Source organism: Budorcas taxicolor, chromosome 4 (assembly GCF_023091745.1).
Source record: "Budorcas taxicolor isolate Tak-1 chromosome 4, Takin1.1, whole genome shotgun sequence".
In the NCBI taxonomy this organism is placed as follows: domain Eukaryota; kingdom Metazoa; phylum Chordata; class Mammalia; order Artiodactyla; family Bovidae; genus Budorcas; species Budorcas taxicolor.
Genome location: NC_068913.1, coordinates 26,138,266 through 26,282,444, shown reverse-complemented (window position 1 = coordinate 26,282,444; position 144,179 = coordinate 26,138,266).

Genomic DNA, 144,179 nt, shown 5'->3' with positions numbered 1-144,179 from the left:
AAAAAGCAGGTCCAAAGACTAAAGACAACACTTTTTATTAGATAATTCCTCATCTTTTAGAATATTTTATACCGTCCAATGATTTCACTGATCATGCCTCCGTCTGCCCTAGCAGCACCAACTCTGCTTTTCTTGGCATCCTTTACAAACTAGTATAATCTCAGCACAAGTTTCCTAGTGGAATCCTGTCTAGCACCCAGTTACACTGAGCGAGCCAAAGTTTTCAATTCCTCAGTGACTTACAGCACCAGGGGCTCCTTTGACTGGCACACGTGTTTTTCCCACCAGAGCCATGACTCTTTGCAGATTTGTGCTGATTCTACACACACTTCTGGTTGCAAGTTCATATGCTAATCCAAGAAATGAGATCTATTCAGACTCCAGGGCCCATTAAACTTCATCATCTTGAAGTTCACTGGCATTGTGATTATTTTCAAGAACACATAAAGTATGAAGCACACATTCCACATTTGCTCAGTATAACCTTCATCACCAAGAGAATTTCCATATTCAAAATATGAGCTTAGATTTGATCTATGCTTTATGAAAGAAATCCTTCTAAAGAAAGCCTCCATTTCAATTGAATAAAAAATCTTTAATTTGTATTTTCTCCAAAGACTAACCATAAAGGAGAAACATAAAAATGTGAAATTGGAAGATTCATTTATAGAGGTAACTTTAAAAATAAACACTATCTTGTGTTATCCTGGCCTTTTATTGATTTTTAACTGAAGTTCTGTAGAAAAGTGAAGCCACTCTGAAAATGCTTTTTGTAAAGGCTGTTAGGTTGGTTTGTTTTTCTTTTTAACGTATAAAGAGGAATCAAGTGAATAAATGCAACTAGCAATGTTTATACTTGAGGCATTACTTCCTTGGGGATTTGTGAATCTTCAAACTACAATATTGTTTTTATTACAGATATGAACCTTGTTTTACACCATCAAAGTTCACAGATTAACCCAAAGAAAAAGTAGTTCCTGACCTTGCGCCAAATGGGCAGAGGGCTAAGCCAACACTGACAGGTCCTTGTGGCCTTTCTCGTGACATCATGGTGGTGTACTGGCAACAGGCTGGACTCAGCTACATCTTATACTCCTAGATCTGTGCTAAAGCAGACAGAGATGCACTGAAGACTGGATTCAAAGCAAACGCGAGAAGACTTCTGCCAGCAACATTAAAAAAAAGTCAAAAAGGAGTCATCTATGCTCACTACAGTTTGAAATGCTGCAGGTTCAAGGTGAAGATGGGTTAGCACATGTTATGGCAGATTGAAAACACTCTCTCTTCATGGAAAATTAAAAAAACAAAAACAAAAAAACTGTCTTGTTCATAGATTGACAATGCCAAGAAATGATAGTTCAAAAATATTTTTATTCATTTTCTATATACAATTCACTAAGAAGTGCTAAAGTGATGGAAACAAGTAGGATGACAAACTGCAAAGGAGTTTCTTAAATATAATTTATTTCCATTTTCATGGGGTTTTTTGTTTGACTGTTAGGCAATCAGTTCAGTTCAGTCACTCAGTTGTGTCCTACTCTTTGTGACCCCATGGACTGCAGAACACCAGGCCTCCCTGTCCATCACCAACTCCCAGAGTTTACTCAAACTCACGTCCACTGAGTTGGCGATGCCATCCAATCATCTCATCCTCTGTTGTCCCCTTCTCATGCCCTCAATCTTTCCCAGCATCAGTGTCTTTTCAAATGAGTCAGCTCTTCTCATCAGGTGGCCAAAGTATTGGAGTTTCAGCTTCAACATCAGTCTTCCAATGAACATTCAGGACTGATTTCCTTTAGGATAGACTGGTTGGGTCTCCTCGTAGTCCAAGGGAGTCTCAAGAGTCTTCTCCAACATCACAGTTCAAAAGCATCAATTCTTTGGCACTCAGCTTTCTTTATAGTCCAACTCTCACATCCATACATGACTACTGGAAAAACCATAGCTTTGACTAGACAGATCTTTGTTGGCAAAGTAACGTCTCTGCTTTTTAATATGCTGTCTAGGTTGGTCATAACTTTTCTTCCAAGGAGTAAGCGTCTTTTAATTTCATGGCTGCAGTCACCATCTGCAGCGATTTTGGAGCCCCCAAAAATAAAGTCTGCCACTGTTTCCACTGTTTCTCCATCTCTTTGCCATTAACTGATTGTTAACTGATTATCATTCATAATCAGTTACTTAATCAATTACATAATCAGTTAATCATAAATGATTAACAATCATTATTAATTGATTGTTAGGCAATCAGTCCCTGACATATTCTCCAGGATCAGACCTACACCTAGAGATCCGAAAAAAGCCACAAAAAGACTCTAAAGGGGAAATGATTGTAATAAACAGCAAAACAGCAGCAGCAACAACAAAATATGGTAGTAAGTAAGAGCCCAAACATGTTTAGGGGAGCTGTGGCAGGCACAAGGTTCTTTGACTGGGTAGGATAAGCAAATGCATAAATGGATACAGAAACGTTTAACACTAAATTACATCAATCTATTTTTAAATTTCTTAGCTACTTTCAATTATTATTAATTTGGGTCTGTTCAAAGTATATAAACAATTGATTAACTCAGTCCAAGCATCCACTGTGACTCTGATGCGCTGATCTATGATACAGCATTCCATGAGAGAGTCTCATTCTCTTCTGTATTCTAGACAGTATTTCCAAAAAATTGTGAATAGAAGCAATAAACACAAGTCATAGCCATTTTATCCTAATCCACAAAGTCAGAGGATTCTGCTAGCTATTCTCCACAGCCCTCCTCCCCCGGAAACCACTAAAGATGACGTCTACACTGGCCTAGTGTCTTTTATTGTCACTCACCATGGACAAGGACCCTGATGTGATGCTGAATTTCTTCAGAGTCTTTTGAACAAATAGTTTCCCAATAGACTCCAGAAGAAAAAACATATCTGGGGCATATGGCTCATTTACGCTAGTTTTGAGAAGTGGGTTTTATAGTAGTACTGAAATCATAAATTACCTATGAAATGCCAGGTGAATGCTAGTTCTGAGTGTCTTAAGGAGCAAAAAAGAGAAAATTTCACTATGCTTGTCTCACCATGTGACAAAAATGTTTCTACACAGGCAAAGATATTTTTATTCTTATTCATTACCAAGCTGTGTAATTTGGTGCCAGAGTAACCAGTGTTTTTTCAATCTGCAAATTCTCAGTAGCAATTCTTATATTTATTTGTAGCTGAAAAATCACTTTCGTAGCTAATACGATTCTGTGCCATCTTGTAATATATTCACATTAAGGAGATATTATGGATCACGTAATGCATGTTATTGTTATACCACCTTTATATGATCTAGTTTGGAGATTCTAATCTAATTATTACAAAATAAATTATAGGGAAGCATATTATAAGAGTTCTAAGAGTCAAGATGTTATATATTAACTTTCTTCAATGTTTTAAGATGTGTTCTCTCATGTTAAACCAATCTGGAACATTTAATATTTTACTCAGAATTGTTAGGATTTTTTTTTTTTTTTACCAAGTAGCAATCTAATTTTAAAAAGGACTTTTTAGGGAATACTAAAATACTTAATAATTATGGCCTCAAACTTAACCATATGAATAATTAGTAAAAAGTCACACACCCAAAACTGTAGCAGAATCTATCCACCAGAGACAATAGAAAGCAGTGAAAACTCTGGTTAAAATCAGTGAAAGAAATAAATGCACATCCTGATTGGTCAATCAGATAAATAGTCCAAAGGGATTCTTTTATCCTTGGTAAAGACAGAGGTTGGCTCTCGGTGGAAACACCTGCATTGTTAAAAGACAATTCTTAGAAACATATGTCAAGGCACTCATTCAATAAAGTGTGGCTGGGGACAAACCATGTTATTAAAACTAGTATGCCAAGGGCTTTTGTGACTTCCAGTTCTTTTATCACTTTGCAGTTTTCCTACTGATCAACTGCCTGTTCAAATGCTCCTTTTTGTTTTTCCCTAGAGAAGGCAATTTCATTTCTCCTGGAAACCTCTGCATTTCCTGTTCTGCGGCTGTGGGCCCTGAAGCCAGGACCCTCTTGTGCTTCTATCAAAATGTGTCGTTTATTCTAGGGCACTTGACAACTACGTTCTTCTTCACAGACACTGCAGAAGTGGAGAGAGATCATGGCCCCACTTCCCAGTTCCTAGAAACAGATTTTTCTATTTCATCTCTGGATGAAAGTTTCTACACAATAAGTATATTATATACCTTTTAAGTTTAGTCCCATGGAGGTGCTGCTGCTGCTGCTAAGTCACTTCAGTCCTGTCCAACTCTGTGCGACCCCATAGATGACAGCCCACCAGGCTCCCCCATCCATGGGATTCTCCAGGCAAGAACACTGGAGTGGGTTGCCATTTCCTTCTCCAATGCATGAAAGTGAAAACTGAAAGTGAAGTCACTCAGTCGTGTCCGACTCTTAGTGACCTCATGGACTGCAGCCTACCAGGCTCCTCCGCCCATGGGATTTTCCAGGCAAGAGTCCTGGAGTTGGGTGCCATTGCCTTCTCCGCTATGGAGGTGAGGCCAACTTTTTCTTTGGAACGGTGGCTTCATCAGAGGCAATGAATATGGGTATCAGAACCAGGCACAGCTGAATCATCTCCCAGCTCTGTCCCAATGAGCTTCATGACTTAGAGAAGGCTTCTTAACTTCTCTCAGCCTTTCTTTGGGATAGCTGGAATAATTAAAACAGATAACATTTTAGATACTTAGCCTAATGAGCAGCATATATTAGGAACTTAATAAACAGTACCAGTTCCCGTCCCTCTTTCTGTTCACATAGTTAAAATGTTCACATTATTACAGTGACTCAGACGGTAAAGAATCTACCTGCCAATGCAGAAGACCTGGGTTCTCTCCTTGGGTAGGAAAGATCCTCTAGAGAAGGAACTTGCTACCCATTCCAGTATTCTTGCCTGGAGAATTCCATGGACAGAGGAGCCTTGTGGGCTACAGTCCATAGGGTCACAGAGTCAGACACAACTGAGTGACTAACACACCTAACACACCAGAAAGGAAATCCTAATTTTGAGGAGACAGTATGTATTAGGGGAATAGAATAGGTTATGGAATCATAAAGATCTGAGCACTCTTACAACTTAGGTGACTTAGGGAAAGTTACTTCTCTGAATCTATTTCTTCATTTGCTAAAGCAAGCAGCATCTACTGAGCCTAGTGAAGCTGCTCAGTCATGTCCGACTCTTTGTGATCCCATGGACTGTAGTCTATCAGGCTTCTCTGTCCGTGGGATTTTCCAGGCAAGAGTACTGGAGTGGGTTGCCATTTCCTTCTCCAGGGGATCTTCCTGACCCAGGGATCGAACCCAGGCCTCCTACATTGCAGGCAGACGCTTTACCCTCTGAGCCACCAGGGAAGAACCTAGTAGTTATTAAATTAAATGCTCTACTCTATAGTTCTGGCTACAGTGCCTGGACAAATGCCAGATAGTATGCATTTAACAAATGGTTGTTTTTCTTCTCGGTCTCACTTTTCTTAAACTACCTATATAGCAGTAAATTGCCAATTAGGGCAGTCATATATTATAAAATATATAATTTGGTATCATGATCAGTTTGCAATAGGTTTTTAACACTCTTCCTTCTTTCTTTTATTTCCTTCTATCCCTTTTACATGCTAGACAGTAGAGCAGAAGCAATGGTGTAAACAGTGGAAGACACATGTGGTATGAAAGTTCAGGGGTTAAAATAATTCCAGAAATTCCTGTGGATGCGATCAGAAAAGCATGAAGTAGGGGATCTCGGCCAAGTGGAAACTAGGAATGGACAGATGGTGATGGAAGGAAAATGAGATGCTGATCAGATCATGATATTCCTTGATATATAAGATTCCAAGGGCTTCTTTACACTGGACATAAAGTCAAACTTTACTTCATGCAAGATCAGGTTCCACCTGCTTCTCTGCTCTCTTTTCATGTTGTTTTCTGCTTCTTCACTAAGCCAGCTGCACCAGCTTTCTTTCCAATCCCGATACCCGCCAAACTCAGTCTCATCTTTGGAATTTTTCACTAGCTGCACTCTAGAAGAGGCATAGGGGGATTTTTTACGGGGATAAAACTATTCTGTATCTTGCTTGGATGGGAAGCTCTATGGCTTCATATGTCTTTATGAAAATTCATTAAACTGCATTTAAAATAAGTGCATCCTATTCCAGGAAAATGTACCTCAACAAAGTTGATTTAAAGAAAACAGAACCTCTAATTCAGTCATGAAAGTCAATAATAAAGTAGAATTGATCTCAAAATATTTGTTTCAAGAGGAATTTTGCAGGCATTTGCCGGTTCTTTAAGGTGAATTGATAATATTCAAATTCTTTAGTGTTTAGAAGCTGATTTTCCCAGACTTACAAAATAAATCAATGGATATGGGTTATAGTCTCAAGGAAGTGGAATTTGGCAAGAAACAGATAGCATGAACTAAAACTGGGTGGTGGACTGAAAATTCAGTAGGGAGATATCACAGACTTCATCTATGATTTCCATTCAGGAACAGATCCAGACAGCTGTAGACTGTGTAGGGGGCCTTTAGAATACAGTTACAAATCCTTTTCTTTAAAACCTGATTTGAACTAAATTTCTTAAGTCAGGTCCCAGTTCATCATAGCAAAACAAAACAAAACAAAAAATCCTTGGCTTCTGCTCTTCTGACTTGGGGAGGTGTACTTGAAACAGTTTCCAAGATAGAACTTAAGTAAACCTCTTACAAGCCACTCTGTATACAAGTGAAAAACATCCTGAAGGAAACAAGCTAAGATGTGACAAGTACATACTACTGAGTAGAAACTGTGAGCTGTAAGATAAATGAAATTTTTAGGATGTGTGTGTGTGTGTTTCTTTTTGCTGTGGCCTTGATGAAAAGGAAAGGAAAGAATTTGTGCAGTTGGTCCACCCCCTCACCCCCCAGGTTTTTAGAATTATGTAAGGGTAATAGTATTTCCCCACCCATCCCCTGAGGAGCTTTTAAGACCAGCATCTGTGAGGTGCATTTCCTAGATAAATGCAAACTGCCCTTTGACTCTCTTCAAGATAAGAAAACATTGACCCTTTCAACCAAGTTATTTATGACATTCACATAATGTGAAACAGCGCTTAGACCTGATGGGAACGCCTAGAAATGCAGATACTAAAGGCAGTTAAGATTCTCCTCTGCTACTATCCAGGAGGGACTGCCACACAAGTTGAACAATGCCCAAGGCTCATTAAGAAGTTTGATGAATTTAATACAATTCAAATTAAAGACGATCTCAGGGGAACACGTTTAGAAAAGGAAACCAGATGGAGCGCCAGTGTAGAACATCCACGGAGCAAGTGTGGGATGCCCCATAATCCTTGAGATTCTGGAAATGTAAGAACATGTGATTTATCTTCTTGGCAAATTAACATGCAAAATGTGTTGGTGGCATAAATATTAAGTTTCAGATTTCATAAAGAGATTTTCCAGATTGTAAAGGAAAAACATAACAAAGCCTCACTGGATACTAGAAGAAGTCATCTCTTCTTCCTGGAAGACTTGCCCGAGTAAAGGAAAGTAAAAGAAAACTGCACACAGTCTATCAACCCACGGTATCAAATTGGAAATGTCAGGATACGTGCCACCAAGAAAATAAATACAGAACTGAATGTCAACTTGCCCAGCACTGTCCTTTCCTTTTCTAAGAATGGAATAATAATGCCAAATCGTGCCCTGGTATGCTGGACTGGCAAGCGGCGGAGCTGAGATCCTTTCAACAAAGGGCATAGGAAAAACAAAACCAAACAAAAAACTCGGTTTTCTAAAAAAAAAAATGTATGTAAATTTAATATATAAAATGCTCTCTCTCTCTCTCTATATATATATATATATACATATATAAAGTTTAAATATCATCCCAGAAATAGTGAATCTGGAGTTGTCAATTTGGTTTTAGTCATGGCGGCATTATCATCTGTGAAATTAACACTAACTGGGCTTAAGCAGGGGGGAGACCCAGTGGCTCTCTCTACTCAGACAAGGACTACTAACTCAGAGGAAATGACACAAGGGTTTTTGGTTTACTGTATTTTGTTTAGCGACATCTCACAAAAACGTTCTTAAAATATGCCGCGGATCATTTGTATTACCAAGAATTACTAATAATTTTATTCTGAAAATGTTAGCAAACCTCAAACAGAGGACAAGAATTCCTAAATAAAGACAGCAAGTATTCGGAATCTGCAAGGGGCTCCCTTCACCAGAAAATATAAAACAGTAAAAATTAAATCAAATTCAACTGAAATTCTATTACCCAAATTGTATCATATAAAAAGAAATCTATCACAAGATCAAATCATATGCCATATCTAATTATGCAATGTGTTTTTCTTTATTATATACTATTCTATAGTTTTTCATGTCAAAATACCAGATTAAACTAATCATTTTTAAATGGCTACTTAGTACATTATATAGATATACCATAACTGAGTAATTAAATATAATATTTTAGTCCACTGCAATTATTTCCAATTTTTTTCTGTGCTTAAAAACACTAACAGGATGAATATATGGAATAAGTAGAAGAACTGGTATGTACCTTAATTAAATTTCTGGGATCACAAAAAATAAAATAATTTAAGACCCAACAGTTTTAATTTCATGGTAAAGGATACATAATGTATCAGAATTCCATTCTGTCCCATATTTCTTTATCCTCATTTATTGGCATACACTGGTAAAGAAAATAAGGAGCATTTAGAGAGGAACTGGAACACAGGAAACCTGGAGTCACCTATGACGATCTTACTGAAAACCTCAGGGAAGATGTGTGTCACATATTTTGAAAAGTAACTCAACCACAGCTCCCGCTAGCAAGCTAGAATGAGAAATGAGGGATGAGCAGAGATTACTGAAGGGAGGGATAAGATCTTCATCTTTAAAGGAAAGCAAGGGATGCATAACGATGGCAAGTTAAAAATCTAAAAACAAAGTTGTACTGAGTAAGTCAAAAGTATGTTTTATATTTAATTGACGGGCTAGATATAAATAAGTCATCAGGGATCCTGGTGAAAGTTCTGGCTAGAATGTGCAAACTGTCATGCTAAACTGACTTGTGGTAGTAAAGACTAATGGTTTCCAGTACATAGTGTTCATTGGGAGGAAACTGGAAGCAAACTTGCGAACCTCAAACTGGTGATTCGTATCCTCATACTTGTCAGGATGGCAGCACCTGGAAAGAATGATAATATCATGGATTCCTAGAAAAACATAACTTTGGGAGAAATATGTAATGTGGCTTCTACAAGGGGAAAATAATGCCTTACTAATGAATTGATGCTTTTGAACTGTGGTGTTGGAGAAGACTCTTGAGAGTCCCTTGGACTGCAAGGAGATCCAACCAGTCCTTCCTAAAGGAAATCAGTCCTGAATATTCATTGAAAGGACTGATGCTGAAGCTGAAACTCCAATACTTTGGCCACCTGATGCGAAGAATTGACTCACTGGAAAAGACCCTGATGCTGGGGACAACAGAGGATGAGATGGTTGGATGGCATCAGCGACTGAATGGACATGAGTTTGAGTAAACTCTGGGAGTTGGTGATGGACAGGGAGCCCCTGGCGTGCTGCAGTCCATGGGCTTGCAAAAAGTCAGACACGACTATGCAAGTGAACTGAACTGAACTGAACTGAATGAACTCGTTATAATTGTATATTTCATTTGATTAAACCTCCAAAACATAGCTTATCTCCTTCTCTCCTCATTGTTGCTGCTCTAACAGCTTAGAGCATCAAACTAAAGTTTTCAAATAATCTGCAAAGAGCCTCACTTTCCAATATACATCTTTTATCCCAGCATTCACAGTACTCTCTAGGATATATCTTATCTGATCTCTTCCTTGCTTGCAAACATTTGACTGTTTAGATTACAGGATAAAACAGGAACTCTCCACCACAGTTCTCATGGAAAATGAGTTCACAGACTCATTAGTAAAGACCCTGATCCTGGGAAAGATTGGAGACAAAAGGAGAAAGGGGTGGCAGAGGATGAGATGGTTGGATAACATCACTGACTCAATGGACATGCATTTGAGTAAGCTCCAAAGGAGCCTGAGGACAGAGGAGCGTGGTGTGCTGCAGTCCATGGGGTCACAGAGTTGAACACAGCTAGTGACTGAACAACCACAGTGCAGAAGGCTTTCTGCAACAGGCCTCTTCTGGTCTTATCTGCTCTAAGGCTTCTCTCCAGAGGAGCTTGACAGACTGCATGCAGATCATCACGCTGGGGGCTGGTGTCTGCCACCATGATTCAACTTGTGCTGTTCCATTTTCTCAGGATGTACCTCCTGATCTTTGACCATGAAGTAAATTGTCTTTGAAGACTTGGCTTAAGTGTCCACCTCAGTTAAACCTTCATGGGCCTCCCTACCAGATAGAATTACTCCTTTGTACTCATACGAAAGCAGGTAGCCAACTGCAAAGGTGAAGCATCTCAAGGGCTAAATGGGATTTCCTTTCATGCATCTCATAGTGCCTGGCACTTAGCAGGTTTTCAATAGAGACATTAAATAGATGGATCTTCCAGATTTCTCAGAGCTGATATTGACAAAAGAGAATTTCTACTTTCAGAAAACTTTGAAAGTGTGTGTATGCTATAGGTGGTCAAACAACAATTTAGGAAAAACACTTGGTTTCCTTGTTATTATGGAAAATGTTTTGTCTTAAGTACGGAAATGGCTTAATGACAGGAAGCAATGTGTAGGAATAAATGATCATTTCTCTACTTAGAAAAGTTAGTGTCAGGGTTCTCTGGGGGCTGAGGCTGGAACACAGTCTCAACCAACATGTTAAATATATTGCTTAAAAAAAAGAGAGAATTCTTTAAGTTTTCTTTTTCCTAATTGCCAAGGTCTTAAGTGTAGGTAAACTACAGTTAAGGTTAGGTTAACAGGCATAACATGCAAGAATATAATGAAAGCAATTAGAATAAAGAATAACACAACTTTGATGTAGGAAAATAAAGGTAATAAAATTAAAGAGAAATCCACTTATCCAATTTATTTTGAGTACCTATTATATACAAACTCCTATTTTAAGAGTTGTAAGAGTTATAAAAGTGAACAAGACTGAATCATTGTACTTACTGTGATACATGAATAAATATTTATCAAAGTGAACTGCACTAAGGTTTAAATTAATAAAGTTACATAAATGTTTAGAAGAGATAACTTTTCATTGGAAGAATTGGGAACTTAAAGAAAAACATTTTATTTGAGCAGCTAAAAATGTCTTAATGTGATTTTTAAAGTTAGGGATTAACAAGGGAGGTATTTTTAAATGAATAACAAATGAAGAAGAGTGATTAAATATGACAAATACAACTGGAGTGACTCAAAAGAGATAATTGACAACAGAAAGATAATTAGAATCTGATTTGAAGGCAGAAAAGGGATGTGATGAGCTAGGTTGAGGGCAAAATGAATTTATAAACTACTACACTGTTAATTATAAATTACGACCTAAGAAAAAGTTCAAAGAGTCTGGAAAACATCTCAGAATGTTGCTGTGATGGCAGGAGCAACAACAAAACCATGTAATTATGCATTCTGAGTTTTATAGGATATAAAGAATTTTATTGGCAATAAAGCACTCTATTAGAAATATTCAGTGGGACTCAACAGCTCTACTAAGCTATGATGTTATTCCATTTGAATAAGTCTTACATTTTAAGCCATTTATAGTTTGTACAGTCTTTCAAGTACATGGCCTCACATAAGATAAAGGAATTAGCGCTGTCATTCTCATTCTAAGGGTCCAAAGGCATAGATCTAAGTATCAGTACCTTAAACGACTGTGTTCAAGCTTGTACAACTAGTGAGACACTAGTGGAGCCGAGATGTTCTTTATGCAAATTCAGTATTTTTCACCTATTTCACTTAAATACTCAAGAAAGATATGAATGCCATGAACTAGAAAGGTCTAAAAGAAATCATTAAATGAATTAAGGGAATACGGAGAATCCTTTAGAAGCAGAAAGTTGAAAACTATGTGCATGAGAAATCTAGTTTGGAAATGGAGGATTTTATTAATAATTTTATAAATGTTACAAATACAAATAAATGAAAATGGCTTTGGTTATGAAATTCAGATAGCTAGAATTGAAAGATACTCTAAACCGGACATTACAAACACAGGGCAAGCTGACCACATCTGTCTTCTCCATATGCTTTGCATGATCTTCACAGTGTATATTAACACATTTTAAGTAGTCGCCACAATTCTGAAATTGGGAGAATTTATAGAAAGATCCATATTTGCCACTTCTTTTGAAAATCAGAATGTCTGGAAAAAAGTGGGCTTTGGCCCAATACAGCACTCAGCCAGACTAAAAAAGGGGCTTCACCCTTTAAAAAGGAAATCTGTTCTCTGCTTCGATACACTCTCCCCTAAAGCACAGCACTAGGGTACACTGCTCTCTAGTGGATCACATCCAGTTGGCTTCACACATTTATATTACTTGGTAAGTGTCTGAGTGTTGGCTACTTCTCCAGAATCTAAGCAGAAATGTTTGAGGTGCCATTTGACATAATGGCAGGCAAGTCAGTCATACCCTCCTTCAAATGAATTCTTTGGTTTGCTAACAGAGAATGAACACAGAATGACATGTTAGAAGACACATTCTATCCATAAAAGTGGACTTCCATGTTAATGGCAGTGCTTCAAAGGGAAAAATCTAAATACTCCTGCTTCTAAAAAGCATGACTGGCTTTTTCTGAAGCCAATTTTTTAAAAAATTCTTTCTCAGATTCCATGAGATTCAGAATCACTTAGTCAATAAATATTTACTGAGTTCTCACTGTATGCCAGGTACCATTTTAGTTGCTAAGGCAAAAGCAATAAATAAAATAATCTACAATTTCTGCTGTGGTGGACCTTATATTTAGTGACAGTAGACATGAAATAAACAATATAAATAAATCCATATATAGTAGGATCCAGAAGGGGCATTGGGGATGAAAAGGGGATTGCAGTTTTATTACGGAAGGTCATGGACAGCATCACTGAGAAAGTAACATTTGAATAACAGCATGAGGAAGAAAAGTAAAAATGAAGTATCTGAGGGAAGAGTATTTCAAGGAAATATATTCCCCACATTATTCCTGTAAGTTGCCCTCTGTGCTTGTTAATTCAAGTTGTTTCCTGCTACTGGCAACTAAGAAACTTCACCATTTTGATCCATGAGTATGATATGTCTGATGATTCTAATGTTATTAATATTTTTAAGGTATATTTTAATGTGCCATGGGCAAGAGCATCATGGAATACTGAGGATTTTAAAAGTTTAGTATCTAAAATTCTTTTAACTGCTTTTGCCAACTGTATAATGAATGCCAAGGTTTATTTTTCTTCTTTCTTTTAAAAAACAGTATCAAAGAACTGTGTACTCAGAAGCACACTATTGCTACCAGAAAAATATAGAATTAATTTGGGCTTTTTTCTTAAAATGAGACAGGGAGAGACATTTTCACATTTATCCCCTGTTTTGGGGATTCTTCCAGGTCTCCTAGATTAATTACTTTTTTTAAAAAAAAGGAAGAAAATAATCTATTATTTATTTTGCATTTAGCATGGGCCAGATATTTTAACATATACTTTGCCTTATTAAAAAAAAATTATTGCACAAATGACTAGATTGAGACTGTAGCTAAATAACTGATGCAAGTTTACACAGTTAAGGGAAAAGCAAGCCAGGATTCCACTTCACCTGACATTAAATTTGGGTTTTTGTATTCAGGAAAAATCAGAAGGTTCTTCTGGCCTTCATGTGGCCATAATCTTCTAACCACAGTGGCACTTACTTAAGGTGGTTCTTTAATAATTTAATACTAAGAAAGAAATTCACACCACATTTTTGGCAGCATTGTGTGAAGTTGATGGAAATATATGAAGGGGAAGAGTCAGAAATAAATTTCTGGTGAAAAGATACCTATTACCGACCTATGTCCTTCTGTATATTATTACTCCTATCTTTCAGGAGGTTTTGGTGGGGGGGGGGGGCGGTTGGAAAAACCTGAAAGAACAGCTCTTATGTGTAGAAAACCAGAATAAAAAAGAAAGCAAGAGAGAGAGAGAGAGAAAAAAAGGCAGTGGCGGGGGCGGGGGGTGGGGGGAGGCGGTGGGCGGCAAGTTCCCAATGGGTTCCATTGTGCTCACAGCAACCAAACACTGCTCTCTGCTTAAAAAAAAAAAAAAAAAAAAAAAAAGTCAGGCCATGAAGCTGGGAAGACCATACAGCGCTCTCACGTAACCGTTCTGATGAGGTGTCACCTATTTCCATCCAAAAGCTGTTGTAATATGATAACACCTTTGGGATAAGCCACTTTTCTGTCTATGAAATTATTGAATGCAGGCCTTATTCACCTTTCCACATTAGACTTGGATGCTCAAAATGTGACTTTACTCCACCCAGAAACGAGAGGAGGCATCCAGTATACAAAAGTTGCCCATCTGGAAAACTCCTTAATGGGAAAGAGATGGAGGAGATGATCCAGTGAAGTCCTCCACATCTTTAATTTCCATGATTCTGCTAGGAAGTATTTTGGAACTTTCCTAACCCAAGGCAGATTCCACTGATTTCTAAAGAGGGGAGGCGCGGGTGAGGGTGATTGGCGTTGAAACATGGAAAGGAACTGTCCTTGATTGCTACAGAAAGATGGAAAGCCCAGGACAAGAGGAAGGGGGTAACCGATCTCGCACCACCTTATCTTGCTGAAATACCAGAGGAGAGGAATGGAAGAACCCGGCTGCCAATTTGCTGACTCTCCTGGCAGTGGAATGGTCACTGAAACTATCCTCCCAGTAATTATCTGTTAGGAAACAGACTCACTTTCCTCTTTAGGGCCCAAGGCCTGCTTTGACATAAAGTAAGCAATTAAGCAAATCCTATTTGGTTCTGTCACTTCTTTAACTTCAGTTAACTTCTTTAACTGCATTTTCTATCTGTTTTTTGTTAACTGTCCTTGTCTTTAAGAGAAATAACAACTGGCTGTAGAAAATCTCAGTGAAGGGAAACCAGACAAAGGATTTGCAGGACTGGGTGAATAATGCATCCTGCCTAATTGAAGGAGATATAGATGGTATCATTTCTAAGATGTTGCTTAAAGTTAAATGAAAAACTTGCACTTTCAAGGATAGTTGGATTGAGGAATATAAAACATAAAACTTTGCTACCTCATCTTCACAGTTTCTAATGTTTTCAAATCTTATTGAAACTATGACAGAACAAGCATTTCAAACTGGATCTGTTTTCCCCAGCACCTGTACCACTTAGATTTAGAAATCAGAGTCGCTTTGTCTTCTATGTTTAGTTAACTGGATGTATCATGAGTAAGGCAACCCTCTATTGGAAACTAACCATATTTTCTATTCATTTTTATCTCCAGGATACTTAATCCTTCCTACCTGAGATATGCCAAAAGTCTGAGTGCTCACTATTTTTCAGCGTTTTTTATGCCTTTATGTGTGCTTCCCAGGTGGTTCAGTGGGTAAAGAGTCTGCCTGCCAAGTAGGAGATGCAGATTCCATCTCTGGGTAGGGAAAATCCCCTGGAGAAGGATTGCCACTCCAATATTCTTGCCTGGGAAATCCCATGGACAGAGGAACCCAGTGAGGCTATCACCCATGGGGTCACAGAGAGTCAGACATGACTGAGCGACTCAACAGCATGACCTTTCACACAGATATCCTAGACACTTCCCCTACCTTCTAGGAATGTATTTCTGATTCTTCCATTCTGTGTAACCCTGTTACAGGAAAAAAAAAAAAAAAATCACTCAAATTACGTGTTTCAATTTTTTAAAATATTTCAGTGATAAAAATGTTTTCTACAAAAGATGAAGTGAAATAGTTCCTGAAATAGAAGTTTTAACTGAAAGGGACACTGGCTTTTATGTAGTCTGATTTTCTTAAAGGAGTGTAATTTTTTTGGCATTTTGTTTTAAACTTCTTGAGAACATTTACCAAAGGGAAGAAAGTTCTAATCTCTTGATCTCTAGTCCAGAGCTTAAAAGAGTATCTTAAAAATGATTTTAGAGCATAGGAAGACTAAGGAAAACTGCAATTTAACAATCAGCGATGTCCATGAATTAGTATCCTAGCATCAACTCTATTTTTGCCCTCATGTATTATCTTTCACGACTGCATTGCTTACAGAAAGGGGCAGCTGTTACTAATTTTGGAAATATTAATGTACCACCCCTTGAATTCTCTTACTCTGCGTGTTAGAAGCCATTACCTTTAAGCCATACCCATATGCTGTGAAGAGTCCTCAATGGCCTTTGCTTATTATAGAACAACTTTTGATTGTCGCCTATGGAAGAGAACTGCTTTTGTCTCCTGGGATCTCAGCTTGTATGTTCAGCTCTGGATCCCCAACATTTAGCATGCCAGAAGGCTCAATAAATATTTGCTAAAAATTGAATAAATGAAGTTTGTGTATGTGGCAGCAGTGCTATTTTTTTCCCCTTTCCTGTCACAGAGCCACCAGCTGCTTGTAGAACAGTGAAGGGTGAATTGTATTAATATAAATAAACATGGTCTGCCCCTAATTATATGTGTGACCTTGTGCAGGGGACTTCCCTCTCCAGACCCTGGTTTCCTCCTCTATAAAGTAAGGGAATTAAATCAGGTAATCGCCAAAGTCCCTTCCTGTTATTCCATACAGTGATTAGTGTGTGATGACATAGCACACGTTACAGTATTATTTACAATGGTGGGGGCTGCAAACTTGGCCACTCACTCCTCCTCAAAAAGGACATGAGTCAAGTTTTACAGGCAAGTGGAGAAAAATTCAAAAGCAAGGGTTTTCTCTCATTTATAGCCTCATAGGCTTTTATTTTCAGGTTTCCAGAGGTTAAGAGGATAAGAAGTAAAATTAAGAGCATTAGAAAATATTTTTTTTAATGCTGAAAAAGCTTTTATTTAGATCAACTAACTGGATAATGGTTGTTTTTATTCAAAGGAAGGACAGTGCTTTTCATATTCATAAAATATCAGTGACTCCAGACCCATTTAGTTCCTACACATCTGTTAAGTACAGAAAAAAGAAACCTAATGATCTAACAGAAAAATACACTCTTCAAGGCTAACATTTGGTTCACAGACCTATCATTCTGTTTGCCAAAATGAAGTTACTGAAGCTTTCACAGTAATTGTTGTGACTGAGCAGAGCAAAGGGACTTATGTACATTCATGCTGGTATGTATACACATGTATTTGCACCTCCCAAGGCCCTATTAGAACCTGCTATTTATTTCCTGAATGGAGCCTAAATTAGGTAGTGATATTCTGTGATGCTGCTGAGAAACGTTTGTGCCATGTGTTCTTGTTTAGGAGAGAGACAATGAGCAGACAGCAACACCAGAGCATTCAATTACGATGCCCCAATTTATTTTTTAGCACAGTTCTTGCTGAAAGGTCTTTCAGGAACACAAGAACATTCAGGAAGCAACCCTCAGTCTCTGTGGACGAATGTGTTTATTGAGAGCCTACTTGGTGAGTAGCACACAGACTCCTGGACTGAGAGTCCCTGGTTCCAGCTTCATTTGCTTCTAGCACTACTCAGTGAAATCTTTTCAGTTTCGTCATCCATAATTTGGGGCTAACACAGAATCATTGTGGGAATCAAATGGGGTAGCATGTGAGTGTGCAAATAAACAGTGGGGAAGAGCAGGGAAGGTCATGTTAAGTCCATGCTAAAAAAGTTACCTTATTCTGTATTACTGTTTTCACTTCTCACAAATTTCATAATCCCATTTGCTAGCTGTCACTAGGCAAATATGAAAATTACCTTGTCAAAAAATTATAGTAGCTCACAATGTTCCTTTACCCATATTATAGCATAATCATAATTATAAATTTATCACCACCAACCAGGGCACCTGCCCATACGCCCACCTTCAACTAATACTTTTATAATGGATATCCCATGTGCAGAAGAAACTGTATGTTCGAATACATGAAACACAATATGTACATGAAATAAGCTGGATAAACTAAAATATACGCACAATTTAACTTGTTTTATAATAGCCTAAATATTGCAAGTGTTAAATAAGTATGAATATGTGCATGTGTGTATTACTTCAGTCTTGTCCAACTCTTTGCAACCCCATGGACTGTAGCCCACCAGCCTCCTCCATCCATGGGATTGCCCAGACAATAATACTGGAGTGGATTGCCACGCCCACCTCCAGGGGATCTTCCCGACCCAGGGACCAAACCCACATCTCTTACCTCTCCTGCATTGGCAGGCAGGTTCTTTACCTTTAGTGCCACCTGGGAAGCCTTAAAACAAAGATGAGTGTCATTTTTTGGAGAAATCCATCACTACCACATCAGATTACAGCCTTACAGATTACAATCAGATTACATCAGATTACACATCAGATTTCAACACCTCTCCTTCTGACTTAAAAAAAGCATTATAATGTATGCATTGTCAGGGGGAGCTTGTCATTTGCTCCCAACCCAGCTCCACATGCCACTTCTGAATGGTGCTACCTGGCTGGGATAAAACCACTCTGGGACAGCAAGATTGATCTGAGCCAGAAAGAAGGGAAATAAATCCCCATATTCCAAACATCTCCCTTTCATCTTTATGCTCCTGCCAATATAGGATGTTTTCCTGCTAAGCTCTTGGTAGAACTAGCCATTAGAAAATGAAAACTGGGTATCGGTTACTTCTTGAAAGCTCTGAATGACTGCTTTCATTAATAACCAATTGAAGCTTCAAGACTACTCATCTGCACCTCCCAAAGAAGAGTCATATATTTTCCCCCCCACAAATTACTTGCTGTTACCTTGTTTATGGCCATGCTGCACAGCCTGTGAGATCTTAGTTTCCCAATCAGGGACTGAACACCCCAACCAAGGATTGAAGTGTGGGGCCCCGCAATGAGAGCTAGAAGTCCTAACCACTGGACCATCAGGGAATTCCTTGCTGTTACCCTTTACCAAACATATGTGATCAGAAGCCAGCAGTGAGTCCTGCTACTTCGGTTCTCAACCTCCTCTGCTCTGTGTGCCTTGTATGAAAGCATCTTCTATTAATATATCTGCTGAACTTCCACAGAGACGAAAGCTTTACCATACAAGCCATAAAGACATTGATCGTTCTCCTAGAGAAACTGTATCTAAGCACACATGAAAGTGTAAAGAACCACCAAAGTGGGAGAGATGTAAAGTGTGTCTTCTCTAAATGTCCCCAGCCTGGTTAAGATAGGCTGGGGACTGGATAAATGTGTTCACTCTAAAACTAAAGCCCCCAATTGGAAGGTTTTCCTCTCACATGCATGACCGCAGGAACTTGAGTCGACCGTTAAAATTTTTTTACCTGGTTATTTCTTGGGGCTTCTGGGGACTCCTGATTTGGGTGTAAAATTGTGACATCTAAGGTTCTTTCTCTTCAGTTTTCTATTTGAAATTCAAGGCCCCTACAGCTACGTAAGAAAGGCTGCTGGCACTGACACCAGGGGTTTCCTGAAAAACCTAGGCAGTACACCACACAGACTTTGCTGACTTCTAAATATGTAACAACGTGTGTGTGTGTGTTAGTCGTTCAGTTGTGTCCAACTCTTTACAACCCTGTGGATTGCAGCCTGCCAGGCTCCTCTGTCCATGGAATTCTCCAGGCAAGAATAATGGAGTGGGTGGCCATTCCCTTCTCCATGGGATCTTCCCAACCCAGGGACTGGACCCAGGTCTCCTGTCCTGCAGGCAGATTCTGTACGATCTGAGCCACAAGGGCAATCCAAAACAACATGTCCCACAACTAAAAGCATGCTTCAGGATCTGAATCTCTGCTGAGGCTTCTATCTACATTATCTCCACATCCTTAACGGTGCCTTTAATTAAATTCTTTGATACATGAGTTTATATAATTACATAATTAGTCACAGAAGAAAAAATTCAGAGTGAGAGAACTTTACTGACCTCATTAAACAGTTTAGAGCAAAAACCACGAAAGATCTTTTTAAACCATAAATGAGTAAATTTGACAACTACCACTTGTAAACACTTGTAAAAGGATGCAATATTCAAATTTTCTCAATTAATTTATAGTGCTATACTTTAGACATTCTAATTCAATGTTAGAAACTTGGATTATATAAATTTTTTAAAAAGTCTGTACAATATGCATAACTTTAAATTTCAGAATTTTTATTTTTATAAAAATGCATATTTAAATATATCCATGTTTGTCATAATTGTATTCCCTCCTACTTACTCAGGGCTAATATAGCAAATGTCATCAATAATATTTGCTAAATGAATTTTAAAAATACATATTTTAATGGGTGGATGAGTAGATAAAGAATCATCTGGACCATAGAAGCTTCATTGCTCAGAGGCTAAAATTCCAAAATCAATTCACAGAATCCATATAATGTGGAGCAAGAGACCACATAAGAGATCATATAAATTTGGATTTATATGATCCAAATTTCTAACATTGAATTAGAATGTCTAAAATATAGCACTATTATTAACTGCTGCTGTCTTTTTATGCCTGTGCTTTAATCAATAATTTAAAATTTTTGGCTAATAAATAATTCATGTTACGGTGGTACTGTTTTTTTTAAGGAACTGGATATTCTTATAATTCTTGGTTTTCTTAAGACTCCTTGGCAATATTTTCCTCTGAATACCTAAGCTCTGGCTCTATAAAACTCTCTGAGAATAAATTGGTTATTTTAATTTGAAAGATGCCAGATTCACTTAAATAATTAATGAAGGTCCACAGAGCTTCATCTTCTTCCTCATAATAAAAAAGTACAGTTAATTATTAAAACTACAATACAAAATAAAAAGTTCTAAAAAAAAATTCAGCTATATTAAAATGTGTGTGTGTGTGTGTGCGCGCACGCACACGTGCTCTCAGTTGTATCCGAGTCTGCAACCCCATGCACTGTAGCCCACCAGGCTCCTCTGTCCATGTAATTTTTCAGGCAAGTATACTGGAGTGAGTTGCCATTTCCTACTCCAGGGGATCTTCTGACCCAGGAATCAAACCCTCATCTCCTCTGTCTCCTGCACTGGCAGGTGGATTCTTTGCCACTGTGCCACCTGGGAAGCCCCTATATTAATCATAACATAAAAAAACATGAGAGGGGTAATGCTGAATAGAACCCAAAAGGGGCTTCTACACATGCACCAATGTCGTTTTCCCTAATCATATTGTTTTCCAAAATGTTTCACTGTGGTAAAATACAGAAAATTTAAAATTTACTATCTTAGCCATTTTTAAGTGTAAAGTGCATGGATACTAAGTACATTCATATAGCTGTGCAACCATCACCACCATCCATCTTCAAAACTCATTTCATCTTGTAAAACTGAAACTCTGTACCCATTCAATAGTACCTCCACATTCCACCTTCCCCATACATCCCCTGGCAACTACCATTCTACTTTCTGTAAGTGGAATCACACATTATTTGTCTTTTGGTGGCTGCTTTATTTCACTTTGCATAATGTCCCTAAGTTTCTTCCATGTTGTACCACATGTCAAACTTCCTTCCTGTTTGAGGCTGAATAATATTCCATTGTATGTATATGGCACACTTTGCTTATCCATTTGTCTGTTGATGGACACTTGGGATGATTATATGTTTTAGCTATTATGAATAATGCTGCTATGAACATGGATGTACGGATATCTCTTTGAGAGTGCTTTCAACTTTCTGTGCATATACCCAGAATTAGAATTGCTACATCATATGGTGATGTTATTTTTAATTTTTTGAGGAAACCTCATACTGTTTTCCATAGCAGCTGTGACATTTTACATTCTGAACAATAGTATACAGAGGTTCCAATTTTCCCACATCCTCAGCGACACTTGTTATTTTGTCTTTTGTTTTAATAGTAGCCATTTTAATGTATGTGGCACGCTATCTCACTGCAGCTTTGATTTGTACTTCTTTAATTAGTGATGTTGAGCTCTGATTATATTTTTAAATTATATAGATAAAAAGCCTTTTTCCTTAACCTTATCAGTTCTAAGGAATAGAGCTAAATAAGATGAAAATTCCAAAATTGTCAGTGCAAAGAGTTGGATACAACTGAGCAGCTTTCACTTTAAACCCAATAAATGTATCTTTCAAAGATGAGTATAAATTTGAAGGAAATAGCTTAATGAAATGCAAGTCAGTTTACAGCTTTTCAACATGGCAATTAAACCCTTTATTGAGTTTGTTTCGTTGACTCATTCAGCAAATACGAACTGAGGGTCTTATTTGTGTTTCACTGTGCTAGTTTCTGGGAATGTATAAATCAAACCCCAGGGTTCTTGTTCTCTAGGAACCTGTTGCCAGTTTATGGAGCATTATCTTTCTTTAGCCAAGGATAGGTCAAAATAGAGAAGTGCCATGTAGCCCTTCTGAGAAGTCAGAGAGAAGCAGTTCAAGTTGTGTTTACTAGAGGAATGACTAGAAAATGTTGTGTAAGTTGAGTTTCCTCATCAGAAAAATAGGGATAATTATCCTGACTCAAGGGTTTTGTGTATTAACCACAGGGGCAGTGTAAAATGGGTAAGCAGGTGTAGACATCTCCATAACAACTTTCACAGCCTTTTATTGGCACCTATATAGCTAAGGTTCAAGAACATCTTGCTGTAGCCCAGAAAAATGCGGGCTCTCATTAATTTAGAGATTTTCACAATAATATTTCTCTTGAAGAGTTGTTAAAAACAGTCAATACATGGAAGAAAACTCTGCTGTCATTACTAATGAGTCATATAAAATAAAAAGTGCCTGGGAAATGTAGACCCGACAAAGGTGAAACTGTTCACTGAGACTAGTACTTTAGAACTGTATAACATTCAACATATTTATATTTTCCCTGAAGAGGCAAAATGGCTCCCAGGACCTCTTATCCAGACTGTAATATTATTCAACGTATTAATTCATTTAAAAAAGGAACATCTACCTTAATGGAGAAAACGTGCTGGTCGCAAGAATTTGGACCATGCTTATCCTGGACAGTATGTTCTCATTGCCAATTCATCAGCTAGTTGGATTCCTAGGTGGTTTACCGACAGGTAAGAAACACTGGTTGTATGAATCAGGGGAGCCTCCTTTTTACAGTAATGATTTGTCGTAAAATTGGTAATCATTTGTTTTTTTCTGGTATGCTATAGCAGTCTCACACTCCTGATGATGGAACTGGCTTTTTCCTTTGTAATATTAAAAAGAAAAAAGAGTTCTGAGACATTTAAACTCCAAGCTTAATGCTGGATACTGACATTAGGATGACTGGACACAAGAAAGGGATTAAAGCAGTGGCTCTCCCACCCCCATCCCCCCAACAAGGGCATTCTAACTCTATAAGAACTAACTCTATGCACTTGGAAGCAATTCACTTATTTTCTAAAACTTAAACTTTTCTACAGATCTGATTCTGCAGTTTTTAATAAGTTTTGTTACAGTATTCTGTCAAGATGTATTCTTTCTCCAAATACTGATTTGGAAATTTTTTTCTCATCTAAACAATGGCTAAGTCTAGGAAAAAAAAAAGATTTAAATTATTTAATTTTAATTTAAATTATTTAAATTTGAATTTTTGTTTTCAAATTTTGATGCAATATTTTTATAAATTAGCCTACACTACCACAAGACTGTGATGTAGCATCAAAAATAAAAAGACCAGATGCGCATATTTACTGATGCTTTAAGTTATAAAAAAATGTGAAAAAAGTGAGGTAGAAAAACTATGTTGAAATGTATCTACTATTTTTTTTAGTAAAACTGTAGTAGATATTCATTATGATTTATTTTTGCTTGAAGCATATTTTATCTTTAAGTTATTTTGGTGTATAAAGATAGGGTACTTTCATATGTGTACATTTTTTTCCTCAATAACACTATGGCTACATTGCTCATCCTAATATCTATCTTTGGATTGGAATGCTTCTTCTTGAAGTATTTGTTTTTTGTAAGTGTTATATTCTACAGTAGAATTTTCTACCTTCTCTAGACTGCTGCCAGGAATCTAAATATAATAGTAAAACTTTATTGACAAGTGGAAAACAGGAAAATTTGAAAATTGGAATCCTTGTGCCTTAGTTCTGAGAAAATATTTTTGTACCTATGTGCTTTGGGGACTTGACATTAGTCATTTGGCTGACCCCAGGAAAGGATGTGAATGGAATCTTCTTAAATAAGATCGTTTTCACTGTTAAATTGTAATGTATTCTTTGTAAAAAACATGATTTAAAATATCCACCTATTCTGATTATTTTTGCTTCTATAAGGAAGCACGTATATTTTTTACTTTATCAATTCCTGTACCTATTTGTTAACATTTCCTTAAATGCATTTTCTCCAGATGTTGAAAGTTAAAAAGCCCTTGTTATTTTTTCCATTGTCACTCTTTACTACTTTCCATAGGCAGCATATTGTGCATGCCAAGGACTGGAGGAAATAACAGACGTGTGAGCCCCAAATTATAGGCACAAAAATAACTTTCATAAAATAGGTTTTAAATGACACCACTTTCCAAAAAGTCAGCTCTAATTGACTCAAGCCTAGAAAGCAGTAACTTTAGGGAACATCAGACGCACGTCCACTAAACCCAGAAAGAGTTCCACAGTGTGACATTAGCTGAATGATGACATTGCCAGCTTGCTGCCAGCACATTCCAGGAGGCAGGCTGGGTATTTTGATACCAGTCTCCTCAACAGTTCTGGTCTGACATTGCTGAGATGCTATTTTATTTATACGAGCAACTCCTAATAAAGCCAGCTCCATTGTTCGCCAGCAACAGGTAAAAGAAAAGAGGCAGAGAGAATTTGAGAAATAAGGGGGGAAACTCCTTTAGGCTTTTCTTTGCATGCAGACAGAATCCTCACCCTGGCTTACTGACTGGAGCAGCCCCGGGTTCCTGCTGTTCACAGAATGTTACAGATGGCTGCCTGGGCAGGAAGCCCTCCCCCTTCCGTAACGGGGCTCCGGGGAATGCTGGGGGCCAGCAACCAGCCCTCTCCTTCCCTTCCAAACATCTTCTCTAAACCCCTACTGAGTAAAAAAAGAGAGAGAGAGAGAGATGAGAGAAAGAGCAAGAGAGGAGAGAGTAGAGGGGGAAAAAGGAGAACAAACCCAAAACGAATGCATTTCGCTGGAAACCTTTCTGTTAGTCGGTTTTTTAGTGGAATCTTGTATTATTAACCTCTTCACTTCCGATTGGAATAGCGATTTATAACTTTGCAGGCATCTCTTTAATGTCCTGAATCAGTTCCACCAGCTGACTGAAGTACTATACCATTTGGGTTGAATTATAAAGGCACTTTTGATTTATGCAATTTCAAGTAAGCAAAATAAGTAAGTAAGTTTGAATTCTGAAATAATTAAAAGTATTTTAGTACTTCGAATATTGTATTAATATTGTTCACTAGTTCGAAAGCACATTTTGAAAGTTTTGCTTTTCCTATCTTTTGGTGCAGTTGTTTTGTTTTTTTTTAAGTATAAATTTTAAAAGTACCCTGACTTTTTTTGGACCTATTGAACAAGGAATTAATTTCATAATCATAGTCTTTCATATATATACATGATTTTAAGATAATATTATTATCATAATCTTCCCTTTGTATGTATTTTAAGATACACAATATTTGCATGTTTAGGCAAAGTACTTCTTAAAGATAACTTATATTTTGGACTTTGCAAAATTAGGAAATTCACCTAATATATATCTCTGCCCAAAGAAGAAGCATAAACCAAATAATTTGTGCTAAAACATAAAATGCAGTATTATTTCTAACCTCATAATCACCATGATAGTGGAAACAAAATATGTCACAGGAAGAATATACCTACTTTGAAACAATTATAATACATTTATTTGATTCAGAAATAACATTTAGGAGAGGAAAAGTAATTTTCCTCTACCCTTCCAGGTTCTCAGCTGAGGCATGCCTTGTAAGAACATCAAAATAACATGAGAAAAACAAAAATATACCAGCATGTATTCTTCCTGTACACACTAGAAAGTGTCAAGACTCAACGTGGTAACTCCCTAAAATGACCCATCTCCTTAAATACCATCTGCAGCTAAAGACAAAACAAGATGTTGGGAGGTAGGGAGCCAGTTATGGAAGACTATCAAGCAAAGCACAGTAAATAAGGATAAGGTCATTATACAGATTTAGGCCCTTGCCCTCTCCTTTGATAAGAGTTTCTAGAGATATAGTCATCTTCCTCTTCCTAGTAATTGGAAGGACCCAGGTTTCCCCACATTGCAGGTGCATTCTTTACCAGCTGAGCCATGAAGGAAGACAAATTGGAAGGACACACCCTTACAAATGAAGATTTCCCTTATAAATGTAAATATCTCTTACAAAAGTAGTAACTTCTATTCATTTTTCAGGGTTTTTTCTAGGTCTGCTGTTTCTTTAAAAAGATCAGCCTAAAATAATCCTTATCCCAGAGAGACATATTTTCGGGTAGCAAATTCTACTTCCTTTAAAAAATTACAGAGTAACTAAATTCTATTATATCAGCAATAAAATGGTTAGGCATTTCATCATATCAAGAATAAAATATTCAAACCAACTATAGTTATACTCCATAAAAACACAGAAAGAGCTTAAAGAAAGGAAACTTGAAAATTAAATAAGAATGTAACAGAAGAGTTAAAAAAAAAAAAGAACTGCAACTTCATAGTAAGCATATCCAGATATTCTGCGACTGGACTACATCTAATCATTGATTATTAAAAATTCCCCAGATAGCTGAGTGCCTTCTGAGTTTTAAGTGCCATGCTGAATATTAGGGATTCAGTAATAAGTAAAACACACTATCTGCCCTCAATAAACTGACAGTCGTTATGATTATACAACTGAAGTGACAGATTCAAGGCATTAGATCTGATAAATAGAGTGCATGAAGAACTATGGGCAGAGATTCACAACATTGTACAGGAGGCAGTGACCAAAACCATCCCAAAGAAATGCAAGAATGCAAAATAGTTATCAGCCAAGAAAATGAGGGAAGTGAAAGGCAAAGGAGAAAGGCAAAGATATACTCAGTTGAATGAAGAATTCCAAAGAATACCATGCAGAGTCAAGAAAGCCTTCTTAAGTGAACAATGCAAAGAATTAGAGGGGAAAAAATAGAATGGGAAAGATTAGAGATCTCTTCAAGAAAATTAGAGCTATCAATAGAACATTTCATGCAAAGATGGGCTCAATAAAGGACAGAAACTGTACAGACCTAACAGAAGCAAAAGAGATTAAGAAGAGCAGTCCAGGTTTGATGCATGAAGCAGGGTGCTCAGGGCTGGTGCACTGGGATGACCCTGAGGGAAGGGGTGGGGAGGGAGGTGGGAGAGAGTCAGGATGGGGAACACATATACACCCATGGCTGATTCGTGTGAATGTATGGCAAAAACTACCACAATATTGTAAAGTAGTTAGCCTCTAATTAAAATTTAAAAGAAAGAAGAGATAGCAAAAAAAAAAAAAAAACCAAATCCACAAAAAAAATACAAAAAAAAGATCTTAGTGACCCCAATAATCACGATTGTGTGGCCACTCACCTAGAGCCAGACATCCTCGAGTATGAAGTCAAGTGGGTCTTAGGAAGCATTACTACAAACAAAGCTAGTGGAGGTGATGGAATTCCAGCTGAGTTATTTCAAATCCTAAAAGATGATGTTGTGAAAGTGCTGCACTCAATATGCCAGCAAATTTGGAAAACTCAGCAGTGGCCACAGGACTGGAAAAGGTCAGTTTTCATTCCAATCCCAAAAAGGACAATGCCAAAGAATGCTCAAACTACCATACAATTGTGCTCATTTCACAGGCTAGCAAGGTAATCCTCAAAATTCTTCAAGCTAAGCTTCAACAGAACTTCCAGATGTACAAGCTGGATTTAGAAAAGGCAGAGGAACCAGAGATCAAATTGCCAACATCTGTTGGATCATTGAAAAAGCAAGAGTCCCAGAAAAACATCTATTTCTGCATCGTTGACTACATTAAAGTCTTTGACTGTGTGGATCACAATAAACTGTGGAAAATTCTGAAAGAGATGGGAATACAGACCACTGACCTGCCTCCTGAGAAACCTGCATGCAGGTCAAGAAGCAACAGTTAGAATTGGACATGGAACGACAGACTGGCTACAAATTGGGAAAGGAGTACATCAAGGCTGTATATTGTCATCTTGCTTATTTAACTTATATGCAGAGTTCAGTTCAGTTCAGTCGCTCAGTCGTGTCTGACTCTTTGCGACCCCATGAATTGCAACATGCCAGGCCTCCCTGTCCATCACCAGCTCCCGGAGTTCACTCAGACTCATGTCCATTGAGTCCGTGATGCCATCCAGCCATCTCGTCCTCTGTCGTCCCCTTCTCCTCCTGCCCCCAATGCCTCCCAGCATCAGAGTCTTTGCCAATGAGTCAACTCTTCGCATGAGGTGGCCAAAGTACTGGAGTTTCAGCTTTAGCATCATACATCATGCAAAATGCCAGGCTGGATGAAACATAAGCTAGAATCAAGATTGCTGGGAGAAACATCAACAACCTCAGATATGCTAATGAAACCACACTTATGGCAGAACGCAAAGAGGAACTAAAGAACCTCTTGATGAGGTGAAAGAAAAGAGTGAAATAGTTGGCTTAAAATTCAACATTCAAAAGACTAAGATCATGGCATCCGATCCTATCACTTCATGGCAAGTAGATGCGGAAACAGTGGCAGATTTTATTTTCTTGGGCTCCAAAATCCTGCAGATGGGGACTGCAGCCATGAAATTAAAGGGTGCCTGCTCCTTGGAAGAAAAGCTATGACAAACCTTGCTGACGAAGGTCCATATAATCAAAACTATGGTTTTTACAGTAGTCATGTGTGGATGTTGAGACCTGGACCATTTTGAAGGCTGAGCACCAAAGAATTAATGATTTTGAACTGTGGTGCTGGAGAAGACTCTTCAGAGTCCCTTGGACAGCAAAGAGATCAAACCAATCAATCCTAAAAGAAATCAACCGTGAATAATCATTGGAAGGACTGATGCTGAGAATGAAGTTCCAATACTTTGTCTACCTGATGCAAAGAGCTGACTCATTGGAAAAGATCCTGATGCTGGGAAAGATTGAAGGTGAAAGGAGAAGGGGACAGCAGAGAATGAGATCATTAGAGCGCATCACTGAATAAATGGACATGAATTTGGGCAAACTCCATGAGATAGTGAAGGACAGGGAAGCCTGGCGTGCTGCAGTCCATGGAGTCACAAAGGTCGGACATGATTTAGTGAGTGAACAACAGCAAAAAATCGACAGTCTGGTGGAGGTAATGACAGCATGGGTTTCCATCACCTTCTATTTTAAAGCCCTTTAATCTAAACATTTAGTAAGGCAAAAATAAAGACAACTCAATTCAGCCAGTTCTCAGTTGAATAGGCCCCGAGTCACTACACCTGACCATTCTGATTGGTCACTGTATCTATTCTGGTTAGTCCCCAGGAAAAGTAATTTATTTAATAGTGTAATAGCATGTCTGTTTAGACACAATTTATTAAATCGTGTCATAGCATTTATTAAATAGCATTTTATTAAATAGTGATTTATTAAATAGTGTAATAGCATGTCTGTTTAGACATAATAGATATTTGAATCACTTGAGCTTCCTTCAAACAACTTTTAAAATATTTCCATCTACCTTACATAAGTGCTATAACTTGCTAAACACAAACATAAACAAAAGCTTAAAGGGAAATCTATTCAGTTTTGAGAAATATTTTTTCTTTGAGAAAAAGGAAACGTAAGTAGAAAGCCTCAATTACTTTTGTTTTAGCTTTGAATATTGTTGTGTGAGGAAGTGATACTTGGAGCTACAATAGTCTTGGAAGTAAGAGAAAAGCCACTGGCAGAAGTGCTGACCAGACCCCTGCAAACAAGTTGCTCAGTTACCCACCTGGGATGGACGACATTTCATTCTTCAGTCGAGTTACACTGTGAAAAACTGTTACTTGCATTCAGCAGCATCTGAACTGAAATGCTATATTTAGAGCAAGTGGGTTGATTTTTTCTTCCTAGGAATAAAAACTGAATAGCTATACTTATATTCCAAATAAAGGATTTTGTAATATGTATTTAATTCATGCTGGTTTTCCAATCATAAAACTTCTTGGGAGGCATATTAAACTCAATAAAACCTAGATTTCTAGAATTAAGCATTATTTCCTGGATAAATGGCCGTCTTCCACACATTCTTGGAGTTCAGAAGTTTATCTGACTTTGAGCGCTAACTTCAGGTAACTCTCAGCTTGCTGGTTTCAGAGTCAGCAGTGTGGTGTATAGCCATATCTTACAGTTTGATTGACCACGTCATAAAACACTCAACAGACTTTCAGGCCAACACAGTCAAGTGAGAACCCACACCAAAAGCTAAAATTTACATCTCTGGGTGTCACTGACTCTGAATATGTATTTGAGAGATTAGAAATTAGAGCAAATTAGAGTCTATCGGCAATGGCACCCCACTCCAGTACTCTTGCCTGGAGAATCCCATGGACAGAGGAGCCTGGTGCGCTGCAGTCCATGGGGTCGCTAAGAGTTGGACACGGCTGAGCGACCTCCCTTTCACTTTTCACTTTCATGCATTGGAAAGGGAAATGGCAGCCCACTCCAGTTTTCTTGCCTGGAGAATCCCAGGGATGGCGGAGCCTGGTGGGCTGCCGTCTATGGGGTCACATAGAGTCGGACACGACTGAAGTGACTTAGCAGCAGCAGAGTCTATCAGTAGCTTAGTGGCTGTATCATAAGCATTTTCACATCACATATTTTCAAAACTTGGCCAAATGGAAGGTCCATTCTGCTTTCATAGCACCTTTTGTCATCTAGGCTATAGACTTCCTTTGCCACGGTACAGTCACTTCCAATTCACATCCAGACAGTGATGTAAGAGAGCATATATATTTGGGGAATCTGAACAATTGATGTCAGGTTGTCCGTTGCTAAAAAATTATTGGGGCTGAAGGTTGTTAAAGATGCACTTATTTCCTAAACATAGAAGAAAACTGCACATATAGATATTCTTAGTTAAAAAAAAGAAACAAAAAAAGAGCTCTGTGGGTGTATGCATGATTTATTATATTTTTTTACAGGACATTTGAACAGAAAGAATCATAATAAAGATACATAAAAGCAGAAAAAGAACTTATGATGCTTAAGCATAATAGATAAAACATGAAGTGTGCTTCAAGGGAAAAAATGAAGTCACACTGGAAATGCCTTAAATGTCTACATGTGTAATGATTCAGCAAGGCCCAACACGCTAATGATGGCCATCGTCGAATGCCGCCGTGCTGCAAAGCAGAGCCATTCCTTTATGTTGCCCCATCCAAGTCCATTAAGAAATAATGGTTCTAAGATGAAAGTCTTGTTAGGGTTTCAATGAAAATGTTTGGCACACCATGATGAAAAGTCAACAATCTGCTTTTAACGAGAGACACTGGAAAAACGTTGGTTAACATACCACTGAAAATATTAATTCTCCTTAATGGCAGGATGCAACATAGCTTTTTATAGTTTTTGATCCATGTCATAAATTTGGCTATGACAAAGGGGATATTCCGGCTTTAACTCACTGGCAAGAACATAAGCTATTTTCCAGCCCTAAGAGGTTTGGCCCTTAGTATTCTTTGTAATGCTCAAAGGAACAGATTTCTATTCTCAGAGGGACAGGCTGTGTGTGTTTGCAAGGCATGTGCACTCGTGCATATGCACACACTCACATGTGCAAGTTTGTAGTCAGTGTGTGTATGTCAGCAGTGTGACTAGTTTGCTTTGAGATTTTGGAGAGAGAATAGAAGGGGAAAAAAAGTCCCCTGTCCTGGCATCATTGCCAGAATTCCAAAATTAACAAAGTCAAATCAATGAGGCAGAAAACAGCCTTAAAAACCACAATAACTTGATCTCTAATGTCCAATAATATACTGTCCATTTCAACGGACTGTGGTTAGAAAATGTGTGGATTTTTCCTATGTTTTTTCCCCTTAGCATAAAGTATAAATTTTCAGATTTTTACGAAAGAGAGAATGACAAAGGGAAAGTGGTCCTCTTATTATCACACAGCAAAAAATTTTGGCTTCAAAAGTCAGATTTCAAAACAGTGTTGCTCTTGTTCAAAATCCTTAAGTAGTAGTCTCTCTTAGTAAGAGACATGTATATGTGACAAATACAACTTTAGTGCCAAATCTTATTTTATCCCTAATGCCTTCTTTCAATTCTGCCAGTGAATGAGTGTTTGTTTGTTTTACTTTGACATTATTGAAAGGAAAAGGATTTTTTGAATAGGATAACTATAGGGATATTCAAGACAGAAGAACATAAGTTTAATCATGTTTTAAGTTTATTCCTGATGGCTTTGCATTCCTCTTCAACAATAACAAGACAATGATTTTAAAATGCTAATAAATTCTTTTTCTCTATTTTAAAATTGATTGTGAATTTGATGTCTTAGAAAATTAAAAAGAAGAAGAACAAAGTGTGAACTTGGTACACAGGAAAAATACAAAGTAGCTCACCACTAGACATCTTAAATGTTTTTTATGAATAGGAACAAGGGCTTCCCTTGTGGCTCAGTGGTAAAGAGTGCACCTACATGGCCGGAGACACAGGAGATGTGGGTTTGATCCATGGGTTGGGAAGATCCCCTGGAGGAGGGCATGGCAACCCACTCCAATATTCTTGCCAAGAAAATCCCTTGAACAAAGGAGACTGGTAGCCTACAGTCCATGGGGTCACAGAGTCAGACATGATTGAAACGACAGAGCGTGTACACAAGCATGAATATGAACATGAGTGAGTGAAGCATACTTTATCATTGCTTCATTATTGAGTAGTTCTTAAATTTTCATGAGCTTAAGAATCACTTGGTGGATATGGAGGTAAGAAGCTTGTTAAAAATTCAAATTTTCAAGGTGTTCAACATCAGTAATCATTTCAGTCAGTTCAGTAGCTCAGTCGTGTCCGACTCTTTGCAACCCCATGAATCACAGCATGCCAGGCCTCCCTGTCAATCACCATCTCCCGGAGTTCACTCAGACTCACGTCCATCGAGTTGGTGATGCCATCCAGCCATCTCATCCTCTGTTGTCCCCTTCTCCTCCTGCCCCCAATCCCTCCCAGCATCAGAGTCTTTTCCAATGAGTCAACTCTTTGCATGAGGTGGCCAAAGTACTGGAGTTTCAGCTTTAGCATCATTCCCTCCAAAGAAATCCCAGGGCTGATCTCCTTTAGAATGGACTGGTTGGATCTCCTTGCAAGGAGGGACTCTCAAGAGTCTTCTCCAACACCACAGTTCAAAAGCATCAATTCTTCGGCGCTCAGCTTTCTTCACAGTCCAACTCTCACATCCATACATGACCAGTGGAAAAACCATAGCCTTGACTAGATGGACCTTTGTTGGCAAAGTAATGTCTCTTCTTTTGAATATGCTATCTAGGTTGGTCATAACTTTTCTTCCAAGGAGTAAGCGTCTTTTAATTCCATGGCTGCAATCATCATCTGCAGTGATTTTGGAGCCCCCAAAAATAAAGTCTGGCACTGTTTCTACTGTTTCCCCATCTATTTCCCATGAAGTGATGGGACCAGATGCCGTGATCTTAGCTTTCTGAATGCTGAGCTTTAAGCCAACTTTTTCACTCTCCTCTTTCACTTTCATCAAGAGGCTTTTTAGTTCCTCTTCACTTTCTGCCCTGATTATGCCAAAGTCTTTGACTGTGTGGATTACAAGAAACTGTAGAAAATTCTTCAAGAGATGGGAATACCAGATCACCTGACCTGCCTCTTGAGAAACCTATATGGAGGTCAGGAAGCAACAGTTAGAACTGGACATGGAACAACAGACTGGTTCCAAATAGGAAAAGGAGTATGTCAAACCTGTATATTGTCACCCTGCTTATTTAACTTATATGCAGAGTACATCATTAGAAATGCTGGGCTGGAAGAAGCACAAGCTGTGATCAAGATTGCCGGGAGAAATATCAATAACCTCAGATATGCAGATGACACCACCCTTATAGTAATCATTTAAGAAATGCAAATCAAAGCTACAGCAAGGTACCACCTAACACCAGTCAAAACAGACTTCATTAAGTCTACAAATAACAAATGCTGGAGAAGGTATGGAAGAAAGGGAACTCTCCTACATAGTTGGTAGGAATGTAGGTTGGTGCAGACACCAGGGAAAATAGTATGGAGATTCCTCAGAAAACTAAAAATAGAATTATTGTAAGATCCAGCAATCTCTCTCCTGGGCATTTACCCAGACAAAACTAGTTCAAAAAGATTCACGCATCTTTATGTTCATGGCACACTATTCATAATAGCCAAGAGTTGGAAACGAATGTCCATCAACTGATGAATGGATAAAGATGTGGCTGTTGTTATTATTTAGTTGCTAAGTCATTTCCAACTCTTTTGCAGCCCATGGACTGTAACCCACCAGGTTCTTCTGTCCATGGGATTTCTCAGGGAAGAATACTGGAGTAGGTTGCCATTTCCTTCTCCAGGATATCTTCCCAAACCAGGGCTGGAACTTTCATCTCCCGAACTGGGAAGTAGATTCTTTATCACCGAGTCCCTGGGAAGCCCAATGATGTGGTGCATGTATATATATAGTGGAACATGATTCAGCCATTAAAAAGAACAAAATAATGCCATTTGCAGCAACATGGATGAACCTAGAGATTATCAAACTGAAGTGAAGTCAGAAAGAGAAAGACAAATACTATCTGATATCACTCATGTGTGGAGTCTACATATGACACAAATAAATCTATCTAGGAAAACGAAACAGACGCACTGACATAGAGAGCAGACAGGTGGTTGCCTTAAAGGAGGGTTGTTGGAAGAGGGATGGAGTGGGAGGTTAGGGGTAGCAGATGTAAGCTTTCATATATAGAGTGGGTAAACAACAAGGTCCTACTGCACAGCACAGAGAATTATTTTCAATGTTTTAAGATAAACCACAATGGAAAAAGAATATTAAAAAATGAATGTATGTATATGTAACTCAATCACTTTGCCATACAGTAGTGATTAACACTGGAGAAGGAAATGGCAACCCACTCCAGTGTTCTTGCCTGGAGAATCCCAGGGACGGGGGAGCCTGGTGGGCTGCCGTCTATGGGGTCGCACAGAGTTGGACACGACTGAAGCGACTTAGCAGCAGCAGCAGTAATTAACACAACACTGTAAATCAATGATATTTCAATAAAAAATACTAAACCAAAAAGAAAATCAAATTTTTAGATCCTGAGATACTAATTCAGATTATTCTTATTCATTCTGCTGTTGGTTTTCCTATTAATGGAATAAATTTGCACATTCCAAAAAAGCGTGCTCCTTCAAAAATGAAGAGGACTCTGGACAAGCACTTGAAAGCAATGCTATAAAGAGAATTTTAATATCAGAAATAATGATTAAATTAACTTCAAGATAGCTAATAATCCTGACCTTTTTATGAGTCCTGTAAACACTATTAATTCTTGTAAAAAATTATATGCAAGAAAGGGAAAAAGCATAACAGAGCATTAAGTTGTCTGCTTCTTTCCCTTATATTTCTCTTTTTTATTGCTTTGGCCACAGTACATAGTATGTGGGGTCTTAGTTCCCTAACCAGGGATTGAACCTGAGCCCCCACGTTGGAAGGGCAGAGCCCTAACCAGGGGATAGCCCTGGAAGTCCCTCTTTGTATTTCTTAACATATGATGGAAGACTAACGTCATAAACCCTTTTTCAGTGGCCTGTGGTTGCACAAGATTGAATGAAATAATCTTGCTTTTCAATCAATGCACATTTTGGGGGCGACGTTTGTGTGTACTTTTGTGAAATATATTGTGTTTTAGGGTGCAGAGACATTTAGTTTACATACATAGTTACATAGTACTACGTTATGCGTCACACTCTCTTCTGTCCTTTGCACTGACCATTACTACATCTGCTATGGGACTCCCCATGTGTCTCAGTGGTAAAGAATCTGCCTGCCAGTGCCGCAGATCCAAGAGACTCGGGTTAGATCCCTGGGTCTAGAAGATCCCCTGGAGGAGAAAAAGGCAACCCAATCCAGTATTCTTGCCTGGAAAATTTCCATGGACAGAGAAAGAAGTCTGGGGGGCTACAGTCCATGGGGTTGCAGAGTCAGACACAACTGTGTGACTGAGTGTGAGAGCACACACATCTTTAAGGTCAATTTACATTGCATCACGTTATCTGATCCATAGTATTTAACTGCTCTATAATCTCCCATTGTGCATCCTCCACATTTTCGCTAGCCTTTCTCCTGGATGGAGTCCCAGTTAGGCTTCAAATCATTACCGCTAAAAAAGATGCTACAGTGGGTATCTTCTTACATATCTATTTCCAGTCAGATCCTTCCAATTTACACTTCATAACAAACTTTAGCAAACAGGAGATCTATTAGGGTTTCAAAATGTTTTTCATTAATTTGATAACCTCAGTTCAGTTCAGTTCAGTCGCTCAGTCGTGTCCGACTCTTTGCGACCCCATGAATCGCAGCACACCAGGCATCCCTGTCCATCACCAACTGCCGGAGTTCACTCAGACTCACGTCCATGGAGTCAGTGATGCCATCCAGCCATCTCATCCTCTGTCACCCCCTTCTCCTCCTGCCCCCAATCCCTCCCAGCATCAAAGTCTTTTCCAATGAGTCAACTCTTCGCATGAGGTGGCCAATAACCTCAGTAACACTGAAAAAATCTGTTTATGATAGCCTATGGAAAAAGTACAATTTACTTCCTGAAATAACTGATAGACTTTATTCATTCTCCTCTAGCTCTGTCTAGAGTGATGAACAAATTTAGGCAAAAAAGAAAGAAAGGAAAGAGAGAAAAGAAAAATATTTTCTCTCTTCATTGCTTTTAATGAAAGAGAAATAAATCATACCTTCTCCCAAACCTACTTAGATTGACTTGACAACAAACATAATCTTTTTCACCTGTGATTATCTGGGAAATCAGTCCAAATATCTATACATTGATCTGAATCAAATTTAGTGAATTGAATTCTTTTGAAATAAAGCATCAGTAGTGCCTGAATTTTACATTTAAACTGTAGTATTTGAGATTCATATACCTTTCAGTAGGGCACATGTCTAATAGGTCAGTTCATTGTATTCATATTTATTAAATGAACTTTCACATCCTTGCATTGAATGAAGTGCTACTGGAGTCCGGTTTGTTTATTTGAGTGTCTCTCTGTATTTGGAATTATTCTGCTAGCAAATATGAAAAAAACTGCTATGCAGAAATAATCTTAAAAGATTAACAACAATTTAAAAATAAAAAACTTTCAGAGCACATATTAAAGACTCCATGTGCAACCCTATGAAAATGTACCAGGTAGTCATATCTGTTGCTGATCTGACTTTTGCACGTTTTAAAGTGCTGAATGTCCAGAGCGATGGCTTGAATATCATGTTCCAATAAAATGACATTTAACATACTGTATTTTAACCAAATTGACAAAGTCATTTTTTATTGATTAAGTATTTTAATGAGATAGGAAAACAAAGAACATTTTTTTAGTGAAAACAAGCATCTGAAAGCACATAGGAGGTAAATGGAAACAAAATTTAACATACGCATTGCCATTTAACATACCCCTTCAATATGGGAGGTCACTTAATCACTTATCATTTGGATGGAGGAAGGTTCATTTTAGGCAATGCTCCATCTCCTGTGATTCCTTAAGCAATGGTCACCTCGTTTATTGAGCTAAAGAACTCTTTCCTTTCCAGAAATCTTATTCCGGCCAAATAATTATAAGAGAGTAGGAGTAAAGCTGCTCTAATGGGAAGTGGAAGCATCTGTTTGAACCCGCAATCATTCTCTGTCCCCCGCCAATACTTTTTTTTTAATTTTACTTTACAATACTGTATTGGTTTTGCCATACATCAACATGAATATGCCACGGGTGTACACATGTTCCCAATCCTGAACCCCCCTCCCTCCTCCCTCCCCATACCATCTCTCTGGATCATCCCAGTGCACCAGCCCCAAGCATCCTGTATCCTGCATCGAACCTAGACTGGTGATTCGTTTCTTTTATGATATTATACATGTTTCCCCACCAATACTTCTGAGGAAGTGTTTGGGCTCTGGAAGAACTAGTTTGGAAAGCACTGATTCGAAAAAGCGAAGACCTAAAAGAGCTTCCCTGGTGGCTCAGATGGTAAATGCCTGTAATGCAGGAGACGAAGGTTTGATTCCTGGGTCAGGAAGATCTCCTGAAGGACAAAATGGCAACTCACTCCAGTATTCTTGCCTGGAGAATTCCATGGACAGAGGAGCCTGGCAGGCTACAGTGCATAGCGTCACAAAGAATCATACATGACTGAGCAACTAATGCTTGCACTTTCAAAGACCTAAAAGGAGAAAGAAATACAACCCTTCGTACCTGTTTGCACTAATTAAATGCAGAATGAATCTCAATGAGCTTGAGAGTAAATGAAGCTGAAAGGGTATCTCTGCCCTTGAGTCTAATGCAGACTCAAGAAGCTCCTATTTTAAGCTTAATTGCACTACTTTTTTTTTTTTTCAGTGTAGTACAATCTCCCCCACCCCCAGTGGGGTCATGTACAAACTGAATGTAGGCCAGGACAGACTTGACTTAGTTGAGCATCAAGTAGCAAACCATTGACAGAGGATGGCTTTCAAAGCTGTTAAATAGAGTGAATGTTTTCTCACTTTATCCTCACTCCCACAAGGTAGGTGTGATCCACTCCATTTTACTAATAAGGAAACTAAAGTTTGAAAGGAGGGGAATACTTTGAGGTCATATTTATTAATAGTAATATTCAATGTGGTAATGTTGAATATTTCATTAAGCAGAATAGCCCTTTTTGTACTCGTACTCTCATTCATAGGCAAAATATGAAATGTTTTTCCAATTTGGGGAAACGTCAAAAGTAGGTTTTACTGATGGAATTCGTATAAACAAATATGTCAGGAATCACAAAGAAAAACAGTATTTTATTGGCTTATTCAAAAAACACAATACTTATTTTCAAAGGGAAATAACAGATAAACATTGTTTATATAAGGGCAATTCAGAATGACTTGGCAGCACTCATGTTTGTTGATAAAGCCGAAACGAACTTTCACTTAGATATACTTTGAAGCCCAGTTTCTGGCCTGGCTCCAAGGGTGGAGTGAGGGAGAAATCTGTCAGCAGTCGGTGCTGATTGTATGCAGAGTCCCACACTGCAGACAGAAGACACCACTTTTCCTTCCTCGCACAGATCCAAGGAGAGCCAAGGTCTATTTCTACTATTTATAACATTTCTGAAATTTTCTCTTCCCTTCAGATCGACAAGCGAGGGGAACAGCTGTGATGGTGTTATTTAAAGACCTTAATGTGCTTTCCACTAACACAAACTTGATACCCATGTCCTTAATTAGGCCCGGGAGACTCTGTCACCCATGTTATTCTCAGTGTCATCTCTAGAGATTAGTTCATTTTTTGGTAGAGCAGGTTTTAAACACATCCTGCTGCTGCTGCTGCTGCTAAGGCGCTTCAGTCGTGTCCGACTCTGTGCGATCCCATAGACCGCAGCCCCCCAGGCTCCCCCGTCCCTGGGATTCTCCAGGCAAGAACACTGGAGTGGGTTGCCATTGCCTTCTCCAACGCATGAAAGTGAAAAGGGAAAGGGAAGTCACTGAGTCGTGTCCGACTCTTAGCGACCCCATGGACTGCAGCCTACCAGGCTCCTCCATCCATGGGATTTTTCAGGCAAGAGTACTGGAGTGGGGTGCCATTGCCTTAAACACATCCTATAGACATGTAAGTCTACACATATGTCTGCCCAAAGTCCATTTTCCATCAGCTTGCTGACAGCCCCACAGTTCTGGGATTTTGCTCATATTCAATAGAAAATCTGAGAACCTGTAGTTTGAATAAATGCACAGTGATTCTTTAAGAAAGGGCCAAGAAGTAGGTGCATGTGTACTAAGTTGCTTCAGTCCTGTCCAACTCTGTGTGACCCTACAGACTGTAGCTCACCAGGCACCTCTGTCCATGGGATTCTCCAGGCAAGAATACTGGAGTGGGTTGCCACACTCTCCTTCAGGGGATCTTCCCAATCCAGGGACTGAACCTACTTCCCTTATATCTCCTGCATTGGCAGGCAAGTTCTTTATCACTAGCACTCTCTGGGAAATCTATAAGAAGTACAGTAGACAGCATTTCTCAAACATATTTGATTTCAGAATCCTAGAGGCTAGACGCCACTTATTTTGTTTTGCCTCAGAACTTAGTACCATTTGGGATATGTGAGAAATCTAACTAATGAAAAAGCTAAAGGAAAAAGGCATTAATTAAGCTCATCTACTTCTACAGTGGTTCTCAATCTTGGTTGCATGATAGAATCATCTAGAAAGATTAAAAAATACTAATTCCCAGTCTGCAGCAGCCCAACTAATTAACAATCTCTATGGTTTACATAGGGGCAATTTGAAAGTCCCTCTAGTACCGCCAGCATTAAAGATTATTGAGCTAAAGCAATCATTTCTGTTTTTAAAAACTGAAGAGATATTTAGACTTACTTGAGAGTTAAGCTGGAAAAGAATCTGCCTGTAATGCAGGAGATCCACCAGAGAAGGGAGAGGCCACCCACTCCAGTATTCTTCGGCCTCCCTTGTGGCTCAGTTAGTAAAGAATCCACCTGCAATGTGGGACACCTGGGTTCGACCTCTGGGTTGGGAAGATCCCCTGGGGAAGGGAAAGGCTACCTACTCCAGTATTCTGGCCTGGAGAATTCCATAGACTGTATAGTCATGGGGTTGCAAAAAGTAGGACACGACTGAGCGACTTTCACACTTTAGAATGCAAGAGTTTATTACCCAGTGGTAGACAGAACTGCTGGCCCTTATTGAGTTCAAATGCCATGTGCAGGCATAATGTAGTGTATCTCCTTTATAACTTTATACAACCAAGTGTGGTTCAAAGGTCTAGAAGTTTGTTAGAGATGCACATTCAAGACTGGGGGAAATCGATGTATAATTTCAGTTATAGGAAAATCTTTTGAAGTTAGGAGTTCACTGCTCTTGTGATCTGGTTTTACACTAGAAGATGAAATGAGTACCATGTTAAGAAGAAGAGAGGGACATTGTCCCCCAGATTTATGTTGTGAGCTTCTCAAGATGATTCACAGATACTCATCTTAGTTAATTCTTTTCATCTGACACTTAGTTTCATTTCGTGGGGTAGTTTTTCACATATGCTTTCTTTCTTTGGTACTACACAGAATTTTTCATCCTATGTAAGGGAGTTGTAACAGAAGGCAATACAGCCAAATATTGAGGGGTAAGGGAATCTGGTGATTGGCAGCTGGTGACTGAGAAATTTAGGCAGCAGAATACTGAGTTTCCAACATGGAGCTTCACACAGTTCAACCAGTCACACCAGATCCATTCTAAGCAGAATATCCCTAACTTGTATGTGGGATTAATGTGCTTCTCTTCAATGTTTAGTTTAATTTTTCTCAGTGTTTCTTCTCTTCAATCTTATCTAACACTTCTTGGTAACTGGGGACAGGTTGGAGAGAAGCAGGCTGATAGATTCTTCTTGGAAGATATAAGGATACTTGCTGACCTTAAAAACCACATCCCTGATAATACTTTGCTATACAGACTTCTGATGTAGGAAGGCAGGAACCCTTTAGTCTGACTACTGGTTCTTTCCACACTATAAACAGATTCCCAGTAAAAAACATTTCCTTCTCTACCAAAAACACTCTCTTTTCCACCCAGGGATTGGACTCGGGTCTCCTGCATTGCAGGCAGATTCTTTACCGACTGAGCTATGAGGGAAGCCTTTTCCTAAACATGTCCCCCAAATAGATAACGCTAAAAAATAGTTAACACTTATTTGCATATTCACACTTACCAGGAACTAAGTACTGTACATGTATTTAATTCATCAAACTATCATAAGAAAACCAAGAGGAGACGCACAGCATTTTTAAAAACAAATTTTACATTTTAGAACACTTACATTTACATAAAAACTGCAAGAGTTCCCATATACCCTAAGACCAGAAGTAATATGAACATTAAAATTAGCATCTTACATTAGTATGGTTACAGTTAAGGAACGAATACATTATTCTCAGCTAAAGTCCACATTTCATTCAAATTTCCTTAGTTCTTAATGTCCTTTCACTGTTCTGAACATGAGAATTTTATTAAAGTAATTTTCAAGATTATACCATAGTTGTTGACAGAACTTGTCTTTAAACTCAGACTAACTCCAGAGGCCCAAACTTTTAAGTACTTCTTTATAATGGCTTGGGAGAGAAAGTTTTCCTCATTAAATCAGGCATTTTGAGAAGAAACTACACCAATTAAATAGGAAAAAAGGATCTTTGCTATAGTTATATGAAAGTCAGTACCATTGGAGAAAGATCCTGATGTTGTGGAAAGCTTGTCTGTGTCATTTGTGGTCAAATACACCAGGTCAAGCTCCATCATTTGTAAGTGGTGGGATTTAGTTTCCTTTTTGGAAAATGGGTATAACATTTATATTTAAGGGTTATTGAGAGGATTTTTGTAAAGGAGAAGGGACTAGTATTCACTGACATCTTCTCTGCGCCTGATGTTAAAGTACTTAAAAGGCAATTTTTTCCCACTTCTTTCCTCTCTTTTATATCTCAACCCAAATGTGTCTACATTCACTATTTGTAAAGAGACATTTCATCACTGAAAGGTGATAAAATGTAGGAATGGCCTCACAAGTGAAAAATTGTGATATTTCTCTTTGCATGCAGGAAGCTGATTGGCCACCATCCTGCATGATTTTCTTATTGTTGGCTTTCTGACAGTATCACAAGACTTGGTCCGAATGAGCATTTAAGGTCATTTCAGTTTGGTTTTTTTAATGTGCTATCTCCCTACCTCAGTTTCAGGATATTTAAATTAATGATATACAAACCACAGAAAAATGATTTTCTTCGCAAAGATTAACTTAATATTTTGAGGCTTCCTTCCAAGAGCTGGTCTGGTTTTCCAAGTAGGAGTTGGCTCCCAGTGTGTTCCTACTGCTTCCTGGTGGAGCATCAGAAACAGGGACTTCATCTTGCACACAAACAACAAGGCTTTGGCAACAGAAGAAGAATGTTTGTCCAGCTAGGAAAAAACATTCACACACCCACTCATGCTCATGCCATCCACTTCCAAAAGTCTGGCAGATCTGGGGAGCTGCCTTTAGAACTGTCATTATCTTCTGATATGGATACTGAGGCGAGGATACATACATATTCAGCAGCATCTCAAGCCCAGCAAGCTGCTCCTCCATTGCTACCCTATCTCTTCACTTTTCTTCCCTACTCTGTTACTGCTTCTATCTCTCCTAATATGTCTACGCTATGAATGTTCTAAGATGACCATTTAATTACTTTAACTAAAATGTACAGAATCTGCCATAGCCATGAAAGAGATTTTGCAGCTTGAATGTTTTAAAATCTTGTTGGAATGCAGTTATCTCATTAACTACAAAAAAGGTAATGTCTAATTTAAATGTATATATAATAAAATTAATTTTTTTTTCAAAAAAATACATATAAACAGAAGCCTAATTTAGAGATATGAGTTCTTTCCCACTTAGGATACTAGCTATTTCATTTCCACATGAAGGAAAACTTATCTGTACCATATATCAATGGATTTATAAAATCAAATTATATGAATATAAGGCTCAAAAGGGACCATGAAATGTGAAATTCATCCAGAAATAGCTTAACTATTCCAAATAATATTGTTAAAAATTACCAGAAAAGAGATTTTATGACTTTCTGTACCAATGTGATATATTTTCTAAAATCCCTGCATCTCGTGTTCACATCTCAAGAGAAATAGAGGATTATCATTTCTCATTAACATCCCAACAGGCTTACACCAGCTCTGCAAAAGTAGGCATGTAACTTACATGAAATTTGACTGCCAACGTGAGTTAAGATGGGTAGGGATAGACACCAAGAATCTCTATACATCTTGGTAACAGATTAGCCTGTGTGTGTGCATGCTCAGTTCCTGTCTGACTCTCTGCAACCCCACGGACTGTAACCTGCCAGCCTCCTCTATCCATGGAATTTTCCAGGCAAGAATACTGGAGTGGGTTGCCATGCCCTCCTCCAGGGGATCTTCCTGACCCAGGGATCAAACACACATCTCCTCTGTTTCCTGCATTGGCAGGCAGATTCTTTACCACCAGTGCCTCCTGGGAAGCCCTCCTTACAGATTAGCCTAGCAGTCAAGATTATGAGCTCTGGACATACCCAACATGAATTGTCTGGTACTACTACTTTTTTTAAGGGACTTCCCTGGTGGCTCACACAATAAAGAATCTGCCTGCAATGTGGGAGACCTGGGTTTGATCCCTGGGTTGGGAAGATCTCCTGGAGAAGGAAATGACAACCCACTCCAGTATTGTTGCCTAGAGAGCTCCATGGACAGAGGAACCTGGCAGGTTGTAGTCCATGGGTTCGCAAAGATTCGGACGACCCCATGGCGCTACTTTTTAAAAACTATATGATCTTGGACAATCACTTACCCTGTCTCTCTGTTTTTGCATCTTTGTTTGAGGTAATAATGTGACTTGTCTTATCAAGTTACAACAGATGAATTAATGTATTTTAGGGTGATAGAAATGTAATAAATAAATAAGATTTTTATTATTTCCTATGTGGTAGACAATGTACTTCTAGAAATAATCTGAAAGTCTTCACTTAATTTCCTGATATATCACTCATGAACCATTATTCTTGCCATTTTATGGATGAAAAAATTGTAAAGTGGAATTAGAAGACTGCCTAAGAGGACTCAAGTGGAATTAGAAAACTGCCCACAAGGACTCCATCAGACAGTGAAAGAGTAGAGGGCTGAACAAGGTTCTCTCACTTCAGAGCCAATTTCAACAGTCTTCCTCCATGATAAGATAATACTACCTCTCCCTAGTAATGACAGCATTGACAGTTATTCAAAATACCATCTGACTGTGGCTTAATTTTCTTCTATATCAATTTAAATGTTTTTGTGGAAACTACTGAATAAACTCTAATTCAGCTTAATTTTTCAATGAGAATTTTAGACTTTTTCCCAAGATGTGTAAAGTACCTTAAAATGAACACCAGTTATTAGGTCTTTCTTCTTTTGTTTTCCCTGTTTACACATTTACATAGCAAGCATTTGTTAAGTGCTATTATCTAAATAATGTTGGCAGTAAAATGAAGATAAAACAGTATTACTGCTGAGGGCCACTTCTAAGGTATTATTGAAGTAGAAGAGATGAGACAATTCCTCATTCTGTGTATGATAAAATAATCAACACAATTAACCACTAACATGAGTAACACAGGAAAGAAAATGGTAAATAAGCTACTATGGTTTTAGAGGGCTCAATGAAGAAGGAAGTCTCAAGCTAGGAATAAAATAATACAATTTACTGCAAAGATACAAGGTCTTTCAGACCAGTGATCCAGTGTGAAAGGCATGTGCAGGTAGAATCTTATATAGTTTAACAGGAAAAAAATGAGAAAACAATCTCATTGAAGAAAAAACTGAGTTGAGGAGATATGTGAGGTGGAACTGGAGAGACTATTTAAAAAGCATATTATGACCAACCTTTGATGATAAATTGCAACATTTACATTTTATCCAATAGGCATCTTGGGTGCACTGACAGTTTTTGAGCCAGGAAAATTAAGTGATGAAATCAATAATTTAGAGAGGTTTCTAAATGAATGTGGGTTTAATATTAAACTGCTTTAATCCCTTTTCTCTCATCTAAACTTGGAGGAGGGAAATGGGGATAGGATTCTGCAAATGCCACCAGTCTCAGGGGAATAAGAAAATGCCAGCTTCCAATCTAAAATTTTAGTGCATACTGGTGTAGAAGAAGAGAAAATGGAGCTCACTGAAACATTTCTGATGGCAGGTGACAGAAGGCTAAAGCACTGTGTGCACTGGGAATGTCCTGAAGGAACAGCAAAATCTGTGGAGGCAGACGTCAGAAACAGCCACACAAATGTCACCAAAGGGCTACTTTTCCAATGAGTGAAATTATTAGATTGCTTTGATGATAAACATTCTGGGCTTCCCAGGTGGCTCAGTGGTAAAGAATCTCCTACAAATACAGGAGACCCAAGAGATGCAGGTTCAATCCCTGGGGTGGGAAGATCCCCCTGGAGAAGGAAATAGCAACCCACTCCAATATTCTTGCCTGGGAAATCACACGGACAGAGGAGCCTGGCAGGCTCTAGTCCATGGGGTCGTAAAGAATCGGACACGTTGAGCACACACACACACACACACACACACACACACGCACACGATAAATTTTTCAATACTACAAGCATCCAGATACAAAATAAAAGTTCATCTGCCAGAAAACAATGGTGTCATGTTTTTGATTTGTGGCAAAATTCTATGAGCAGCCAAATTCATTTATGCACAAGGTGAAGAAGTAGACATCACCAGACATACAAGGGATGAGGAAGGCTGCCACTCACACATTTATCTGGTAAAGAAGGTCCAAATACCTGCTATGGTAGTTTGGAAAATAATGCAATTACCCAATATGCAATATATTACAGAACTGTAGTAATCAATATAGTATAGTAATGGCATAAAAGCAGACACACAGAAAGGAGCCCAGAAATAAGCCATTACATATATAGTCAGTTTTTGACAAAGGAACCAAGACTATGCAATGGGGAACCTTTATTAAATGGTTATGGAGAAATAGGATAGTGCCACATGCAAAAGAAACCAGACCCTATTTTATACCATACATAAAAATCAACTCAAAATAGATTATAGTGTTGAAATAAAGACATGAAACCTTGAAACTCCTACAAGAAAACATATGGGTTAATAAGCTAATTGACACTGGTCTTGGGAATGATTTGGGGGGGTGGGGATTTGGCATGAAAATCAAAGCCAAAAAAAAAAGTTAAAATAAGCAAATCGTACTACATTAAAACAAAAAATTTCTGCACAGCAGAAAAAGAGAAAAACATCAACAAAATGAAAAGACAACCTACGGTATGAGAGAAAACATTTGTGAATCACATATCTGATAAGGAGTTAATATCTAAAGCATAAAATGAACACATACAACGCAATAGCAAAAAAAATCAATTAAAACGTGGGTAAAGGGCCTGAATAAACATTTTTCCAAAGAAGGCATACATATGGCCAACAGGTACATGAAAAGGTGCTTGACATCATTAATCACCAGTGAAATGTAAATCAAAAGCACACTGAGATATCACCTTATATCTATTAGGATGATTATCTTCAAACAAACAAGAGTTAAGAAATACTTATGAGGATGTGAAGAAAAAGGAACCCCTGTACACTGTTGGTGAGAATGTAAACTGCTACAGCCATTGTGGAAAACAGTATGGAGTTTCTTTAAGAAAATAAAAATAGATCCTTCTATCTATAGGATTCAGAAATCCCTCTCCTGGGTATATATTCAAAGGGAACGAAACCACTTCTCCAAAAGATATCTGTAGCCCCATATTAAGTGCAGGACTGTTCACACACTAGAAATATTGTTCAGCCATTAAAAAGATGGAAATTCTGTCTTGGCAACATGGACGAATCTAGAGGATATTATGCTTAGTGAAATAAGGTAGAAAAAGACAAGTACTGCATGGTATCACTTCTCACCTGTGTGGAATATGACGGAAAATAAGTCAAACTCCCAGAAAGTAGAAACATGGATGCCAGGGGCTGTGGGCTGGGGGGAAGCAAGGATAAGTAAGTAAAATGGTAAAGACTTTCAGCTATAAGATTAATAAAGTATAATGGGTCTAATATATAGCATGGCAACTGTAGTTGATACCACTGCATTGTTAAATTAAAATTTGTTAAGAAAGTTAAAACATAAATGTTCTCACCAGAAAAAAAGGTAAATATGTAATGTGATGGATTTGATAATTAAACTTGAAGTGTGAAATCCTTTCACAATGTATACGTAATATATCAAGTCATTGTATCATACACTTTAAATATCTTAAAAATGTATTTATCATTTAAATTTCAATAAAGCTAAAAATAAAATATCCATATTATTAAAAAACTGTGCAGAGAAAACATAACATGCTTAAATAGCAAAAGACAAGAGGGGAAAAAGCCTACATCAAGAACAAAAAAACCCAGAAAGCAAAGAGGATGACATAATTAAGTTCAAACTTAGATACTAATTGTAAAAATACATAAATAAGTTTTAAATTTTTGGTTGAAATTTGAGGAAAATAAAAACTTGGCATTTGTTACTTTACAAATATATTTATAAGATAATGATAGACAAAGTTTAAAATAAAAGAATGAACCAAACAAAAGAACAGGCAGGCGTTACTAACATCACTGAAATAATTATAGTGTAAGTAATTACAACAATTTAACATGCTAGTAAGGTTATGCTCAAAATCCTTCAAGCTAGGCTTTAAAAAGATGTGGTGATGATAACATATCAAAATTCCAATGGATATGCTTTTCATAGCTCTCCTGACATCGTATACTTAACTTATTTCCCTTCACCCAAGACTGAGAAATTAACACTCTTGCCTCACTGAGTGTTGTAGCACTTGCCCAGCTCTATCTCCATTTCCCCTCCTATAACCAAATTTAGATGGGAAGAAAGGGGTGAAAGTAATTTGTATTAAACCTAAAACCATTCAGAAATTCTTGAATTTCAATGAGACTACTAGGAAATATATGTATTTATTCTTCATCAGCCAAATAATTTGCTTGCATACAGAAAATAAACCGGGCTAAAGTTTACAAAGTTGGATTTCTTACATATCTACATTTTTCATGGATAAATTAACACTTGCAGCAATAAAACATACCTATTGGCAGCTATTCTGAAAAATAACCATGTATGAAACATTTTGGTGAAATGTGTGGCACTGTTTTACATTTATAGAAATCTCTTTGATATCATTATCAAAGATGGTTGTATTCTTACTTTTTTTTTTCAGCAGCCAATTTATAGAGTATTTTTTTGTTGTTGAAGTATATGAAGAAAATCTGGTATTTTCCACAGACAATAATTGGAAAAGGGAGGAGAATTTCCAGATAATTGCAAATATTCTTCTTTGATACTATACCAAAACCAGACAAGTATTAGTTTCTTAAAAGTTATTTGAAACATAAAACCTGAAATCATACCAATCAACTTTTCTTACCTCATCACATTAAAATCACTAGTTTTTCTTACATTTTACTTATATGTGATTTTTATTTCCTAATCATATATTCATCATTCAGGAGATCATTGACGTAGGCTGCTCCTCCAAAAGCTGGCATATTTCATCATGCATTATCAAAAAGTCACATTCATTAATGTCCTCACCAATTTCATCACCAAAGTGTTTAAAGTACTGGGAAATGACAGAATTCATGGTGGTAGATGAAAGTTTTCCAAAACCCTCATTTTCTTTTGACAGCTCTAATTTTATCACAATTATTGTTAGTTGTTTTTCTCAAAATGCCAGGTTCGTTTTATTCCTTTTCCAGGAAACATTTGCCCAATGTCCAGGTCTGAAGAATCATAGTTTGTCAGTCAATCATTATTTTGAGTAAAGATAATGTTCCATGGTGGCATTTAAGGTCATTCTAGAAGGAACGCTAGAATTATAATCAGCCTTAAACCCTGGTGGCTCACAGGTTAAAGCGTCTGCCTCCAATGCAGGAAGACCTGAGTTCGATCCCTGGATCGGGAAGATCCCCTGGAGAAGGAAATGGCAACCCAGTCCAGTATTCTTGCCTGGAGAATCCCATGGACGGAGGAGCCTGGTAGGCTATGTCCACGGGGTCGCAAAGAGTTGGACACGACTGAGCGACTTCACCTTCACCTTAAAGAGTGAAAAGAGCATCCTAGGCAGAGGGCTGTGAAAGACAGAAATGCACTGAAGTGTTTGGTACCCTGTGGGGCCTGTATTTATACTATTTTATCTGAAGCACTGGATAATTAATAAGAATAAAGTTGGAAGGAGGTGGAGGTAGAGGAGATTTTGTGAACAATTATAGAATCTTGAATGCTACATGAAAAATATAATGTGCTCTTCTAGAAGTCTAAAAGTCTTTTTGATAATTAGAAACATTTTTTCCCCTTTGGCTCAGTTACTGGCTTCTTTAAACAGAGATAAACAGAATCAGCACACATCTCACCTATCATCTTTTCAGACTTTTCAGGTAGTTTTCAGAAACAGCTATCTAGACTCAACTTCCTTCAGTTACTTATAATGGAACACTGAGGCTTTCCTGTCTATAGCTTGTTCTGGAAATCAGTGCCTACATTCTTACTTAAATGCTAAGAAGCTTTCTCAATAGTTTTTCAACATTAATATTTAGCTCTTACATTGCCTTAACAAGATGAGTTGAAGATAAAGGAAATATCAAAGTGTGCAAAAAAAATTCTTCACTGTTTAAAGTATTTCTAACTCAATCTAAACTCCCAACAGCTAAAATGCTTTCTTTTTGTGATTGTTGGATCAGATAGGAGTTTTATCCAAACTATTTATTCTAATCAGCAGTTGGAGGAGAAGAATGTTAAATAAACTATCTTATTTTGATTCTTTCTCTGGATGTTTACCAGGCTGTTGACAAAACCCAGAGAATGTTTAATGACTTGATGGGGGAACTTGAAACAGAAGTGGGAAGTGCGCTCAAGGAGACTCACTCACTCTTTTTTTTTTCACTGCAACAAAAGGAAAATGATGACAGGCCACCTCTTGGTACCCAGTTTGAATTAGAAAATTCATCATGCTTCTTGTCGAGAGTTCAATTCTCTCACATGGAATTGAATAAACATTCTCAGTGAAAGCCAGAAAGACACAGATAAAATTCAGATGTCTTTAAAAAGAAACTTTACACAGGGTATCGAAAGGGCTAGGCTCTCCAAAGTCTCACACATGGACTTATGCAAGGTTGCTCATGTTGTGCCAAGAATTAAGGCCTGTGGCTTCAGCACTGCATTATGCCTGAAACACTATGGTCACAAACTGAAGAGAGTTATCTCCTAGGAATGTGGTGATAAATAAGCTGCTATAATATTAACCAAGGAAACAGTTTAGATGCATATCCATTAAAGGAATTACCGGGGTTATTTAACTTTAAATCCTTATTAATCTTTTTATATCTTGGGTAATACTAATTCCCTAAAGTATGCTATTTAAAGCTTAGGGAAAATGCATCCTCAAGGACCTAGTGCCAGCAAAGAAGCTGTTTTCAACATCTGGGAATAAAAATCACCACTAAATATAGATCATTGGGTCAACTTGCTTTGGGAAATGGTGAAACTCAAAAACGTGAGTTACAACATTTGCATGGGCTTGCTGGCTTCAGGATAACTAATTAGGAGTCTACTCCTGGATCTGTAGGCTGACTGAAAAAGTGCAGATGTGACTGGTACATCATTTTCCTAATCGCCAGCAGAAGTATGAAAATATATTAGTGGACCAATCATTTGCCTCATTGTCTTCCTGATTTATTTCATTTTCTCTCATTGATACAAAATCCAACCAAATTTAGTTATTCAGAGAATGAGATGGTTAGATAGCATCACCGACTCAATGGACGTGAATTCAAGCAAACTCTGGGAGTCAGTGAAGGACAGGGGAGCCTGGCGTGCAGCAGTCCATACAGCAGCATAGAGCTGGAAATGATTTAGCAACTGAACAACAGCAACAACTTGAATATCTAGTATTTTCAATCTAATAATCTCATCCATTACCACACAGAACTTAAAATGTACATTGAGATACTGCTCTCTTTTTAAAGCAATTAAAGCCAAGACTATTTCTTTAGACCAAGAGCATTATTTTGATTCCAATCCAAATGTTCTTGTCAATTATTTACTAATGACACGTCCATCCTCTTATTTTTTTAAATCAGCTGTCTTTTTGTTGCTGTTCATTTGCTAAGTCACATCCAGCTCTTTGCAACCCCACGGACTATAGTGTGTCAGGCTCCTCTGTCCTTCACTATTCCCTGGAATTTGTTCAAATTCATGTCCATTTAGTCAGTGATGATAGCATCACTATTTAATAATAATTTAATCTTTCCTAGCACCAGGGTCTTTTCCAATGAGTCAGCTCTTTGCATCAAATGGTCAAAGTACTGGAGCATTAGCTTCAGCAACAGTTCTTCCAATGAATATTCAGGGTTGGTTTCCTTTAGGATTAACTGGTTTGATCTCCTTGCAATCCAAGGGACTCCCAAGAGTCTTCTCTAGCACCACAATTCAAAAGCATTAATAAAGAGTTGGACACAACTTAGCAACTAAACAACAGCTATCATTTAATTACCTTCTAATGTATCATAGGACTTCCCTAATGGCTCAGATGGTAAAGTGTCTGTCTACAAAGCGGGAGACTTGGGTTCAATCCCTGGGTTGGGAACATCCCCTGGAGAAGGAAATGGCAATCCACTCCAGTACTATTGCCTGGAAAATCCCATGGACAGAGGAGCCTGGAAGGCTACAGTCCATGGGGTCGCAAAGAGTCAGACACGACTGAGCAACTTCACTCACTCACTCAATGTATCATAGATTTTGTTCACTATTACTGAATGTTTCCTTTTACTATTCATCTAAGCTTCTCTAAGATCATGGCATCTGGTCCCATCACTTCATGGAAAATAGATGGAGAAACAGTGGAAATAGTGTCAGACTTTATTTTGGGGGGCTCCAAAATCACTGCAGATGGTGATTGCAGCCATGAAATTAAAAGACACTTACTCCTTTGAAGGAAAGTTATGACCAACCTAGATAGCATATTCAAAAGCAGAGACATTACTTTGCTGACTAAGGTCCGTCTAGTCAAGGCTATGGTTTTTCCAGTGGTCATGTATGGATGTGAGAGTTGGACTATGAAAAAAGCTGAGTGCAGAAGAATTAATGCTTTTGAACTGTGGTGTTGGAGAAGACTCCTGAGAGTCCTTTGCACTGCAAGGAGATCCAACCAGTCCATTCTAAAGGAAATCAGTCCTGGTTGTTCTTTGGAAGGAATGATGCTAAAGCTGAAACTCCAGTACTTTGGCCACCTCATGCAAAGAGTTGACTCATTGGAAAAGACTCTGATGCTGGGAGGGATTGGGGGCAGGAGGAGAAGGGGACGACCGAGGATAAGATGGCTGGATGGGATCACTGACTCGATGAACGTGAGTTTGAGTGAACTCCAGGAGTTGGTGATGGACAGGGAGGCCTGATGTGCTGTGATTCATGGGGTTGCAAAGAGTCAGACACAACTGAGCGACTGAACTCGACTGAATTGAACTGAAGCTTCTCTAAAGAATGGTCAACTATTCTTACTTACCATTCATTCCTAATCTACTGTAATATTGCCCCAACCCAACAACAACTCAACCAAAATTGTGCTCATTAACAATAATGACTTCCTCACTGCCCATTCCAATGATGATCTGCTATACTGTGCATATTTTATTATTCACTCCATCTTGACATTTCTTGAAATGATTTTTGGAGACATTTGTTTCTCATTCACTTTTTCTTCTCTGTCTCCCCTATAGGACACTTGTTTTACTCCACCAACCTCTCAATCCTGAGAACCTCCCGGGTTATGTTATCTGCTCACTAATTTTCCCACTCTGTATCTGTTCTCTAGTTGATAATCTGTGTTCTCATCCCTGCCCCCTCCATCTCTCACCTCACCACACACTGCCAGTCAAAATTCCTCTGTTAAACAATAGCAACGTCTTCTTATCCAGTGGCATCCTGTGTCTATCCTTTGGGCTTTAACATAAATAACTAATATTCAACATTTGGAAAGTCAACTTTTCCACTGACATATCTTCTTCCAATGTGCACTGGCCCTATTGATTGCACCTCTAGTTTCAGAAACTCAAAGAGGTTTTAGTTTCTACCATCCCGATTCCAACCAATCTTACACTCCTGACAGTTTTATATCTTAAGTATTTGTTTAAATCTCTCCTTTTCCTCCTATTCCAACCACAACTTTCCTAGATTGGGCTTCATTATCTTTTTTTTTTTTTTTTGGATGATTCTAACAGTCTCCCATTTGGTTTTCTGCCTCCAGTACTGGGTTTTTGTTTGTTTGTTTGTTTTACTTCCAAATTATCCCCTATATTGTAGTCACCAAAGTCTGAAACAAAGAAACCTGATCTCCTTCTACCATGCCTAACAGCTCTTACTTTGTCGTAGAGATGATGGTAAAACAAGGCAGTAGCACCTAAATCATATAGAATATTTATGCACTTAAAGTTAGGAGTTTGGATTCATTTCCATATAACAGAAAAAACAGAACGGATACCACAGAGTTGCTTACAAGAGGGAGAATCACATTTCTTTTCCACGTGGAAAATGTCTGGATTAGGGAGATTTAGGCTGGTATGGAAGTTTCACAATGTCATTAATAACCAGCAATTCTTTTTCTCTTGCTCTACCATGTTTAGCACAAGATTCCCATTCCCAAGATCTCTTTATGATAAAAGACGGTTGCTAGAACTCCAGCCATACTATCTGTTCCAGAAGGCAGAAAGAGAAGATACAGTGTAAGGTGGGGAAAGGAAAAGCATCTCAAACAACTTTTAAGTATGTTTTTTCTCAAAGTGACACCCAACGGTAACAGAAACAAAGTAAGTATTTTATAAAATGGGCCCCAAATGCTTAGATATTCTTATTTATTTTATTATTTAGATTCATTCTATCATATTATTTCTGTTCTAGTAGCTTATTTAATTATAACATAATATTTTATTTATATTCTATCACAGATTTTTCAATAGTAATCTTTTCTCAGTTATTGGCTATATGACTCCCTTGGAGAATCATTTTGAAGATTAAACTGCTTTATGTAAAATGACAAAACAATGCATGACTCTTAGAAGACACTAAACTAATCATATTTTATGTGTTAATCATGTGTTAATTCTCATTTATGAGAAATCAATAGGCAAATCTTAACATGGAAGTTAGTTTAAGAATGATCTACTCTGGGTTATTTAAAAGATTTAGTAATTTTGCAGTTATTTGACCCTCTGAGTTCTTTTTTTCTCCTAGATCCAAAGGCTTCCCTAGACATACAGTATCAGGAAAAGAAAATGGAACAAACAGTAAGATGGAAATGAACACTGGGGCATCAGAAGAGAAGTGAACAAGTAGTCAACTATAACATTCAGGAATAAAAAGCTACTAATGTTCAAGGAAAAAAAAACTTCTTCAGTGGTACCCAGTGAAGAAGCCGAGAACAAAGTAAAGGAAATATAAAAACAAAGCAACCCAAACTCCCTGCTCAAAGTGAACACTTTCAATAAGAACTTGAGAATCTATTTGATACAGCCTTCTACAATTTGTACATGCTTTACATCACTTAATGATATTTTCTATTAATAGGATATAAATTTATCCTTTCTAACATAAAAGAGCATAAATTACATTTATCAAATATTAATTTATAGCATTTCCAGTTTTCTTTACTCAGTGAACTAATATTTGTGTCTACTTTGTCCAAATAGAGCCTCCATTATAAGTTTATTGTGAAGAATAGCATGATTAGAAATATATCATGAGAGTAACAAATTACAAATACAAAATGACTAATACATGGCCAAGTACATTTTAAAATCTCAATAAGTAGCTGTTATAACAAATCTACCTCACATTATTTATCTATTTGCTTTCTAAGAAAAATGTTTCATAGAATGCTTTTATAATAAGATCTTGAGTGGGACTTTTTCAGTTGGTCTGGATTTTATCACTAGAATTGAAAATTAGGACAAATTGCTGGTCCTGACACATTCTAAAAAGAACCAGATGTCTTAGAAAATGTACATACAGTGCAGTATTTAAGGGTTAAATGATTCATTATCTCCAACTTTCAGGTGGTAGACGACGATGATAAAATAAAATGTAAACAACATGTAAATTGTGGACAGTTAGGAGTTTCCTTCTAATATTGTTTAAATTGTCAGGAAGTTAGGAAGTATATCTAAGTTAAAAATCATCAAAAATGTGAAACTACTTTAAAAATTTTAATTGCTTTAAAAATTCAGATCTCTTACAATCTTCTTAGGAAAATACCAAATTCACTCTGCCACCCCTAAACCACCTTTCATCACTATCTTCCCAGTAAGACTTTATGAGCAGACGGGAAGAGGCATGTTTTGTGGTGAGAGGCTGGGAGTAGGAGCCGTTGCTTAAACAAGCTTTACTGTCTAAAGATGTGTCTAAGCACAAACTGTTTATACTCTCTTTGTCTCCTGATAGAAGCCAATTTCAGCGCAATCATAAAGTCCCACTGACCATCTTATACTACCTGTTAAACACAAAACACAAGAAATAACAATCTGGCTGTGACTTAATATGACACATAAGTAACTTTACCCTTTGAGGAATGGAATTCATAATTTATGGAATTAAGGCTTTATTTATGTCTAGATTTTACAATTATATTCTAATGCTATTGCTGAAAAATAGGGGAAAATACTTATTTCACTATTAATATCCTTTAAACACTCTTATGCTCATGTTCAAAAAAATTTTTGGCTCCTCACTACTTACGATATCCAGAGCCCTAAGCTTGCATTAAAACGTCTGAGCACCCAAGGCAGTTACTCTTGCCTAATATTTCAGTATTCCCCACATGAATATCTACCCTAGTCTCTGATATCCCTCTTCTTACTGTCTCTGGTATTTGTCTTTCCCTTTATATTCCCATAGGTAACACTGTAGCCTACTCCATTATAATCTCACATCTGGATTATTACAACAGCCTGCTTAGGTAGTCTTGTCAAAGCTTTTTTCAAACCATACTGCAAGCAACTACCAGATAATTCTTCCTAAAACATGATTTTTATCATGTCCCCTGTTCCAAACCCATCAGTGACTCCTAATTCTTAAGGACTGACTCATTAAGATTTTTCCATATTCCACTCAGCAACAACTTGCCAATTTTCTCTACTGTCCAATTAAACTCCATATATAGTTTTTTCTCCCCCTTGTAGCTTTCCCCTACAATGTGTATTACACATCCCCGACTTCTTTGTACTGTTCCCTAGTTTATTTTGCTCTTTGTTTTTACATATAGAAATCCTCCGCATTTTTAAAGCTCAAGTTTTTGTTTGTTTGTTTTTCTCTCTTTCTTTCTTTATGTAGACTTCCAGTGAATTCCTACTTAACTAGTAGCTTACATTTATGAAGTTTGTCAAACGTAGTTATTTTTCTGCCCACTTGAAAGACAGTATATATAAAAGGAGTATGGACTCTGGAATAACAGAAGCCCAGGTTTGAGTTCCAGGTCCAACACCCATGAAACAGGACATCCTACATTACTTTTCTGAGCTTCATCTGTCTCATTTATAAGAAAGAATAGTATATTTATAGAGTTAACTGTATAGTCTTTTGTTTTCAAATAAAGTAGTCTTATAGGAAAGAGAAGTAAAGATCTTACGCTCTATATTGTACAATGTCTAGAATGCACACACCCAGAGTCTTCTGGTCCAAGTAAATACATTGAAATAGATGGATACATTCAAAAACAGTGCATATTTCCATATCCTGAACTTCAATCTATGGTCTTCCCTAAGTCATCTATTTAAGAAATGACTCATACCTCCTTTTTTGTTTCACAACAGAAAGATTGAATCTTTCTTTTACTGACAACTAATGCTTTAATTCACAACTAATGCTTTACTTTTCTGGTGGTTCAGAAGATAAAGCATCTGCCTGCAATGTGGGAGACCTGGGTTTGATACCTGGGTCGGGAAGATCCCCTGGAGAAGGAAATGGCAACCCACTCTGGTACTCTTGCCTGGAAAATCCCATGGACAGGGAAGCCCAGTGGGCTACAGTCCATGGAGTCAAAAAGACACTGGACATGGTTGAGCGACTTCATTTTCACTTTCACTTTCAATGCTGCTCAAACATTTAGGGAGCTGAAAAAAATTCAAAATATTCTACATATTGGAGTTATGATATCAATGAAGATGAATAACAGTTTGTTGTTCAGTCACTCAGCCATGTCTGACTCTTTGCAACCCCATGGACTGCAGCACGCCAGGCCTCCCTGTCCATCACCATCTCCTGGAGCTTGCTCAAACTCCTGTCCATTGAGTCGGTGATGTCACCCAACCATCTTGTCCTCTGTCGTCTCCTTCTCATCCTGCCTTCAATATTTACCAGCATCAGGGACTCTTCCAAGAGTTGGCTCTTGGCATCAGGTAGCCAAAGTATAGGAGCTTCAGCTTCAGCATCAGTCCTTCCAATAAGTACTCAGGCTTGATTTCCTTTAGGCTTGACTGGTTTGATCTCCTTGCTGTCCAAGGGACTCTCAAGGGCCTTCTCCAATACCATAGTTCAAAAGGATTAATTCTTCGGTGCTCAGCTTTCTTTATGGTCCAACTCTCACATCCATACATGACTACAGGAAAAACTTTGACTAGACATACCTTTGTCAGCAAAGTGATGTCTCTGCTTTTTAATATGTTGTCTAGGTTTGTCATATCTTTTCTTCCAAGGAGCAAGTGTCTTTTAATTTCATGGCTGCAGTCACCATCTGCAATGATTTGAAACTGAAAGTTACTCAGTTGTGTCTGACTCCTTGCAACCCCATGGACTATAGTCCATGGAATTCTCCAGGCCAAAATACTGGAGTGGGTAGCATTTCCCTTTTCCAGGGGATCTTCCCAATCCATGGATCAAACCCAGGTCTCCTGCATTGCAGGTGGATTCTTTATCAATTGAGCTATGAGGGAATCCCCATAGACAGGACAGGACAGGACAGGCTTCTGTGTCCTTCACCATCTCCCAGAGCATGCTCACCATCTCCTGGAGCTTGGAATGATATTAGAGCCCAAGTAAAGGAAGTTTGTCACTGTTTCCATTGTTTCCACATCTATTTGCCATGAAGTATGGGATCAGGTGCCATGTTCTTCGTTTTTTGAACACTGAGTTTTAAACCAGCATTTTCCATTCTCCTCTTAACTTTCATCAAGAGGCTCTTTAGTTCTTCTTTGCTTTCTGCTATAAGGGTGGTATCATCTGCATATCTGAGGTTATTGATATTTCTCCCTGCAATCTTGATTCTAGCTTGTGCTTCATACAGCCTGGCATTTCACACGATGTATTCTGCATATAAGTTAAATAAGCAGGGTGACAATATACAGCCTTGACATAATCCTTTCCCTGTTTGGAACTGCTATTCCATGACCAGTTCTAACTGTTGCTCCCTGACCTGTATACAGTTTTCTCAGAGGAGGCAGGAAAGGTGGTCTGTTATTCTCATCTCTTGAAGAGTTTGCCATAGTTTCTTGTGATCCACACAGTCAAAGGTTGTAGATGTTTTTCTGGATTTCTGGATTTCTCTTGCTTTTTCTATGATCTAATGGATGCTGGCAATTTGATCTGTAGTTTCTCTGCCTTTTCTAAATCCAGCGTGTACATATGGAAGTTCTCAGTTCATGCACTGTTGAAGTGCAGCTTGGAGGATTTTGAGTATGACCTTGCTAGCATGTGAAATAAGTGCAGCTGTGCAGTAGTTTGAACATTCTTTGGCATTGCCCTTCTTTGGGACTAGAATGAAAACTGACATTTTCAAGTCTTTCTTTGCAGACCAGATGGCTCCACATTCTTTATAATTAAGAACACTGAAGTAGACTATGATTTGTGTGTGCATGCTCAGTTGCTCAGTCAAGACTGACTCTTTGGCAACTCCCATGGAGTGTAGCTCACCAGGCTCCTCTGTCCATGGGATTATCCTGGCAAGAATACTGGAGTGGGTTGCCATTTTTTCCTCCTTGGGCTAACTTCTCAACCCAGGAATCAAACCCACATCTCCTATGGATCCTGCTTTGACAAGTGGATTCTTTACACTGAGCCACCTGTGAAACCACAGACTATAATCTAGTTATACACTTATGAATCATTAAAAGTAACTTTTAATGATAAATCACCATGTCATATTTGACACGTGACTCAGAAGATGTACAAAGAATTGAATGACATGGTTAAAATAAAATTCCCTCCATTTCACTTTTCTTATTTATGAGTATGTGATTCCCCAGGGCTTAGTTCCATAACAGTAAGAAATGGGTGGCTAATAAATGTTGAGACTCTTTATATTCTAATAGAAATGTTCATCCAAGGATACAAAAACAACCTAAAATGAAACAAACAAAATCTATTGATCTCATTAAGAAATGCATTTCATAAAAACTTCATTGTAAATGTTTAAGAATTACTTAACAGAATGTGCATTTTATGCTACTTAGATAAATTTTTAGGATAATATCAATAATTCTAATAATATAAAAATACTTTAAAATGTAAGATAATTTGTTTAATAAAATGAAGGGAAAAGCTTAATTTTCAATATCAATGCTTATTATTGTGACAGAAAGGTATAACAGAGAAGTCAGCAAACTCATTCAAGGCTAAAAATACATTACATTATGACAAAACATATTACATTGACAGAGTCAGCTTCGAAAAGAACTCGTATACACATTTAAAAAATAGATTATAGAGGACATCAAAACTATGATATTTATTAATGCATTAAACATATAAAATAGTGAGGAGATCGTTTTAATGCCAATTTTTCCCATATATTAGAAATCCTATCTCTTGAAAAAATAATCAAATATTTGATAAAATTTTATACTAACTTGAAAATTGCAATGTATATATGTATTAAATTCTTATTTATTTAAATGTTTTAAGAATTGGAGTATAGCTAATTTACAGTGTTGTGTTAGTTTCAAGTATACAGCAAAGTGATTCTTTTTCACTACAGGTTATTACAAGATATTGACTAAAGTTCCCCATGCTATACAGTATGTCCTTCTTGCTTATCCATGTTACATACAGCGTGTGTGTGCATGCATGCTAAGTTGCTACAGTTGTGTCTGACTCTTTGCAGCCCTGTGAACCATAGCCTGCCAGGCTCCACTGCCCATGGGAATCTCCAGGCAAAAATACTGGAGTGAGTTATCATTTCCTTCCCCAGGGTTTTCTCTCTAGAAGCACTTTCTGATGCATGGTGTAGGGAGGGGAATCCTAGCTACATAATGGTACCCTATCTGAAGAGGCAAAGATAAAACTTCAGAGAGGTGAAGGCAATGAAAACTGGAAAGTGGAGTTTAAGGAAAAAAAGTGAAAGTGAAAGTTGCTCAGTCGTGTCTGACTCTTTGTGACCCCAGGGACTGTGTAGCCTGCCAGGCTCCTCTGTCCATGGAATTCTCCAGACCAGAACACTGGATTGGGTAGCTGTTCCCTTATCCAGGGGATCTTCCCAACCCAGGAATCAAACCCAGGTCTCCCACATTGCAGGCAGATTCTTTACTATCTGCCACCAGGGAAGCCTGGAATTTAAGAAAAAGGGAACTATACAAAAAAAAAGGCCCAGAAATCTGCATACAATATTCTTGATTCTGATGCTTAATTCTAAGGTCCATGCACATAGGAATAATCTGCACTAGTCTAGGAAAAGAGAGAGCTGAGACAATAAAATAAAAAGTATTTTGAGCTTGCACAAGGCTAGAAGACTTGAATTTTGGCCAGCCAGAATTGAGAGATTATATTGAATACTCAAGACAGTCTAAAGACAGCAGAAGAACATATTTGCAGGACTTTTAAACATCCCTAGAGTAAAACTACTCTAAACTTGCACTAATAAAACTTAAAAGCAAGCCACAAAAGAAGTAAGACTATATGGCAGACCAGAGTTACATGTGTTTCTTTTGTAACACCATATACACTGTAGCTCGCCAGGTTCCTTTGTCCATGGGATTTCCCCGGCAAGATTACTGGAGTGGGTTGCCATTTCCTTCTCCAGGGGATTTTCCTAACTAAGGGCTCAAACCTGTGTCTCCTGCATTGGCAGGCAGATTCTTTACCATTGAGCCACCAGGGAAGCCTGACCAGAGTCTACCAATTTGAAAAGAATTTCTGAAGACCTATAATACTCAACAGTATAAAACTTAGATGTGCTTAACATCCAGTAAAAATGAGGAGACATGTGAAGAAACAGGAAATTATTACCCATAACCGGTAATAGAAACAAACTCCAAAATAACAGAAAAGATGAAATAACAGATAATGATTTTAAAAGGATTATCAGAAATATCTTCAAGTATTTAACGGAAACCATAAACATATGAGAAAATAAATATAAGCTAGAAAAGAAACTAAAAACTACTTAAAAAAATACAATGCATGAGTTAAAAATGATCCTGGATGAGATTACCAGAAGATTAGCCACCACAAAAGAAAAGATCGGTAAGTAGGCAAATACAACAATTGAAACTACAAAAAAAAAAAAAACACTGTTATGTCCAGATAGGAGAAGGACTGAAAGAGGTATAGAACACTCAGGGATTTATGAGGTAGTATCAGTGTTATTTGAGTCCCAGAAGTGAGAAATGTAAGTAAGATTGAAAGAAATAACTACCATTTTCCAAGATTAATGAAAAAAAAAGAAAAGAAAAAAACAAACTCCACTAACACATGAAGATAAATAAACCATAAAGAGGACAGACACACACAAAGTTATACTCTGACATTTTTCTACTGTTGCTTTTACAAAGTATCACAAACTTAGTGGCTCAAAACAATACAAATTTATTATCTTAAAACTGTATATATCAAAAATGTAACACACACTTAACTTGGTTAAAATTAAGGTGTCAGCAGGCTGAATTTCTTTCTGAAAACTACACAGAAGAATTTTTTTGTTGCCCTTTCCATCTCTGAGAGGCAACTCATTTTTCTTGACTCATGGCCCCTTCTTTTCAGGCATCTTAAAGCAGTAAGTATATTCCTATAAACTTCTTTTATGATCACATCTTCCCATAATTCTCTAGTCTCCCTTAAACTTTAAAGAACCCCTGTGAAAACACTGAATCTTTCCAGATAATCCATGATAATTACCCTAGTTTAAGGTGAACTGATTAGAAACCTTAATTCCACTGGCTATCTTAACTTCCCTTTGCCACAAAAGGCAACATATTCACAGATTCTGGATATTATAGTGTGTTTATCTTTGGAGTGCCTTTATTCTGCCTATCACAAATATCAAAGTATATCGTAATCAAATAAATAACTAACAACAAAGGGAAATTTTTCAAGAGAAGAGAGTAAAAATGCACATATATACAAGGGAATAAAATGACTGCACACTACTCTTAAGAAATATAAGAAAGTAAACAATGATATCATGTTAATAAACTACTGAAAAAAATGTAAACACAATAAAAACATCTGAAAGTAGAGAAAAACAAAGGATGAAAGAGAGATAAGCTGTTGCCAAAAGACCTGTACTACATGCTATACTAAAGAAAGTTCTTTGGCAAGAGGAATTAAAGCACGAATACTGTATCTAAAAATAAGAGTAAGATAATTAGAAATTGTGGTTTTGATATAAAATGCACTAATTTCTTAAAATGATAATTAACTCCTTAAATAAAATTTAATAACAATGAATTGTAGCACATGTAGGAAAAATATACGAAAACAACTGAAAAATAAATGGAGGGAGTAATCAAAGTATATCATAGTAAGATTTCTATATGTGCATAAATTTGGAGATGTTAAATACATATAGATGAAGCCATAATACAAGGTAAAAAAATTTTAAATATGCTTTATATAACAAGATAATAGTGGAAAGAACATGGAAAAATACTGTTAATTTAGGGGGAAAAAACCAAAGTGAATGTATCATGTTGAACACTAGTAAAAATATGTTGTTTATACAAAAAATATTGATAATTATATTAAATATCAATAGACTAAACAATCCAATTAAAAGAATAAGATGTCAGATTGTACATAAAAAGCAAAATATGACTATATGCTGTTTATAGGAAATCTACTTAGAATTGTTTTAAAAGGATAAGAATGGAATGAGATATAACATTTAAACTCTAACCAACATGTTGGGCATACACACCAAGGAAACCAGAATTGAAAGAGACACATGTACCCCAGTGTTCATCACAGTACTGTTTATAATAGCCAGGACACTGAAGCAACCTAGATGTCCATCAGCAGACGACTGGATAAGAAAGCTGTGGTACATATACATAGTGGAGTATTACTCAGCTATTAAAAAGAATACAATTGAATCAGTTCTAATGAGGTGGATGAAACTGGAGCCGATTATACAGAGTGAAGTAAGCCAGAAAGAAAAACACCAATACAGTATACTAACGCATATATATGAAATTTAGAAAGATGGGTAACAATAACCCTATATGCAAGACAGCAAAAGAGACACAGATGTCTAGAACAGTCTTTTGGACTCTTTGGGAGAGGGCGAGGGTGGGATGATTTGGGAGAATGGCATTGAAACATTTATAATATCATATGTGAAACGAATCGCCAGTCCAGTTTCGATGCATGATACAGGATGCTTGGGGCTGGTGCACTGGGATGACCCAGAGGGATGGTATGGGGAGGGAGGTGGGAGGGGGTTTCAGGATGGGGAACACGTGTACACCCATGGCGGATTCAAGTTGATGTATGGCAAAACCAATACAATACTGTAAAGTAATTAGCCTCCAATTAAAATAAATAAATTTATATTAAAAAAGAATAAACTCTAACCAACAGAAAGTGGGAATAGCTATATTAATATCAGAAAAATTATATTTTGATCTATTATGATAAACAGGAAAACATTATAAAGTCATTACATCAAGTACATATATTATAGTGTATGATTATTAATATAATTGCTATTGCTATTAGTATTAAAACATAAATATATTTATAAGGTATCAATATATTTTATACTATTAATACATTATAACTTAATACATATATAATACTATAATATATACATGTTTATAAAATATATTGTTCTTATAGATTTATTTATGTTTCAAGGGAATTCCAGAAAAACATCTACTTCTGCTTCATTGACTATGCTAAAGCCTTTGATTCTGTACATTACAACAAACTGTGGAAAAATCTTCAAGAGATAGGAATGCCAGACCACCTTATCTGCCTCCTGAGAAACCTGTTGTGCAGGCCAAGCAATAGTTAGATCATGATATGGAACAGCAGACTGGCTCAAAATTGGGAAAGGAGTACAACAAGGCTGCATGTTGTCACCCTACTTATTTAACTTATACGCAGAGTACATCATGGGAAATGCTGGACTGGATGAATCACAAGCTGGAATCAAGCTGGAATCAAGGGAGAACTCAGATATGCAGATGATACTACCCTAATGGCAGAAAGTGAAGAGGAACTCAAGAGTCTTTTGATCAGAGTGAAAGAGGAGAGTAAAAAAGCTGGCATGGAATCCAGTCCCATCATTTCCCCAAATATATGGGGAAAAGTGGAAACAATGACAGATTTTATTTTCTCGGGCTCCAAAATCACTGTAGATGGTGACTATCCATGAAGTTAAAAGACACTTGCTCCTTGGAAGAAAAGCTATGACAAACCCAGATAGTGTATTAAAAAGCAGAGACATCACTTTGCTGACAAGGGTTTGTATAGTCAAACTATGGTTTTCCAGTAGTCATGTATGGATGTGAGAGTTGGACCATAAAGAAGGCTGAACACCAAAGAATTGATACTTTCAAATTATGGTTCTCATAAGACTCTTGAGAGTCCCTTGGACAGCAAAGATAATCAACCAGTTGATCCTAAATGAAATCAACCCTGAATATTAATTGTAAGGACTGATGCTGAAGCTCCAATACTTTGGCCACCTGATGTGAAGAACCAACTTATTGGATAAGACTCTGATGTTCGGGAAGACTGAAGCCAGGGGGAGAAGAGGGGAACAGACAATGAGATGGTTGGATAGCATTACCAACTCAATGTACATAAGTCTGAGCAGACACCAGGAAATCGTGAAGGACAGGGAAGCATGGAGAACTGCAGTTCACGAGGTTGGAAATAGTCTGACATGATTTAGCAACTAAACAACATCAACAATACATATTTATTTATATCAGTATATTGCTTTTTTAACATTAATGATCAATCACTTAATTCAGTATGTTCACAAACTAAAAAAATCACCTTAAAAGATGACATAATTCAATACTCACGGCAAAATCTTACAGAATTTTCCATCATTCTTTCTATATTTACTTGAAAATCTGAATGGAAGAGCTTTTTTTTCCCCCATACACATTTATAACATTTTTATTTATATTAGTATGGGGACATAAATATTTATTTTATGGTTTAAAATTCAATGTTATAATCATTTAATTTTTTCTCAATTCTTTCCTTCTTGGCTATTGGACATGAATGACTTCAAGTTTGCTCTTGTGAAATTTTGTTCTTTTTTTCAAACCAAAATAGTTTTGAAAAAGAACAAAGTTGAAGGACTTGTACTGCCTAACTTCAAGTATAATACATATATAAATCATGGGAAAAAAATGGACTGCCCCCAAATGAACATACTTACATATGTGGTTAATCAATGTTAACAAGTATGTTAAAGTAATAATAAGAGCAGATTTTCTTTCCAACATATGATGCTGATACAACTAGATATCCATTTGAAAAAAACATATACCTCAATTCTTACATTATATTTGCACAATTAATTTGAAGTGGATTATAGATGCAACCATAGAAGTTAAGACTATAAAGCTTATAGAAAAACAAGATAGGAGAAACTGCTTGTTACCTTGGGGTAGGCAAAGGGTTTCTTGATACTGGAAAAGTATGAATCATAAAAGAAGAAAATCAATAATTGGACTTTATTGAAACTAAAAACTTTTACCCTTCAAAAGACATGATTAAGAATGACAAAGACCTACAGAAAATATTTACAATATATATTTATGACAAGAGCATCTTGAATGTATAAAAAATCTTACTACCTAATAAGACAAGTGAACAAAATATTTGAAAAACTTTTCATAAATGAAGATATGTGAAAGAACAATCAGCACATGACAATTTGCTCAAGATCATGAGCTATTAAAATCACAGTAAGGTAAATTACACATCCACTGGAAGGGGTAAAATTAAAGTGACTGACAGGAATTCTGCTTCTGCCCATGAAGGATTAACTGCTGCAGGCAGTGCCTTCTCAATGTAAACAGAAAACTGGGTAAAATATTTGCAACAAATGTTTCCAGACATTGAACAACAGACAGCAGAGACCTGGGACTCCTGAGAGAAAGGAAACAAACAAGGTCAGTCCTGTAAACTCTCCAGCGTACTTCCTGGAAGCAATTTCCAGGCCTCAGGGTAGGAAGGATGAGCCCAAAAGGAGTCTGGTGGCCTTGTGGATTGCAGATTTTAAAAGACAGACATCAGAGTCTGGAGAAACCAAGGTGGCTGGAATTTGTGAATCAGAGTAAGAAGGAAAAGGAAGTTGAATAAAAGGACAGCATTTTTCTTTAGAAATGTACTGCTGAACTAAAAGTTACATGGAAATCAAAGGACAAAGAATATGCTAATCAATTCAGCTGGTTTAAAAGCCAAAGTTATCACACCAGAATTCAAGAATTTAATAAAGCTTGGCTCTGTGGTAAAGAAAGTAGGGAAAACCACGAGGTCATGCAGATACCAGTCAGTTCAGTTGCTCAGTCGTGTCCAACTCTTTGCGACCCCATGAATCGCAGCACGCCAGGCCTCCCTGTCCATCACCATCTCCTGGAGTTCACTCAAACTCATGTCCATCAAGTCCGTGATGCCATCCAGCCATCTCATCCTCTGTTGGCCCCTTCTCCTCCTGCCCCCAATCCCTCCCAGCATCAGAGTCTTTTCCAATGAGTCAACTCTTCTCATGAGGTGGCCAAAGTACTGGAGCTTCTGCTTTAGCATCATTCCTTCCAAAGAAATCCCAGGGTTGATCTTCAGAATGCACTGGTTGGATCTCCTTGCAGTCCAAGGGACTCTCAAGAGTCTTCTCCAACATCACAGTTCAAAAGCATCAGTTCTTCAGTGCTCAGCCTTCTTCACAGTCCAACTCTTACATCCATACATGACCACAGGAAAAACCATAGCCTTGACTAGACAGACCTTAGTTGGCAAAGTAATGTCTCTTCTTTTGAATATGCTATCTAGGCTGGTCATAACTTTTCTTCCAAGGAGTAAGCATCTTTTAATTTCATGGCTGCAGTCACCATCTGCAGTGATTTTGGAGCCCCAAAAATTAAAGTCTGACACTGTTTCCACTGTTTCCCCATCTATTTCCCATGAAGTGATATGACCTAAATCAAATCCTTAGGATTATACAGTGGAGGTGATGAATAGATTCAAGGGATTAGATCTGGTAGATAGAGTGCCTGAAGAATTATGGACAGAGGTACAGGAGGCAGTGACCAAAACCATCCCCAAGAAAAAGAAATGCAAGAAGGCAAAGTCATTGTCTGAAGAGGCTTTACAAACAGCTGAGAAAAGAAGAGATGCGAAAGACAGGAGAAAGGGAAAGATACAACCAACTAAAAGCAGAATTCCAGAGAATAGCAAGGAGAGGTAAGAAAGTCTTCTTAAGTGAACAATGCAAAGAAATAGAGAAAGACAACAGAATGGGAAACACTGGCCATCTCTTGAAGAAAATTAGAGATTCCAAGGGACCATTTCATGACAAGACAGACACAATAAAGGACAGAAACAGCAAGCACCTAACAGAAGCAGAAGAGATTAAGAAGAGGGGGGTAGAATACACAGAACTGTATAAAAAAGATCTTAATGACACTGATAAACATGACGGTATTGTCACTCACCTAGAGCCAGACATTCTGGAGTGTGGAGTCAAGTGGGCCTCAGGAAGCATTACTACAAAAACAAACAAACAAACAAAACTAGTGGAGGTGATGGAATTTCAGCTGAACTATTTCAAATCCAAAAAGATGATGCCGTTAAAGTGCTGCACTCAATATGCCAGCAAATTTGGAAAACTTAGCAGTGGCCACAGGACTGAGAATTGTCAGCTTTAATTCCAACTCCAAAGAAGGACAATGCCAAAGAATGTTCAGACCACCACAATTGCACTCACTTCACATGCTAGCAAGGTCATGCTCAAAATCCTTCCAGCTAGGCTTCAGCAGTATGTGAACTGAGAACTTTTGGATATAAAGCTGGATTTAGAAAAAGCAGAAGAACCAGAGATCAAATTGCCAATATCCACTGGATCATAGAAAAGCAAGAGTATTCCAGAAAAACATCTACTTCTGCTTCATTGACTATGCTAAAGCCATTGACTGTGTGGATCACAACAAACTGTGGAAAATTCTTCAAGAGATGAGAATACCAAACCACCTTAACTGCCTCCTGAGAAACATATATGCAGGTCAAGAAGCAACAGTTAGAACTGGACATGGAAAAACAATTTGGTTCCAAATTGGGAAAGGATTACGTCAAGGCTGTATTATTGTCACCCTGCTTATTTAACTTATATGCAGAGTGAAGTAAAAGTGAAGTTGCTCAGTCGTGTCCAACTCTTTGCGACCCCGTGGACTGTAGCCTACCAGGCTCTTCTGTCCATGGGATTTTCCAGGCAAGAATACTGGAGTGGGTTGTCATTTCTTTTTCCAGGAAGGAGTACACCATGTTAAATGCTGGTCTAGATGAAGCACAAGCTGGAATCAAGATTGCAGGGAGAAATATCAATAACCTCAGATATGCAGATGATACCACCTTTATGGGCAGAAAGCAAAGAGGAACTAAAGAGCCTCTTGAAGAGAGTGAAAGATGAGATTAAAAAAAAAGAGAGAGAAAGAAAAAGCTGGCTTAAAACTCAACACTCAGAAAACGAAGATCATGGCATCCGGTCTCATCACTTCATGGGTAATAGAAGGGGAAGCAATGGAAACCGTGTCAGACTTTATTTTCTTGGGCTCCAAAATCACATGTGACTGCAGCCATGAAATTAAAAGATGCTTGCTCTTTGGAAGAAGAGCTATGGCAAATCTAGTTAGCATATTGAAAAGCAGAGACATCACTTTGCCGACAAAGATCCATATAGTCAAAGCCATGGTTTTTCCAGTAGTCATGTGTGGATATAAGAGTTGGATCTTCTTAAAGAAACTGAACACCAAAGAATTGATGCTTTTGAACTGTGGTGCTGGAGAAGACTCTTCAGAGTTCCTTGGACTGCAAAGAGATCAGACTAGTCAATCCTAAAGGAAATCAACACCGAATCCTCATTGGAAGGACTAATGCTGAAGTGCCAATATTTTGGCTGCCTGATGCAAAGAACTGACTCATTGGAAAAGACCCTGATGCTGGGAAAGATTGAAGGCAGGAGAAGGGGGCGACAGAGGATGAGATAGTTGGAAGTCATCATTGACTCAACGGACTCATATGAGTTTGAGCAAACACAGGGAGATAGTGAAGGACAGGGAAGCCTGGTGTGCTGTAGTCCATGGAGTCACAAAGAGTTGGACAGGACTGAGTGACTGAACAACAACTGTGGTAAAGAGTGTGCCTGTAATGCAGGATACACAGTTTTGATCCCTAGGCTGGGAAGATCCTCTGTAGAAGGAAATGGCTACCCAATCCAGTATTCTTGCCTGGGAAATCCCATGGAGAGAGCAGCCTGGAAGGCTATAGTCCATGGGGTTGCAGCAGACTCAGATGCAACTTAGAGACTAACCAACAAAAAGACAGTAATCAAACTCGTGATATTGACATCAAGGGTACACAAACAAATCAATGAAACAGAACAGGGAGTCCAGAAATGCATATACATGAACCATCAATTTTTATCAAATATGTCAAGATAAGTGAAGAGTGGAAGGACAGTGTTTTTAGCAAACAGATGATGAGTCAACTGAATATCCATACAGAAAGGTAAATCTCTAACTTTTAGAAGAAAACAGTAGAAAATTATCATGACGTTGTGGGAAGTAAAGGTTTCTTAGTCTATATAAAGTTGAACCCTAAAATAAAGCCAACTCGTCATTTTTAGTTTTGGAGGGAAACTGTTTTTGTTTTTTTTAATGCAAAGGCAAGCCACAAACTGAGAAAAATATTTACAAAACAATGATCTGATGTCTTGTATCTAGAATACAAGAACATACAACTCAAGACAAAATAAAACATTATACATGGGCTAAAAATGAACAAACATTTCATTGAAGAAGATACAAAAATGACAAATAAGCACATGAAAAGATACTTAACATTCCATATCAATAAGGAAATGAAAACTAAAATCTCAATGAAATACTATTACCCATCCACTGCAATAGTGTCATATCTAAGAAACAATAGCTTGATGCAATGTCATAAAGCTTTTCTTCTATGCTTTCTTCTCCAGTTTTATATTTTTCAGTTCAAATTTAGTTCTATGATCTATATTGAGCCTATATATCTATATCTATAGAGAAATATCTGTTGGCTGCATTGAGTATTCATTGCTTAGGGCAGGCTTTTTTAGCTGCAGTGAGCAGGGGGTACTCTTCATTGCAGTGAACATGCTTCTCTCTGTAGTAGCTTCTCTTGTGGATCACAGGCTCTAGGTGCTCGGGGTTCAGTAGTTGCAGCATGCAGTCTAAATAATTTTTAAAATCAGTTTATCATTTACTACAAAAATAGTTTTCTGGGATTTTGGTTGTTGGTTTGAGTCTGTAAATTAATTTGGGGAAATTTACGTATTAAAATACTGAATTCTCCAATTTTTGTTCAATGTATGTTTCTCCATTTATTTAGGCTTTCTTTAATTACTTCCAGTAAAATTTTGTAGTTTTTGTACAGGTCTAGCACACCTTTTGTCTGATTTATCCCTAGTTTTTTCCTACCCTTACTGAGTTTACAGGGCATCATCAATCTAGACTAAACTCATCTAAACTCAGTTTTTTTGGGGGTCCATTCTGTTTCTGTGGAGTGGCCACAATCAGAGGGAACATGACTACTCCCTTCAGACAAAACACTGAAAAGAGTATAATCTTTCTGATTCAAGCAGAAAAATGTTGAGGAAGGTTTCCAACTGGCCAGCTGATTTTATGACCGCACCTCTGACTTTATATGTCTGTAGCGCTTTTGTCAGTAAAACAGAAGTTATCTTCATAATACTGGCTTAAAATGAAAGTTATTACATATGTAATGGATAAATAAGATCCTACTGTATAGCACAGGGAACTATATTCAGTAGCTTGTAATAAGCCATAACAGAAAAGAATTTTTTAAAAGTAGTGGCTTGGCAACCCACTCCAGTACTCTTGCCTGGCAAACCCCATGGACGGAGGAGCCTGGTAGGCTGCAGTCCATGGGGTCGCTAGGAGTCGGACACGACTGAGTGGCTTCACTTTCACTTTTCACTTTCATGCATTGGAGAGGGAGGTGGCAACCCACTCCAGTGTTCTTGCCTGGAGAATCCCAGGGACAGGGGAGCCTGGTGGGCTGCCGTCTGTGGGGTCGCACAGAGTTGGACACGACTGAAGTGACTTAGCAGCAGCAGTGGCTAAAACAATCAGACGATCATGAATTTTCCCCGTAACAAAACTAAGGGAACATAATCAATAGCCAGCCAAGTGACTCAAAATCCCAACCTCTCTCCATTTTTCTGTCCCAGTACCCTCAAAGTTGGCTCATGTCCTCATTGCTTGTTGGTTACAGAATTGTTGTTGCATCTCCAGGTATTACAACCAAATTTCACACTGGAAAGAGAACAAATAGGCAAAAGGAATAAGCCAACATAGTCTGTTCTTTCTCACTGAGGAAGCAACATTTTTCATAGAATTATTATTATTATTATTACCTATTTTTTTTCATAGAATTACTATTTAGCAAATAAACATCTCATTGAGCAGAAAAGGACTGCATGACTACTTTTAGCTCACAGGAGATTGGGATAAAGATTAGTTCACCTTTTCCAAATTCTGTGATAGAGTCAGGAAGAGAAGAATGGATTATGTTTGAGTACTGGAACCAAATCACAATGTCTGACATATTGATCAATACTGTGCCACAGAACAGAAACTGATTCTCCAGGCGTAGTATTCCAGCCTGCTTTATGAGGCTACATCTATAGTTAGGGGACTGACAATCTGTTTTCACAAGAAAAAGGTCAGTGTATGACTAGATTGATAGAAATAATGGTATCAAAGAGTTAAAGCAAATCTCTGGAATTTTTCTCCTAGAATCATGGCAATTGTGTTGAATTCTCAAGAGTATTCCCCTTAATTTAAATTAGATTAGAGGCAGAGGTTATTCTAGAATGACACATCTTAGCCACTGATAAGACCTAGTGAGATTTCTTTAGAGAAGAAGCACTGTGTATGGAAAAATTCAGAGCATGATTCTGAAGCCAGTGACCTGTGTCAAAATTCTAGCACATCTGTTAACTGGATTTGTCACAGTAAATTGCTTAACTCTTGGAGACCTCAGTTTCCACATCTACACAATGTAGATAGTTATATTCAACGTCCACAGTATATCAGTTCAGTTCAGTTCCGTTCAGTCGCTCAGTCGTGTCCGACTCTTTGCGACCCCATGAATCGCAGCACGCCAGGCCTCCCTGTCCATCACCATCTCCCGGAGTTCACTCAGACTCACGTCCATCGAGTTCGTGATGCCATCCAGCCATCTCATCCTCTGTCGTCCCCTTCTCCTCCTGCCCTCAATCTCTCCCAGCATCAGAGTCTTTTCCAACGAGTCAACTCTTCGCATGAGGTGGCCGAAGTACTGGAGTTTCAGCATTAGCATCATTCGAGACTAAACGGGATAATTTATATAGAGCACCTAGTTTCTTGAAAATGTCCATTTTCTCTCTTTGCATCTTTCCTCTATTTTTCCCTTTTATCTATTCTGGTGAGTTTAAAGCATCATCCTCAGCCCCTAAGCTCTTGTGCTCTTCCACAAAGGACTCCTAAAATGACAAATTTGGTCCAGATTTTTAAAAGTTTGCATAATATTTGTGAAAAAGCCATGAAAGCATACGTGTCTCACCAAATGACCCTAACTTTCTCAGGTCTAACCAAGATACAGTGTTGGAAAACCCTTCTCAGCCTGGCTGTGTTTAGGATGTAAAAGTCTTCACGAGTCTGAAACTGATTGGCACACAGTATAGGGCAACTCCTTTACAATTTCAGAAAAGTCTTCCCTGATTCCCTAGTCAAGTCACACATTTATACACCCTCATATTAATGTGTCTCTCTCTTTTCTAGCATTCACAGCAATTCTAATTTTGGATCTGTGTAGCCATTTTTAAATTTAGATCTGCCTCTCTGAAGGAAGGACAATCCTTCTGCTTACTGCTATACCCTAAGTGCCTAGGCAAGTTCTGGGAGATGGTGAGGGACAGGAAGCCTGGCTTGCTGCAGTCCATGGGGTCACAAAAAGTCAGGCACGGCTGAGTCTTGTTGAAAACGACAAGTGCCTAGGCCAGACACAAATGATGGAGAATATTACAGAAGCAATCAAGTACCTTTTCTGATTTTTCCCTAAAATATACCATCACTCATCCTTCCCACAATTTGATTTATCAACACTGACTTGGATTCTAGGACTTAGAAAGCAGCCTTTGTGTCCAAGATATCAGATGTTTCTCTGCCACTACCAACTTAAGGTTTTCTTTCCAATTATTCACTCCCTAATTTATTCACTCACTTGCTGAAAGAATCTTAAAGAAAAAATATTCTATGCAGCCCTCATTTTTATTTTCATAAATGTTAGGATCGATTCACACAAAGCGGGAACTGGGGTGAAAGGCTCTCAGTAGGCTTTCCCACTGAAGCTGATGGACTCCAGTACTCTCTGCAGCTGAACGGACATTTCCTGCTCTACAGCCACAGCAGCGTGGTAACGCAAACTCATGCCTACGTGTTGGGGCGTGGATTCAAAGTGTACTCCTCATAAGAGCTGTGCTAGGACGTTTCTGCACTGTCTACCACCTCCCATTTGGAAACCCATTTGACTTTTTCCATTAGTGTTTTTCTTCTTTTTGAAGTGTTGAAATTCAGCCTCAGTGTGTGGTCTGGCTTCATTCTCAACTAGAGCAGAGACTTGAAGAACTGAGCCAAACTGTGGTGGGCCAATGATAAAAATTGCTTCTATTTTCCACTTTAACAACAATTGTTTTTACTTTAACAACTCTAAGGCTGGAACTTTCTTAGTGGAAGGAGAGCAGAATTTGGGATATCCATGAATAAAAAATAGCTAAAAGTAAAGACATAAATCTCTAGGAAGTGACACACAAGTGGAAAAATGATCATATACCACTAATAGTACTTGTAAATCCTGATATAATTTTTTGAGAAACTTCTTCTATGTGATTTGTCAGGAGTCATCAAATTGGTATGTGCTACAATTTTGCCACCACAAACCCACTTTCTCTGCTTGGTGGGGCACTATACTTTGGGCTTGAATTAATGTCCTTCCATAGTCAGTCCGTTCTTGAACCTGAACCAATTCCCTGACCATGAATGCAGCACTTTTTGAATAAATTGATGGGGGGAATGCCCACATTTAAGACCTAGTGCTGTATCCATGGCCTTTCTGGTTACCCATAATTGGATGATTACAGAAGAGAAATCTATTGTAGGACACGGAGTGAGATGCTTCTCTCACCATGTGGAAGCGTATGTTCACAGTATAAGTTTGGTAATAATTTTGATTATGTGATAATAAATATAGTAGACGCAGGAACAAACATGCAGTTATGAACTGAAATTCCACATAATACTCTAAAATTAATGTTGAAATGTTAGACAAACATTTGTTTTCACTGCCTCAATTTTTAAGATCTGCTAAATGAGATAATGATTTCTGTCTCCACCTGTGTCAAATAATTAAAGAGTTATTGTCTATAATGTGTTCTAAAGTCATTTGGCCTCCCAGATGCACTGCTTTTTTACAATAAAATTAGACATAGTCAACTTTATTAATTTTTTTTTTACCATGTAGCTCAATATTTGATATAGGCTGAATTCAGAGATTTAAAAACACTACCATTTATCCTATCATTTGGAAGAAAAATTTGCCCACAACTCACATTCACCCTATTTTTATTGATTGTATCCACATATTCTGAGGTTGTGCCTTTTTCCTGGATGGCTGATCTACTACTTTGTCCCTCAGGATCTTCTGCTTTAATTCACTTTGAATTTAATTTGATTCACTTTAATTCACTCTGAATTACAATCTTTGATTCAATCATAATTTGTAGGTGTTTATTTCATTTGTTCATTTCTTCATATATTTATTCAACTCACATTTATTAACCATATTGTATTGCAAGGCTTGGAGATATACCAAAAATAAGAAACTCAAAGTCTCTGCCTTTGAGTAGTTTACATTTGGGGTGAGAGCAGGTAAAGTTATGAAGGAAAACAAAAGAAAATACTTGATAGGGAGTGATGAGATGGATTATGACCTCCCTAAGGAGGTAACATTTATGGAAATTAGGCACTGTAAGGACCTGGGGAGGAGCATTTCCAGGCCAAGAGAAGAGTAAGAGTAAAGGCTGAGAAGGAGTGTACATGTCCATCCCAAACACTGCTCTATTTGAAATGGGTAACCAGCAAGGGCCTATTGCATAGCACAGGAAACTCTGCTCAATGTCATGTGGAAGCCTGGATGGGAGCAGAGTTTGGGGGAGAATGGACATGTGTGTATATATTTCTATATATATGTATATGTATATATATATGGCTGAGTCCTTTTGCAGTGCACTTGAAACTATTTACCGGCTATATTCTATAAAAAGTTTAAAAAAAAAAAAAAAAAGCTGAGAAGCAGCAAGAGGAGAGATGCAAAGACAGAAATGCCTGAGAGCAAGGTAAGGCCTAGATCCTATACAGCCTGTAAAAATAATGGAGAGTTAGGAGTTTAGGCAGAAGGTGAGTGGACTGGAAGATTTTAATAAAAGAAAATTCTGTGGTGTATCCATAACATATCTGTTTCTTTGAAAGAATCAGGAAAAAACAATTAAGAGTATGTATTGAAGGTTTTCTTTATGCAAGACATTAGGCTCATCTTTTGAGAAAATAAAGTGTATAGTTAGAAATCTGGCCTCTAGAATCTTACTGAGTATTCAAGCAGAAGAATCATACACAGATAAAAGAGGTGGGAAGAGGAGTTAGGGACAGGTGGTCAAAAGACACAAACTTCAGTTATAAGGTAAATAAACACTAGGGATGCAATGTACAACTTTATGATAGTTAACACTTCTGTATGAAAGTGTATGTATTAAAGTTGTTAAGAGAATATGAGTTTTGGTTACAAGGAAAAAAAGATTTGTTTGGGGCTTTTTTTTTGTATCTATGTGAGATGATGGATGGTCATTAAAATTAATGTGATAATCATTTCTTGATACATGTATGTCAAATCATTACACTGTATACCCTAAACTTATGTAGGGCTATATGTCAATCACACTTCAGACATGGGGAAAATGCCTTACCTCAGGAGACCACACATGCCAAATTAATAATATGGAATGAAGACCCATATTTCCTCTCCTTAAAGAGCTGATGCCTTCTTGGGAGGCTATAATGGTCCCAGGTAGAGCAACTTATGACAGCATAAGGTTACACCATTCCATCTGTAAAGTATTTGAAACTAGGCACACCAATGAGGGATGTTTATCGGAGAAAGAAGGCTTGACTGGGGCCATGAACAGTAAGCAGCGATCAGAGAGAGAGAGGGAGAGAAAAAAGACACTGAGGATTCTGGACCAGCAGATAGGACAGGTGGATGTTCTTAAGAGCTCCCAGACATAGGAGTGGACAGGCAGAGAACAGTTTCCGCCTTCAAAACCAAGCAGATATTTTAAAATTTACTGTTGACAGTATTATCACAATTTTTGTTTAGAGGAGTAATGAAAATGATGTTAATGAAGAATACAGTGGCAGCAGTTTGAGAAAAGGTTTAAGAAAATGAAAGAAAGTTTGAAGCGAAGTAGCATAAACTTTATATTTTAGATATACAGAATCAGGAGCCCTAAAAGTATAAATTTTTTTTCAGGTTTTTATGGCCTGTGAGGATCAAGGAAGGGAAGAGAAAGAAAGATGTGCATAGGAAGGTGAAACCAAAGACAAGGCAAGTTTATACGGCTTAGTTTAGGATGATAGCAGTACACTCACCCAAAAGAGAACGGTTTAAGTATATGTATAATAAACTGTATACAACTTCTGTACACCATGCATAAAGATATATTTACATTGTTACTGAAATGTCACCCACATAAAGTACACACATTTGACATGCACAGCTCGATGAATATTTTTCAAGAGTAATCTATGTAAGTAACAACAGGAAGAAAAAAACACAACATATAGACAATCCAAAAAGCCTCCCTAACAGTCTATCCATTAAAATATCCCTAAATATTAACCATTATCCTTATTTATATCAACTAAATTTGTTTTGCCAGTTTTGAGCTTTAAATAATAGAGTTAGCCTGGCGGGCTATAGCCCGTGGAGTCGCAAAGAGCTGGATGTGACTTGGCAACCAAACAACAAACAAAAACAAAAAAAAAACATAAAACAATGACAAAAACTCATTTAGGTCTACAATTTATTGTGACTGAATTCTGTATATGAGGTATGAGGTAGGAATAAATTACTTTTCATAAAAAAACTCATCTAATACTACTAACTGCAAAGATTATCCTTTCCTTACTGAATTTGAACAGCAATTTGGTCATAAATCAGATGAGTATATTTGAATGGGTCTGCTTCTAGACTCTCTGTTCTGTTCATTGGTTAAATTGTCTGTTCGTGTACCAGAGATTTCACGTACTTTTCAGTATGGTAGTTTTATAAAATAACTGGTATTTGGTAATATAAATCTTCCAAACTTGTTCTTCAAGTTTATCATGATTATTCCTGAAGCTTTGCATGCTGCTGCTGCTGCTGCTGCTGCGGCGGCGCTTCAGTCGTGTCCAACTCTGTGCGACCCCATAGACAGCAGCCCACCAGGCTCCGCCGCCCCTGGGATTCTCCAGGCAAGAACACTGGAGTGGGTTGCCATTTCCTTCTCCAATACATGAAAGTGAGAAGTGAAAGTGAAGTCACTGAGTCGTGTCCAACTCTCAGCGACGCCGTGGACTGCAGCCTACCAGGCTCCTCCGTCCATGGGATTTTCCAGGCAAGAGTACTGGAGTGGGGTGCCATTGCCTTCTCCTGAAGCTTTGCATACTTATATAAATTTAAATTGTTGATTTTTTTTAAAGTTGGGATTTTAACTGAAATTATGTTGAAATTGCAGATAAATTTAGAGAGAATTAGCATCTTAGTAATGCTGAATCCACCAGTCTTTGACCATAGTCTTTTTCTGCATTTATTTTGGTTTACTTTGATTTCTCTTACACTATTTTATAGATTTCGGTACCATCACTTCATGGAAAATAGAAGGGGGAAAAATGGGAACAGTAGGAGACTTTATTTTGGGGGGCTCCAAAATCACAGCAGATGGTGACTGCAACCATGGAATTAGAAGATGCTTGCTCCTTGGAAGAAAAGCTGTGATAAACCTAGACAGCATATTAAAAAGCAGAGACATTACCTTGCCAACAAATGTCCATCTAGTCAAAGTCATGGTTTTTCCAGTAGTCATGTATGGATGTGTGAGTTGGACTATAAAGCTGAGTGCCAAAGAATTGATGCTTTTGAAATATGGTATTGGAGAAGACCCTTTTAGAGTCCCTTGGACTGCAAGGAGATCCAACCAGTCCATCCTAAATGAAATCAGTCCTGAATATTCGTTGGAAGGACTGATGCTGATGCTAAAACTCCAATACTTTGGCCACCTGATATCAAGAGCTGACTCACTTGAAAAGACTATACTTTCCTGATGCTGGGAAAGATTGAAGACGGGAAGAGAAGGGGATAACAGAGGATGAGATGGTTGGATGGCATCACTGACTCGATGGACATGAGTTTGAGTAAGCTCCAGGAGTTGGTGATGGACAGGGAGGCCTGGTGTGCTGCAGTCCATGGGGTTGCAAAGAGTTAGACACAGCTGAGTGATTGAAATTAACCTAATTGATTTTGTAGATTTCGGTTCCAAAGTATTACAGTTTTCATTAGATCTATTCATCCAGGAAGAACTAGCCTATTTTTAGTTTGTTCTTACTCCTTATATGTAATGTTTGCAGAAATTTCAGTGGAAAAGACTTGAGTAAATGGGATCATTCTTATTTGGGGGTCTAACAGTGCTTTTTGTCTCTCTATCACCGTTAGATTCTCAAAATCTCCACTATATTTTTTAACTTCTGAGCAGAATCTCAGTGTTCTTCCATAGATCAAAACCAGTAAATGCTTAGAGTAGAAATTATATGTAGATTGTCAGAGGTCTCCTGATTTTCACCCCTCAAATTATGACTCTTCTGGTAATCCTAAAGTCCAATTTGTTGTCTTTCTGCAACTTCTAGGCTGCTGATTTGAGATTAGTTTCTATTTTCAGGGCTATTTATTGGCAGCCAAAGTGAAAAAGTGGAGACAAATGTAGTGTTCACTTTAAAGAATTTCCTTTCTCTTTAGGAATTTGGTTCCTTGTTTTCTTGTTGCCTTAGTTATTGGAGAACAGTTTTTCTGGCTGAACCATACAGCATGTGATATCTTAGTTTCCTGACCAGGTATTGAACCCATCCCCTCTGCATTGGACCACCAGGGAAGCCCCCCAAAATAATTTTAAACAGTTGTTCTTTTATCTTTTATTTTATTTCATTTTATTCAGTTCTCATAGTTAATTTCTATGGGAGGTTTTGTATAACATCAACTGCATCACAGTAAGAAACCCTAAGTTGTAAATGTAGGTTTAAATATACAGAATGATTGAGGGAAAAAAAATCAGATAAAATAAAAGCTTTTTTTCATTATTGCACTATTTTAGCTTTCTGTATATTATGATTTTATAACCCTAATACATGGCATATAAGAGTCTTCATAACCTGACTCTAAACTACTCCTCCAAAATCATCTCCCACCATATCTCCTAAACCAAGCTGAACATCTCAAGATCTAAAAAATACCTTACGCATTTCTCAGCTCATGTCGTAAGCTGGTCAGAGTCATGGGTGGCCAGGGCACTCCAGCTGACAATTATTTCCTCACTTCCCACAGTATGCTATAAAAATATTATATGATACAAACAAATCTGGAAGCAGTGGCCAAGAATACTTCCTTCCACACTCTTCCACATCCCCATATACAATCAATTCTTGTTCCATGAAAGGTTTTCATTATTATTTAAGATTCTGCACAAGTGAAATCTCCTTTCCAGTTGTTTTATTCATTTCTGTAATAACATATTTCTGTAATTTTGTGGCTTTTGATATTATACCAAATGTATGGTTTTTGAAGTTAGAAAAACTAAATTTGAATCCTACATGAGGTCTTATGGTCTTTGGTAAGTTTTCTCTGGGAGTCAGTTGTCACATCTGCAAAATGAGGGAAATACCACCTACCTCATTATTTTAGAAATACTTATTCAATGTATATTTTATGCTAACCACTGAGCAGGGCAATTAGATTAAGAGAGAGAACGTGCGTGAATGAATACATAGCAATAGCATGGGAAACAACATATTGTAGACATTTAATTTAAAATTTTACTTTTCATTGTTTTAGTATCAGTAGATTGCTAACAGCTGGCAACAGAGTAGGGCTAGTTCATAGAGGTTACAAATTTTACAATGTGAATAAATATGAAAAGTGTAATGTTATGTCCTCTAAGCGCTTACTGACCTATAGGTGGGTTCCAAATAGTCTTTGACATCTTTTACTCATAAGATTCATTACTTTGCGTAAAGAGCCATACACATCATATATGTAATAAGTTTGTTTCCCAGTTCATGATTATCTTTATTGCAGTGGCTCATTCATCCAATTCTGTAGGTTGTCAATAATACAGGCGCTAAGTCAGGCAGTTAAGGGTTTGGTCCTGGCTTTATCACTTAATAGCTGTTCATTTTATGATCATAGCATGCTTTCTGGTTTATCTACTAGGTAATCAATCTAGGCTCAAGGTTCTTCATTTATAAAATTTAATATAATAATTTAATATAATAATTGCATATGCCTAGTAGGAGTTTTGTGAGGATGAGAGCAGATGCTACATTTAAAACTACATGATCACTCAATAACTGCTGGTCAATGTTATTTTCCCAACATTGCACTCTTTTCCAAGAGTCCTAATGCATTAGCCAAGGAGTAATTCAATCTTTGCCCTTCTTCTTCTACCCCCATTTTCCACAGTTTTCAGTCCCAGGTGAGGGTGATGGAAAAGGTTTTCTTTCTGAAATATATTTGGGCAAGCCAATTATTCCACATAAATCAAGTACCCCCTTGAGGTTCCTCAGTTTTTAAAAGCATGGGAATGTGGGTAGTCTTGGCTTCACTATCTCTGTCCGGTGTGTAGGATGTCCTGGCAGTCCAACCTCTCGAAATTTGGCCTTGGGGCAAAAGGCTCTGTTCACTTCCTCCTAAGAAGGCTTTCAGGCCAGGAAAATGTTGTAATAGAGTTTCTTCTCTCCAGAAAATCCCTAGAGGTTCCTCCTCTTGGACTTGAGGGCAGACACTCAAATACTGCCTTCCTTGGATGTTTTTCAGTTTAGCATAGGATTAAAATTTTCAAATCATCTGCCTTAATAAATATGTCCAACCATTCTATTCATTCTGTATTTGAACCCAAGGTCAGGGGGCTGTTTCTATTTAAGCCTCTTTCAGAAACCCATATTCTTTTCCTTTGTAACCTTTTGCCCTGCTTCAGTTGGGTATTAGGCTCTTTAGTTGCTTGCTGAGTTTTCCGTTTACACATTTAATCTTCTCTTATTTTAAAATTTAACATGTTCACTAAGGCACAATAGGGTTTTTAAAATACTGACATGAAAGGTAGATAAAAAATATTTTGGATTGAGAACAAAATATGCAGGAAATGGACATGGAAGAAACCCATTTTAAGTTTAGCTGGTAAAACCATAAGCTCTTTAGGGAGGGGAGAAAGTGCTTCCAGAGGACAGACCTAGTAAAAGAAGACTCCCTTGGCTATGAGTCACCTTTGTTTTAGTTTAAGCTGTGTTTCTGAGTGCAGTGTGAAAAATGGATGAAAAGTGTTATCAGGACAATTTGTTTTGAAACCCACAGACCATGAAGCGAAAAAAATTTAAATAATTGACAGATGCATGACCTGTTTCAAATAAATACATGCCCTTCCAAAGGTTTACCTACACAAAGCACCAAAGCTTCAAAACTCTTCATTCACCTGTATCCAGAATTTGGTCTTTTCTCAATAAAGACACAGAGAGAAATGGGATATCCGCAAAGGATTATTTGAAGTACACAGAAGTGACACAGAAGTGACACAGAAGTAAGAAAAGTTCAAAAAAGCATTAGAGCTGATGTTTACAAAAGAGAATGTTTCTTTCTTTAACTAAGTGAGACATGCATTTCTTAGGGGAAAGGAAAAAATCAATCTACTTATGCCAGAGGTATTTTCCTTCCTGCCTTTTATAGGGAACATTCTAATATACTATTTCAATCACCTTCACAGATGCTGGTCCTAAAGATTAATACACTGAGAACTGTATTCCTTAACGTGTGGTCAGCACCTTCTAGAATAGGACTTATGAAGGCTCATGGATGGACATACACCTTATCTGGGCTTCCCAGGTGGAGCTAGTAGTAAAGAACTTGCCTGCCAATGTAGGAGACGTAACAGATGCAGGTTCGATCCCTGAGTTAGGAAGATCCCCTGGAGGAGGGCATGGCAACCCACTCCAGCATTCTTGCCTGGAGAATCCCATGGACAGGGGAGCCGGTAGGGCTATAGTCCATAGGGTCACAAAGACTTGGACGCACGACTGAAGCGACTTAGCGTGCATGTGAAGCTGCAACAGCTCTGCCTGCATCACTCCACTTCCTCTGTACTTCCATTCATTCTTTCAGTTATCATGTCTGGCAAGAGCTCTATCATGTATTCCATTCTTACAAAATATGTGAGAAGGATTAGTTAATTAAATGAGATGGATCCATATTCAGGGGCAGTAGTTGATCAAAATACATCTGTCAGAAACTTCAGATCCAACTTTGCCTCCCGTATGACCCACACCTCCTACCACCTCTTTTTTTCTGTAATGTGTACAAAGAAAGGCCTGATTTGTCACATGGGAAGGTTACTGAATCGTTCTAAAATGTTCTTATGCAAGGTTTTATATCCTCTGAAGTTTGATATTTCCTGCATTTTCATTAATTCTAATAGCTGAGAAATCATCACCTAGTAAAATTTGAAAAATCAAAGTAGCCACCTGCCTCTTTTAAATACCAGCTTTAAAACACTTATGGAGCCTGGCAAGCTAATTGGCTTTTCTAAATGCCCCTTCTTATAGAACAGCAACCACCAAATACTAGGAAGACTTCCAGAAGAATTTCATCAAATGATGAGCAGATTATTCAGATATCTATAATGATATATTCAGAATCAAGTACATAGGCACTTTCTTGGGATGACTGTAATGGAAGAGTAATTTAAAACTGACAACAGTTTTATAATTTACAATAAGAGTACCATAGTATTATGTTGACTAGTTAATGGTACTTTATATTTTCATTGTGTGTGTGTGTGTGTGTGTGTGTGTGTGTGTGCATGTGCTCAGTGATAATCATGTCACATTCTTTGGGATCCCAGGGACTGTAGCCTGCCAGGCTCCTCTGTCCACGGAATTTTCCAGGCAAGAGTACTGGAATGGGTTGCCATGCCTTCCTCCATGGTATCTTCCCAACTCACAGACTGAACCCGTGTCTTTTGTGTCTTCTGCATGGGCAGGAGGATTCACTGGCCACCTGGGAAGCCCAGTATTTTGACTAAAAAATGTATGAATGTGTTAGTTAAACATATAACAAATGTCACTAGTACTGAAACATCTTTATGTTAACCATGCTATGACAGATCACATTGTTTTACTTTGATCCTGTTAAAGAAAACTAAGCTCAGAATTTTACTGCTTGGCCTCACGTTGTTTATTGTTGTCAATAACTGAAGTAAAGAAGAAACTTTTCATCATTCTGAGCTTCATTTGGTACAAATATTTTGAACATAAAGACATAGCTAGACAATGAAGCCCATTCACACTGACTTATTTGCTATCAAACCTTTCCTGTGCTAATATTAGTAAAATACATAATAATTTTAATGTGAAGTCACTATGCTGCTGCTGCTAAGTCGCGTCAGTCGTGTCCGACTCTGTGCAACCCCATAGACGGCAGCCCACCAGGCTCCCCTGTCCCTGGGATTCTCCAGGCACGAACACTGGAGTGGGTTGCCATTTCCTTCTCCAATGCATGAAAGTGAAAAGTGAGAGGGAAGTTGCTCAGTCATGTCCGACTCTTCGCGACCCCATGGACTGCAGCCTACCAGGCTCCTCCATTCATGGGGTTTTCCAGGCAAGAGTACTGGAGTGGGGTGCCATTGCCTTCTCTGTGAAGTCACTATAGCATTCTTTTAAAAATATGATTCTGACATTTAATAACAAAACTTATTTTGGATTGAAACTAGCAAGCTAAAAGAATGAAAAATCCTTGCATTAGCTACAAGTTCAGCGCCAAAAATATAGTAAATGATAGATGCTTCCTTGAGTGAATATCATGGACTAATACAAAATAATTGACCTTTTCAGATGTTAGTTTTGTTCATTATTCATAAATTCATAAAAAAGGTTAACAGTTCATTCTGTAGCCTTCCTCTGGTCTCAGGACACCTAATCTTTGGACAATTCTGCTTTTAACTCAATTAACTATTAGCAGATTATCTATACTGAATCTAAGATAAATGGAAATTAGTTAGGCCAAGAGCTACCAAGCACTTGTTACCAAGTAATATGTGGAAGCTACTGATGATGGTCACAGATGCTCCAGAGAATAGGAAGAAATAGGAGAGTCACATACTTCTGAAGGGGCTGAGTGACTAAGCAGGTATAAAACATGACAGGTCCCCGGGATGATGGCTTAGTTTCATCTTTCATGAACAACACAGACTGCATGCGCAACACAAATGTGAAATATTAGGAAACTGAAAACTGTGCCTGGGAGTTCTATGCTATTGCTTTCATGCTATATTTCTTCCTGTAATATGTTCCTTCTTAAAGCTAAGCCAACTTGGTGTTGGGTGAAGTTGACTGTATATCTTGACTCTGTTTGCCAATCCTAATTCAAGACTAATCTGAGAACAGTATACAGTTTTTAAATCACTAATAGCACTCCTCTATCTTTCCCTCAGATAGGTTTGGGTTCACCTTTTTAAATGGAAGTTTGGTTTTTTGGGCTATGGTGTGGCCCAGGCATCTTTTAAAAGCTGGAGAAGAAAAGCTTCTATGGAAAATGTTAGGTAATTATTATCCCGTATTGGTAAAAGCTTCATATAGGCACTTACTGGAATTATAGGAGCCTAAGAAGAAAATGTGAACTTGAGGCCTCTGTGGAAAGAACCTGAAAGCAAGGAAGATCTGAACAAGTTCAAATGTAGATAATATAGGATGCTCCAATACTTACACGGAGTTCATCAAAAGTTGTTACTGTTGTTTAGTCGCTCAGTCACACCACTCTTTGTGACCCCCTGGACTGTATCCCACCAGGCTCGTCTGTTAATGGGATTTCTCAGGCAATAATAATACTGGAGTTGGCTGCCATTTCCTTCTCCAGGGGGTCTGTCCAACCCAGAGATTCAACTCGAATATTCTGCATTAGCAAATGGATTCTTTACCACTGAGCCACCAGAGAAGCCTTTATCAAAAGTAGACTTAGACAAAGAACTGAGACAGAGCAAGATCAAGTTCTGTTTCAGGTAAGTCTCTTAGTTTAACAAGCCAGGACTTTCTTAAGAATGGTCTAATGGACCAAGGCAGCTAAGAGGCCTTTAAAGAGAGGCTTTCATAGTTTATGCCTTCCTGGAATTATCTCTTACCAAAGAGCCTGGATATTTTAATCATAAAATCAAACTGTTAAGATCAATTGTTTTCAAGTAACAAAAGACTTTAATGCAATTTTTATAGTGCAATGGCTCTCATATGTTAGTACAGGCTAATGGTTTTTATTATAAGACATAATTGGTTTCTGAAATTAATAAATATGTAATTTGGAGTATTTTCTATCTTTTGAATATATGAAAAAATGATCTCTTTTACTAGACTTAACATTTTACATCTTCTGGGTGATCAAAGAGCACAGAAATATTTTCTTGAAAGCACAGACTTAAAAACCATGAATTCCAGTACATTTTTGCAACTTTTTAAACTGAAATGGGAATCTCTTTCTCTAGTTTCTTTCTTTCAACTCATGCCCCAGCTAAATTCAACGAATAATTACTGAACGGCAATGATGTGCTCTATACTCTGCTCATAGGAGTGTTATCAACAGTAACAGCAAAATTCCTGGTTTCCATCAGGGACGTAAAATTGTGTTAGAGAGAAAACATAAATACAAGCTAAACAGACAACAGTATAAAACTTATGCCAATCGGAGTCCAAATAAACACAGACAATATACTATTACTCCAGGTAATACTAGAGAATTTTTTTGCAGAACAACTGAGGTGCCACAGGACAAGAAGGAGATAGAAAAAAGATTTTAAAAAGAAAAAAAATTAAATATAACTTAGTAAACTTTGCAACAATATCTGAATAGATTCTGCTAAGCACTGGCAAGAGTTAATTTAAAAAGCAATGTGACATCTCTACTCTGCTAAGTGATATCTTCAGAGCAGAACCTGATATTCATGTTTGTAACTTGTCTTTGTGCTTCACAAGTGCCACGCTCGATGCTTATTAACACATTGAGTATATAACTCTTATACAGTTATCCCTTCATATCTGCAGGGGGGTTGGCTTCAGGATAACCCCCTGCCACTACCCTACATATGCCAAAATCTATAGATGCTCAAGTTCTTTATGTAAAATAGCATAGTATCTGCATGTAACCTATATGCATCTCCCTGCATATTTAAATCATCTCTATATAATTTATAATACCTATCACAATGTTGATGTTATATAATAAACAGTTGCGTATGCGGTAAATTCAAGTTTTGCAGTCTGGAACTTTCTGAATTTTTTTTCTGAATATTTTTGGCCTGCAATTGAATCTGTGGGTATAGAACCTATGCATACAGAACACCAGCTACGCTTTCTCACAATTCTGTGATGTTGCAACTCTGTCATCTTCATTTTACATATGAAGAAACTCAGGCTAACTTGCTTATAGTTGGAAGTCAGAAAAGTAGTAAACTTGATCTTCTTAATCTAACTCATAAACCTGTAATCCAAATTTTAAAATATATTAAAAAATATTGGAATGCTTCTTACTGTAACAACGTAGGTTTTATCTGACGAAGGCAGCTGCTAAGGCTAACTACTGAAAAAAGGCTGAATAAAATGTAAAATGTGAAAATGCAAATGTAAAACACAGACAACAGAGGAACTGGCAAACAAACAAGGGGACCTAGGAGAGAAAGAAAATGCATCAGAGTAAGATATATATTTGCCACTGCTATTTTCCCCTTGGGACAACTGGTCATTCAAAGCACTGCACAAAGAGGCAGAAAATAACAGGTTAAAGATTTTGGCAATCAACTTAGGTGGCATGCATGAATGCTCAGTTGCCCAGTCATGTCTGACTCTTTGTGACCGCATGGACTATAGCCCGCCAGGCTTCTCTGTCCATGGGATTTTCCCAGCAAGAATACTTAGGTTAAGGAGATAAAAATTTGGAATTCTAGACCACCAAGGCAGCCAAAAATCAAGATTCCAAGATCTGAGATAATAAAGAGAATCACAAAGAAATGAGCCTAACAGTCTCTGCACTATTTCCCTTAAGGGAATTCCTAGCTCCTAAGCTACTCCTGTGTGGGCCATATTTACAAAAAAAAGACATTTAGAAAGCAGATGATAAGGAGTTAAAAAATGAAACAGATTTTGTCAAACTCCCAATGTTATAGAGAGAAAAAATTACTTTACTGCCCTCTAAGGAAAAGAGGCCCTCATAAACTGAGGACCTAGTAATAGATCCTTCCTGAGCTTAAGAGCACAGCAGAAGTAAACCAGCTTTCAAACACACTGAAAACTAAATAGAAATTATTTAAAATTTGAAGCTGAAACAAATAATTAACCCACTCATATTCTAATTTTTGTTGGATAAAAATTAAATCTCTGGTAAGAAAAGACTCCACAATATTTTTTCGGCAAAGTTTAGCATGTAATAAAAAAATTACCAGGTATCCCAGAGATAGAACCAAATGACTAAAAATCAGGAGGAAAAAAATCAGATGAGAGAAACAAATGCATAGGTGACCTAGATACTGTACCTAACCAGACACAAATTTTAAAAGAATTTTGATTAATATGATCAAGAAAAAACAGGCACAAAATGGAGAACTTCAATATAAATGTAGAATTTATAAAAAGATTTAAATGGAAATTCTACAACTAAGAAAATGAAACAACTGAAGTTAGGTATTAAATAGTATGAGCTCTAAGCAGGATATATACAATAAAAACCACTTCTCTCAATGAGCTAGAAAAACTGTTTAACACCAAAATCTGAGATTATTTTAAAAGCAGCCAGGAAAAAAACCTCATGGCTTTCAGGGTAAAATCGCAGACTTACAGTCAGACTTTGCAGCAGACAAAAAATAGTGAAATTGTATCTTTAAAGTTTTGAAAGCAATCGTTAACAACCTGCAACTCTACAAAAGTAGCAAAAGGTAGCTTCACAAATGAAGGGAAAATACATATAATTTTCAGACCAAAAAATGCAATACCAGTAAATTGGCATTAAAATAAACATTAAAAGGGATTTTTCTGGCAGAAGGAAAATGATCCAAGACTAAATCATGGTCATGCAAGAAGGACTAAAAAACAATAGAAAGGTTAAATATAAGGGTAAATATAAGTGAATATTGTCTGTAGAAAGCAATGGCAACAATATCTTACACAGCGTAAAAAGTATATATATACATACATTCTATACATATGTATGTATATATATACACATATATGTGTGTATGTATATGCATATATGTGTGTGTGTATATATATATACATACAGATTTAAAATGTTACCAAAGTAGAAATAAATAATGGGAGATAGTTAAACAGGTTAAAATAAACAAGATCCTTGTATTTCTGGAAAGTGGCAAATGCATTACTTTGAAAAAGAGGCTAATAAATCAATGACAATGAAATAGTTTTTTTAATCATAAAATAGTAAGCATCTAAAATTAGATTAAGCTTCTATGCTGGGAGTAAGAAGCTATATTAGATAATTTCTGTGTTCTCTTCTATTGCTAACACTAGATAATTCTATTAGTGTTATAAGCAATCATTACTATAAGAAATTATAAAGTGGAGAGTTAGAATACAAGGCATATATGAGATATATGGAAGAATCCTGCCTCCAAATAGTTCAGACATGATAGAATGATTTTTTTATGAGTTAATATACAGAAATGGGTCATTTGGATATAATTTATCATGAATATGGTATGTGTCGGCACGTGTGTGCACACTGAAAAAACTGTATGAACAGTTTAAACTAATTTCTTACGTTCAAATTGATACACTTGGTAGAGTAAGGATAAGTTTCAAAAGAGATATAATTCTTTTCAGTTGAAGTGGGTTCTTTTGATGGTTTTTTTGAGATGGACATATGAAAATTCAGTTTTCCCTTGGTGAATGGTTAGCAGTGAAGCAAAATTGTTGTATATATTTTATCTCAGGGGAATAGGTGGGTTTGACATCTGGAGGGAAGAGGTTAGAGCTCATCACTTGGGTAGAGTAGGAGGAAATGAAAACTCAGAGGAGGGTCAGAATATCTTTAAGAAGGAGGAGGATTTTGGCTAGGGACTAGATAAAGTTCCAGATGGACTTATTAATGGTCAAATGGTACAGAATAATGAAATGTGTATGGGGGGAAGTTCACTTCAGTAACTCATTGTGTGGAGCAAAAGTTTTCTAATAATCTAGAAAACCATGTTTATGTTTCCTAAAATATTGTACCCGGGATGAAACTATTGACAGGACATAAGCCAGGTAAGGTCTTTGATGTCAAACTAATCATTTTAGACATCAAACAAGCCATGGCTTTTCTGAAAAGACTAGGAGTGTCAATTACTTTGCTTTATTGCTTCTCTTGAATAACTTTCATAATAATTTTCTACTAATTTTTAGACAAAGTTACAGAACATAATTATTTGATTAGAGTCAACATATTCCGAATTTCCTCAGAAACAGTGGACTGCCATCACTTACACACACACCCCCAAAAAAGAGAAAGAAGTGGGAAATTTATGTTATCTGATTACATGTAGTAATAGTCTTATGTTCATGACAAGGAAAGATCTTTCTTTACTACTCAAAAAAAAAAAAAGAAAAGAAAACTTTAGGTTATAGTGCACAGATGACAGCAACAGTCAAATGATAAAGTCAATAAAGAGGTCTGTCAGAAGACCTCAAACTAATCAAATACTTCTGGCTTGCTTCCTAAGTTAATCTTTTAATAGAGAAGAAAACAATTTCTAATTTGATAAATTAATTTCAACAGGTTGGAAAATGAAAATAATGCCTGCCTGGCCCAATGATACATATATTAACAGGCTATGCAGGGCATGACTCAAAGATACCATGCATAATATAGAAACCCTACACTGGTGGGTTAGAAATTAGTTTTTCTATAAATTAGGAGGATTTCTACAAAATCAGAAAGCAGGCAGAATCAGGTTGAGAGGGAAGCTATGGCTCAGTATGGTATAAAACACTTACAGACAAGCTGTCATGGAAGACAGTAAAGTAACTGAATGTTAAGGAGCAGAATGATAACCACTGTTGTCTAATAAACCACTATGCAGATAACTAACTGTAAACTGTAATTCATGCAAATTATCTTTCCTCTATCTCCTGACTTGGTTACTCCAGAGGAAGCAAAGGTATCTGGACAATATTTTTAAAAGGAGACGGAGCCCCACATTCAGAGGACAAACTACAATTATACTTCTTACTGGTATATAGATTTATTTTTATTCATTTATTATACAAATTCATACAATCAGAAATAGTTCTAATAAAATCTGAACAAGTATTATCAAATAAAACGAGTTTACAATAATGAACTTACAAATGTATGAAGGAAAACCAATAATCAGTAACGTAAAAGAAAATTTCCTCCATAAAATTTGGCATATTACACTTAAATGTACATACAACAAAATCCTAACATGAATGGATAAAGAAAGAACTGCACATTGAAATGCATGGTAAAATGTAAAACTATGAGAATGAACAGAAAAGTTAAAAGCTTCTTGAGAGACCAAAAAAAAAAAAAAAACCTTGCCTACAAAAGAATAAGAATTAGACCTGAATCCGACTTCTTTCTCAAAGGCAGATGCTATAACATAAGAAGCAATATTCATGAAGTTCGGAAAATACGACTATGAATTTGTGAATTTAAGTCTTAATCTTATATCCACCCAAACCATTAATCAACAGAAGAAAAAATAAATACATTATAAAACATAAATACTCAAAAATTCTTAATTACAGATCTTCCAAAAGAGAACTAGTAGATTATTCCCAACAAAATGCAAAATAAATCCAATAAATAGGACTGAAGTCGTAATAAATGTTAAGAAAAAACACTTTAAAAAATAGTCTTAAAAATACAAGAACAGCTTAAAAATGTATAGAGAAATTTTAAGGCACAATGAAACATGATTGTGTGTATATAATTTTTAAAAGTGTGTGTCTATATTCTACAAACAAAAATTTTTTTTTAAAGTTGGGGAATTCACAAATTAGTTAGGAACTAGGAGATAAACAAAATCTCTATAGATTCCAAAAAGAAGAGACTATGTAGCTCGCATTATTTTCTAAGTCACAATAAAAAACTAAAAATAAGTTTTAAACAATAAATGGAATTTAATGGAATTTGCTAGTTAGACTGAGATAGAAAGAAATTTTCTTAACTTGATAAATGTTATCTAATAATCACAATCAGTATGTCTACATGCAGACACAGCTGAGCAATTGAACTGAACTGACTGATTTCATCTCTTGGGATAATAAAGAAATCAAGATGAAGATAATCTCTTTAGAAATAAAGATAGGAATGCTTAATATCAAAATCTTTGGGAGGTGACCAAAGTCAAGCTCTTAAAAAAACATTTATCCATAAATTGATTACTAAAAAAAAAAATGTAAAAATGAAGTTATCCAAGCTTCATCTGAAGAAAGTAGAAAAAAAACCTGTATAAAACAGTTTAAAAAAGGATTAAATAGATAGGCACAATTTTTAAGATAGACTTTGCTATATGACAGAAACTAACAACATGGTAAATCAACTATATTCTAATAATTTTTTTTAATTAAAGAAAGAGTAGTCATGATCAAAATGTTGAACACTATCATTTAAAGACTACATTAAATAGATATAATGTGGAAAACTAAAAGAAAAAGAAAAAAGGCAAGAACATCACTAAATGTTTTCAAGAATAAGAAATAAAGTTGGAAATAGATATAAAACTTCCCAATTCATTTAACAAAACTAGTATAATCCTGGAGAAGGAAATGGCAATCCACTCCAGTACTATTGCTTGGAAAATCCCATGGATGGAGGAGCCTGGTAGGCTACAGTCCACAGGGTCACAAAGAGTCGGAAATAAACCAAAAGAACACAAAAAGATAAAATTAACTATCAGTCAATTATATTTATAAACTTCTATGAAAAATCCTATATAAAATGTTAATAAATTGAATCAAGTAATAAAATAACAATGCATTATAAATAACTCTTTCAAGAACATAAAAATGTTACCGTATGAGGGAATATTATAAATCAAGTCACTGCAGAAAAAGATTGAAGGAAAAAATATATGATTTTCATCCTTCTCCAATGCATGAAAGTGAAAAGGTAAAGTGAAGTTGCTCAGTCGTGTCTGACTCTTCATGACCCCATGGACTGCAGCCTACCAGGCTCCTCCATCCATGGGACTTTCCAGGCAAGAGTACTGGAGTGGGGTGCCATTGCCTTCTCCAATTTTAATAAGCGGTTCCCCTCAAATTTCCAAAATGGAAATTAATGGAATTTGCCAGGCAGACTGCAATAGAAGGAAACTTTCTTTACTTGATAAATGTTATCTAATAAAAGTTCCAGAAAGCAACATACTATTGGTAAATTAGTAACAAGAATCTCACTGAATTCAAGAATAAGATTATTGTCTATTATCTCCACTCCTCTTTAGCACTGCGGGGAGATCTCAAGCAATGTAATCACACAATAAAAAAGAACTGATGTATAAATAGAAAAGGTTAAAACTATTTGCTTGTCATATGTCTTCATAAATGTATCTGTTTTCTAAAGCTGTCGTAAAGAAGTACCACAAACTAGAGAATCATGTATCATAATAAGAATTGATTCTCCCACAATTCTGCAGACTACAAGGGAAAAATCAATGTGTTGGCAGGGACAACGCTTCTCGGGCTTTCTTATCTCTTCCTAGTTTCTGGTGGTGACTTTCTATCCTTATTTTCCTTCTCTAAATCACTCTCATCTTATCATCTGTAGTCGCACAGAATCCCCGGTCTTCACCTGGTATCTTGCTTTTCTTGTAAGGACACCAATCATACTGGTTTCAGCCCTCACTAACACCCTCATCTTAGCTTGATTACATCTGTAAGGGTTCTATTTTCAAATATGGTCACATTATAAGATACCGAGAACTAAGACCTCAAAGTACCTTTTCAGTTCAGTTCAGTTGCTCAGTCATGTCTGCCTCTTTGAAACCCCATGGACTGCAGCACACCAGGCTTCCCTGTCCATCACCAACTCCCAGAGTTTACTCAAACTCACGTACATTGAGTCAGTGATACCATCCACCCATCTCATCCTCTGTCATCCCCTTCTCCTGCCTTCAATCCTTCCCAGCATCATGGCCTTTTCCAGTGAGTCAGTTCTTCGCATCAGGTAGCCAAAGTACTGGAGTTTCAGCTTCAGCATCAGTCCTTCCAGTGAATTTTCAGGACTGACTTCCTTTAGGATGGACAGTCCAAGGGGCTCTCAAGAGTCTTCCCCAACACCACAGTTCAAAATACCTTTTAGGGGAATACAGTCACACCCCCGAAAAAATAGGGATACAAAGAATCAACTGAAAAATCAATAGAATTAATAAGGAAGCTGAAAAGGTGAACTTACATAATATCAATATCAATTATTTATTTTCCTTTAGACCAAAAATTTAAAGTTAAAAACTAAGGAGAGAGAGAATGAGAGGAGGAGAGTGGCTTCCATAAACAACAACAAAATAATAACAGTCTTACAATAAGCACAAAAAGGGCCATCACTATATGGAGAAAAATTTACCAATGGGCATAAATAGCTGAATAATAGTGAAGAAATTCACTATTTCAGTAGGGAAAGATACAATACAGTGACAACATTCATTCGATATAAATTTAAAACACTCATTCAATACAAGTTAACATACACATTCCATTGTAACCTGTTACAAAAGAAATCAAGACAGCAAATTTTATCTTTTTTATGATCAACAAATTTTTTTTCCAAAATCATACTGAATACAGAACTTCAAATTAAAACTTAACTTCAAATTAAAAATTAACTTCAATTAAAAGAACAAATGTTTATTGAAAACTAAGAACAATAAAGGGGAGGCCTTGTGCTATCAGATGAGAGCTACAATCACAGAATCAGTAAACACTGTAATAAATGTCACTTCTATGTCAGGCTTTTGTCTAAAAGCTTTATATATATATTATTGAATATAATTAAAACTCCTAAAATGGCAACCCACTCCAGTACTCTTGGCTAGAAAATCCCATGGACGGGAGGATCCTGGTGTCCATGGGGTCACAAAGAGTTGGACACGACTGAGCGACTTCACTTCACTTTCACTCACAATATATCTTAATTTGACAGATGAGTTATTTTAGACACTAGATGACTAAGCATATTGCCCAAATTATATATACCATTAGTAACTGTGTGGTCTCATTCTCGGAGAAGGCAATGGCACCCCACTCCAGTACTCTTGCCTGGAAAATCCCATGGATGGAGGAGCCTGGTGGGCTGCGGTCCACGGAGTCGCTAAGAGTCAGACATGACTGAAGTGACTTAGCAGCAGCAGCAGCAGCAGCAGGTCTCATTCTAGAGGCCACATCCTTGACCTATACCATATGCATCCTGATGTTGAAATATAAAGTCAAAGTAATGAAAACTACTTGGCATTGTCATAAGTATGGACATGTAAGTAATGGGATAGTACAGAGTCCATATACTGACCCATGTGAATGTGAGACTTCAAAAGCTCTCCAAATCATTAGGAAACTAAACATGTGGAAACTCATCCATTTAACAAATTTAAGTTAGAACTTGAAGGAGTGAAAGTGAAATCGCTCAGTCGTGTCTGACTTTTTGTGACTCCACGGATTGTAGCCTGCCAGGCTCTTCCATCCATGGGATTTTCCAGGCAAGAATACTGCAGTGAGTTGTCATTTCCTTCTCCAGGAGATCTTCCTGACCCAGGGATCCCGTGTTACAGGCAGACTCTTTACCGTCTGAGCCACCAGGGTACACTTACCTCATAGTATTTAGTGTATATAATAATGCAAAATTACAAATAAAATAGAAGAAATATAAAACCTGTTCTAATTTGTATATAATTTTTATATATTATATACATGTATATAATATAAATGTAATATTTATAATATGAATTTCTCATATAATATCTATATAAATATATAACCTATTATAATTTGTTATAATAGACTATTGTTTTAGAGTAGCTTTTGGTTCATGGCAAAATGGAGCTCTAAGTATAGAGTTTCCATATACCCTCTGTCCCTACACAGGCACAGCCTTTCTTACTATCAAAATCCCACACCTGAGTGGTGGCACAGTCATTACAATGGTACAACTTACGATGACATCACTATCACCCAAAGTCCAGACTTTACATAATGGTTTACCCTTGATGTTGTATACTGCTGCTGCTGCTGCTGCTAAGTCGCTTCAGTCGTGTCTGACTGTGCAACCTCATAGACGGCAGCCCACCAGGCTCCGCCGTCCCTGGGATTCTCCAGGCAAGAACACTGGAGTGGGTTGCCATTTCCTTCTCCAACGCATGAAAGTGAAAAATGAAAGTGAAGTCGCTCAGTCACGACCCCATGGACTGCAGCCCACCAGGCTCCTCCGTCCATGGGATGTTCCAGGCAAGAGTACTGGAGTGGGGTGCCATTGCCTTCTCCCGATGTTGTATACTAGGTTTTGACAAATGTGTAATGACAAGTTTCCACCATTATGGTCTCAGACAGAATAGTTTCACTAGCCTTCAAATAGGCTGTGTCCTCCCTAGTCATCCCCACCCCTCCTCCCCACCCCACATAGCTCCTGACAACCAGTGATCTTTTTAACAACACTATAGTTTTGCCTTTTCTATTCTGTCACATAGTAGTAATGATACAGGATGTATGCTTTTCAGCTTCTTTCATTTAATAATATAAATTGAAATTTCCTCCATGTCTTCTCATGGCTTGATAATTCATTTCTTTTTTGCACTGAATAATATTCCACTTTCTGAACATATCATAGTTTATGTATCCATTCACCAATTAAGGACATCTTGATTGCTTCTAAGTTCTGGAAATTATGAATAAAGTTGCTATAAACATCCATCCTTTTGTGTGGACATGCATTTTCAATTAATTTTTGTATATATCAAAGATCATTATTGTGGAATCACATTGGTAAGAGTATGTTTAGTTTTGTAAAAAGCTGCCAGACTATCTTAAAAGTGGCTGTCCCATTTTCTGTTGCCACGAGCAATGAGAGTTTCTGGTATAATTTTCTTTTATAATCTACTTTCTTCACAGTAATTATCTTATGTATCCATTTGTTTGTTTATTCTTAAATCTGTCTTCCCTTACTGGATTGTCTTGTTTATTACTGCTTTCCTAAGACATAAAACAGTGACTGACAAGTTATAGTAAATGCCCTTAGTAAATATATGTTGAACAAATAAACCATTTAACGCAACTATCTCAAGTTGAGACTGATAAAAGTAAATGAGCTCTGATAAAAGTAAATGGAAAATACAAACAATCTAAAGAACACAAGTATACAAAAAAGAAATTAAAAGTAATATATAATCAATAATAAATTGAAAGAAGCTCAAATTCACTTAGAGAAAAGCAAATCAAAAGAGCAATAAAAATATTTTTGTCCATAATACTGAAAACAATGTAATGGATAATATTGAATCTTAATATAGTTATAAAAAGCAGGCACTCTCAGGTGAAATTGTAAATTGGTAATCTGTAGTATATTACACAATAAATGTAGAAAAAATAAGAGAGTGAAAAATAGATATCCTCTTTTCCAAATATTCTACTACTGGTAATTTATTTTTCAGAACTGGTTGCCCATATGTCTTGTGTATAGTGTGAATCCTTTATAAGAGATATGTCTTTACGAATTACTTCTGTAATTAAAAAAAAAAAGGCTTTAAAAATCTAAATGAATGATTAATTATTTCAATTCTACCCCCAAATGTGCATTCTTTGTCAACTGACCCAGTAAGTGCCTCAATTCCAGGAGCTGACTGAAAAAAGTCTTATTTAAGGGTAAGACACTTTTACCATAGGAAATATGGTGTTTGTGCGTGTGTGTGTGTGTGTGTGTGTGTGAAAACTGGCAAGTTCTTAATGTTGAATTTTGTAATATATTCATATATTAATACACCATTTTATATGTTATTCCTGAATGATCAAATATTTTATTAAAGAATATCTTCCCTTGTGAAGATCAAGTATAGATTTTACATGCTTAAATCTTGTTCAAGAAATATCTAATATTATCTGAATAAAAGCTTAATTAACCATTAGAATCACCATCCCACCCCATGTCCCATCCTCTCTCTCTTACTCACTTGTGTAGTGGGGAGTAGGAAATGACAAAGAACACAGAGGATTTCCCCATCATACTTCCAAACCAAATTTCTTTAACTCACCATGCTAGCACACAGTTTGAAGGTTTCTAGAAAGCTCTGTTAAATGCATTCCCATCAATCTCCAGAAAGCAATGTATTTAATTCAAACAGTGTGGGAACATAGACCCTCACTCTGCCAACAATATAGATTTCTTAGCATCTCTTTTATTAATGAAGACAATGATTGTTACAAATGGATACTGTGTGGTTTCTAAATTCACAATTAAGTTATACAAGTGAGAAGAAGGTGAAAAAGGTCTGGTAAAAGTCTAAAATTCAGCTAGACAGGCACTTGTTTCTCTTCTTTCCAATGGGTCTAATAATAGGAAATAATCTAGAGGATCAACCAAAAATACACAAATTTAAATTAAAAAGTTACGTTATTTTGAATATATGCTATCTTTACTAAGATAAAAGACAAAGTTATGTCTTCTCAGCTATCCAAACAATTCACAGCTGCTCAGTTTTGTTATCCTGAGTTGGTTTCATAGCTAAAATAATTTCTTAAATCTGCTTTCTGAGATTAGCAGTGCCCTCTCCCCCAATTTGAACAAAAATAATTGGAAAGGCACATGTACAAGCTTCCAGTTTATACAAGCTCATTTATTTGAAATCCCTTGAGCTCCTCCAATTAGAAAACAAGTTTTTGAGTTAATATCCTTCAATTGTTAAAAACTTGCGTCACTGCAAGAGCACAGTGAAACGTAAAGGTCCCAGCACACTGGCAGTTGATTGTGAGGGGATGTGATTGTTCCACATTTAGACTGGAAAGGGTTAGGAACTCTGCTTCCCAATGTAGTTAATGAATGAAAGGAAAATTGGACCCCTGAGCCAGAGTCAGTGACCTATGGGAGTGAAAAATGTTCACAGGTTAACAAGGGCAACTGTTCCTTGCCGTAATTCCCAAAGGAGGTAAATGACAAAAGGGGCCAATAAACTTCTTTCTTGTTACTATTTGTTAATCCATTTTCTTCCTAGAAAAAAATACTTGGTGTAGCTCTGGAAGATATTGGCCTTGAACACCTTAAACTTCCTATGGTTCTTTTTGTTAATGATCATTTATTAGCATATTTTAATAATTCATTTTTATAAGCTCAATTTAGATGTAGTAAGACACTTATCATCCTATAAAATTTTAAATATTAAAGATATAATACACATTAATGTAAAAGGCAAGGTTGAAATCAGAGCTGCTAACTTTATAGTGACAAAGTAACAGTTTCTTTGTTATCTAAATGGTGTTATCAAGTGGCTATGGAGATTTCTCCTTCCTTAAGTGGGAATTATTTCAAACTTTTGTTTAAAAATATTGTTTTCTCCTGGACTGAAGGGAGTTTTCATAGCCATGACCAGGCCAAACCCCCTGGTCATGTTCAGATACAGAACCCCTGATTGGCTGTTGATGAGTCATTCCTAGTGAGGAATTTTATCTTAACACCTGCCTTATCTTTAACATCCTTTTCAACTTCTAGAAAAACAATAACCAAAAAGAAAAAAAAATCTGGGACCCATCCAGTTTTGAAACACCTGCCTTAGAGATAAAGAGAGTAATTTTAGGCACTTATAATGTCTTTAGTCGTGGCCTGGAATTTGTTCCTCCTATTGTGAGCATCCGCTGACTTTCTCTTCACTTGGGTCTTACTTCAGTCTAATAAATTATAAAATGACAAGATATTCTCTGTTACCATAGAAAAATCTGTATTCAGAAAATCCCTGAAACTCTGACTTCACAGTAAATGCACTGTATGAGTTGAAGAAGTGTTACAACACTGGTTCTAGTGAATCAGTCAACAATCCTTCATGATGTAATTCCAGTCTGATATTGATAATCTTCAACTGAAAGTTAAAAAAGGATATCCCAGGCTTATGTGACCACTGTGAACCAAAACAACACCATTAAGAAATTACAGACAAGGACTACACAGCTGGACACCAGAAGCACCAGTTTCACTTGGGCTATTAAGAAAATTCACAGTTAACTGAATAAAAAATATTTATTCTACCTCATTTATTTTTCCCTTGGTATTTAGATGTGTCCCATATTGGTGCCTGTGAAAAGGTTATTACAAGGACATAAATTTGTTTTAAAACTATGGACTAATTTGCTACATAAACAGCACAAATTACTGAGTAATTACCTAATTTATGCTATTATATCAATTAGTTATATTGATTTTTTTAAATGTACTTTTCTCTAATGTGTACCTACATGGTCTGACATTAGACAGCCCTTGCCTGAGGCTCACTTACCTAAATTCTAGGCAATCAGAAACTGTCTGGATGGAAACCGTACAGAGAGTCAGCAAAACTAACCAGCTTCAGAGAGCTTGCCTTGCAAAACCATAGTAACTAAGTGATGGCAAATGTCATACTACCAAAAACAAAGTTTAAATAAATAAATAAATAAAAACCTTAAATAGCTTCATAAGGTCCCTTTCATGTTTTGCTTTCTGGGAGTCTGCTGGCATACGCTTGATGAGAAAGAACGATAGAGAAAGGAAAACAAGTCAGCAAAGGGCAGAGGAAAGAATGTTAGGGAGGCTTGTGGTTAAAACTATGATGGCAGTGAGTGTGCTCAAGAGCTCCTTTAAAATGACAAGCTTCAGACAGTAGGAAGGATTGCAGAAGATGGGGAGAAATTAGAATCCTCATTCAGTGCTGAGGATATACAATAGTTCTACCACTTTGGAAAAAAGGTCTAGCAATTTCCCAAGAAGTTAAACACAGTGTTACCATATGATCCAATAATTCCTCTCCTAGCTATATACCTGCTAAGGACTGATTTATAATTAGTTCAGTGCCACGACAAACCCAGAGTGCAAAGGCCTGGAGTGGGCAAGCCTGTCTCCTCTAGGTTACTGAAGCTGAGGCTGCCTTTTTGGTTTCAGTAGGCCAGGCTGTTCCTGCCTGGGGCCGCAAGGGCAAGGCCATAGGCCATGCCTGAGAGGGCAGGGCTACCAGTCAGAGCCAGTGGGATGGGACTGCTGCTTTGTGTGCCCTGATAGCCAGGCCCCATTCCAGCAGGCCTGGGAGGAGAGGTCACCCCTGTGGTGGAGCCGAAGGGCAGAGCAGCTAGTCAGAGGATTATTCTGAAATCCTAAGATCTAATGGAATTTGCCTAGCAGGACTTTTAGACTTGCAAGGGACCTCTTATCCCTTTCTTCTTTATAGTTCCTCCCAGTTTCCCATCGGAGTGGGAATACTTATGCTATGCCTGACCTATCACTGTAATTCGAAGAGCACGTAACTTTTCTAATTTTATAGCTTCATACCTGGAGAGGAATTTTGCCTCAGGATGAAGCGCACCTTGAGCTTCACTTACACTTGACTTAGATGATATTTAGATAAAACTTCGGACCTGGAGTTGATGCTTTGGAGGCTGCTAGGATGAGGTGAATATATTCTGCATACAAGAAGATTATGAACTTGGAGGGGGCAAGAGTATAGAAAGCTGTGGACTAAGTTGTGTCCTCCACCCCAATCTGTATGCTGAAGCCCCAGTCATCAGCAGGTCTCAATTTGAAGGTAAGGCTTTTAATGAAGTAATTAAAGCTAAATGAGGTCATAGGAATGAAGCCCTCATCTAAATAACTTGCTGTCTTATAAGAAGGGGAAGAGACACCAGGAATATACGTGCACAGAAAGAAGTTCCAATGCAGGGAGAGAAAGAGCAGAGTGAGTAGTGTGTTCTTGAAGAGGGACAGCCTAGTGTGAGACAGCAGAGCCCAAGAAGGGCAAGGAGTATGTCCAAGAGAGTGGGCAGTTAGAATCCAAGCAAGGTGAGGAGGACATGTGTGTAGAAGCACAGCCCAGCAAAAGTTGCTGGAGCCCAAGTGGGCTAACAAGGGTTTCTACGCAAGAAGGTAGGTGGCCCTGAGTCAGAGCCTGAGCAAGGTGAGAAGTATGTCCATACAGAGAGGGTGTCTAGCGTAAGGTGTTGAAGCCCAAGAAAGCTAAACAGAGCATTGGTGTGGAAGAGGGTAGACGATGACTTGGGAGTCACAGCTCAATGGGGTGATGAGGTAGCCACAAGCATGATGTGACCGCAAGAGGGATGAAAAACTGTTCACATCCAGGGAAAATGTTTAAGTAGATAAACAAATAAATGACAATGTGTACATTATTCACTGCATGTGAAAGGATTTATAAATATCACAACTGAGAAAGCTAATTAAACTGTTCTGTGACATATGAATTAGAGGTTTTGATGTGAACTCATCACTTTATCTCTGTATACCATATAGCCATAGAAAAGGAAAATGGATGGTATACAAATGGGTCTCATTTGTTCTAAAACTTCAATGTGATTAAGATTTTAAAATGATTTTCATATTCCAGGAAAATCAGAAAATGGATCATGATCTTAGGAAAACAAGGCTGGTTTAACATTTGAAAATCAGTGTAATTCACTATGTTAATAGTGAAAGTGAAAGTCACTCAGTCATGTCTGATTCTTTGTGACTCCTTGGACTGTATCCTGGAGTGGGTAACCTTTCCCTTCTCCAGAGGATCTTCCCAACCCAGGGATTAAACCCAGGTCTCCCACATTGCAGATGGATTCTTTTACCAGCTGAACCACAAGGGAAGCCCAAGAATATCAGAGTGGGTAGCATATCTCTTCTCCAGGGGATCTTCCCAACCCAGGAATCAAACCAGGGTCTCCTGCACTGCAAGCAGATTCTTTACCAGCTGAGCAACCAGGGAAGCTAAAATAAAGAAAAACGACTATATGATTATTTTAGTTGACACAAAAATTCAACTGATAAAATTTAATGCCTTTCACGATAAGAAAATATCAGCAAATAAAGACTACAGAGCCACTTCACTAATATGATTTATGACATTAACAAATTTGGCCTACATTAACTCAGCCAAAGCTTTATTAGAACAGCATGCAGCTTGACACAGTTCCTTAGCAATCCTCCTTCCTCTCCTGTCAGATCTGAACTCTGGTCTGAAACCTATTCCATCTTCTCTGATTCTCCCCTTTATCCTTCATAATCACTTCTGCCAATAAATCTTTTTCACACTTAATCCCATTTTAATGTATGAGTTTCAGAAGAACTGAATTATGAGCACAGAGTTCCAAAAACAAGTATATATATATGTTAATAACAACTCTATTCTTAATAGCTCTTAAATGGAAGCAACCCTGATGCTTATTGATAAGTTGATAAATTATGGTATGTGTGATGTTGTACAAGTTTTAATTACTCATTATCCTAATTTCCTTAGCTTTAAAATGGAAATATAATAATGTTATCTCTTCTATCATAGGTTTTACAAAAGATAAAATATATTCATGAATATGACGTGCTTAGAATAATTCTTGAATTTGGTCAATCTAATATGATTATGTAAATTACCAATTATCATTATGAATATGATTATACAGTTTTTTTCTACTGAATATTAAACTTTTAAATTAATTTCCCTTAAAAGCAAATGTTCATAATTTTTCTTTCTGCTTAAAAAATGACATCATATTTTGATCATATCAGATTTGAACTCATCATTCTTCTATTAATGACCTGTCATTTGTGGTCAGAAAACATATTTTGTTTCAATCCTTTTAAGTTTTGGAAATGTTTTTTAGGGGCTTAACATATTATCTGTCCTGGAGAATGTCCCATGTGAACTAGAGAACAACATGTCTTCTGTTATGTTGGACTGTGACCAACAGATGTGTGTAATGTTAACTGGGTTATACTATTTTTCCTTTTTGATGGGCTGCCTAGTTACTATAATCACTATTGAAAGGGGGGTATGGAAGTCTCCAAATATATCATTGAAATGTATGTCTCTTCCTTTAATTCTGTGTGTATCTCATTTTTGGAGGGGGTTCTTCTTTCTTAAGTGGATATATAAATTCATAACTGTTTTATCATCTTGATTGAATAGACTCTTTTGTCAACAAAAAAATATTTCCTCTTGTCTTTAGTAACAAATTTTGTCTCGAAGTGTATTTTGTCTGATTTTAGTATAACCATTCAAGCTCTCTTGTGGTTTCTGTTTGAATGGTACTTATTTTTTTCATCATGTACTTTCAATGTATTTTTGCCTCTGAATTAATGTCTCTGTATCTTATTAACTGCATACAGCTGGATTTTTTTTTAATCCATTCTGCAAATATCTGTTCTTTGATTTAGCTTAGCCTATCTACAGTTAATGTAATCATGAACAAAGTAGCATTCGCAGTTGCCTGTTTTCTACTTGTTTTCCACACATCTTATGTTGTTTATTTGGTTCTTGCTGTCATTCCTCTATCTCTCCATGCTTCCTCTGTGTTAGAGATTTTCTATTGTAACATACCATTTTAGGGCATCCTTGATAGCTCAGTTGGTAAAGAATCCACTGCAGTGCAGGAGACCCCGGTTTAATTTATGGGTTGGTAAGATCCCCTGCATTTCGGACTCTTTTGTTGACCATGATGGCTACTCCATTTCTTCTGAGGGATTCCTGCCCACAGTAGTAGATGTAATGGTCATCTGAGTTAAATTCACCCATTCCAGTCCATTTTAGTTCGCTGATTCCTAGAATGTCAACGTTCAACCTTGCCATCTCTTGTTTGACCACTTCCAATTTGCCTTGATTCATGGACTTGACATTCCAGGTTCCTATGCAATATTGCTCTTTACAGCATCTGATCTTGCTTCTATCACCAGTCACATCCACAACTGGGTATTGTTTTTGCTTTGGCTCCATCCCTTCATTCTTTCTGGAGTTATTTCTCCACTGATCTCCAGTAGCATATTGGGCACCTAATGACCTGGGGAGTTCCTCTTAATGCAGTACTTGGATGCAATCTCAAAAATGACAGAATGATCTCTGTTCGTCTCCAAGGCAAACCATTCAATATCACAGTTATCCAAGTCCATGCCCCAACCAGTAACGCTGAAGAAACTGAAGTTGAACAGTTTTATGAAGACCTACAAGATCTTTTAGAAGTAACACCAAAAAAAGATGTCCTTTTCATTATAGGGGACAGGAATGCAAAAGTAGGAAGTCAAGAAACACCTGGAGTAACAGGCAAATTTGGCCTTGGAATGCGGAATGAAGCAGGGCAAAGACTAATAGAGTTTTGCCAAGAACATGCACTGGTCATAGCAAACACCCTCTTCCAACAACACAAGAGAAGAGTCTACACATGGACATCACCAGATGGTCAACACCGAAATCAGATTGATTATATTCTTTGTAGCCAAAGATGTAGAAGTTCTATATAGTCAACAAAAACAAGACCGGGAGCTGACTGTGGCTCAGATCATGAACTCCTTATTGCCAAATTCAGACTTAAATTGAAGAAAGTAGGGAAAACCATTAGACCATTCAGGTATGACCTAAATCAAATCCCTTATGATTATACAGTGGAAGTGAGAAATAGATTTAAGGGCCTAGATCTGATAGATAGAGTGCCTGATGAACTATGGAATGAAGTTCATGACATTGTTCAGGAGACAGGGATCAAGACCATCCCCATGGAAAAGAAATGCAAAAAAGCAAAATGGCTGTCTGGGGAGGCCTTACAAATAGCTGTGAAAAGAAGAGAGGTGAAAAGAAAGGAGAAAAGGAAAGATATAAGCATCTGAATGCAGAGTTCCAAAGAATAGCAAGAAGAGATAAGAATGCCTTCTTCAGCGATCAATGCAAAGAAAGAGAGGAAAACAACAGATTGGGAAAGACTAGAGATCTCTTCAGGAAAAATAGAGATACCAAGGGAACATTTCATGCAAAGATGGGCTGGATAAAGGACAAAAATGGTCTGGACCTATCAGAAGCAGAAGATATTAAGAAGACGTGGCAAGAATACACAGAAGAACTGCACAAAAAGATTTTCACAACCAAGATAATCATGATGATGTGATCACTAATCTAGAGCCAGACATCTTGGAATGTGAAGTCAAGTGGGCCTTAGAAAGCATCACTACGAACAAAACTAGTGGAGGCAATGGAATTCCAGTTGAGCTGTTTCAAATCCTGAAAGATGATGCTGTGAAAGTGCTGCACTCAATATGCCAGCAAATTTGGAAAACTCAGCAGTGGCCACAGTATTGGAAAAGGTCAGTTTTCATTCCAATTCCAAAGAAAGGCAATGCCAAAGAGTGCTCAAACTACCACACAATTGCACTCATCTCACATGCTAGTAAAGTAATGCTCAAAATTCTCCAAGCCAGGCTTCAGCAATATGTGAACCGCGAATTCCCTGATGTTCAAGCTGGTTTTAGAAAAGGCAGAGGAACCAGAGATCAAACTGCCAACAACTGCTGGATCATGGAAAAAGCAAGAGAGTTCCAGAAAAACATCTATTTCTGCTGTATGGACTATGCCAAAGCCTTTGATTGTGTGGATCACAATAAACTGTGGAAAATTCTGAAAGAGATGGGAATACCAGACCACCTAACCTGCCTCTTGGGAAATCTGTATGCAGGTCAGGAAGCAACAGTTAGAACTGGACATGGAACAACAGACTGGTTCCAAATCAGAAAAGGAGTACATCAAGGCTGTATATTGTCACCCTGCTGATTTAACTTCTATGCAGAGTACATCATGAGAAATGCTGGACTGGAAGAAACACAAGCTGGAATCAAGATTGCCGGGAGAAATATCAATAACCTCAGATATGCAGCTGACACCACCCTTATGGCAGAAAGTGAAGAGGAGCTAAAAAGCCTCTTGGTGAAAGTGCAAGAGGAGAGTGAAAAAGTTGGCTTAAAGCTCAACATTCAGAAAACGAAGATCATGCCATCCGGTCCCATCACTTCATGGGAAACAGATGGGGAAACAGTGGAAACAGTGTCAGACTTTATTTTGGGGGGCTCCAAAATCACTGCAAATGGTGACTGCAGCCATGAAATTAGAAGACGCTTACTCCTTGGGAAAAAAATTATGACCAATCTAGATAGTATATTCAAAAGCAGAGACATTACTTTGACAACAAAGGTCCGTCTAGTCAAGGCTATGGTTTTTCCAGTGGTCATGTACGGATGTGAGAGTTGGACTGTGAAGAAGGTTGAGCGCCGAAGAATTGATGCTTTTGAACTGTGGTGTTGGAGAAGACTCTTGAGAGTCCCTTGGACTGCAAGGAGATCCAACCAGTCCATTCTGAAGGAGATCAACCCTGGGATTTCTTTGGAAGAAATGATGCTAAAGCTGAAGCTCCAGTACTTTGGCCACCTCATGTGAAGAGTTGACTCATTGGAAAGGACTCTGATGCTGGGAGGGATTGGGGGCAGGAGGAGGAGGGGACGACCGAGGATGAGATGGCTGGATGGCATCACAGACTCGATGGACATGAGTCTGAGTGAACTCTGGGAGATGGTGATTGACAGGGAGGCCTGGCATGCTGCAATTCATGGGGTTGCAAAGAGTCGGACACGACTGAGTGACTGAACTGAACTGAGATCCCCTGGAGAAGAGAAAGGCTACCCAATCCAGTATTCTGGTCTGGAGAGTTCCATGGACTCTCTAGTCCACAGGGTCACAAAGAGTTGGATACAACTGAGCCACTTTATTTACTTTTTGATGTATTCTCTGACTGACTGCCCTAGAATTACAATTAACATCTTAACTAAAACAAGCTAGCTCAAATAAGTATCTACTTTATTTTAATATTATATAAAGGTTTTGCTCCAATATAGTTCCACCCCCGTTCCACTCCTTTGTGATACTATCCTACAAATCACATCTTTGTACATTATCATCTCTATAAGCTATAAACATAATTTTTAATTACTGATTTATACATATGTCTTTTGTATCAGACAAAATATTTATGAAAAAGATAAATATACTGTAATCTGTATTAATTTATGTAATGACCTTTATCAGGGTTTTTACTCCTTCACGTTGAAGCCAGTTATTATCTAGTTTCATTTTAGCCTGAAGGACTTCCTTTACTATTTCTTGTAAAGCAGGTCTGCTTAATGATAGTCTTTTAGTTTTAGTGTCTGAAAATGAATTAATTTTTCCTTGATTTTTCAAGGGTGTTTTTGTAAAATACTTTATTTTTGGGTAAGTCTTTTTCAGAAATTTGAAAATATCATCTCATTGCTTTCTGGTTTCCACTGTTTCTGATGAAAAGTCAGCCGTTGATCTTATTGCGGTCCCTCCCTGACCTGAGGACTGAGGTCAGTTTTCTGCTCACTAGTTCTCTACCAAAGCTCACTTATGCCACCATTTGGAGTATGCACAAGGAGTGGCCCACAAACGTGTGGGTGAGGTACACAGAGCCACGGGTGCCATCAGCCATGAGGATGTCTACAGATGAGGCATCCCCGGTGGCTCACGGGTAGCTTCCTCACAAAGTTCGTGGTGGGACCCATGTCCCATTCATGCTCTCTGAGAGTCCTACCTGTCATTCTCCCAGCCTCTTTTTGTCTGCAACTGCTGTGGCTCACACTCGGTGCTTTGGATGGAGAGAGAAATGGCCCTCTGTGGCAGCATTCCACTCACCCTGCTGGGAAAACTGGGCGCTCACTCAACTGTTCTTCCTTTCCTCCTTGGGAAAAAGCTCTGGCCAGGTCTTCTCTTGGCGCTGGACTAGGTCACCTTGGGATGGGGTGATATAGATAAAATCAAATGATTCCTCTCACCCTCTTGAATGGTTTCAAACTTGGTTTTGTTGTTGTTGTTCCAATTAAGTGCCAGAAGTTCTCCTGGACTTCCATAAAAGCTCACCTATCCATGAATAACTGTCTAAAATACTGCTCCCTAGGAGAGAGCACAGAGAAGGGTACAGAGTACCTGGAGCCAGCTCACATACCACTACAGGGGCCAGCACCAAGATGAAGCCTGTATGCCTAAGACCCACTGCTGGGGTGGGTCCTCTCAGATGCCTTGGTGTATGGTGCTGGATCCCCAGGTCCCTCAGGGGTACTGCTGTCTGCGGATGGATGCCAAATTGTTTTTCAGGGGGGTTACAATGAGGAATGTTTTATACAGCCTCTTGCTGACATCACTCCCAGATTATCCATTTCTCATAAATAAATGCTCCTCCTAGTATTGTTGTAAGATTTCTGGTCAATTTTTAGAGTTTTGAAAAGGTAATTTTCATTATTTTATGGAAGCAAGGATTTTCAGAATTCCTTACATGGCCATTCCATGGTGCTTTTCCTGCCTTTCTTTTCACCAGAGAATATGGTTACCACCATCTAAACATTTTAAATAGATCTTTGCAGAAGATCTATACCAATAAGGTGGATAAAGTTTTAGAAATGCAAACTTGATTGACATACCCCTTATTATTTAAGCCGTCCAAACTCTTGGATCAAATTTTTTCTGAACAAAAAATCAAAGATATCATGACGTTTGGTTCCAAATTCACTATTTGCTTCCAGGCATCCTATGACTCAGAACTGTGTGCCAAGTGTGCTGCGTTCACTCACAGCTTTCAATTTTTACATGCTCTGTTCCCTTTGTTTGGCCAGCTTGTCTAATGAATTCCTTCTAGTCATTCTTCAAGTCAAAACCGATCATTCCTCCTCTGAAGCTCTTTGTGTAACCCCAGAGGCAATGTCTTTTTATGTCTTCACCACTTCTTGCGCATTCCTCCATTAAATCACTTTACATACAGTGTGTAATTGTGGTGTGCCATCTCTTTCCCATCACTTGAAGGGTTAGAATTACAGAATTTCAATTTTTTAAACCCTATGCTTAGGAAAATGCTTGCCATATGGTATGAACTACTTGAATGTTGCCGGAATAATTGGTTAAGAGTGTTGAGAGTCATAGATAAGGCACTTTGGAAGAGGGAGATAGCAATTAAGAGGATCATGGTGCTAGCCATTTTTAACCAGAGAAGAGATTTGGATACTTTTTCTTTATCCCTTCTCCAGTAAATGATAAATAGCTTTCTTCCCTGGTGAAGAGAATCCCCTTTAGCTTAGTAATGGCTCTGAGTACACTGAGAGTTAATAGTTCAGGGCTCAAAGGAAAAGACTTGGCATGGGCAGGGATGGGAGGAGAATCATGCGGCCAAAATATTTCTCTTCATTTTTTCCTTCAACTCTGGGAAGGGAGAAAACATAAAACTGAGTATTACACTAAGCATTAAACAAGAAAAATGTTCTCACTTTATGATTAAAGGATAACGGTGCTCTTGTGATGGTGTCAGGTATAATAAAACAAACAAAATAAATTATAAGTAGTAATCTCATTTGTAGGAAGTTATACTGGTTGACATGTCATATCTTTTCCATTTGTAGTTTTCCTAACTTTCTGATTTGTTTCCAACAAAAACTGGTGTTAGTAAGATGAATAAAAACCTAACCATGGGAAGAAGCTGATGGATAGCTTTATGTGGTATGCATGGAAAAATCCTCCTCAGGAAAGAATCCAAATTACTAACTGGAAAAGAGCGGGAAGAATAACTCATGTCAATAAATAAAAGTTATGAAAAATCAAAAGGTCAGGACTTTGGATATTTGTAAGTTAAGGTGTATTTTGACTTGTCCTGGAGAGACTCAAAAACTACTATTGAACTGAATTACTTCCAGTGAAATTACTTGGCTCAAATAATTTCCTATTTCAATACCTTGCTTGCTGTGAGGACAAGTGAAATAGACCAGTGCAACTAATAAGCCAAATTACATAACATTTTGGGGAGACCTTGAAACATGACAGTGTAAAATATATTGCATCCATACTTCTATCATGCATTGTTATTGTAATCAAGAATTAGTTGTTCAAAGTAACTGAAACTTTTCTCAAACTTTTTTATATTCCTTCTTCTATACTTAGAAAAGTAGTATAACTTCTTGCACAGAAAGAGAAATTAATGTGTGACAGATATAAATTGCATTGATTAGTTTAAAATTAAGAATTAAAAAAATAAAAATAGTAAATACTGGCTTTCCTGTCACTTCATTTAAAATACTATTAACTGATTAAAAACAATGTTACTAATATATACATTACTTTGGGCAAATTATCATCTATCAGTTTTCTGGTATTTAAGAAAACAAATGTACTAAATACATTGATCTGAAACATATTAAATTTCCATATTAGCTGCTATCCCAGTAATTACATATATCATATACACATACAGTGATATATGATATAAATCACATGCAATTACATATGATAGGTACATCTTTTTAATTCAGTTTATTTATTCCAATACTTAAACAATATTCTACTCTATTTTTAAAGGCAAAAACAATTACCTCTTCCTAATTTACATGAAATGTATTATTAGTCCCCCATTATAGAGAGGAATATATGTTACACATAGCTTAATTTACTCATTCACATTCACACAACTAAGACGAGGTTAAGTTGAAGTTGGAACACAAGAACGTTTGACTTCACGTTCTTCCCACCTCTTTTCTTCCCCATTTCAACACATATTTTTAGTATCCACTATACACCAAGTAATGTACTAAACACCACAGGTTTAATCACAAAAAGACCCTCAAAAAGGAAATTAGTGAATCAGGCATCAAATAATGTATCATGGTTGACTGAAAATAGAATTTGTGTTTCTAATATGTAAAGGAGCATAAAGACAGAGACCATCAGAAATAATAGCTGTTCTAGGTTGGGCTTATGGCCTAAGGATAGGGCAAAGGGTGGGGGATGTCAATGAAGTTATGGGTCAGAAAAATAGTCTCCATGACAACGGGACACAAATAGTGGCTGAAAAGGCAGTAGTATTAGGAGATTCTGGATAGAGGTCAAAGTGAGAATGAGCCCAAATGAGTTTAAAAAGACAGTTTCTCTAGGGCAGGTCAATATTTGGAATAGTCAGAAATTTAAATCTTTTGGTTATAATAATTTAAGTCTAAGATAGACGTCTAATAGGTTTTAGGCTAGAAAGAGAGACAATCAAGGAATGACATATTGCTGCCATGGATAATGGGATGGCAAAGCTTGTAAAATCAAAATTAAGATGTAGGAGCATGTATCTATAAGGAGAGAGAAGTCCTAGGTTAGCAGGACTACCTTCTCTGCTTTCCAGCTTCTTATATTGTCACTGACTAACCTCAGGACTGCTTCTACACCCAGGAAATGCAATAACATGCACATGCCTCTTAAGTGATCTTAGCTACATCAAGAGAGAATGGAACTATCCAAAAATCAGACAGATCATTACAATAAACAGAGACAACAGGAAAGAAAAGAAGAAGAAAAATATGATTTGGAGAAACACCCATGGGGTTTTTCTTCCTTTCTTAAATTTCTGAATGACTAATTTGTCCCTGGATACCACAAACATCAATTACTCATTTTAAAACTGCTCAGAACATTTTTTTTGTTTTTAAAAAACATTTTTCAATCATTAGTCCAAGTTTATATAAGCAGAGCTTAGATACAGCCCCTCTGAGCATTCTTATTTATGATATACGGGATGCTGTTCTTTTGAATTGGGTAAATTTCCATTCAGCTTATATTTAGGCCTCCCAGGACCTTGTTCTACAATATAGAAGAAAAGCAACTTGGTTCCACCAGAGGCTACATGTAAGTTATGGCATTCTCCTAAATATTACTTGGGCTAGACCCTAGAGAAGAAGCAAAAAGAGATTCTCCATGGGCAGCAGTAGTGAATGAGAAACCTTTAGTTAGATTCAAGGAGAGTATGGCATGTATGATAGCCAAGTGGTTTCAGTATAGCTGTCACAGTTTATAGTACAGTATATCGTGGTTAAGAGACAGACTCTAAAGAAGAGACAACTGGGTTTCGATATCTGCTACTTACTGGCTGCGTGAGGCAGTAAAGCCATCCAACCCCCTGGCATCTCTGCTTGCTTATTAGTAAAATGAATATAATAGGATCTATTTCAAAGTCTATTATGACAGTTACAGGAGTTGATATATAAAGTTGTCTTATAAGAACAATGCAATTATTATAATTGCTATTATTATTATTATTATTTGTGGTTGGTGATACACCGTACAGGTTTTGGCAGTAAATAGTCTTAGCATGACCAAACCAGAAGTGTGCCTCATTTTTATTCATGCAACTGGAATCTGACAGAAACTAAACTGAGATTCAAAAAATACAATGACTACTCCTTACTGAAAATTCAGATACAGATGACCACAGGCAGAAGTCATACAACTGATATTCTGAACTAAAACAGAACTACCTAACCTAGTATTATTGGTTAATTGTCTTGAATAAAAGATCTCCTATGCTTTCTAGAACATGTTCTTGTAACATACCCTCCTTTGCCATCATTATCTCAACTGTTGTGCTGAGCAGAACATATCTCACCAACTTTGATCTGATCAAGGAAGCAATTAGGTTTTTGCTCTTCTTCTGCAGACATCATATTTAGCATTAGGTTTTCTAGAAGTTTTATCATACCTTCACTCGTATTCTTTGAATTCAGAGTTAACTAAATCCCTGTGCTGTCCTCAACATTCTGCAAGTTACTGGTTGATAGGCAAGATAAGCTCTACTTTATTGCTTCTCTTACTTAATAAACTACCCATTTTAGTTTTATTATTTCCAGTGAATAGTGACCTCACACTTGCTGACACGTGTTCAGTGGTTATACAAGAGATGTTGATATTTTGTCTTTCATGCATCAAGTCAGTCTTCTTTTCTCACTCTCTTGCACGTCCGCTTTCCAATTTATTTGAAGCCACTGTCCATTTGACATGAAAAATGCACTTACAGTCTTGTGGCTAATTATTTCAAGGAGAGGTGAAAAAAAAATCTCGATTATGGCATGATTAACTCCATGTGCTTCAGCTAAAGCAATTGCATACTACAGAATTTCTCTGCAAAGACAATTTTCAGCAATTGGCTTGTGTTAAACTTTGCATTCCGTTCCTCCAATGCTGGACTGATTTTTCTATGTATCTTCAGAGAATCATCCCTATTCCATAGCAAATCTTAAAGATCATATACTTCTTCTATGAAATTTTATGCAACTGAATTATCTTTGTTAGTTTTTACCAAATAACTATCACCTCTCACGTCATTACTCAGGTTTTTAGCATCTGGCTTTTTAACGTCTCATCACAAAAATGGGATGGAGGTCCAGAAAGGAAGGGACATGGGTGTACCTATGGCTTATTTTTGTTGATGTATGACATAAAGCCAAAAAATTCTATAAAGCAATTATTCAATTAAATTTGTTTTAAAAAGTGAATGGTCACATGGTGATTGACTGTTCCATTCAAGATTTGAGGTGAAGAGCTAAAGTTGGGGCTTGAGACCAGACTGAGGAGTGCTACTCATATCATTGATATATAACTACTATCTCTGATACTCAATTTCATATCAGGATTGTTTCTCCTGTTGCCATTAGACAGGATTATTTGCAATAAAGCTCTCATGACTTCTGCAATTATCCCCAAGGATGGGGCTGGATCTTCAGTGTGCTTAGTACCTGATAATCTTAGATAGATTATTTAGAGGCTCTAACTCTCAGACTCCTCATATATTAATGAAGATAATTAAGACTGGAATATTTTTGGTAGGGATGTTCTAGGATTAATTAAGATAGTTAAAATGTTCCACATAATGCTTGACACACAGAAATGACTCAATAAATATAGCTATTACTCTTTGTGAAAACATACACTCATGAAGTCTTTAGGAAATAACTATTAATTTAGATTAAATTACCTTGTATCAGGTTGTGATTAAATGTAAAAGAACTAGAATTTGTTGAAGGCTTGAAATAAACAGAACTTTATACATATGACTTTATCATCTTTTTGCTTAAATCATAAAGGACTTGAGAAAAAAAGAAGACAAAACAACAGTATTATTTTTGACCAAGTCTAAGAATTAAAAAGATGGCAAATGCCCAAGTAAAAACCTATCTACTCCTTGATTTCTTCCACCATATTACTATTATACTTTCTGAATTCTTACACACATATTTTGTACCTAAAAAGTTAGCACTAAAGTATTCTACTTATGTTTATTATGATATTTGTTTCACTTTTTTAAACCTATGTTAGGTAATATAGCTCTAATGACTTAAGATCCTTTAGTAGATAGAAGTACACATCTACAGATTCAAAACAAAAACGGTGTCACCTCCCCATCTGGTTTGACCATATTGGGACTTAGACACCTAAACATACACCTATATATATAACAGTTGATGAATGATTCATTCTGTAATTCCATAGTTTGGAAATACTGGACTATAAGATGGGCCTGGATCTCTCTTCAGGAAAGGACTAGTCAACGTAGCAGAGACTGCTGTTGGTGAGTAGTGTTTAGCTGTTAGCCACTGTGGTGACTGACTCAGATATAGAGATATGCCTCATCTAAGGTTGTGTCCCTTCCTATGAGACAGGCTGGGACCTGGGACCATTTGCTGAAGTGCCTGCACCTGGACAAAGGTCTCCTACATCAGCAAAACCCAAAGAAAGTAATGGCGAACTACAAATAACTGCATGCATGTGCGGTTGGGATTAATTACAAAAAAACAAGATACAAAAAGACCCAAAACCCAGAAGAAGCAAGGTGTTAGCAGCAAAAGCAGGGTACTGCACTAAGCACACAGAATCACCAAGAAGGTGGGAAGACCAACTAAGCTCCCCCTCTAGCCCAACCCCTGGACTCACCCCTACATGGATGCACGCATGCTAAGTCGCTTCAGTCGTGTCCGACTCTGTGTGAGCCCATCGACGGCAGCCCATCAGGCTCCTCTGTCCACAGGAGTCTCTAGGCAAGAACACTGGAGTGGGCTGCCGTTTCCTTCTCCACTCACCTCTACACTCATCCCATATAAGGAACTAGCTCACCCCACCCCCACTCCCACCACCAGGGAATGAACAAGGGAATCTTGTTTTCATTCCCTCCTGCTGAAGCAAGAGTCCCAGTAAAGCCTTGCCCGAATTTCTTGTCTGGCCTCTTATCAATTTTTACTAATTAAGGAGGCCAAGAACCCTGGTCAGCAACACCTGAAGTGGCCCCCACTTTCTCTCTGAAGTATCCCTGACCACCCTAACTATGACTGCAGCTCATTTCCCACAGCAGTACACAGGCCCTTCTACGTTTACGTCTTCCAATAGCATTAGTATATGACATACCTGACATATTGACTTCTGTGCTATTGCTTTTCTTCCCCTTTCAGAATTCAAGCTCAACGAAGGCAACATTTGAGGTCTGTTTTGTTTACTGCTGTATCCCAAGAGCTTAGAAGATTACCTGATTATACTGGCTTGATAATTATTATTTTTAAATAGTTCTGAGCCATTATCCTACCATCTGTTAAGGGAGAAAGGTGAAATATATGCAGCTACCTTATTCTATGTGTCTACTTGTTTTTCGCCTGTCTTCCTCAACTAGAATGTGAGCTCCACGAGGGCAAGGCTCTGTATCTGTTTTGCTCGCCATTGTATCCCCAGCAACTAGCATAGTGCCCAGCACACAATAAATGCTTAATAAATCTTTATTGAACAAATGCCTGAACAGATACAATGGGGCCACATAATAGGACCTCAGCAGTTTCTCTAGGAGAAGGACTATGGAACTTCTGCCCTCCCGATACTCTTGGTATGGGAATCAGTAGTATTCAATAAACAAATGTTGCAATTGTAACTTGGATTTTCCTCAAATCCAGCTTCAATGATAAAAGATGCTTATTTATAACAATGAAGTTCTACTTTTTTCCTTGGTTACCTATCCATGTTTATTTCCTTAGATAAAATCTAGAAGAGAGGGACTATGAGCTCGATTTTACACACAGCTGCCCAAGGCCACTTAGCTCTCTCTTTGTTTTTAAAAAAGTGTGTCTGAGTTCTGATTCTTAAATTTGGCCTCAAATCTTCTTTCACATAGGAGACTCTCTCTCGCCTGGCAATTTAAATTCACGTTCAAAACCCCCTTTCTATGGGGGAAGGGATAGATTGGGAGTTTGGGACTGACATGTACACACTGCTATATTTAAAATAGATAATCAACAAGGACCTACTGATAACACAAAGAACTCTGCTCAATATTTTGTAATAACCTAAATGGGAAAAGAATTTGAAAAAGGATACTGTATATGGATAACTGAATCATTTTGCTATATACCTGCAACTAACACAACATTGTTAATCAACTGTGCCCCAATATAAAATAAAAATCCAAAATAAAATTAAAATATAATTTCTTTTTTAAAGAATTTTTTATTCTCTTTTTTTCTTTATAAGGATTTTTCATCCAAAGGTTTTCCAAGAAACTGTTTCATACACTCTCCTCTCTATCCCTGCTTTCAGTACCAGGCACAGCAAATTATTAGCAACTGAAACTCTGGCTCTTTGTCCAATCAGACTTCCAGGCCATTGGTCCCAGAGTATATACCCAGCAAAGTACTCCCTGATTGCTGAGAGGAAAAGCTGGCCTAAAATATTCTTGCAAAAATTTTACTGAGCTATATTTTACATATCATACAATTCATCCATTTGCAGTATAAATTTTAAAGATTATTAATATTACTGACTGGTGGAATCATCACCATGGATCATTTTGAGAATATTTTTATTCCTCCAATAAGATTGTTCTTATCTACTTATGGCTAATTCCTGTTCTCAGCTTTAGGCAACCATTAATTTATTTCTTTAAAAATTGGTATTTTCTGGATATTTCATACAAATAGAAGTAGACAATATATCCTCTCTCGTGCTTGGCTTCTGTCATTTAGCATCCTACTTTAAAGTTCTTCATGTTATCAGTTCAGTTCAGTTCAGTTCAGTCGCTCAGTCGTGTCTGACTCTTTGTGACCCCATGAATCGCAGCACGCCAGGCCTCCCTGTTCATCACCATCTCCCGGAGTTCACTCAGACTCATGTCCATCGAGTCCGTGATGCCATCCAGCCATCTCATCCTCGGTCGTCCCCTTCTCCTCCTGCCCCCAATCCCTCCCAGCATCAGAGTCTTTTCCAATGAGTCAACTCTTCACATGAGGTGGCCAAAGTACTGGAGCTTCAGCTTTAGCATCATTTCTTCCAAAGAAATCCCAGGGTTGATCTCCTTCATGTTATAGCAAATGTCAATTCTTTTTACTGCTGAATAGTATTTCATTGTATGGATATGTCACATTTGACAGGTAGATAATAACTAAGACAATAAATACATGAGATAATTCATGTGAATTTATTCTGAAGGAATAAATGAGGCAAATACCATAGAAGAAATGAATAATAAAGTTATTTCAGTAAAGAGTAACTGAATGTGGTGGTAGAGGGTAAGTAGAGATGATTCCCTAGGGAAGGAGGCATTTGAGCCTCCTTCTGCTCAAATCTAAATGAGCAGAAGTTATGGCAGGAGGGAGATGGGAGCAAAGGGGGTCCTAGGCACAGCTGTGGTGAAGAACAATGGAGGGAATGAAAAGCACTGGGTGGTGGGCAACCACTCACTACCCAGCTGCTGTTTTACCTCATCCCTTTAACCACTCTCAGCTCCTTCTGTTCAAACAAGGAGAAGCTGGCCAAACCATAGATCACAGGGAGTAAAACTATACCTTTGAAAAGTAAAGGCCCCCGAGAGAGATTCAGGCTCTGGCATCACAGACTCCATAGCTCTGAATCATACGCCCAAGTCAGGAAGAAGCACTAACCCAGCCTCCCTCCTGTTGCCAATGCAACTTCTTCCTCAAGAGTGACACCAGGTTTTCAGTTTGGGGACATGATGAGTAATTTAGCAATGAGCATGTTCCTATGTCCTTTTATACAGTTCATGAGGTTCTCACAGCAAGTATACTGGGGTGGTTTGCCATTCCCGCCTCAAAAATAGATCTTAATGAATCGGATTACTACGATGGTGTGGTCAGTCACCCAGAGCCAGACATTCTGGAGTGTGAAGTCAAGTGTGCCTTTCGAAGCACTGCTGTTAATAAAGCTAGTGGATGCAATGGAATTCCAGCAGAGCTATTCAAAACCCTAAAGGATGATGCCATCAAGGTGTTGCATTCAATATGTCAGCAAGGCTGAAAGACGCAGCAGTGGCCGTAGACTAGAAAAGGTCAATCCTCATCCCAAATCCCAAGAAGGGTAGTCTTAAAGAATGTGCTAACCATCAGACAACTGAACTCATCCCCCATGCCAGTAAGACCATGCTTAAAATCTTGTATGCTATGCAAACCAAGAACTTCCATATATCCAAGCTGGGTTCAGAAAAAAAGAGGAACCAGAGATCAAATTGCCAACATTCACTGGATCATAGAGAAAGCAAGGGAATTCCAGAAAAACATCTACCTCTGTTTCACTGACTATGCTAAAGTCTTGGACTGTGTGTATCATAACAAACAGTGGGAAGCTCTTAAAGAGATGGGAATACCAGACCAACTTACCTGTCTCCTGAGAAACCTGTATGAGGGTCAAGAAGCAACAGTTAGAACTCTGTATAGAACAACTGATTGGTTCAAAATTGAGAAAGGACTATGACAGGGCTGTTTGCTATCAAACAGTTTGGTTAACCTATATGCTGAGCATATCATGAGAAATGGTGGGCTGGCTGAGTTACAAGCTAGAATCAAGACAGGCGGGAGAAACATCACCAACCTCAGATATGCGGATGATACCACTCTAATGGCAGAAAGCAAAGAGAAACTCTTGATGAGTGTGAAGGAGGAGAGTGAAAGAGCTGGCTTAAAACTAAAAAGAAAAAAAAACTAAGATAATGGCATCTGGCTGTGTTACTTCATGGCAAACAGAAGGGGAAAAGGTAGTAGTGACAAATTTCCTCTTCTTAGGCTCTAAAATCGCTGTGGATGGTGACTGTAGCCATGAAATCAGAAGATGATTGTTTCTTGGCAGGAAAGCTATCATAAACCTACGGTGTGTTTGAGAGCAGGACCTTAAAGAAGGGAGAGAACCAAAGAATTGATGCCTTCAAACTGTGGTGCTGGAAACGACTCCTGAGAGTCCCTGGACAGCAAGGAGATCAAACCAGTCAATCTTAAGGGATATCAACCCAGAATACTCATTGGAAGGACTCATACCGATGCTGAAGCTGAGTCTTCAGTATTTTAGTCATCTGATGCAAATAGCTGACTCACTGAAAAAAAAGTCCCTGATGCTGGGAAAGATTGAGGGCAGAGGGAGAAGAGGGCATCAGAGGATGAGATGGCTGGATGGCATCACCAATGCAATGGACATGAACTTGGGCAAACTTCGGGAGATGGTGAGGGACAGGGAGGCCTGGGGTGCTGCAGTCCATGAGGTCACAAAGAATTGGACATGACTGGGCAACTGAACAATAACGTCCCTGTGGGGACAAATGCGCTCAATTCTCTTGTGAAGATACTTTAACTTTTTGAAAAACTGACAAACCACTGTCCAAAGTGGCTATACAAATTTCATTCCCACCAGCATGTTTCTTCACATTCCTATCAACATTTGTTCCTGTCGGTCTCATTTAGTACAGGCATTCTAGGCGATACGAAGTGACATCTTATTGCGGTTTTAAATCGCATTTCTGTGGACAGGGAAATGGGAGTAGGCCAACTTAAACATCAAAGACTCCAGTGTTTTCACTGAAGTTTGGTAGCTTTTCTTGAATAATTCCTCTTCAGATTGTTGGAAGCCTTTGGTTAATCTTGAGAGTTCTGAAGGACTTGGTTTTGCTGATATTTGTTGTTTTTGTGGAGAACTTTTACCAAACTTCTCACTTCACCACGCCATTAGTCCTGTTCAAATCTCAAATGTTACTGCGATAAGTTTTAACTTTATAAAATTCATCTTTATTCAGGATTTCTTAATTCTCCCTCTATATTTTCTTTTTTTACTTGACATCTCAACATTTAAAATTTCCTCCATTAGAAATTTACTTTGATAGAAGCTATTCTTGCCTGGAGAATCCCAGGGACGGTGGAGCCTGGTGGGCTGCCGTCTATGGGGTCGCAGAGAGTCGGACACGACTGAAGCGACTTAGCAGTAGTAGCAGTAGTAGCAGTATCAGCAGCCAATTGTCTAACAACCACAAGATAAATAATTTGTCCCTTTTCTTCTTTGCATGGCTTTATTTCTCTTTATCAGTTACGAGCTTTTTTCAAGTTTGTACTTTTTTAAATGATACATTTATTTATACATTTTTTGAACATAGAAAAGTTAGAAAAACATAACAGCCCATTGAAAATACTGAAATGCCACTTAAATACTAATATCTATAATATATGTTACATTACTTAACTATTTCTCTGTCTACTTATGTTTTCTGAAGTTTCACCTGTATGTAAGATTTACATGATCACACTGGCCAACAAATGCACTGACATCTAATCATCATGTCAAAAACTCTCCAACCTTCCATTATTTGAAAAACACCACGATGATGATGGAACAGTAATAATAACATTTATACAGTGTCTATTATGTGCCAGCTTCTAAGTACTTATACTCATTTAACTTTCATATCAACTCCATGAGGTAGCTACTACTATGATCCCCATTTTCCAGATGAAAAAACTGAGGCACAGAAGGGTTACATAATTTGCTAATGATGATTAAGCCAGAAAGTAGAGCTGGGAATTCCAATTCCAGAATCTTTATTGTCAAGTTTGATTGCTCTGCTTGCTTTATATGAGTTAACTAAGGCACACAATGGTTAAGAGTTGCTCAGCCAGTAACTGGTAAAGCTAACACTTTGATTCAATCAGACTCTACAGGTTGGCAGAGGGCAACCATTAGGGCTATAACATCCACATTCCTCCAGGTTTAAGATGGGAAGAGAGTTTGGGGAGGAAGAGATTCCCACTGTCTGGATTACGTAAGACTTCAGTTATCTTCCAGAGATCCATTCTCTTACTTCTTGCCTAGACGGGAGTGTGACAGATGGTTCCGATATATCTAGCCAGAAGAAAATTGTTGGAGCAAGAAAAGGTTGAATTCCAAAACTGCTGTTAGAACAATCCACTCCAGCAGCAATCTGTCTGTAGCAATATCCCAGCTACAAGGGCAGAATCACTCCAACCCCAACAAAACTGAAAAGTGAAAGTTGCTCAGTTGTGTCTGACTCTGTGACTCCATGGACTGTAGCCTGCCAGGCTCCTCTGTCCATGGAATTCTCCAAGCAAGAATACTGGAGTGAGTAGTCATTCCCTTCTCCAGAGGATCTTCCCAACCCAGGGACAGAACCCAGGTCTTCCACATTACAGGCAGATTCTTTACCAGCTGAGCCACCAGGGAAGCTCAAAAATTCTGGCATGAGTAGCCTATCCCTTCTCCAGAGGATCTTCCTGACCCAGGAATCAAACTAGGATCACCTGCATTAAAGGTGGATTCTTTACTAGCTGAGCCACCAGGGAAGTGATAGCCAATCCACCTTACCAACCACCTGCTGGAATATTTGCACCATTCTGTGTAAACTGGCAGCCAAAGCTGACTGATACAATACTCCAGAATCTAGATACATTGATGGCTCTTATATCCTGAGAACTCTCGGCATACTGGCAACATACACATCTGCTGTGCCACATATATTGGCCAGTTCAGAGAAAGAGACTAGATTACCATCCCAGGCAGAAACCCCTCTCCCTCCTCAGAACCCAGGGTGGCTCCTAGCCATCCTACACAAGCAGCAAACAAAGCAGGAAAAGGGTCAGCTGAGATCTCTCTAAATTTTAGTAGACTATCTCCTTTTATCTTCTTTCACCTGCATGATATTTTTATGTTCATTTCCTCAGACTTTTTCTGGGCACGGTTTTCACGGGATCGCTCCAGCCAGTGAGTGAATTCCTGTTAGTTTTAAAATGTTAACACTGACAGGTGACAGTTAGGTAGTGACAGTTTATAAGAATTTTCTATGTTTCTAAGCATCTGCTTACTTTAACTATTGAAAGTAAACTTGGAATTTCTTCAACAGGTAACGTTAAACATATGTCACTGATTTTGAACTCAATATAATGCAAGAAAGTATTTATAAAAATCACATGTACCTCGGAGTGTCACAGGGAAATACTTTGGTGGGATCTGTTCATGCTTTGTGTAATACGTATTCAATCAGAGAACATTATATATTATTTTCTCAAGAGTTTTAAAACTGACCTTATTTAGTGGTGACTATGGAATAAATGTTTCATTATATTTACCATAAATACATATGACTAAATTAGATATGATTAACATCACTGATCTGCTAGAATATGTATTACATAACTGTGTTCTAGTAGACATAAGTTGCTTTTTTAAAACTCAGTTATAATATTTCACTGGACTTCAGAATGTGGTAGCAAATCTACCAGACAATTTGCGAACAATACAGATAAAGAAATTGTTTCTCTTGGCTCATCAGCCATCCTGCCTATAAAAGGCCATACTGCCTGACACACACATCGACTTTGCACCCACATACAGGGATGTGATTCATACCCAGTAACAAGTTCAAATCAGTCTTTTACGAAAGGATTCAGGCAATCTTTTCCTCTATCTTCTATAAGAACATTAAGTAGGTCTTCCCAAGTACATCCTGTTCTAGAATAAATCATTCTCAGATATTTGTGTTCCCATACCTTCGCCCAAAAGTATTTTCTCTCTTGTGTTATGCAACTGTTGGGAAGCCTATAAACTGTGTATTCCCAGCTAAACACATTTAGAGGAAAACCACTCTGTTCAGTAACTTTAATATTCAGATCTGAGATGCTCTCTCTATTAGGCCTAGATAAAATCATTTACCTTACTTGTCTGGATTTTTGTCTCTGACACACCTCCTAACAAATTTACACATTAATATCCCCATTTTATGAAATAGTTTTAAAGATTTTATCTGTTTTTTTCCTTTTTAGATTGAACAACCTTTTAAAAATGAAGTGTAGTTGATTTACACAATTGTGTTAGTTTTAGGTGTACAGCAGTGATTCAGTTCACGCCAGCACTCTTGCCTGGAAAAATCCCATGGATGGAGGAGCCTGGTAGGCTGCAATCCGTGGGGTCGTGAAGAGTCAGACATGACTGAGCGACTTCACTTTCACTTTTCACTTTCCTGCATTGGAGAAGGAAATGGCAACTCACTCCAGTGTTCTTGCCTGGAGAATCCCAGGGACGGGGGAGCCTGGTGGGCTGCCGTCTATGGGGTCGCATAGTCGGACACAGCTGAAGCGACTTAGCAGCAGCAGCAGCAGTGATTCAGTTATACATATATATATATATATACACACACATACATATTTTCAGATTATTTTCCATTATCGGTTATTAAAAAACTATGAATATAGCTCCCTGTGCTACACGGCAAATGCTGACTGCTTAGCTCTTTAATCTGTAGCAGTTTATATCTGTTAAGCATGTACTACTAATTTATCCCTAGCCTCATCTCTTTCTCTTCGGTAGCCATAAATTTGCTTTCTACATGTTTGTTTCTGTTTTGTATATCAGTTTATTTATATTATTTTTAGATTTGATATGTAAGTGATAATCATATAATATTTGTTTTTTTAATGACTTACTTCACTTAGTATTCTCTATGTGTATGTTGCTGCAAATTGCAATATTTCATTCTTTTATATGGCTGTGTAATATTCCATTATATGCACATATATTACATCTTATTAAGCCAAATGTCTCTTCAAGGGCACATGGGTTGTTTCCATATCTTGGCTATAGCAAATAGTGTTGTTAAGAACACTGGGGTGCACAAGACTTTATTATTTTAACTTTTTATGAATTTTTCAACCTGAAGCTTTGACTGATAAATTCATGATATAATAAAAACTATTTGGGCATTTAGTCATACTATCCCATACCCAAAAGAATTAATCATATTTATTAGTTGCAAGAAGTAAATTATGACTTTAATGTCAATCTAAATAAATCTATGATATTATAAGAAATATCTATTTTTCAAAATAATATTCTGATAGCTTCCATGAGAAATGACTATATTAGAAGATTGTTTTTTTGATACTTTGTCATTTTTAATGTTATAATAACTTTGCTTTGTTATTCAATCCAAATCCTAATACCATCTTGACACAGTTCAAAATAAATGCAAACCAACAAAAAACTAAATAACTTAACTCTAGTCACACCTCTTTCAAGATGCTTATAAATGATGCCTCTTGCAATCATATATTCTAAGAACCACAGACTCTGACAGTAGGATTCAATTACAACCTACCCTTGGCAGTATATAGTCTTCTAACAAAATGTCAAAATGGAAACCTTTCTGTTTCAGTTCTGGCTGAGATTTCAAATTCCAAGAAGAAAACAATAATGAGCAAGTGCTTCCATATTCCACGCTGAGGTGAAATACTGCCTATATCAGACTGGCAAAGAAAAAATGAAAACTGTTTTACAAGCCCTAGTTAAATACTCACAAACATTTCAAGGATTAAGAAGCTAAGAAGGGGACTTCCCTGGTGGTCCCACTCCATTGCAGGGGTCATGGGTTTGATCCCTGCTCAGAGACCTAAGATTCTGCATGTCACTTACCTTAGCCAAAAAATAAAAAAGTAAAAAATTTTTTTAAAAAGAAGAAGCTAAGAGAAAATAACCATTTTTCCTTGGATATAGTTGTTAAACTGCTATGGCATTTTTTTTTTCCTGCCTTCCACTCAAAGTGTCAAAAAAGTAAGGATGGTATTCTATTCTTAACTGAATTCACTAAGAGGGGGATTAATCTAACCATTTGGAGACCTTGATATATGTGCTCTGGAGTGAAGGAAGAGCACTCAAGTGCTTGAGAAATATAGGAGGATGGAGAGACAGAGGTGGAAGGAAGTGAGGTAGCTATCACACACACCCCTGCAATAAAATGGGCTGTGTCCTGTACCTAGAGTTGTACCAAACAAGAAAGAGCTGGTGGCCAGCAATGGATTTAAAAAGGACCATCTGCAGGTTTGATACTACTCAACCAAATGAGTATATCTTCAGAAGGCTGAGAGAAGAATCCTGAGCTGAGGGCAAGGGACAAACAAAAACATACACTACCTGAGTAACCAGAAGCGCAGTAGAACACTCCATAAGGTAAAGAGTTAAATGCTTTTAAAACAAGATCATGACAGTACTAGGTATTTCCTTCCCCTAACTCTTTTCTCCCAGCATCATTGGAGAGGGCAGAAATGTGGGTTGGCAAGCTGGCAGCTTGTAGGGGGAGGGGTTGGAGAGAAAGAAGCAACGACTTGGAAAAATGCATGAACTGAAGGCTTATTTCCTTTTTTTTACTAAAGACCCCACACCTGAACAGGTACAAGGGGAAGTGGAGAGAGGAGATCATTGATTCTAAGTGAAATGGGCTTGCCAGTTACATGAGTCTAGACATTTTAATTACTGAAATAAGACTAGACAAGACATGAGGGCTGCCCTACATGTAACCGAAGACAGGAAATAACGAGCCCCACAGAAAAGTTTGAATAGGCAAAGGGGAAATAGAATACAATTGTTTTCTGCTTGTACCATATGGAGACATTCCTTCTGTGTAAAGTTACAGGAAATTGCTCATGTTTAGCACTATTGAAAATCAGGGTCCATTTTAACCATAAACTCCCTTCATGAACATAACCACTAACTTCAAGACAAAGTTTAAGTCACACTTTCTAAAATACCACCAGTAACTGTCCCAGTCTCAATGATGATCAATTCTTGGAACCCTTAAAATTCAGATTTCCTCCACTTTCTACTTTGAATTTAGTATGAAATACCTTGTGTTGATTTTTCTCACTACTTTAATATAGCTGGCTCACAATATTTAGTGTTTAATATTTATCTATCTATCTATGGATCCATCATCACCATCAAATTGTTAAACCGATCCATCAACTCCAAGTGTTTTCCCACTGGCCTTTTCATAAATCCAACCAACCACTGTGCACCATTCCTGATTCTAGGAAATCACTAATCTAGTTTCTCTCACTAGGCTTCCCTGTCCATCACCAACTCCCAGAGCTTGCTCAAAATCACGTCCATCAAGTCAGTGTTGTCATCTAACCATCTCATCCTCTGTCGTCCCTTTTTCCTCCCACCTTTAATCTTTCCCAGCATCTGGGTCTTTTCCAATCAATGAGTCAGTTCTTCGCATGAGGTGACCAAAGAACTGGAGTTTCAGCTTCAACATCAGTCTTTCCAATGAACACCCAGGACTGATCTCCTTTAGGGTGGACTGGTTGGATCTCCTTGCAGTCCAAGGGACTCTCAAGAGTCTTCTCCAACACCACAGTTCAAAAGCATCAATTTTTTGGCACTCAGCTTTCTTTATGGTCCAACTCTCACATCCATACGTGACTATTGGAAAAACGATAGCTAGACTATGCGGACCTTTGTTAGCAAAGTAATCTCTCTGCTTTTTAATATGCTGTCTAGGTTGGTCATAGCATTTCTTCAAAGGAGTAAGCATCTTTTAATTTCATGGCTGCAGTCACCATCTGAAGTTATTTTGGAGCCCCCAGAATAGAGTCTATCACTGTTTCCACTGTTTCCCCATCTACTTGCCATGAAGTGATGGGACAGGTTGTCATGATCTTAGTTTTTTGAATGTTGAGTTTCAGCTTCAGCATCCTTAAGAATATCCTTAAGGATATAGAAACCATGAACAAAATGACCAATCAACATGAACTAATTGATGTTAATGAAATTCTCCACTTAACAACAACAGATCACACATTTATTTCAAGCGCACACAGAATATTTCCCAAGAAAGGCTTTATTCAGGGCCATAAAAGAAGTCTCAATTTAGAAGGTCTCAAATTATATGATGTATGCTCTCATACCAAAATTGAATTAGTAATAGTAAAACACTAGGAAAGTCCCAAAATATTTGGAAACTATAAGACCAAATTTTAAATGATCCATAAGTCAAAGAATATATGAAAAAAGAAAGTTTTCTGAACTGAAGAAAAATGAAAACACAACCTATCAAAAAGTCTGAGATACAGCTGAAACTGCACTAAAAGACAAAATCACAGCACTACATACCTATGTTGTAAAAGAAAATTATCAAATCAGTAGTCTGTTCTTCTATGGGTCTCCCAGGTGGCTTAGTGGTAAAAATGCCACAATTGCAGGAGATGCAAGAGATGTGGGTTCAATTCCTGGATTGGGAAGATCCGCTGGAAGAGGAAGAAATGGCAACCAACTCCAGTATTCTTGTCTGAGAAATCTCACGGACAGAGGAGCCTGGGGGCTACAGTTGGAGGGGGTCACAAAGAGTGAGACACAACTGAGCATTTCTTCTATATTCAGAAATTATCAAATCTAACAAAGTTAACCACAGTGAAAACAGAAGAAATGAAACAGTAATTGTGAAAAACAGAAATAAATGGAAATAGAAAAGTACAAAATAAATAAAAGTAAAAACTGCTTCTTTGAGAAGACCAATAAAACTGATAAAACTTCTAACTAGATTGATAAGTGAGAAGGTACAAATTACCAAATTTTAAGCAAGAGAGGTGATGTCACTACAAATTTTAAACGTACTGAAACAATAAGGGAATATAATAAATTCTAAAACAATAAATATGAGGTTTTGCAAGAACTGAAAAACTTCCTTTAAAGACTCAAACCAATAAAGCTCATTCAAAAAGAAACAGGTCATCTGAATAGCCCTAAGTGGAATCAAACTACTAGTTAAAAATCTTCCTGTAACAAAAATTCCAGATCAAACAGCTTCACTGGAAAATTGTACCAAACATTTAAGGAGAATATAATATCAATTCTGCAGAAGATTTTCAAGAAAATTGAAAAAGGAACATTTCCCAATTCTATATGACCATAATGATCCTGACCCAAAACCAAGTAAAAATATTATAACAAAAGAAAGCTAGAGATGAATATCCTTTATTATCATAGATGTAAACATTTCTAAAAAATTTAGCAACTCAATCCAACAATATGAAAAAAAAAAATACATCATGAGCAATATGGTTTATCCCAGGAGTGCCTATGTAATTTCACTTGAAAATTAACCAGTGTGATTCTCCCTGTTAATATCTTTAAAAGGCAAAACCATGTGATCATCTGAACAGCTGCTGAGAAAAGTGTTTGACAAAATACACTATCAATTTCTGATAAAAACTCTCAGGGAACTAAGAACAGAAGTGAACTTCCAAGGATAAGAAGACAATGAGTTGGTTTATCATTGGACTGGAAAAGCTCTTTATCTCACCAGCTGCCTGGGCGCTTGCTTTGTGCCTTTAGGACCAGGTAAAGGAAGCAGACTCTATGATGTGCTGTTTAAGGTCTGAAACTCTTCTGATGATCTCAGTCAGTTTCTTTCCTGATGATTGCCACTAGCATATCCACTTTGACAAGCTTGCTTGACAGATTAAATGGCCAATGAAAGCTTCTCAGGGAGCTCCCTGGAGCCAACAATCCTTGCACACATCAGCCAATTCAAGCTGGAGACACAGCATGGCACACATGTGGTACACGCATATGAACCAGAACTCCCTTGTGGAACTCTGCTCAGATAATGCTGCCTGCCTGCATTTTCTGTTTCATTCTGTACCATATCCTTTGCCTCTAAACACTACCCTCAAATGTGTGTGCTCTGTGGAGTCTGATGAATTTCAAATGTAAATTTCAAATTTACATTTATTTCAAATGTGAAGAGAAGTTGCTCAGTCGTGTCCGACTCTTTGTGACCCCATGGACTGTAGCCTACCAGACTTCTCCATCCATGGGATTTTCCAGGCAAGAATACTGGAGTGGGTTACCATTTCTTTCTCCAGGGGATCTTCCCGACCCAGGGATCGAACCCAGGTCTCCCGCACTGGAGGCAGACGCTTTAACCTCTGAGCCACCAGGGAAGCCCATAAAAATCTTTGCAATCTGATAAATGACATCTACAAAAAACTACCAGCTTATACTTAATGGTGAAAGACAAAATATTTTCCTTTAAAGTTAGGAACAAAGCAGGGTGGTTATAATTTTCATTATTACCAACATTGTACTTGAGATTCTAGCTGATGCATTCAGATAGAAAAAAGAAATAAAAGGCAATCATCTCAATCATCTACACATAAAACCCTATAAAATCAACATAAAAGCTATCAGAACTAGTGAATGAATTTACAAGACTGCAAGGGTACAAGATCAATTTACAAAATTAATCATAGTTCTATTATGTTAGCAGTGAGTAACTAGAAATTAAATTATGAAAATAATGTCATTTTCAATAACAACAAATATATGAAACATTTATGTATAAAATTGACAGAAGAGATGTAAGACCTATATTGAAAATTACAAAACTTAACTGAGATAAAATGAAGACTAGAGTAAATGGAGAAACATCTTGAATCTGTAACTTGGATGACTCAATATTACTAAGACATTAATTCTCTACAAATGTATCTCCTATTTTCTGATGGCACTGTGCACCTTGTAGGATCATAGTTCCCCAACCAAAGATTGAACCTGGGCCACTGCAGTGAAAACTCCAGGTCCTAACCAATGGACCACCAAGGAATTCCCACAAATTTATCTTTAGATTCAATTCAATCCCAATCAAAATCTCAGTAGACTGTATTTTAGGAACCTACAATTTGTTTCCCAAATTTATGTGGAAATACTAAACTTTTCCAAATACTAAACTTTTGTTTTTGCTTTTCAAAAACAAAAAGACAATCAAAGGACTAGGATGAAATATTTCTAAGACATGTATGTGAGAAAGAACTTGTGTCTCGAATACATGAAGATGGCCCTCAATTCAATAATTAGAAAATATTACAATTTAAAAATGGGTAAAATACTTTAAGATACTCTTATTTCTGTGTTTAGCTTTTGTGTGTGTGTAAGCATGGCATAGCCTACATTTCTTTAGACTACCAGCCCCAATCATAATTAACAAAGATGTTTTACATGCATCCAAATTTATAGAGAAGGATTTAAATGAAATCTCCTGCCATAAAATTTGTATTTTTTTTCTTAGCGTCTATATGAAAGTTATAAATGGAATAAATTACTGTGATATTCAAACTCCTGAACACAGCAGTTCAGCAATGCTCCAACACTCTTCCTGTTAGATTTTGGTGCCTTTTTTGTTTGGTAGTCTAGACATAGCCTGTTTCTTAGACATGTTTATAAATGGATTGGAAAGGAGGTCTAAATAAAGGCATTACTGAAATACAAAGCGTCTTTTTGTTATACATTGTTGTTATTAAGAAAAGATTCCAGAAGAGGGCTTCTGGCAATGAGTCATGTATTCTGACAGATGTTTTCTACAGATGAGAGTTCAGCTCCACCTTTCCCAAAAATGTAAGTTTTAGAAGGAGAGGTCTGTCTTTTGGAGCCCTTGGGAAATAAGTTATAGTGTAGACTGCGTTTCTTAAAACCACTCCTATTGTTGTTTGAAATCCAATGGCAAAGGTCTTTTCTCGTAAATAAATGACTTTGAAACTTTAAAACTTTCAACATACTTTGTTCCTTGCTTCAAAACTACAGTCTTGCAAGAGGACTTGAAAACCAAAGGAATGGAGAAACTCTAGGAAAGCTAATTGTACCTCATGAATGTGAAATTAACTGTGAAGACAGGTTCCTTGCATCCTAAAATATGGAGATGCTTAAGAAAGCTTCCTTAAGATGCTTAAGAAGTAGCTTACCTGATCCAATCTTCTTCTCTCACGGATAAGGAAGCCGAGGCCCAGAGTGAGTAGGAGAAAGGAGGCAGGAGTGAACGCCAACAAGCCAAGACTCTGCTTCTAATTCAGTGTTCTTCCTATTATACCTTCTGGAATGACAGGAGGAAATAATCTCTGACAAAATAATTAAGACCACCTAGAGAGGTCAAATAAACTGTCCAAGGTCATATAGCTATTAAGCGACAATGCTGGGACAAGACTATATATCTGAGACTACAAAGACCATGATTTATACCATACCACTATTTTCTTTATATAGTATTATATATTTGAGTTTCACGAAAGAAACTTGCTGGTTTGACTCACCATTGTACTCTTTAGCATATCATAAATACACAAGAAATACTGGATAAATCATTCACCAATCCACACATACTGATTGATTTTAATGTATATAGTGTTTAAACTGACTGCACACTAATTACATGCTTAGGAGACAATGGACATTTGTGCTGGTTATAATTCTCTGACAGCAAGAATTTTTCTCCTCTGAAATTCTCTTAAGAGATGTCTTTTTCATAACCCAAGATCATCTGGAGTGGTGAAGGAAGTTTCCGGTTGATTTAGTCATAGGGAAAAAAATTACAGAAGAATGATATAGATGTCTACTGATACATGGGTATAGGCATATACTCAATTCTACCACTGATTTCCTTTTCCTAGAGGAATTAAAAGAGACTGAGCTGAAAGAAAGGTGAGAAAATGAATGAAGGAAAGTTTCCCTAGTCTGATACCTTTATCTTGATTCCCATAGTAACCTGGGATTTGCTCCTTGAGCATCTCTCTCCAGATCCAGAGATGATCATTTCTCATCTTCTATTTCTCTTTCAAGGCCTCAGTCTTCATCTTTTAAAAACACATTCGCTGAAATCTTATTGTTACCTGTAAATCTAGCCCTAAATTGCCACTGTAATCACTATTATATTCATAATCAATATGAAGTTGTAAAACAATACTTTGCAAGGAAATAACATAGTAAATTTGTTTATACATGTCTCTCACAAATATGCTAAAAACTGGCTGTGCCTTTAAAATATAGCATATGAAGAACATACAGAGATCCTCATCTTCATTACTTTAATTAAAATAATATTATATATTTTACACAACTAACTAAATCAAACCATTGATAGCATTCAATGTTGGCAAGTCTGTGGTAAAAGGGCACTCAAATATTTGGTGCAAAAAGATAGGAATTTTAAAGCGTACTCTGGGAATGTGTATGTAATTTTAAAATTTGCCTACTCTTTGCCCCAATTTAGCCTTTAAGAATCTAATCTTCAGTTATACTAGCCTAAGTAGCACACACACACAATTCACACTCTCACACAGAACAATACTGGTTGCAAACATTACATGCAGTTTCAACATCAGTAAAATGATAACAACAACCACAAAAATACGGTACCTTCATTCAAGGAGTACTATAAAATGATTAAATGAAATGAGATATTGACTTGTAAGCTTACATATAATAATTAAGTGGATAAAAATGCCCAAACCTATATACATACCATGATTCTAGTTTTATAAACAAAGAAACTAATTAATTAATATAATAAATGTATCAGAGTGCATATGCAGATATGTATCAATGTACAGAAATCAGAAAAGATTCACTTAGCAAATTCTGTAGTGGTTACATTTGGGAGACAGAACTGGTCAAGTCAAACATAAGAATGACTTTCACTGTATAAGATAAAAAAGAAAAGAATTTAAGGTTATTGGTGGTTTCCTTTTTCTGTGACTACAAGTTTAAAAAGAGGAAGGAAACACTGGTACACTGGCTACTAACCTATAGATTTATAGCAACACATTATATCTGATCTGTTAAATAAAATCAAGGAATCCTGCACCAATGGGAGAACAGAAATACTTGGACTGTGACCCAAGTAGAATTAGCCCCACTAGAAATAGTTGCTTTCTGGAAACTAGATAGGTATCTATGATATTCAGGCTTATCTAGGAACAGTTACCAAGTTAATATAGTGGATGGTAAGAAAAATACAACATCATGAGGACCAGGCGTATCAGTCAGTAAGAGAGGATCCAGCAATATATAAAGTCAGCACCAAAGAGCTACTGCTGGTTAGAAACTCCAACCACTGTATTGAGCTACAGATCTCCATAACCTTGGATCCTTGTGGGAAACAGAACAGGATATCAGGGCATACAATAGTATACTATCCAGCTATCGAAATATAGATAAGGGAGGAAAAATCACAGTCCCAGAGAACAAGACAAAGAACACAGTAAGACCAGATAAAATACTGAAGTGAGATACTGAGCTCCACACTCAGGAGGCTTGTCTAGAACAGAAGAGGAAAACAATTCACCCGAACAAAAGAAAGGTCTGTCTCAAATCTTTGCTTGCAATTTGACTGAACAACCAGTAAAATTATTTTTCCTTCCCTCATAGAGAAGAATGGACACTTTCAAATTTTCCTATTGCTCCCCAGGGCACCATAATATTTTAGTCCACTAGTCTCGAAATTTAAAATTGTCAATAACTCTTTTTCTCCTTGACCAACTTCCACAAACCTGGACAACCATAACCCAAGCCCATATCTTTATTTTGTTCTAATTACTGAAGTGGTCCTCCGACTTACCTTTCTTTTCCTGATCAAGTTCCTGAGACCTGTGAAGATAATCTTTTTTTCAAATTAAATCTTACAAACTCTCTATGCATGCCAAGAACACCATTTGTAACAAAATGTTACAGCTTTTTGTGTGGTCAGACAGCCACACTTCCAGCCTCTCCCTTTCTAGATGGTTTGCTTTGCCACTACCCTGGATAATGTTCCAACTCAAGACACTAAGGAAAGTTACCCTCCAAGTATAAAAGCAGAGTGGTTAAGATCACAGCCTCTTAGACTCAATTCCTTCAGAATTTGCATAACCACATTCCAGCGACATGACTTTAAACGCAGGATTTAATCTAAGCTTAGTTTTGTGGTGTGCTGTGTTTAGTCGCTCAGGCACGTTGGACTCTTTGTGACTTCAGCTTTACTTACCCATAAAATAGGCATGATATTCATAAAATTTTTATTTAATAAAACTGTTGTTAGAATTCAACATTATCTTCTATATGAAGTTCCTTGTGGTTTTGGCTCAGAGCCTGGCATATAATTAATAATTGTTATCATCACCATTCTTTCCAATGACAGCATTTTTCTTTTCTTTTCTTTTCTTTTCTTTTTACACATTTCTTAGCAGCGTACCCACGTAGCCTTTTAAAAGTATCAAAAAATATTTCTAGACATGCAAAAAATATTATGATGTTTTATATAAGAAAGATCTTACTGATACGAAGTAACCAATAACTTTCAAAATGCCTTTCTCATTTTTCAAGTTCTCCTGCTTTTTCCTCCATCCATAAGCCTATGGTTCATTCCACGCTGATCTTCTGGTGAAAAACCTTCCTTGAACATTTGTCAATCCAAACCTAATCTTTTTGTGCCAAAAGAAAATCAAAGTACAGATATTTACCTTCTTGAACTCATTATTTTCCTAATTAAGGGCTGCGGCTGCTAAGTCGTTTCAGTCATGTTCGACCCCATAGACCGCAGCCTACCAGGCTCCTCCATCCCTGGGATTCTCAAGGCAAGAACACTGGAGTGGGTTGCCATTTCCTTCTCCAATGCATGCATGCATGCTAAGTCACTTCACTTGTGTCCGACTCTGTGCAACCCCATGGACAGCAGCCCACCAGGCTCCTCTGTCCACAGGATTCTCTAGGCAAGAATACTGGAGTGGGTTGCCACTGCCTTCTCCGTAATTAAGGGCAGTGTTACTTTAATGAACCAAAAGTAGCTGAGGTAAAAATGAATACGGGAATTTCTCGAGTTAATTCGAAGGAAACACAGAAGGATTCCCAGCAACCAAAAAGTCATCCAAGCCCCAGGAGCGGCTCTAAAAGTTTCTGTTCATTAAGGCTGGTTCATCGAACGGAACATCTTTATTACAAGCCAAGGATCCAGGAGGACCCTTCCACGGAGGCCTGTGCTTGATGACGTTCCAGAAGCAAGAATCCCAGCAGTTAAGAGTCTGCCCCTTCTCCGTATGCTTATGATCAAGCCAGCCCTGCAGCTGGAGAGACAAGTGGGCTGTGTATATGGCACACCACTCCACCCTGTGGCTCCTGGCTCGTTTCACGTGCTCCATGGCACGCGAGAACCAGTAATACTTCTCGTGGGCAATGAAGGTGGATGGGGTACTGAACCTGATGGTGCACAGACCACAGTACCCGTGGCTGCCGGGGGTCTGGAATGCACTAGTCCCTCTGAGTGGGAAGAGGACGTGGGAGGAGACAGCAGAGTTTCTGGTGCCGGCGATGGGCTGCGGGCTGGCCTGGTGGCTGGGAACAGGAGTGGCTGTTTCAGCTCCGTTGAGGCTGTCTGGAGAGAAGAGACGATGAGACAGAGGCTGCGAGGAGGTGGCAAGTGAAAGCTGGCAGCGTTCGACCGCTAACCAGATATCCACTTGGGGATGGCCTGGCGCTTGCCTGCTAGCAGAACCTGCACCAAGCCGGGGGACATAGAGACTCAAGGTGGGGGCCTCGGGCCCAGGTGGCCCGAGGGTGCTCAGGCGCAGAGGCACGAGGGCTGCTTGTGTGCCATGTAGTGGCCTGGAGAGTGTGGAAACTCGCGGTTTGGGTAATGAGCTTGAGGTCGTTGGCCAGGGGGTGAGGGCGCCAGGAAGACTCGGCAGGCGTGGGGTCCTGGTGCCCCTGATCGCTCAGGCCGATGGGGTTTGGGGGCAGTGAGCTGGGTGAACTTCCCCTCTTGCCCCTGGTCATGTCAAGGGAGCGTTACACTGGGTGATTTTCTGTCACTCTTTAATCCAAATACCCAATTCATTGTACGTTTAATTTGGAACCACATTTTTCTGTTTAATGACCAACCTGCCCATTGGTGAAATTGGTCATTAGCCCACAGAATGTATAACCTTAAGGTTTCAGTGTCCAAAACCCTCATATCTCTGACACCATTAGTATGAGTGATTGGAAGAGAAGCCAGTTGGTCACTAGCCAACCAATAAACTGAGTAGCTTTAAATCAAATGTCTGTTCTTGTCCAGTCAGCAATGGCCAGAGGTGGGGGTTTCTCCAGACCCACTGCTCAGTCAACAGATACTATGAGCTATAGCAACTTCTCTGAAAGGGAGGCATAGAAAAGACAAGTGAATTGGCTGGTACATTAGTTGCAGTTTGCTTTGCCTAAATCTTCACCAACACCAGAACTGATATCATCACTGATTAGCTAGTCACAAGGCACTAGAGGGGGGCTTCCCTGTTGGCTCAGATGGTAAAGAATCTGACTGCAGTGCAGGAGACCTGAGTTCAATCCCTGGGTTGAGAAGATCCCCTGGAGAAGGAAACGACAACCCACTCCAGTATTCTTGCTTGGATAATCCCATGGACAGAGGAATAGGGCAACAGTCCGGGGGATTGCAAAGAGTTGGACACGACTTAGCACAGCACAAGGCTCTAGAGTGCTATTATCTCTCTATTTTGCCTCCTTAGTATAGCTCATTGTTCATTTTTCATTAATCTTCTGTGTTAATACTGGGCTTCCCTTATGGCTCAAAGGATAAAGAATCTGCCTGCAATGTGGGAGACCCAGGTTCAATCCCTGGGTTGGGAAGATCCCCTGGAGAAGGAAATGGCAACCTACTCCAGTATTCTTGCCTGGAAAATCCCATGGACTGAGGAGTCTGGAGGGCTACATACTAGCAGTATCTTTTTAAACATCTAACATTGCTATAGGACTTATTCAGGTCACATATTCAAGGCAAGGAGTTTAGGGGAATGGGAACTGAGTTTAAAAATATGCAGGAATTGAGAAGAAATTAGGGGAAATGGTTCTTTGTTCTGTATTCAGACACTTTCACCACATGCCTCAACTTCTAGGTGAAACTGAGGGGCTTTCCAAAACTAAACCTGTAAAGGATTCCAGTATGTTCTTTCCAAGACAAGGTCAGACATTCATGGTAGGGAAGCCAATGGTTCCTTATCTTCCCATTGGCCCCCACAGGCATTATTGACAAGCCACATTCCCAAACTGAAACACAAGGACAGAACAGTCTTTTCAAATGCATCATTCTTTCTGCATTTGAATAATCATTATATATTGGCATGCATCATCTCCTGCCCCGGAAGTTGTGTGCAGAAATGTGCAAATCAAATTAAAGTTCAGGCCATTCTGGAAAAGTAAAGAATGGACTTGGCCAAGTCTAACCACACATTGGAATCAGATAGGAGTTTTGATAACCTATTATTGCCCAAGAGCCACCCCTGAACAATTTCATCACTATCTTTCATTATAGTGTTACCTGTTGGTATTTTTTAATTACTCTGGTGATTCTTACGTGTAGTCAGCTTTGAGAGCATAGGCTAGCCCTTAGAGGAATAAAGATTATTGAGAACACATGGGAAGCAGATTTTGGCCAGCTGGCTGTACTTCTCCAAACTTAACAACAGCAACAACAAAAAATCACTGGAGGAAGTCAGGAAAACTCAAGTATTCAAGAAACTGTGGAAAAGAGGGCTAAGAGGGCAGCCTAGTTATTTCATAAAAAGGGTTGTCACTCAATCATAGCTGCCAAAGCTGTTCTCCACCTTAGGCATGAGGCAGAGGTCACTATATTCAAATTATTCAGTTCAGTTCAGTCTCTCAGTCGTGTCTGACTCTTTGCAACCCCATGGTCTGCAGGACACCAGGCTTCCCTGTCCGTCACCAACTCCTGGAGCTTGCTCAAACTCATGTCCATCGAGGTGGCGATGCCATCCAACCATCTCTTTCTCTGTCGTCCCTTTCTCCTCATGGCTTCAGTCTTTCCTAGCATCAGGGTCTTTTCCAAGAATCAGCTCTTTGTATCAGGTGGGCAAAGTACATAGTTTGTTTAAATACAAAGAAATTTAAAAAAAAAACAAACGTATTATTCTTACTGCCCTATTGTAGCTAAGATTTAGTTAAACTAATGATATGGATACTTAGATTTTTGTGGTACTGCTATCAAGATATCAGAAGGGGAGGAACACGGCATGGTTAATAATAATTGTCATCTGGTAAGTTATAATGCAGTTTTTCCTCAACAAGTTGTCTCAGGCAAGTCTCTGAATCAAGCTGTCTCTCAATTTCCTTGTTTCTAAAGTTGTTCAGTTGATCTATTTGTTTATTCAGTCATCCATTCATGTTTTTGGTAAAAAAACTGGTTACCTCTAGTCAGGCCTTGTCCAGTTCTAAGATAACTAAGTGGATTAGTATGTTTCTGCCTTTAAAATCTTATAGACTCATGAAAACTACTTATGAAGTGGTTACAGTACACGTTGAGTAGGTAAACTGGATAGATGAATAGAGCATTGAAGAGGTCAAGAAAGACCTCATAGGCATGCTCTTTCAGTAGATAGAGGGCAGGAGATTCCCAGTGGTTAGGACTGCACTTTCACAACCGAGGGCTAGGGTTTGATCCCTAGTCAGGGAATTACTATCCATCAAGCCACACTGTGTGTACCCCTCCACCCAAAAAAGTAGATAGAATTAGTAAGCATTTAGTAGAATGCTATCCCTCACTAAAATATTAATATGTCCTAAATATATGATATTGGGGTTAGGAGTGAGTGACTGAGAGAGAAAGTATATGACCTTTAAAATAACTGGCATGAGTTCAGTGTGGCTGAATTTCAGATTCAAGATGGAGAAGTGAGGAGATCAAGTCTTAACACGAGGAACTGCTGTTGAATACCAATGTGTCTTTTTATGCAGCGATGGTGGGATATGAAGAAGAGGTGGCAAGAATACACAGAACTATACAAAAATGATCTTAATGACACAGGTAAACGCAATGGTATGGTCATTCAACTAGAGCCAGACATCTTGCAGTGTGAAGTCAAGTGGGCCTTAAGAAGCATCACTATGAACTATTTCAATTTCTAGAAGATGATGCTGTTAAAGTGTTGCACTCAATATGCCAGCAAATGTGGAAAACTCAGCAGTGGCCACAGGACTGGAAAAGGTCAGTTTTCATTCCAGTCCCAAAGAAAGGCAATCCCAAAGAATGTTCAAACTACCACACAATTGCACTCATCTCACACGCTAGCAAAGTAATGCTCAAAATTCTCCAAGCCATGCTTCAACTGTATGTGAACCATGAACTTCCAGATGTTCAAGCTGGATTTAGAAAAGGCAGAGGAACCAGAAATTAAATTGCCAACATCCATACAATCATTGAAAAAGCAAGAGAGTTCCAGAAAAACATCTGCTTTATTGACTACACCAAAGCCTTTGACTGTGTGGATCAAAACAAACGGTGGAAAATTCTTAGAGTTGGGAATACCACTTACCTGCCTCCTGAGAAATCTGTAGGCAGGTCAGGAAGCAACAGTTAGAACTGGACATGGTACAACAGACTGGTTCCAAATTGGGAAAGGAGTACATCAAGGCTGTGTATTGTCACCCTGCTTATTTAACTTATATGTAGAATACATCATGTGATATTCCAGACTGGATAAAGCACAGACTGGAATCAAGATTGCCAGGAGAAATATCAATAACCTCAGATAAACAGATGACACCACCCTCATGGCAGAAAGTGAAGAAGAATTAAAGAGCCTCTTGATGAATGTGAAAGAGGAGAGTGAAAATTTGGCTTAAAACTCAACATTCAGAAAACTAAGATCATCACATCTGGTCCTATCACTTCATGGCAAATAGATGGGGAAACAAAGGAAACAGTGAGAGACTATTTTGGAGGGTTCCAAAATCACTGCAGATGATGACTGCAGCCATGAAATTAAAAGACACTTGCTCTTTGGAAGAAAAGCTATGACCAACCTAGACTGCATATTAAAAAGCAGAGACTTTGCTGACAAAGGTCCGTCTAGTTAAAGCTATGGTTTTTCTAGTAGTCATGCATGGATGTGAGAGTTGGACTATAAAGAAAGCTGAGCACTGAAGAATTAATGCTTTTGAACTGCGGTGTTGGGGAAGACTCTTGAGAGTCCCTTGGACTACAAGGAGATCCAGCCAGTCCATCCTAAAGGAAATCAGTCCTGAATATACATTGGAAGTACTGATGCTGAAGCTGAAACTCCAATACTTTGGCCACCTGATGCAAAGGGCTGACTCACTGGAAAAGCCCCTGATGCTGGGAAAGATCGAAGGCGGGAGGAGAAGGGGATGACAGAGGATGAGATGTTTGGATGGCATACTTGACGGACATGAGTTTGAGCAAGCTTGAGGATTTGGTGATGGACAGAGAAGCCTGGCATGCTGCAGTCCGTGGTGTCTCAAAGAGTCGGAAACAACTGAGCAACTGAACTGAACTGGTGGGATAATCACATTAAAAAGATCAATGTGATAACTGTGGAAAGGTTATCTTCAGGAAAACTGAAGAATGTGTGGTTGAAGTTAGGGACACAAAGTGTGAAGAAGGGACACAAGTGAGTTTGGAGGAGAAGTAATAATGGCCTGAACTAAGAGCTTTTCTGGTAATAAAATTTTAATTTTGTGTTAGAATGAAAAAAATGAACTCCTAACCTCCAAAAATAACACCTACAAAGTATATTTAATGGCATTTTCACAGTACAAATAATGTATACATATATATTTAGAACTAAGAGGCCAAGGTTTCATTATCTACTTCTAATGACCAGTTAATAAGATTATATTGATGTGAAAATGAATGAATCTGTAGAGATGTTGGCCAATAGTACTGGGCTTGAAGATAGCTCCAGATTTCTAAACAGCTCTGTACATCTTTACTTATCTCATCTCTGCTATAGCCCTGGGGATTTTCAGAAAAATAGCATGTAATGTCAACTCTGTACTTAAACTGTAAGAATCAAACCCTTGGGAACTATCAAGTTATCAGTCTTTACTACTGAAAACATAACACGATTTAAGTAGAGCTACTTTAAATGGTTCAGATTACATTTAGGTAATATTTTGAGTGAGATGAAGACAGAAAGATTTTCACCCAAATGACTAGTTTAAATTGCCTACATTTGCGTCCCAGATTGTTTTTTGTGAAGTCAACCAAGTGTATAAAAAAGCTTCCTTTCCAAAAAGGAAAAGGCCTTTACATTGCTGAGGTCTGGACAAGTGCTAACTGAATATTCTTTCTTCCCAAAAGTAAAACAATCAGAACATTATTTGTAGTCCTTTAAAATTCTTCATAGAGTTTTTTAACAAAGTCAACCAGATAGAACTTTATGATCCAGCAAATGTTCTTTTCATTCATTTCGTTTATAATACATAATGGAGATTATGTATGAAAGAAGAAATACTTTGAGGCAATAATGTGTACAACTTTGTATGTTTATGCTTATAAGCTAACTGTCTTTTTGAATCTTTAGTATAGATTTAATTGCCAAAGCCAATTCAATTACCCATGGAAGCATTTGTGTTTCGTCTTGGAAACTTGCTTACCCTTTAGCCTCACAGTTTGGACTGGTTCTCAGGGTTTACGTAGCCTCTTCTGCTTTTCTAATTGTGTAGTGAAAAGAGAGACATGTTGAGCCCCAAAAGGACATTCATTTCAAAATGCTCAAATAATTTCCCTGCTTCTGTCAGAAAAGGAGCAGGAGAAAAAGGAAGAGGAAGAAAGGGAGGGTAGGAAATGAGAATGAAGCCAATTGAATGTTAGTTTTGGAAAGAAAAGCCTATACCACATGCCCATGAGAGACTTTAATGTCTTTTAACTAAAGCAGTGTTCCAAGGCAAAATTTAGAATAGTGTGCCTCCCATTCTGCAGGCTCTAAACCAAATAACTGTATAAAAATATCTTGTGATAATACTTTAATGATTTAGTAATAAGCTTCATTTCAATTATTTTCAAGTACCACAAGAGAAAAATAAAGGCTAACCTTTAGGCCTTTCCATGTAAAGCTCCAGTCTGTACTGGAATGAAAAAATTAGAATTTTTCTGTACCCTGGAATACCATGAGAAGGCCAGCGATACAGAAAGATAGAAAAAGTTTCTCTGCCATGACACATCATCACAGTTAGAAAGACGTTGACAAAGTGTGAACACTATATTGTCCTGGAGAAAACACTGGCCCTGATTAAAATTATTAAATTTTCCCATAGTAATTAGCTTAGAAAGCTGTGTTTTTGTGTGACCCATATATCTGTATATAGTGATCCATAGACTATATGACTACATACTTTTGGGTAACTGGAAACCACCAACATCATTTATTATGAGGCCATATAAAAAGTATAAAATGATGAGTTCAAAATAAAGTGTTTCATATTAGGCATAGCTGTATATTACATAGTTTAAGAAAGTGAGTTATTTATAGCCAGAGGCCTTGTTTTACCATCTTTTCTTCCATTGCAGTTTGAACTGCAACTGGTAGATGGCGCTAACAGGGTGTGATTTGTTGTCTGGGATGAAAATGTTCTAGTCTTTCCTCAGAATTTCAAAAGCATGTTCCATATTTGCAGTATCTGTTGAGGGAAGGTTCTTCAGTGTTGCACATATCAAGAATCAGTTTTCCAAGTAATTCTCAGAAATGTCATTGTTGTATTTTGTCAAGTGCTTTTGGTTGACTGTTGTTGCAAATAAGATGTCTAAATCTGAAGTTTCTGATTTCCAACACTTCTCCAACACTTAGGCATATTTTCCAATTTTTCTTTTCTTAAGTATTTTTTTTCTTTTTGTTTTTCCCCCCAATATTTGCATCCTAATAGTGGATCATATAGGCCGTAGAGGGTTTTTAGGAAATAAGGTCTTTATTTCTTGTCTG